We start from the raw sequence: 144,179 nt of genomic DNA, 5'->3' as shown, positions 1-144,179 counted from the left end.
TCACATCAACAGAGCCTGGGGATCCGACAGCAGAGCAGCACAAACAGGTTGATGTGGACAAAGCAGAGTTCAGCAAAGAAAGAATTGCAAAATAAAGCGAAACATGTAATGACAACACGTTGTTGATGTGACATCGTGACATTTCCTGCCTTGTGCTGAATTATTTTTTATGTTTGGTGATGATGCGACTAAAGATGGAGGATTTATGGAATCGACTTTAGGCTGACTGATTGTTGTAATCATTCTCCATTTAAATTTGTTTTTTTGTCGAGCGGTAGGAAACAATAACCTGTAGCCATGGTGGCTCCTCCCTCATGCACCTTTAGCAAAAGAAAAAGGGGAAAAAAAGGAGGAAACAAAATGAAGGCAAAATACAGAGGAACAACACAGAGAAGTGATGTGATGAAGAAGAGAGGTGTAAAAACAAGAAGCGCAGCAGTTAGAGGACGGCAGGAAGGCAGACGGTGTGTGTGTGTGTGCGTGAGGCAGCAGAATCTATAGACAGATTAACACTCTAATAGATGAAAGTCGTAAATAATTTGCCGTAATGGTGCATTCAGGCTCTCGGAGCAATAGGCTGATTCAACATGACACTCGATCTCAGTCCCACTGTGGGAGCCTTCAAACACCACTAAGCGATTCGCTTGACAAGCAGCCGACTGTTCCCACCAACACAGAGAGCAACTCTGAGCCACCGACTCCCAGAGGTGCAGCTTAAAGCCAGAGTGTGTGTGTGTGTGTGTGTGTGTGTGTGTGTGTGTGTGGTTAAAAGGATATCATTCCTCATTTCTCCTCCTGATTTCAGCCCTGTCATCCTCTCTCTCTCTCTCTCTCTCTCTCTCCCTCTCCTCTGTCTCGTCATCTCTCCTTCTCCTGCCCTCCACCCTCCTGTTTTGTTCTCCCTCCCTCCTCATCTCTGCAGCTTTGCTCTACACATTTTTTTTCATCCTTTCATCCCTACGATCGTGTTCTCTTGAACTTTAACTCTTCCACTTTCTTCCCTTGCTTCTCATCTTTGCCTCCTCTCCTCCCCTCCTTGTCCCCTCTCATCCTCGTTTCCTGTCATTTTGTTTTATCTCGTTTCCTCCCCTCTCTTCATTTCCTCTCTCCTTTCACCTCATGTGGTCCTTTCTTTTTTATCCTCTCCTCTCATCACCGCTCTTCTTTCCCTCTTGTTTTCTCAGTCTCCTCATTTCACCTCCTTTCCTTTTGCTGCTGCCTCCTCTCCTCTCTGTGCGTTCACACATTGAACGTAGGACAGCGTAGGGCTGTCAGGACTGTGCTGCAGGACAACCTACAGGAAGCTGTCGCAGAGACAACACAACGTCCTCTCTGCAGGCCCTTTTTGTTTGCTTGTTTACTAGTTTTAGGTGACAACAAACAAAGTGTTTATGAGACATGAAGAACAGTTTTTATGGGGAGAATAAAAAGGAGGAGAAGAGCGGGGACGAGGCAGCCCGTATCTCCTGTTGGATCTGTCTGATTATAGGGATGAAGATACCACTTTGTGGCGGAAAATCTCCTCTCACTCTCAAAGCTTGAAGGGATTTTCTTTTTTTCTTAGAAACACCTCAAACACATCCTTCTGTTCCCTCCATCTCCCTCTCCTCAGGCTCTGAGCTGAATCCAGACACAAATGGCAAACTGCACTTTTTCACTTCTTTTATCCATTAAACGAAAACTGCTCCTTCCCAAATGTCACAAAAGGAAGCCGAGCTGCACGTGCTCACTCTCTGGTTCGCTCGCTCTAAAGGTTAAAGGTTGGTGTAGGCGTGGATGTAGATCTTTCAACTGGCGGTTAGACAGATTTGCAGCCTTTACGGGAAATGCTGGCTGATCTAAAAGAATGCACGTGTCGATGTGAAAATGGCATTTTGAAGTATCACAATGTGCCGTTTCTCTCTGAGACGAGAGACGGGTGACCAAACACTTAGGATTCCCCATCACGACCTTCATTTGAATGTAGCTAATCACCATTTTATTGAACACGAATGTCTGTCTGTGCAAATCCTTTTTACTGACTGCATTTACTTTCTGCTGAACGGTACAATCTTCAAAAAGTAACCAAAAACTAAAACTTGCCAATACTCCAAAGTCCAACAGATCCTTTATAAAACAACAAAGAATGAAAGGCGCATGTTTTGTGCTGCAGTGCAGTGTTTGTGGGAATCGTGATGTGTTTGAACACAGCACTGAACAGACCTGCTGATGAGGTTTGATCAGCAGCCTGAGTCAGAGACGATCTGAGTGTTGCCCACCAGTCTGAAACGTTTGTGTGTGAAGTGCTTTTAGTAGCAAAGCTAACAAGCTACTGCTGCACCGTGAAGACATTCAGTCTACACATTCACACATTCAGAAGACATCTTCATTTACAGATTAAGTCACATCGTTTTTTTTTTGTTTGTTTTTTTTACCTTTTTCTCCATCTGTTTTCACAACAGGTGGACGATGACACACTTCTACAGCATATCTGACTATCTGACATACAGTACTGGTAGTGAGCAAGCAGCAACCTGTGTGGCTGAAAATGGAAGTAAAAAAACAAAAACAAAAACAGACAGACTTAAGCAAAAAGTACCAAAGAAAAGTCAGGAAATGTGGTCTGATGAGCCGGGGTCTGCTCCGAGGTTTCTGCCTTCTAAAAGGCAGTTTTTCCTCGCCACTGTTGCCAAGTGTTTGCTCAAGCGGGAATGTTGGGCTCTCTGTGTTACAATTTAATTAAAGAGTTTGGTCCAGACCTGCTCTAATTGGAAAGTGTCATGAGATAACTTTTGTTGTGAATTGGCGCTATATACATAAAATAAACTGAACTGAATTGAATTGAATTGATACTCCTCTGATTAATGACCAGAAATGCATCTCATATTCAATTCAATTCGTTCATATTCATATGTTGTAAATAACAAAACTGTCTGTCCTAACCCACTCAGGTATTCAGCTTGTTGACACAAAGACCACAGTGATATATTGGGACGCTAACTGAGTGGAATATATCTGGCCTAACTCGAGTCCCAGCTCGAGTCTCAGTTACTCTGAAATGTTTGGACTCGTGACGACCTCTGAACAGAAGGCCTGTAGTGGCAGCCTGCACATTCACACAAACACGACGCTGCTGCAAAGAGATCATGACACGTTCTCACATGCAGTGGAACACACACACACACACACACACACACACACACACACACACACACACACACACACACACACTCTATCTGTCTCACTGCCCGATCAGCACCATTTCCTCTCAATCCAGTGGACTCCCTGGGGAGGACGGCGACAGATACAGACAGACAGACAGAGAGAAGGAAATGGAAAAAGGAGTTCTGAATGGACGTGACAGTTTTCTGCCCCGCGGGGGTGAACATGCGTGGCCGGTCTAATCTGCTAAGGAGGGCACGACAGTGAAGCACTTTGCACACCTCAGGGGTCGGAGTGCGACGCGCTGTTTGTGTATGTGTGGTTTCCCACATGTGCGTCGGCCTGCGATGTGTTTGACAGGGAGGCCAGTCGGGGTTACGGTGTGAATGAAGGCCCTCGATCCAGTATCGAGCCCTTTGTGTCAGATTAAAGCCACTTAAAAATACCACCAGGGAGGAAGAGAAGCTGCGGGAGAAAGCAAGAGAGAAAAGGTGATCACTTGTGACTTGACCAGACTAACCATCAGGTCTTCTTCTGTTTGACTTTGGAAATTCACTATTGTTGTCAGTTTTTCAAAGTCGTTTATTTTTTTAAGGCAAGATTTTGGCTCCCAAATCTAAAATTAATGATGCATGACAAAGGCGAGAAAAATTGCAGAATTTTATGTCTCTTACACCAAATGCATTCAAAACTTTTGTTTCTGCCTTCTCAGCCAAAAAGAAGTAAAATGTTGCTCAATTTAATTTAAACGTGCTTTTAATAGAACCAAAATTCAATAAAAGATTCAAAAGAAGGGATTTAGATTTAGGTTTGATGCTGGTTTCAGATTCAATAAAGCAAAGCTCAGCCTGTGTACCGGTGCCTCTTGTCTTCACACACAGTTTATTTGCTCTGAAGAGAGGAGTATTAAAAGTGTAACATCCAGATAATCAGCGTAACAAAGATCCTGCTGTGTACTGAGATTGTGCCCGCGGCTTCTGTTGATATGAACAAAGATAGGATGAGCAACGTTCAGGAGATGCACTTGATACGATATCCGAGTTCTTCATTTTTCTCCAGTTGGTAAAAGCATTTGAGTAAATCCTTATCTGGCTCTCAGCTGAATCCAACAGTATATAAATTATGGTAAATGTATGTGTCAGCTGCCATGTGCAGGTCAAAAGATGTCCAGACATCTCAGTCAAAACTCAAGTTAAATTTAGTTCAAAAGTGAATATTCTCCAGACACCCAGTGGGAAGCACGTCTGAACTTAACTTTTAATCGAGAACTGCTGTTTGACAGAAATGATATTATAATGATATTACACTAAGAAAAAGTGAACATGTCCAGCATTTGTCCAGCAGTGTGATGAAAACGTCAGACGGAATGAGAGAGTGACAACGGAAGAAAGAAGGTGGAGAAAAGGAGACCGAAATGAAGGGACAGATAGGACGAAGAGCTAGAGGAGTGAGAGCGATGGAAGTCATGGACAGGACGGAGAGGAAAGAGGAAGTGAGGAGGCGATCTGAAGCAGAGGAAGGAAGAGGAAAGTGGAGGGTCTTCACACCATGTGATTTTATGTGTTTAAAGGGTTTGGTCCATGACCTGACAGCGTGATTGGACAATCAAACAACAGTGATTGCTGGGAAAGTATTGGGCCTGTTGAAAGATCATTTATTCTCTCTGTGGGGTTGTGCTTTGGCCCTCTCCACAAGATAAAGAAATCCACCACATTAGCTCTTGATCATATTTTTCACTGAACCCTAAAAGATTCTCAGCTAAGAAGATGCATAACACCCAACCAGAATACTGAAGCACTCTAATGTCTTCCTCCTTGTGTCGCGAACCCTTTACTTTAACCTCAGCTCTAAACTCTCCAGAGCCACCGGCAGCCCAGTCACCCCAAAAGCAAAGCAGGAGGGAAACGCTGGGAGGAGCTTCAGCTGAACAGGCTTTTTATTCATTTGGAGGGCTTTTGGGGCAGTAACATAATCATTTATAGAACATGTCTGCTGTCTGTCAGTGGTCGCTGCTCATTTAAAACAACACTATCTTCCTCCCTTTTCCTTTTCGCCCTGCTTGCTTGTCCATCAGTGAATTACTTCCTTGTTTGGATGATTGGATTAAGAATTTGCACTTTGCCAGAACAGAAACTCAGTGAAAGCTGTTAGAGAACACAGCCTCAGAGGGGTGGAAAGCAGCTATTCAGAGGAAGATACAGTCTTGGCTCAATTTCCTCTGGCCTCAGACAATTTATCTGTCATGGTGCTGTAGCAGTAACCTCCACCTATAAATACTGCTCAATTGTCCACTTTGTTCATCCCGAGGACAAAAATGGGACGAACATTGCAACAACTGTTTGTTTGAAGCAGGTACGAGAGACAAAAGGCGAGGAGATGTGGAAGAAAAACACCGCAGAGAGGAGGAAGGAAGCTGTGAGGAGAGGAGATGAAAGGAGGAGGGAGGTGAGGCTGACACTTTGTTGAATGACCCTCTCTTCTCCTGAAACGAAATGTTCCTCTTCTCTCTGTTTGTTAGTTTTGATAAATGAAAAGAGAAAGGCAAACAGACAGAAGAAATGGACTCGAAAGAAGGTGCAGTGTAAAGTGACCTTGTCTGGGCTTCCTTTGTCTGCTTGCTTCACTGTAAAAGTGAAACAAAGGCTGCTCCCCAGTCGGCAGGCAGACAGCACCGCTTACATGACGACATGTTTTTCTTCTGTGCCACAAAAGAAGCAACACAAGGACAGATTCATGCTTTACTCTGTTATGATCACAGATAAGCACATTGTGTAACAATCTGCTGTGACGCGTGGAGCACTGCGAATCTTATACAGTTTTTTATTTTATAGTAAAAACGTTCACTCTGGGCTCTCATCGACCAAACAAACAGCGCGTGAACGATGGCGACGTGGTCAGACTGCAGCAAAGTCAACGATAAGAAAAGCTCGGACGCACAGGCGGGAGGCTGGTGGTGATGACGTGGGGATAACGGAGCCGTCGTGTTACAAAGCTCACCTCGTAGGGCTCAAACTAACCATTATTTCTTTATCGATTATACAGTCGATTTGATCTAATGGTCTTTTTTTTTTTTTTTTGACAATCAATTACTTACAATATAAAATGTTAACAAAGTGACATCTTCATTTACTGCCAGAAATGACAAAGTAAAGCTGAAAATTCTGTGGTTTAAGAATCTGGAACTGGCACGATCAAAGCGCTTAACTAATTATCAAAACAACATTTACATTTGATCAATTGATTGACTAATTACTGCTTTGGATGTTACCTGCAAACGTGATGTCAGCAGCAACAATGCATCAAAACCAGTTTATTTAAGAAAATAAACATAAAAGACACTTTGGGTCAGTTACATGCATAAAATATGTACAGAAAAAGAAGTAAAGCACTTCCATTAGATGAACGACTGAAAAATAAATGTGTCCACTGCAGCCCGTCTGAAACCCTCATCTGACTGCGATTCTGACTTGCTTATTGTTCATAAATAACTTTTGCATTTCTCGATAATAAATGGAAGTTTGGGTCATGACGGTCCGCGTGGCTGCAGGGGCTGAAGATGGCACCAAACCGCCAAAAACCTGCCTGGTTAAAAACAAACGATCTTGCTGGATTATTTCCAATAATTCTTCATAGAACGAAGGGCTGTAATTGGTCCGTATTGCCAAGTAGCCAATTTCAACATTGAGCACAGTCAGCGAAAGCTGTTGTCTGCGCTTAAGTGGCACTTGATATTTAAAATATAAATAAAAAGAGAGGGAGAGGGAGAGAGGGACGGCCTGCCTGCTCTCTGCAGCTCTACTTAGTGGCTGTCAGCTCAGAAGCTTTTACGCTGGACCGACAGCTCAGCAGGATTTCACTATTGACTTAAAGGCTCACCTGGACTCCACCCACATGACTCTCCTTTCTAACCTGACCAACCTCTCTGCTCACCCCTCTTTTTTTTCTCCTTCGTCCAGTTCTATTGCTCTCTTAACCGTCACTTCTCACACACACACACACACACACACACACACACACACACTTACTGTGATTAGGTTGGGAAAGGAGCCAGAGAAAGCTCTCACAGTTGTCTCATAACGCTGGCTATGTCTCATCATTTAGTCTCTCTCTTTCTCTCTCTCTCTCTCTCTCTCACACACACACACACTCACACACACACACACACACACAGATTTCTCTGGTGTTAGATTTGTCATTTTGCTAAGCAGCCTGTTATTAACCATTGCGATCAAATGGGTCGACCTGCTAATGGAAGTTTCCACACACACCATCAGTTCTTCAACCACTGTGTGTGTGTGTGTGTGTGTGTGTGTGTGTGTGTATTGACAGATAGATCCATTGCTGAAGCCAGTGGCTGCTGTACTCAGCATGTAGAAACAGTTTGTTGCCGTATGAAACTTGTCCTGTGGAGTTTCGACTGCGTGACGACACGACATCCCTGCAGAGCCCAACGCTGTCGCACCAACGAGAGGAGGTGAATGCAATGCAAGTTTAAGAGCTTTAAACGAGTCTTTGAAGACGTTCTTTGAAGTGGGACTTAATTAAATGTGTTACTTACTTTTTAAGGATGCACAGTGTCATAATAACACAGCCTGTTTGTTGTTTCGTACCTGATATGGTTGTTAGATTTAAAAATAAGAACTGAAATGACTCTTTGGGGGCTGCTTGGTTTTTATTTCCTGGCTGTTTTCAGGTAGTTTAGGTTAAGAATCAAGATTAACACCTGGAAGTCCACATTTAGTTTGTTTTGTCAAGGAAAGAGACTGAAAACATTTTAAACAGAATTCACATCTACTCTAATAGTTCCTCCCTCCACCAGATACTTAAAGATGTGAACTTTATGTGACCTTTAGCTGACTGGCTGCTCTGCAGGTATTGTTACTGTTTACCTAAGGGTGAATTTTAATGACCTTTTACATGACAAGCTGATCATTTCCTGGAGGAAGTTGTGTCTCATAACCTTGATGTAACGTGAACACGACTGTGAGTGTGTGTGTGTGTGTGTGTGTGTGTGTACCTCAGATCAAAGGAAGTAGTGGCCTGTAACTACACACACAAAAACCAAAGTAAACTGCTGTTGCTTAGGAACCGTGCTGACAGTCGCCACCGTGAAGTAAATAAATAAATGTGTGTGTGTGTGTGTGTAAAATGTGCCCATAATTTCAGTGCCAACTAACATGTTATTCATTTTCTTCCCCATTTTAGTCTCTTAAATCAGAACAATGACTCATTGAGTTGTCTGTATTATCTCAATCAGGAGAGAGAGTGCTTGCTAATAGGAAGTATGAGCTCCAGACTCAGGTGTGTGTGTGTGTGTGTGTGTTTTAAGTTAATAAGGAATTCATCATTTCCTGACACTCTGAAAACACTGAACAGGGGGAGCCTCTAGCCTCTAATTATGCTGTACGCTCCAGCACTTAAACTTATTAGCACCGGAGGGAATGTTTGCATGTGTGTGTTTGTTTACGTGTGTGTGTATGTGTGTCCCTTCTGTGTTTGTACCAAGATGTTCCAAGTACTGCGTTGTGTTAAGCTGTTAACTACTTTGATAGCAGCATGCTGGTGAGTCCTCTAATCGCTGTGTGTACACGCCTGCTGGGCGCCTGACGCACTGCAACACTTGCTGGCCAGTTGAACTCAGTCACACATGATCTTTGAGTATTTAGAACTGAAAGGCACCTTCACTAATCAATTATTTGGACCCTATTTTGTGAGCACAGAAGGTCTTTTCCCTGTCAGTTGTACCTGCTTCCTGTCTGTGCACTTCGACAGATAAAAACTTCCCTGTTGAACCCCATAGGTTGTCTTCTGCATTCACCCAAGAGCCCGCAGCTTGTAGCCAACGTGAACACATTTTGTTGCCTAAACCGAAACAAACTGCGACAGTTTCACAGCATTAACCACGCTTGTCCAGCACACCTGAAAAAAGCGTCATTCGAGGCTTTTGCTTGTCACACGAACTGACAGACTCGCTGGTCACTCAGAGCCAAGAGGAGGAATCAGACAAGAAGATCAGAAACAACAGAGGAAAAGGAAAAAGTATTCAGGAAGAAGGCTTAAATATGTGTGGGACAAAGTACTGTACAGAGTTATGAGCTCTTTTCATGTATAAGTACTGTATGCACTGTGTGTGTGTGTGTGTGTGCGTGCACGTCTCAGTTCCCCACAGACCACAGTAATGATCAGGGTTTTTCTCTGTGACCTCTGTGCTGCAGGGCGGCGGACGAGTCAAGCCTGATCGATAACTCAATGACTCCCGCCTCTTGTTGTGTACTCGGATGTAAGGAAACTAAACTGTCCCAGCTATTACATGTTATCATACACAGTGAAACACGCCGTGTGCCCCAAAGGCACCGAACGGGATGACTTTTACAGCACAAGGGTGGTTATTTTTATTTCATTTCTAAATTGAGGGTAAGTATCTTATCATGCAAATACTGAGGAGTTCATTTAACTTTATTTTATTCTGGCACAAGACAAACTTGCCAAAACTGTGTTGGACCTTGTGCTTCTGCCAGAAAGGATCCTGAATGTAAACTGCTTTAATTCTACAAAAATCTGGGAGCTTTGGTAATGTGGGCGACACAGCATGAGCCCTCATGAGTGTCCGCGACTTCCTTCAGATCGACCAGCTACAGCAACACAGATAAAACACACACACACACTGCTTGTGTGTTTTGTTTTTCACTTGTTTATGTGTGTGTGCAGGCGGTGCCGAAGCCCATCGCCATGGAGCCATGCTGGGGGAGCAGAGCGGGCGTCCTGACGGTGCTGCTGTACCTGCCCAGAGCCTCATCGGGAATACCTCCACCTGGACAGTCTGGTACGGTTCACACAAATACAAAGACTGACATGTTAACCACATACAGAAGGTGCAAACTCAGTTTGTAATCGTAGTTTTGAGTGTATTGTTTTCTTTGAACTATTTCTGCAGCGTTGTGCCTTCTCATTTGATGTTGTATGCTTGGCATATATTGTCCAGTAAGTTGGTTCACAATATTTTGCCTTTCCTAGGGGGGAAAAAGCGCTGCCCCAATCATATTTTGTGCTGATAATTTGAAGATGCAGGTCGTGCATAATGACCAGCTGCAGTGGCTGCCACTATCAGCAGACAGTATTTATGTCCAACTGTCAGACGCTGAGCAGGCACAGCTAATGTGACTTTTTATGACTGTCTAACAATTATCAGCTCCCCTACCGGCGATTTCTCCGTTTTCATTTGTTTGTCACTGTTGTTGTAAACTGTCAGCTGTCTCTGATCCATGAAATCCCACATCTTCATCTTTGCAGGCTCACAAAAACACAGTCCACACCATTTTTGATGCCTTTACAAGTCGGAAGTGTTTTCAGCGAGCGGTGCTCGTCGCGTGTGCCTCGCGGCGGCTTCCCGTCAGCTCTCTTGTAAAACAGGCTCTGGCAGTTTAAAGAAAACCAGAGTAAACACACCATAATGTGATGGCATCCGAGGTGTCATCAAAAGTGTGTTGATGTTTCCCGGCACTGGAATCATTAGAGCAGCCTGTAGCCTCAGAGCACAGCAACTGTGCAGAAGGCCGTTTCATAACCCAAAGGTTACACGTTCGATCCCTGCAAGCCCCATCCTCAATCAGAGACGTTCCTTCAACCTTTAAGCACCAGTTCAATCCCTGAAATGTGAATGCAGAGCTTTAGCCTTGGTGTGCACTCATGATACGAGCCCTGACTCTGTGTGGGTTGTCCTGTATGTTCTCCAGTCCAGCAAAGTGCAGCATTAATCAGGATTTCATCAAGTTCAATGAGTCAAGTACTGATACATTTACTGATAAGTAAGTGCTAAAAAAAAATTATAGGGACACTGGAGGCCTAGTGGGCAGTGATTTGTTGGTCTGCAGGTCAAGACAGTGCAGACAAATGGTTCTTTGACAACACTGGAGAAGGTGCTTTGAAGGTGTATTGCACAGAAAAGACTTTAATTCTGTTACTTAGGGATGTGTCACAGGAAGTGATGCAGAAAAAGCATCTTTTTTAAAAAATTATTTTAAAGATCGTGTCAGCAGCTTTCTTTTTCCATTTGTGGCATTTTTGTAGGGAACACAGTAAGCAAACGACACCAGAACGCAGCAACATGACAGTTCTTTACAGCATAAGCTTCAAATCAAACTGTTTTTACACTCTGATACCAGTATATTCTTACTTTTAGCATCAGCATGTTTTTCCACAGTCAAATAATGAATTATTCAGAAAAACTTGACATATGGGCACCTTTTAAAGAAGGTCTAATGTGGTTAGACCTGCCCGCTTTTCCCTCCAACACCAACTGTTGGATCAATTGTTCCCCTGAATGAGACATCCTGACTTTCCACAGTCTCAGCTCATGTTGCCGCTATAGACAGGTGACATGCGATATCCCCCACTCGCTGCAGCCGACCACCATTCGGCTGTAGAAATCACTGAAAAGACAGCAGCACTTCCTCCCAGACCTGACCAAGGCCTGGGGCTTTATGCTCCGTCAGCAAGAGGCCAATCGTCTTTCTCTCCAGCTCATCTTCCACCTCAGTCGACCTCTCATACCCTCCTCCCGCTCACTCGTATTCACTTCCTCTCTTCATATTTTCCTTCTCCCCTGCAGCTCGTCGGGGCTGTGCTGTCAGTTTGTCTGTTGGCTGGTATTTTTGCTCTTTGTGAAGTGGACTGCATGAAACTGGAGCAGGTGTGAGGATCTTCGGTTCCTCCAGACATGGGAAAACGAGCCCAGCAGACGGAAAATGAAGCACTTTGCGTGAAACCATTTTTCTCCAGCCAGAAAGAGCTTTGTGCTGAAGCCTTTAAAATGTCGCTGTAGTCTGAATGAAGCGTCTCATTGTGTATAAGAGAGAGAAGGTAAAAGCTCTGCTTCACCCAGAGGAAATTATGAACATCTCTGGAGCCATCTGTAATGGTAACCAGAGGGGGCAACTAGAAGAACAGCAAATGGCTGAAAGCGTTAAGCAAAAATCTCTAAAATATGAGAATTCAGATGTGCGCTTGCTTTAGGCAGCTTGTGCTGGTAAAAGTTCACAGAAAGTGGAGATATGAATGGTGCAAAGAACGTTTTATGTTCATATTTCAATCATTATTACTTTTCTGGTATTTGTTAACAGGTTTACTGTCAGATAAATTCAGGAGAAAGAAGAAAAAACGGAGGCAAACTAAAATTTTGAAGCCATCCTGAATCGTGTCGTGTAGTACAGCCGACTTGTATTCCTGCTTTGGGATTAAGATTAAGATTAAGATGAACTTTATTGATGGGGAAATTCACTATGATGCAGCAGCCTCATGTTTTGGCATTTGAATAAAATGTTAATAGGAACCAAAGACCAAACATGGACATGTCAAAATAAGAGTCTGGTTTAAAAAACAAAAAATGATATTTGTTCACACCTGTTAGCTTGTTAGTTTTAGTGTGCTCAGATGTTTTAGACAGAAAGAAGAGTAACTGCAGTGTTTGGAATGGATTGGAGCTTTGCACAGCCTAAAATTCAGTCTTTAAGAAACCCAACTGGTTCTGCTCAAGTTTGAAGCCAAAACTCGGTCAGACTTCAGGAGTTATTATATTTTTCTTACACGGGCTAATGCAAAACCTTTTCCTTCTCCCCACCGGGCACCATCTATCTACCTGACATGCATTGATACTGAAGATTTGCTGTCGGAGTCAGAGAGAGACGCATATTTCTCAGAAAACTTGAAGCTTTATGCAACAAAATGGCCAACCTGAAACGTAACACCGCAGTGAACTGTGAGGTTTGGGTCAAGCAGCAGAGCTCCAACCAGGATACAATTTTTGTGCTGTGATAACCTGAGCGGCCACCAGCAGCCGCACTGCAATTTCCCAAGACAAAACTCCAGCTAAAATGAGTTTAAATTGTAGTGTCTTGTATCAGAGTGAAAGTACTGTTATTTCACAGGTGGTTTTTGTGTTCACCACCTTATCCCGCCGGATGTTTTGGACATTAGCTCATCACAGCAGCAGCATGCTGGCTTTCAGGAAATTAGGCCAATAAGAGGCTCATCACTTGTAGTCAGGCTGCTCTCTCAGGGGACGTCAAGACCTTTCTGCTATTTTTTTCCTCCTCACCAAAATCAATGAAATAGCACTCGGAGTTAGCAGCAAATGAAGCCTTGGGCCGACGGTCGGGTCCCTTTGCGTTGTGATTCAAGAGTCGGTCATGATCAAAGCAATTCCACAAACAAACACAAGTAATGACGTACATGCAAACATGCATGATTCAACCTGAAAAACACAGAGGAGCAGATAAAAGTTGTAAAAATGAAAAGAAGAAGAAGAAGAAATCGCCCACTCATCACTCCCAGCCTCTCGCTCTTCTCCTCCTTCAATCCTCCAGCCCTCCACTCCCCAGAGAGACTCTCGGCGTAGGGTCAGACAACAGTCCTCCATTGATGTTAGCGTGTGTGAACGTGAAGTCACTGCAGGGTAGCTCCGCCCACCCTCAGTGGGAGACACTTCAAGAGGAATCCTCGATGAGCGAGCCTATTTTAGCTTGCCTTGCCTTCCCTTTCTTCTCTTTGTTTCTTCTTGTCCTCCTTCGCTCTGCTCCCCTGAGGCCTTACCATTAACTGACCCTTTATATGTAAGAGCGAGAAAAAGGAGAAAACACCAATGTTGGCTTCAGAACAGGAGAAAGAAAGATTGCAGCGCCAGCCTGAACATTTCTAGTTTCGCAGCTGCCAATTCCTCGACCCATATTCTGTCTTTTTTTTCCTTATTCTGCATCATTCTAGAGCTTTTTCTCCAGGTCTCAGACCACCTGAGTGTGGGATTGTGGGACAGAAGCTTATGTCTGGATGGCTGGTTTGTGCTTCTTTTCCAGCCTTGTGATGTCCTTCAAAGTGGTCACGCTGAGATTAGCTCCTGGTGCCACAACCTCCCAAATCTTTCAATTTTCCCATCAGTCTAGATTCAAGCCCTCACCTACAGTCACAAGCTTTTCAGAGTGACCAAAAGAATGAGACCGTGGATGCAAGTGGCTGAACTGTCTGTCCTTCACAGGGCGGGTGAGTCCATCCTTAGGAACAGGGTAAGGAGGTGGTCAGAGAAGGAACCACTTGGGCATTTGTACAGCATGTCTCATGGATGCCTCCATTTAGAGGTTTTCCAGGTGCGTCCACATGGGAGGAGATCCCAGGGCAAACCCAGAACACACAGGAGGACTTGAATGTCCCAATAGCCCAGAACCTCTCTTGGACTGTGGCCATTATAACTCGGACCAGGAGTAAAGTAGCTGACAATCTCTTTCCTCCGATATATGGACAGTTTGTTGTATTAGTTTAGAAGAAGAAGAAGATGGAAAGCCTGTGTTTTTAACCATTTTGTATGAGCTAAGCTCCGAGCACTGGACTGTGCATTCCTCTCTCCGTCTCTCTCCACAGGCCAGTCTGGGTGATGAGATTACAAGCTGCAGAAGGAGTGGAGGTCTCTAAGCTCTTGTATGGCTTTTTCTCCACTCTGATCCAGCGCGACAGAAGCACACTCACAAGATCGCACAGATCACTCTGTTCAAAGCTTAATCAAACACTCTCAATCAAACTCTCCCAATGACCAGGAAACTCGACAATCGCTGCAAATAGAAACGACTCGTAAGGGTGGCTGACAGCTGACGTGAGCCAAATCGCAGTGGACGACTCTCACATGGCGCCCGCCTCCACGAGTGACTCGCACATGAAGGGAACAGCTTGACCCCTGTCCGACTGATTCAAAGTCACTGTGACCTGACATGACAGGCAAAGACTGACAGTCCGGACCGGTGAAATAAAAAAAACTTTTGGCTCGTGTCACCACTTTGACTCACTTCGCCTTTCTCCTGACAGTTCTGCTGCAGTGGTTTTATTTTTTTAATGTCTCATACAAAACAAATCTCCATGTAGTGTACCTTTACCGGGCTGCACATATTCTCAGTTTGATGCAGTGGAGTGACTGGGGATGGAGACAAAGAGGCAGACTGAGGGCTACGTTTCCTCTCTCGAGCTCAGTTCGTGGGTCAATAGAGACAGAGGCGCAGCAGTATTCATAACCGCCTTTTCCTGCGCTAATCTGCCTATTCAGCACCAGGGATAGAGCCGGGAATATCTGAGAGACAGAGGGGTAAAAGAGGAAAAAAACCAGGAGCTGTAAGATGCTGAAAGTCTTTGCGAGTAAAAATAGAAAGAGTAGCGTGAGAGAAAAAGGAGGCATTAAAAGGCTGAGAGGTTCGATAAGAGAGACCGGTGTGAGTGAAAACTGGTAGTAAAGTTGGAGATGTATCAGTATGGAGGAGGGGATAAGGGGTTGAAGGAGTTGTTAAATAAGTGCAGTGGGTGGCGAGAGTCCCCGGCGTCGCCCCTTTCACCCACAAAAGCAGATTTGCATACTGCTGCAGCGACACTGAGATGATAAGTCCTCGTGGTTATGCTTTGATAAATCCACTCCTGCTTGTGAGGAGCACTGGAAATAAAAATATAATCCCCCCATCTCTCCCTTTCCTTTACTCCTCTCTGTTCTATGCCTCTATAATCTCCCACTCTGAAGTCTTATTTCTTATCTTATCCACTTTCTTTTATGCAGTGACAGATTAAATAGTTGTGCAAGTTTTCTGAAATTTAAGCAAAATCAGCCTTCTGTCAACACGAATTCCTGTGTGAGCTTATTCAACAGTATATGACAGGATGGCATATCGAAGTGGGCACCTGTAATCTGACCAGCTGTCTCATCTCCTCCTCCTTTTCTTAACGCCGCTTCTTCAGCACAAATATCCACTTTGACTTAAGCTGAGGCACCCAAACTTTTTCCCCTGGAGAGGCAAAATCAAAACCACAGGCCACCTATTGAGTTGTTAAGGCGCAAAACGCTGCTAGGATCCTAAGTTCCTTTAACAGATCGGCTTCCTGCACGCCATCACTCAGCTCACGGTGTTCAGCTTATGAAAAATGGTTAATAATTCAGGATCTAACATATTTAAAGAGCTAGTGTACATCACAAAGAATAAGACAACATAAACATTATCAGTTTTTTGTTTTATAAAAACAAATTTTGGGCAGCCTTGGATTGAAGGTTAAACTGATTAGAATTTGGTGGTCAAAGCCTACTGTGACCTCACAAAACACGTCTAATGATGACAAAATGTCGATAAAGTGATGACAAGTGATCCAAAAGGTCAACTTGTGTGCCGACGGACCAGGCTTCACCTGTGGTCACACGCTGGACTGGTGGCACCAATCCCGAGCGTCCACTTGGAAATTGTGCTGACTTTATAAATCTTCTGCTGGTTTGAACGTGTGTGTGTGTGTGTGTGTGTGTGTGTGTGTGTGTGTGTGTGTGTGTGTGTGTGTGTGTGTGTGTGTGTGTGTGTGGCTTCTTTGCAGCAACACTGCAGTTACTTCCATCCCACACATCTCTGCTGTTTCATTCTTTTGCTTTCTGGGCTTCCTGCGTCAGTAACAGTCAAAGGCACCGTGACATAAAAGTTCACTTTTAAAAGCAGGAGAAGCAGAAGAAGCAGAAGCAGGTACCGAAATGTCAAGTTGCATCCCGGTAATCTGTTCCCATTAGTCTGTGTCAATATCTGTGTATACCAGCTTTTCTACCTCATACAGCTGTAAAAAAGCTTTTCCTTGCCAGTCGTTTTTTCTGATGTTTCCACCCATGATGACGTAAAAATGAAAAGCTCCTAAAAACAGCTGGATGGAAATGCACCGCACGTCTCTTCATCTGAATCTCGGGTTTTCTTCTGGATTTCTTTGTCTTCCTCGCTCTACACCCCTCCCTGCTCTCTCCCAGTCCTGACAAAGCATCTCGAGCGTTTTGCTGTATCATTCTCACTTTGGCCGCCTTCCTACTGCGAGGAGAAAGTGAAATTTATTATCCCCGGACAAGAAATTGATTCTGGTTGTCTGCATTAAAAAACATAACGCTGAAAAGAATACGAGACGACACTTTGATAAAACACTTGCTTTGATTAACTGGAGCTTATTTTGCTCTGTTTTTAGTCTAATTGCTCACGGAACAAAGAGCAGCCACACTTTGTGCTGCTTAATGGCAGCTGATGGGTGAAGAATGTCAGACATTTGGTTCAAGATTCAGTCAAATTTATTTCAAACTGAAGTCTGCGTTCAGCTTGATCGGCCCTGATAACTTTTGCCTCCATAATTTTTATAAACCCATTTATTATTACTTTTACAAACTACTGGTGCTGCACATTAATGAATATTCATTAGCACAAACTTTGCACGTTTTAAAATGAAACAGTCGGGGAGGACACGCGTTCTGTCACTCACCTTGGAAAAGTCAAATGAGATTTCTATCATTCCTGAGTCAACCTCTTGAGGTTTTGAAAAGCAGGAGAAATCTGCTCAGTCAAAAATACAAAAACAAACAAACAAAAAGACTCATCAAAACCGTCCTAAAATGTTACCTCATCTGTTGCTGATTGAGCCCGTGGGAACAGAAGCAAAAGAAGGAGACATTTAGGGGCGTATGTCAAAAGTCCTGACGTGCAGTTGTGCTGTGATAAACAGCTGATTCCTCTGCATATTTCAGCATTTCTAAATAGATGGTGACTGTTAATAAGATGCTTTTGGAGTTGCTGGAGATGTTTGCAGCTTCCTTGTGCTACAGATGTGTATTTACCTCCTCACTGAAAGGCCAACAAGCGTCCCCCGTCCCCCTCTCTGAGAACCACTTCAGATTGTGACTACTGGCCTGTAAGCATTGCTGCAGCACCTTTTGTTCGTCTCTCCACGTCGACCTCCTCACACCCTCCCTGCATGTGTTGTCCCCGTCCCTGTCCCCGTCCCCCCCTCCGTCTCCCTCTGGGTGTCTGACTAGAGAGCTGCTTGACAGGAATGGGAGGACAGCACTCAGAAACCCAGATCCATTGACCCGGAATGGATCTCTGATACTTTGATCCTTTCTGTCTTTGAAACTGTCCACCCCACTGGGATGGACTCTCCTCCTTCATCTGTCTGCATGTTGACTTTTAGTCAAATCCTCAGTGGTATTTACTCTTATTAGGCGGACCTGAAGGTTTGATGACCTCGGGTCACTGTCCATAACTTGCTTGTTGTTTTGTCTTTATTTGCCGATTGCCCTTTGTTCTAAAGTTTAGTAACCTGCCATTAAAAAAAGCAAAAATTGCTATTAATATGATCGATGGACTACTTTAAACACGTTTACAGATAAAGTGAGACAACTCAAGGTCTGACTGATAAATTTGGAGAAACAGGACTGAATAGCCAAGGCAAAGTCTGGACCCTAATGAGGACCAGCATCTCGTTTTTCTTGATAATGCAGCCACACAAATCACAAGTTTTAAACTATTGCCTTGACTTTCTGGAGGTATCACTCTGCCTTTTTGTCATCCTCTTTGCTCAGGTATACCTGATGTGACTTTCAGGTGATTTGGAGCTATTTTTCATCCTGCATTCTTCTACAAGCATAAAGAAAGGCTTTACCAAACTCTGCTGTGTACGATTAATGAGAGGCATCCTAGTTAGCCGGGATCAAACCTGAAACATACGTGCGTACATCAAAGCGGCTGAAGCTGCGCATCGTGTTTGCTGCTCCTTTAAAAATGAAATCACTGCCTCACAGAAGCATAAATATTTCAGTATCAGTGTGTTACTGTTTGACTGACTTTGATTTCACTTCACTTCGTGGTATTTTCTGTTTATTGTTATACGGGATCCTGAGCAGGCCCAGCGTCCCCCGGTGCCTTCACTGAGGGCGAGCACAAACTCAGAAGCCGGCTTTGATGTTGAGACGGAGAGGAAGGGCCTGACTGTGAGGTTTGTCACCCGGTTAGCAAGCGGGCTCCTCCCATCGCAGATGTTTTCCAGCTGCAGTCCTACTTTTTCGCTTCAGACCTGCGCCGATTCGTGTTTCTGGGGAGTTTTGTCTCTTGCTAATGACCCCATTAGTCTATCGGGGTGGGGGGGTGGGGTGGAAGGTGGGTTAATGATGCGTCAACTCACCTGACAAAACAATCACATTAAGGCGCCCGTTCGCCCCGGCAGCAAATGAGCACTTGCACTCACCTGCAGCATAATTTGATTACTTTTGACCAATTTAATTTTGCAAATGGAGATGTGAGCGTTCACCCAGAAAAATCAACACAATTATGATGGCAATTTGTCAAAGGTGAAAGTTATTTTGATGGAAGAATATTCAGATGTCACATTAGAAGTGAATTAGAATCTTTTTGTACTTTAACTTTTCCAGTCTTCGTGTTTGCTCTCTCATTGGGTGTGGTACAAAAACTGCTTCAGATTTGTGTGAGGTCCTGTGGAGGTGATTTTGGTCATGTGAAACACCTGGTGGCATCCCTGGTTTATCTGTCTCGGCCTCGAGTCTGTTTCCGTAAAGGGGATCCGGTTAATGGACAGCCGTCAGTCTGAGCGGAGCAGATTAAGATAATGTCCGAGGTGTCACTTCCATCCATTTTCTTTTTTGTCATCTGTCAATCATTTTCAAATCTTTTCCCTTTCTCCTTTGTCTTTTCTGACAGAGGGGGATTTAATCACCCCTTCCTTTCATTTTAGTTGACTTTAGTTCATCTGACAGGGCTGTGGGAGAAAAAGGATGGGAACCGCTGCTCTAAAGCACACTGGAATCGTTCTATAAAAGAGTTCATTTAGTTTGCATTTCAGACTCTAAGCTGCTCCCAGGCTGATCGAATCCAACACAAACAAACTGTCATGGAGCTGTGTTTACTCCTGAAATATGCAGAACAAGCACTAATGGCATTTGGACTAAATCACAAATTACAACAGCAACAAAAACGGTGAGTCTAAGGTGTCGTCTGTGGTGGCCAAAACAAACACACCTATAGAACAACTGCCAAAGTGAAACAGCCATAATGAGCCTCACTCCGACCGACCAGGTGCTGCTAGCCAATCACCTTCCCCCTGTCATTTTGGATGAGAAGGCCACATAACTGTTGGCCGTGTGTCTGTGTGGCTCGCTGTGTCAGAACTTCAAATATGTACGTGCACAGGTGCACGCACACACCTACAGCCTTTACACAGTTGCACACATAAACCTGCAGAGTCACGTACACACAGTGAGCGACTGTGTAATCCGCTTACCCCTTTGCACCCACAAAAAAAAAAAAAAATCCCAAGAATCACTTGAGTGTGAAATGCTAAAAACATCCTGCATCCAAATCATATCAAGAGTGCAGCAGATTCCCTCCACTGTTTGCCTGCTTTGTTTATTTGGCTCCTGCATACCGGCAGATTGAGCTCTTGTCGTAATGACCATGCACTGTCACGCCCACGGTCGTCGGCAGCGAGAGACAGGACTAGCTGCGCTCACAAGAGCTGCCATGACTCTAAATCCACATTAACAGCAGCAGCTACTGCCAAGGTAACACAATGCTCCAGGCATCTGATGCCTCGCTGCATCCGGCCTGCTCTCTCTAAGCCCTGCTGCGGAGAGCGAGTCAAACATCAGATACACAAGTGGTTTTGAGAGAGCTACGACACACTGTGGGACGGTGAGACGGAGACAGACTGAAACAGCAAAGAGAGACAGGATGGAGGGAGACACGCCTCAATGAGCCCTGCGTGAGTCCACTCACTCTGCTTAGACCAGACAACCCTGGCTGGAGAGACGTCGAGAAAACGTTTAGTGGATGTTGTATTAAGGTGTCTGCTGTTTGGGCGATGAGTCTCCGTTTGTCTCCGTCACTGTCCAAGGCTTTTCGCTTTGATGTTCATCACAATTCTTTATTTGTTTTTTACTTACAGTCTGTTCTTTTCTTTGTCCCCAAACAGCTCAATAATAATTCTATTTTCAAAACACAAAGTGTGATTACAAAGTGTTTTACACACCAAGGAATAAAAGCAGTAATCCAAATAAAGTCCTTTGTTAGCTCTCAGCTGATAAAAACATAACTGAATCATACTTTTACACTTTCCAAACTTAAAAATAAAAGTTTGGTTTCTTTACACCAGACAAATGAGGAAAGAAGAAGACTATAGAAAAGTCAGAACACGGACAGGAAATTAATCAGCATATTTGGCAAAACAACAAACAAAAAATGTTCATTGGTTAACCTTATCAACTACGCAGTGGACATGGCTTCAAATCAAAAGGCCACTTTTAATAAAATTAAAGCCCTGTTGTTGGCTCTGAATGAAACTACATCAAAAAAAAAAAAAAAATCAGCATGTGAGATATTTCTGTGTTCACACTCTGTCCTCTCTGGGTTTCTAGGTATTGCTATAGCCAGCGCGCTGGTAGACACGTCACAACAACGCGTGATGGACCTCAAAGAAAGAGGCCTGGGACTGAAGTACCGCAAACACACCGTGCACCACCAAGGGACCTGCGTGTGAACAGGATGCCCCCGGCAAGGAGGCGACACATCAGCTGTTTCACTGGAGATTTTCTCTCTGCCTTTAGAGAGGGGGACACATTGTAAACAAAGACAAAGCCCACACAAACTGTTTTTGGATGCTCTTAGATAGCAGCTTGAATGGAGTGGAAATGTGTCCAGTGTTTCATCAACACACACTCAAACTGGGGGGAAAACATTGTACATGTGGTCCCTTTCTTACCCAAACCAGATGGAAAACCTCCACATCAACATGTTTTTGTCCCTTGTGTGTCTATACTGAGGAGCCAGGAAAACAAAAAAATGGAAACGTGCAAATTGATGAGAGTTTCTACACCACGGCTTTAAATTCACTGCGAGAGCTGGCAGACTCTTCCACTTACATGCCATGTGGCTCTGCATCTCCAGGGCTCTACTTGTCTGTCATGCAGTCTGCCATATTGACAGAGAAAAACACTTGTCTTACACCAGTAAACCAAACTAAATGACATTGAGCTCCTGTGAAAGATATTGAGCTGAAATTAACTGAGCTGAAATGAAGTCCTCCTGACTTACAAACACACTCGGCCTCAGGAGCCACAATAAAAAACGCTGTAGTGGGTGGCTTCCCGTGATAAGGGTTTGCCTGAGGTGAAAGTCTCCGGGGAATTTTTAAGACTACTGCTGCTGAGATGTTAAACAACTGCATCTGGCTCCGAACATCTGGATGCAACTGTTTCTTAAATATGTGTAATTCTTGCGTTTCCCTGCACCAACATCTCTTACATGTTGACATGTGCTCAGGTCCTCTGTAACGGAAAAGGGTCCACGATCTGTAGCTCTGGGCCACGTCTGTATATGCACTAGAAGTGAAATGCTTTAGCAGAACATTAGGACCCTCCGTGGGATATTAATATGCAACTGATCATCCAAATGTAAGGTTTATTACAGGCTGCGATGCAACATCAAGGTCGGTATCATCACATACGTACTACTGATGGTATTCATGTGGCTATTCATTCAGTTATTACTGTGAAGTCATGACCTCCACTTAATGTTCATTTGTGATACAAACTTATGTAACATATCTTAATATTTATTAATTATGCAAATTACAGTACAACAATAATTTAGCAAGTATTACAAATGCACTATGGATTTTTTTTTTTAAAACAGGAAGATTGACTGATTTTACACAGCAAGTCTCTGCACTATTCTTTTGTTAGTTTGTACCCTCAGTGTCTTTTTGTCAAATATTATATTTTCCGCATGGCGAGTGGGCGATGTCAGAAGAGTTGTTCCCTTTACCGACTGTGTTAAACCTTCATTAAATGTTATAAAGTTACTTTTTATCAGCTGCACACTACATGTACGTCTTCATGCACACATGCTGTCGAAATACAGAACCTGATTGTTTTCATTCAGGCGTTTTGTTTTCATGTAATTTTGCACCAGTTCCTTGTTCAGACTTTTATTAACAAAGGGCAGCTCACCACACTGTTTTTGTCTATATGAGCATAAATGTGTACATTTACAATTAAAACGTTTTGATGCCTCTTCGTATGGTATTTGGAGCTGATGTACTGTGTGTATTCTTACCTCTGCTGTTGTGGGATTGTATTGATCTGTGTTCTCACCGCCATGCACTATACACTCTGCCATCCAATACTGCTGATAGAGTTACATCAAAGCTAATGTCTATAAACAGCAGATGAAAGCAGAATCCATAGACAAGGTGCACGATTTTGGTGTCGCAAGCGTTCTGGTTTTATAGTCCGAGTGTCCTTTAACCCTTTCAGATGCAGATGTCAGTTTACAGCGATTAGCTGGAATGTCGCGTCACACCAGTTCTTGCATCTTAAGTTGCTAATTGGACCTTAAACCCAAACAGAAGAGGAAGTCTTGGCCACAATGCGCTTAAGTTAAAGTAGCAACATCACAGTCTTTAAACACTCTGTAACTGATGAAAGTCATGCATCTTCATTTTTACTTAAATACAAAAGTGCTAGCATCAAAATATACTTAAGTAAAGTAAATACTGAAGCCGCAAACTTCAGAATCATTCATAATTATATTATAATTGATAATGATAATAATCGCACAAATGATTTTGTGTTATTAAAGTTCAGATGAAACAGTATTTTGAGTACATGGCTTTGATGTTGTGAAACAGGACATGATGTTGGGAGGCATTTGATTTGAAAAGTGGGTGAATCAGAAACACTAACTGGTGTTTCGCTCTTTGCCACTGGTAACGGGTAACGGGTCAGTCAGGTAACGACTGACTGATGGGTGGAGGTCATTGGCTGGAAACACGACTGGATTTCGATATAAGAGAACAAAGACGACAGATCTGAGTATTTTTCACTTTATCTCGACTTTAAACTACATCTGCAAGGTAACTAAAGTTGGTGTAAAAAGTACAACACTTACGTAAATGTACTTACTTGCCACCGCAGCCCAAAGGACGAATCGTCATCAGAAGGCAGCCAACGGGTCCTGGGACTGCATCAAGACCAGCTCAGCTCAACCTGACTGAACAAACAGAACAGAAAAGGAAATAAATATAACAAAACACATCATGAGTTAAGAATACAACATCCAAATAATCACAGTTCTGTTACTGAATATTACAATCAACACTTGATGCACGCCGCATACAGCAGAGAAGCTTTTAACCGCCTGCAGGCTCACTGAGCCGAAGAGTCTCAGCAGCTACTCAAAACAGTTCAGCTGAACTACGTTTGGATTCCTGATCCCCACAGGACGTCCTCTGAATGTTTCAGGGATCTCCTGAGCCCCCCAACACAACCAGCACCACGACAAAGCAGCTCGTTTACAGGTTTCAGCTGCAGAACGCTAATGTGTGGACGCCCAGAGCAAACTCTACCTGAACATAAAGTGTCCCAATGTTGCTTTTCCTCCTCTTTTTTTTCTTTTTAATACAGCTTTTGTCCCGTCAAACACAGATGTTATTATAAATGTTAATACTGGTGTGTCTCCCGAGGCCCTGCACTCGTGGACAGAACATATTTATACTTTAATGCATAGTGCATTATGACGCCATATACACATTCAGTTTATGGATGCACATAAAAACCACTCTGTGCCCGTGTTGCTTCATGAACAAATAGCTGGCGTGTGCTTTAAAATGGACCACAGATTATGTTCTCCATCATGAAGCGCTGGGGGCTGGATCGCTGATCCCAAAGTCCTCCAAGAATCAGACACGTTTATGCAAATTATGCGACTATAACCAGAAGAGAAACACCAACATACATTCTTTCCAGGGACGAGCGGCGGAGGATCTAGAGGCTGCAACGCTCTGCTGTCTGGCTGCATTTCAAAACCTTCACAGTCACTGATGTAGTGGTAAATACAAAGCTGGGTAAACAATGCTTTCATGTCAGCATTCATTTGCATATGTCTTCTGCTACCTTAAAATACCTCATTGTCTTGTAGCCAGTGTCAGGCTGATGCTGCTCAGGCTGAGAATCGGTCATATTTCTTATAATACAGAAACGATTTGAAACTAGAATATTTGCATGTCCTGAAGAAAGCGCGTGATGCTGCGTCTGCTGCTGCTTCTGGTCCCCGACGTCTACAACAAGTGATAAATTTGTCTTAAACTTCTCAAATTGTAGATTGCGTTTCTGTATTTTACCTTAACGGATCTTTAATCACTGAAGGCTGTTGACTGTGACTGTTTGAAAGCTACAAGAGGCCATCGCTGCTCCTGTCGCCTCCATTAGTGACCAGGAGGAGACTCAGTAAGTGCTTCTTTTTATACTCTTAACTGACTGTATTTTTTCCTCAAGACAAAAGACTGCAGGCTTTAGCGTTAAGTGCGCTGCTGGCATCCCGCTCTGCTCAATAACGTCAGAGGCAGCAGAAAATGCTGCACTTTCCCTTTTATCCTCATCTAAGGTGGTTTTAAACCAGCTCTGAGGATGAAAGGTGGGTTTGTGTTTTCAGTGTAAGGCCAAAGAACAATTAGAAGGGAAGAAGAAAGGGAACCTGCCTTGTCAAATTAATGACACGGACTGAAGTTAAAAGGGAATGTTTTTTTAAACCCTTAATGTCCGTTTACAGCCATTAGCCTCCGGTGCGAGAAAGTGGAGACAAAGAGCCTGGCAGATTCCTGACATGAGCCCGACTCGATCACAAACTGATCATGTTTGTGTGCAAAGCTGACGAGCATTTGGCTCCAATACAAGAAATAATGTGACGCTCACAGCTTTGTGTCTCCTCCACTGAACCTGTCAGAGTGTTTCTCTGATCGTCATCTACGGGTTCCAAGAGCCGCGAAGACGGCGACACATCAGACCGCGGCAGGACTGAAGGTCGTCTGATGCGACAACACGAGTTCACAGTCAATACATGTACTGAAGTACTTCAGCTGAACACAGTTTGAAGGTAAAAGTACTTTGTGTTTGCACATTTGATCACAGTTGTGTCCGAGATGAAAGTGAGCAGACAGAAGCAGTGAAACAAGTTTTAACTCCTTCTGTCTCAATAAATTCCTGTTTAATTTGTCTTTAACTAGTTTGACTCGGTATAAATTAGAAATAACTGAATGTTCTTTGTTTCCAGATTCAGATGATTAAATGAAATTTGTAGGACACTTCAGCTGATGGCTTTTCATTTCCACGTATTCACACAGTCCAGCTGAGAGGAGAATGACGGGCGACTGTTCGAGTTCAAGCCTAAATCTGAGACGTAAGTACAGCATTTAGTCTGGAATGAATCCTCAATTAACATAGCAAAATCAACTGTAACTGACCTCTGCATCAAGTCCACACACACTCACACACACACACACACACACACACACACACACACAGAGTGGTGTCTTCCCACCTCCGCCTCCCCCCTTCTCCCTCTTGCTGAGGACTCAGGGTCAGCTGAGCCACGTCCTTGTGATTGATGCCCCATCCAGACCTCAATCTTTATGCCATTACGCACCAATTGCGGCCAGTAATTTGGCCTACGGTTCCGAGGACGAGTGACCGAGTCAGTCACAGGATTACAAAGCACACTGCTGTCCTCCACCTCCACCTCCCACCCCACACACACACGCGCACACACACACACACACACCAGCAGCCAGCCTCTGCAACGCTGTGAAGAATCCCTTTCAATGCCGTCTCTGCCCAATCCCAGCATGCACTGCTGTGTCATAAGTGGCCTTCTGCGCTAACAAAGAGGGTCCTTTTGTTTCCTCTCAGCAAAGTGTGGAGCCATGAAGGATGAAAGGGAAGGAGTGAAGCTCCTGACACACTGCGTCGGCCTGATGATGTGAGCAGTAACCACAGCAGAGTCAGCTGACGGATCGAGGTGACCAGTTTCCCCATTCAGGAGGAAACTCGTCATGCCACGCGTGTTCCCTCCGTCTCCGAATTTCTGCCACTCAGTGAGTCTTTTTAAAAACCTTTTTGGGAAGATAATCAAATAAAAAACACTTTACTGAAAGTCTTACACTAACGAGTGAAATATTCACAACGGAAACGCATCATGATTGAGGTTTAGTGAAGACCCGAGCTGAACTGATGTTGTGGTCTGCTTAAACTCTGGATGCTGCTGAGGCCTTTGCATGAGTATTTCCTCACTCACACGCTTGTAACAGCAGTAAACTTACTGACCTCCTACCTCCTACGTCTGTCTGTATCCGCTTCCTCTGGGCCGGAGAGCTCCAGTGGGCGGATGGGCACGCACACACACACACACACACACACACACACACACTCCTGTTGGCCCACATACAGCAGAGCACCAAATGCGGATTAATCTGCAGCTGAAATGGCGGGAATTACTCCGTCTGTTTTCAAATTAAACTGCATAATTCTGGGTCCTTTTTAAGCCACAGACTGGGTGGGCAACTGACAGCACTGACAGACTAAAAACCCAAAACCTATTGGTTTGGGTTTTTCACGGGATTGAAAACCAGCCGCGTCCTTCAAGTGCAGGAATAAAGAGCGTCTGTACGTCACTCCACTGCCCTCCTTTAACGCAGTCAAACATGATGTGATCAAAGCGACCTGACCAAATCACTCATCCCATTACTGTTCCTGTTGCTGCCGGGCGGCTCAGTCATCAGAGCTGCAAATAAGCTGCCTAATTAACGCGAAGGCGATTACGACAAACACGTCCGGTGGCGTTCGGAAGCCGTTTGTCACAGTGACGTGAACGGGCCACACAGGACCGCAGAGCGTCTGAGATCGACTCCCTCCTGACGCGTAATAGACTTTAATTCATGTTGGTGTCAGGAGACCCAACGTGTTTATGTGAAGTTTTACGAGCTTCTCTTATAAACTGCCCATTAATGATGAGAAGCTTTGGTATTGATAAACTATAAAAAAATAAACAATATGAGGAGGCTTGTTATGAGTGTGAGCAACATGAGAGTCAATTCTAACGGCGAGTCGGGTTCAGTTTTATTCTGGTTATTATTCATACGTATCACCTGCCCCAAAGAGCCGTAAAGCTGCAGTCACGCGGCCCATGTTGATGATGACGTCTACAAACGCGCACAAAAGCAGCACAACAACCTGCAAACAATCTTAGAATGAGAATTTAAAAAAGCTCACGTGTCGTCTGTGTGGCCTCTCAAAACAAAACCATCTCATCAATTCTACGACCAGTTTGAAAACACAAACTGATAATCCGTGCAGTGCGGCAAACGTATTTCAACCTGCTGTCAACAGAAAAACACTCGATTCAAGTGGAAATGATGCAACAAGAACAAACAATTCAAAGCTTCATTGGAACAAACCTAAATAACAAAAATAATGATAACCACATGGGTCCAGTAGGGCTCGACTCTGCTTTGTCTCTCTGACAGGACAGGAAGGAAGTGTCCCCCAGAGGACAGGAGCTGCTGGACGCAGGAGCGCGAGTGGCTATTTGATGCTACGCTAGGCTAACGCCACGTTGTCGTGTTGGCGACAGGTTTGGCTGCATGGAGGCTTGTGGACGACGATTACGCATACACGTGATGAAGAACATCAACGGCGAGCAGCAAATACTGAATCTGAGACAGGAAGCAGAGGTGGGTGTTTGATCAGGTGCTGCTGAGCAGGTCAGTGATCAGCCCCTCAGCGGCTTTGACTTCAGGCTTGAATCACTTACGCTGAAACGCTTGCTGGTCAGCTGGGCTGAGTTTAAACATTCAGGAGGACATTTTCGCAGAGCAGACAAACACAGACATGAAGCTCATTGTTGTCACTTCTGCAGTTATGTAACTTGCAGGTACGACCAACCATCCTTCCTCCTTTTGTTCTTCTCCGTCAGCGCTGCTCAACAGCAGGTCGCGACCACGCGTGCTGCACAGCCGTGATCGCAGCTCACGTCGCTCCATCGACGCCACTGAGAGGAAACAGGAGCCCGACGACTCGACGGTGAATAAACTCCGTGTCGGCGTGCGAAACACTGCCTGCTGCCTTCACCCGATGGGATATTTCATAGCCGTCTTCACGCCTCATTTCAGGGTGGTGTAACGCACGTGTGTGTGTGTGTGTGTGTTAACTTCAGTTTACATCAGGAGGAAGTTCCCTCATGTTTGAATGAGTTCCTGCATGACAGGAAACAAGTGAAAAATGACGTCAGCCCAGAATGTGTCAAACAGTCGAGAGAGAGTAACGGACGGATTGATGTGAAACACCGGCTTTCTCTCGTGATTGGAGTGATATGAATAATAAAGTCTTCCTCGTTTAAACTTGTCTCTCGAGCTGCTGGATTGGTTAAAGCTGAGGGGAAGAAGCACTCAGTTATTTTACTTCCAGCTGGCAACATCATGATAATCTCCATTACAAGTCAATCTCCTGTTACTCTAAATGTAAACATGTACAAAGTATTCATCAGTATTCACACATGAAGTGAAAAGCACTCATCGCCAGCAGTGACTCAGGTCTCGTCGCGTGCACTCGCCAAACTAAACACACTCTTGGTAAATGTGCGGCTGTTATTACGGTGCCGTTGGTCTGATGGCCGTGATGGAGGAAAAAGCAGAATTATGAGCAACGAGTATATTCAAATGTCAGACTAATTTTCTGGCATTTCCTGACGATGACGTGCACACGTCAGACCATTTTCCCATCACCCCTTTTCTGTTTTACATGAATGTTTTATTCATAACGTCAAAAATGCGTCAGCGCATGTCCTCCATGTCCTCCATGTCCTCCATGTCAGTGACTATCAGCAACACGTTACACGACACAGCGAGCTCTAGATGGGCCACTTTGCCGCTCGACTCGTGAAGGAAAGCGCTTTTAATTACCAACTTTCCAGCTCTGAGTTTACTTTACTGTTTATGAAACAGACTTATGATCAGTTTTGATCTGAAGCAAGACTTAAGAAAACCCGACTTTGATGCGGAAGTGATCTTTTCTCTGAGCAAAGTCAGTGATTCTCCTGCTGGCCGTGTGGAGGTACTGCAGTTTGACACCTGTGATGAGCCTCATGAGCAGCGAGAAAGGAATTATCAGTTCAAGGTGAGACTCTTCAGTAGAATTACACTCACTTAATCGTTTCATACTGGAGAACAAGTCCTCCAAATAACACGTGTTGTCCAGCTTCAGACGGCTCTGATCTCATCTTCAAAAAGCCAGACTTTCCCTTTTGCTCGAGTCTGCTGCTGACTAAACTCCGTATGTGCTGGCAGCACATCAGAGGAAATCACAAGTCAGGTGCTGTCACTTTCAGCCGATCTGAGATTAGTAGATCACAGGTGTGCCGGTTCGGGATTCACATTTCATGCTCGGCACCTTCTGGATCAAACCTCAGCCCACCGTCAGAAATGATCTGAAAACTTGGAATGAACCTAAGAACATTTTACAAACGAGGCTCCTGTTTCAAGAACACATGTGCCATTTTGTACACACTTTGTACACACAGCTGCTCCAGCTCAACACAATCAAACAGTTAATCGATAAAAGAGGATCAGCCGCCACCTGTTTCAGTCATTGATTGATTTATCCTTTCAGTCATTTTTCAAGCAAAAAAGTCAACATTTTGCTGGTTCCAACTTCTGAAATGTCAGAATTTACTGCTTTTCTTTGTCATTTGTGACAAATAAACAAAGAGTCTTTGGGTTTTGGACTGCTGGTTGGACAAAATAAGCGACTTAAAGGCGTCGCTTTGGACTCTGGGAAATTATCATGAACTTTTCTCACGTTTTTCACATTTTATAGACTGAAAATAATTACTGAACGATAAGCCTTATTTGCAGCCCCAGTTCGAACCAGATTTGGAGGTTATCGATCAGCCGTGTGTCTGTTTGAGCTGATGAGATGCCACACATTTTGCCAATAGAGGAGATCAAATAAAGGAGCCTCAGGCTGCAGCCAGCCGGAAGAAGAGCGACAGGAAGTCTTACGGACGCTGCAGCGGGAGCGAACAGGCTTATCAAGGTGCGAAAATCAAACAACTCACGACTTACGTGACAATCAGCCTCAGCGTGAAACACCTGGAAGCCAACTCAAGCAAGCAAACAAACAAACAAACAAACACACAGCGCTTTGTGTCCAGCTCAGAGGGAGCGGCAGGACGTGTGTCTGTACTCACCTGTCTGTCCGACCTGCGGGGATCCGTAAACGAGTCCTCAGCCTGTTGGCTCGTTAACTGTCTCATGTCCCCACAGTTCGTCCCGCTGCGCTTCCCAAACATGTCCGACAATTGAAGTCCAAAACAGGTGAAAGGCTGCGCAGGTGTGCGCGTGAATGCGGCCTGAAACCAACACTCTGACGTCCCGCCATCAGCAGCGCGGTCACATCCCGGCATGCACCTGTTATAACTTTAATGGGTGTGTTTGATTCGTGTCACGGCGCGTGCGGTAAACCGGCCATCATCTTCACGAGGGGTTTTAAGAACATTTATTTAAGTACTGCAGTTAAGTATAATCTTAAGATCCTCGCACTTTACACGTGTTTTCCCATTTTCTAGCTACTTTTTACTTATACTCCACAAACAATCCAGACAACAAAACTGCACCACATTTCACAGCTTCACCAGTCTGCAGGCTGAGTTCAGTAATCTGCAGGTGAGTGTTCCACTTTAGGACAGAAACTGTTCGTGAACCTTAGAGATGTGGTCTTTTGAACAGTCATCAGTCCACTTCAGAACTGTATGGTGGTGTGGCCGGGCCCCTTCGAGACCCTGAACCTGGACCCCGCTGTGCATTCAGACTGTGTGAGAAGTGAAAAGGTGTTTAACAGGCGTCTCTTGGCATCACGCTCATGTTGTTCTATAAGGTGGCTGCCTTTCGTGTTTGTTTTGGTGAAAACTGGATGAGAATTGATTTCAGCCCCTGAAAGCCTTCCTACTAGAGTGAGTGAACATCCCACTTCATACGTTTCTGAAGACTAAAATAAGTTATTTTATTGACTTTTTCAGTTCCATCACAGCAGCATCAGCTTGTAGCTGTAATGACCCCTGAAGATAATGTGATGTCAGTGATTTGAAAACCAATGTTTCTGAGGTGGTCTACCTTTATCTACCTCTATCTTTAATCTCTTTGTTTCTCAGCGAGCTCGCCGTGACCCCGCCCCTTCACGTCAGCTGGTCAAAGCTAAAAAGTTGCCAGAGACCTCAGATGATTCCTTCTTTATCGGGCCCCATCTCTTTGCTCTTTATGTTTCCGCTGGCTTGGCAACCCGAGGTCAGCAACATCAACTCGTGAGGTCTTATCAGGCCCTCAGGATCGCCGCCGCTGACCTCAGACTTTCTTTAATCCTTCATTCTGTGTTTTCCGTGTGTGTCTGCGGGTTGGGCTGATGGTTTCTCCCCCCCTGTGGTCAGTGAAATGACACCAAGCACAAACAGTCTGGGTGATTTAACAGGTTTTAATCATAACTTTTGTACAATAGATTTTACATTTTCACAAGCTAAGAAGTTAATGATGCCGGATATCTGAGGGAGTGTGCATCGCCCAAAAAGCCTTTTTTGGTAGTTTTTCAAACAACAGATGGGATGGAGATGGACAGCAAACATACGCAACATCTTTAACGTTTTTGTCCAAAAGTGGGATCCTTACGTCAGAAGGGGGTGACTCCAGTTTTGAGCTCCTCTGGAACTCCGCATTGAACCATCTCAACAGACTTTATCTCGTATCCCAGGGCCATTGAAGTTATGAGACTGGGATTCAAATATAAAATAATCAGACGTATTGTGAGACACAAGTCTGAGAAATGTAATCAGTCCCAGTTTCCGTCCAAACTGCACACATAAAATCTGTGGGAATTTTCCCACCTCTGGTCCAATAAACCATAAGGAAGCCTGCAGTGGTGTCTACAGAACATGTTTGTCTTGTCATGGATTCACTCCCTCCATAATAACCATGCATTTTTCTTTCTTGCTCACCATAATTATTTAAGCTGTAAAATCAAAATAATCGCAGCAACAGTGCTGAACAGTCTTAAAAACAAAACGTGAGCTACCTGCAGCTGGTCCATCTCGTTCACGTCAGCTCATCTCAACAGCAAAAGTTAGTAGAAAGTAGAAAAATAAGTTCAAATCAAAAAAATCAATACTATATTTAAGCAACATCATAACGGGGCTATTTGACTACAGAGGGAGGCCTACATTGATATCCTCTTTCTCAGATGCAATCATATTCCATCATCATGTACAGACTGGGAGAAATATACACAAGTTGTAATAAAAAACAATATTCTGGCTTATACAATGTACTCTATGTTGTATCTGAATGTCAAAATAGCTCACAATGCTCTAGAATAGAATATCATCAGACATTTATTTGTCCACTTTATAGTTTCAGCCAAGTACATACAGTGCATATACCATGTTTATGCTTGGTAAATAACATTTAAGTTCTACTGTACATGTTTGAGAAGCTACGTAAACCCAAGCAGCGTGTCAATAAAGTTCCTGTCAGAGTCCAAATGGCCAAAGTAACCCGGTGAACATGCACACAATGATGTGCGTTATGGGAAAGCCTGAAGTCTGTCAGAATGAAAAGTCTGTATTTCCTGTGGGGTGGGGTGGGTGGGGGCGACCATATGCCTTTCATCTGTAAACTGATGAAAACAGATGCGTCCACATATAAAAGCTGAACACAATGCTGTAGCTTTTTTAAAACAAAATTCCCAGCAGTCGTACGCCTACTGGAGTCGGTTTTGTAGAAAGACAGAATTGACCGTTTGCTAAAGCCGTCCTGCAAATCTTCATTTAAACAGGCTGCTCAATCTTTTAAATCATTCAAACAAAAAAATAAAAAAACACCAGAGCAAAAGTGCAGGGAATCAGTTTAACAATGTGGGTTTTAGCTGCTAATGTTAGCACACCTGGCTAAACAGCATTACAGCTGCTGTAGCACCATAGCTTTACTTTCAAAGCCAAGGAGCGTGTCATAGCTAACTGCATTATTTCACGGGGGTTACTGCAACCTTTGCTATGACTTGTCTAATGTTAGCTGCTCTGTCCTGCTCTTTGTTGAGGTTGAGGATGTTTACCCAAAGCCATTTCTCTTTTCTCACTTTTGTGCTGTTTGTCCAAGTGTGTTTTGTTCTATAAAAGCATTTGAATTGAAGTTGCGTTATAATAAAATAACAGTCTGAGTTGATTTTTTTCCTTTCCTAGCTTAGCAAATGGCCAATTCCAAGTGATCGCTCCCAGCCCAAACACGAGTGGACAGTTTTACAGTTGAGGCGATAAGTCATGACCCTGAACTGATAGAAAAATGCTGCTTTGAGTTTTGTAGTGATGGAGGTGTGAGATGTCAAATATACTCTACAACAATAAGCCTGTTTTTTTTTCCTTAGTTCCTGTTTTGTGGTTGCAGTGCAGAAAAAAAAAGAAATGTAAAAAAATGGTTCAGCTGAAACTGCAGCAGATTCTCCTTCCATAGAGGAACACTGGACATGGCTTGGACAGTTACCATTATGTACAATCACCATGAGTGGAGCGGATTCAAGCCACAGCAGCGTTTTACCGACTTTCCTGTGAGTTTAATAAAAAAACGGAGCAGAACTCCTGGCGCCGAGTGTGTGTGTTTCTGTGTGTTTTTGTCTGAATGTGTGAAATGTGCAGTGTGTGTTTGTGGGTCTCTGCCTGTGTGCTTTTGCCAGCGGAGGTGTGTGTTCAGTATGAGCTACACTAAAGACGGTTTGGGCACAGATGTTCTCTGATGTTTAGAGTTATTATTGGCGTTCACCCGGGACGGTAAAAAAAGAAAAAAAAGTGACATTTTCCACGCGGATACCAGATCACGTCATTATCAAAACATACACAAACCACAGAGGGTACTGAGTAACACCTAAAAGGCTGCCCAAGTGATAAAATGTAGCCGTTACTGAACTGACTGTGACTTTTAAGCGAAAGATCCCACCTATAGCCTCAACACACAAACAGACGTGGCTGAAAACAGATTTGATGACTGAAAATGGATGCTAATTTACATTGTGTGTACCTTTCCAAGAGCCACCAGCTGTGGTTTATTGGAATGTAGTGCTCAAATATTTTCTCATTTCTGCCCATGTGAGTGACACCAAAGCTTTAATTTTTTTTTGCTTTTTGTTTTTTAACCCAAAGGGAACACACAGCCAAACTGAGTTAGCACATATAGCAGATCACTGGTTTAGCACACAGCTGCAATGCAAAAAAACAAACAATTAAACTTCCCAAAAATTCCTAAAAAAATTTAAGGTAGGAATCAAAACAGAGATAGAATCCAGAGGGAAATAAAAGTACAACAGGTATTACTGAGAAGAAAGGATGTAACTTCTTGCTTTGCTTTTTCTTTTATACAAATGTGTGTCTGTCAGTCCGTTGTGGTTTGTTGCTGTGGAGCAGCAGGGCTACAAGACGCCCAGCGAGGAGAGCGCCAGCAGGCTGCAGTACCACAGCCAGAGCAGCGGGGGCAGCAGAGAGGCCAGGCCTGCAGGCCATCTGGAGACAGCTGCGTTTCTCAGGATGGCGTTGGACGTACTCGGACCATCTATCTGAGGGTCCTGAGAGAAGGAGACCGAGAGACAGGAACAGTTTAGTAAAGCGAGTCCCATCGAGTTATGTGACACATTTCATTTACATACAGTCATCATGTATTGGTGTTGGATGTCCCACAGCAAAATCTGGGATATTTTAATGATATCTTGATAAATTATGATAAATGTCAGAAAACCTGCCAAGCATTTTAAGTATCAGGTGCCATTATCACTTTTTCTTTTATCAACACATAACACATTAAAGACAGCCATTTTACTTTTTTGGAGCCCTGGTGATTTGCCTGGCAGCATCTCAAACCCTTCTGGAGCATAAATTGGACTGAAGGTTGCAGTTTATTTCATGCAAGCAAGTTGGGCTGGGCTGTTTAATTCAATGTATTATCACCTCTAAAAACTCTTAAATATATTCATCTGGGAAGACACAGTACGAAAACCAAAAGGTTGTTTTTATAACTGAAATGCCACAGTGGAAATTTAACAAAGTCTGTGTGTGTGTGTGTGTGCGTGTGTGTGTCTGCGTGTGCCACCATGTGCAAGTATGTGTATACAGAGCTTCAGCATTGGTCTTGCTAATAAAGCTGCAAGCTAATGGCTGGGTCATCTTCCCCAGACCTGTCCCTGCCTCCATTAAATGTCAGTCCAGTGCATAACAGTGCCTTATTATTGTACAATGACATTTACAGTGAACTTTAAAAGGCACAAGATAAGCAACAATCCCATTTCAGCCTCAAAGGAAGTATAAAGAACTGGTGCTTACAAAGGAGGCAGGGAGGATTGCCGTGGCAATCGCTGTCAGAAGGAAGTCAGAGACTTCCAACAGCGAGGTCGGTTCAGAGCTTGTGATTATTTGGTAACTTGAGCAGTTGTCATGCTGTTGTAAATAAAATTGTTTTCTGAGATAAAATGGTGAAACAAACACACAGGTTTGAAGGCGTGCAGGTTTTCACAGGCTGACTTTGATTTTTACAAACTTACAAGCACTTATTTTGGCGTCTTTTTTGTTTACTGAATATCTCCAAGTGCTTAAACCTGTGCAGCTCAAAGTTGTGCTTTTAACTGACCAGAAGTTAAAGGAGGACTAAAGTTTTCATTTTTGCCATCACACATTTTTTTTAACTCATTCTAGATGTCATCTCATGATTTCACAGTAACAGCTTTGATGAAACTCACCACACAAAAGACGCCGTCAACAGTTGAGTTTGACTTCAATTTCTGAGCCTGCAACAGAAAAACACAACAAACCACAATCCGTGTTACAACCCAATATTCATGTTTGTAGTGTCATTTTGGTAAATAAATTGGATCCAAATGAGATTATACATTTAGGAAAGTTTAAGGAGTTTCCTCAAGTTTGCTTTTTACATCACAACCGCATTTTAGCGCTCAGACAACAGTCACGCTGACACTGAGCTGAAAGTCCACAGAAGATCTGCTGCAATTAATTTGCTTTAGTCAACAACTGATGGAACAACCTGCAATCTGAAGGGACTGAAAATATTGTCAATGCAGTTACACAGCAGGTACAAACAACCTTTGGACATCAACTTTCACGCTCTGTGACAAAATTTCAGATAACCACCACATATTAGAACTGATGACTGTGCTGATCTGATCGGAAAAGCCGTTTGGAAAATAAAGCTGAATCGGGAGAAACCACAATAACCTTGGAGAGTTTACCCTGAGAGCCTGTTAAACTTTTAAAACCTGTGATATTTTCCCTCAGAGCACAGAGGGACAGTGAAACCCAGAATCTGATTTCATCTCTGAGTTATCATTCAATGGCTGTCCTGTGCTCAAACACAGCCTTTGATTTCCATGTGAGTAAATGAAGGTTAGAGGCTGCTCTGCGACGACGGCAATGACTGATGCTTTGACTGTACGTTTTAATGTAACTTTAGGACACGTTTTCCATCCACTGCCAATTTCCTCAAACTACCATATCTGCACATGGCAGCTAAGTGTTAAGACTGGGAACAGCTATGGTTATAACAAGTTAAGGTATGGTCAGGGTAACTCAACAGAGTTAGAGTCCTGCGCCCCCTCCTTGTCTACGTAGTTCCCATGTTGGTAGTCCAGACCTTAGAGAGGAGGGTCAGCAGGACATAGCTGGGCAGCACTGCACCCCATGGATATCTCAGCAACACTGCAACTGTCCTTCAAATCCTTGGAGGAGGAATTCAAGGTAACATGACAACCAGAATAACTAGAGACAAAGCTGCACAGTACAGGGACTCAAGTGGACTGGAGGTGGCCAAAACGGGGAACCACTGAAGACTGGCAGGAAGTGGAGGCAGGGCTGCAACACAAGAGGCTGGTGGGACTGGTCACACAAGCCTGAGCTGGGCTAAGATCCTTGACACCATGAGAGGGCGCCACCTTCGGGAGGAGGTGAGAACAGGAATGGACAGGAGGAGAGTGACTTGGGCTGAGCCACACCGCATCCAATTTTTCATCAAGGCAGTGTATGAAGTGCTTATGACCTGATGAAATCTGCTCACATGACTGAAAAACGATGACCTTATTTCTCCAGCTTTACAATTATCGCATACGGAAAAAATAAATACAATCAACCGACGAAGAATGAAAAAAAAACATGACATTTCTTCACCGATGCTGCATCACATTGGCAATCTTCATTCTCTTCTGTGTCTTTACTCATATCACTGATTACCACGTGTTGATTGCAAGCCCATGATGAGTTGATTTGCAATGCAGGCCGTGTAATCAACATCTAAACTTGTCATATTTTTGTTCTGTATATGGTAAATTAAGCACCTGAGTTTGAGTTTGATACTTTGTGCAGGAGACTGTGGCTTAAGAGAAGATTTTCTCCTTTGACTCTAATGACTTGCATACTGCATGTCTGTATGTATCGGGACAGATGCTGGGAGCGAACTCCAGTTTAGGCTTCGGGGTATTTATGTGTGTGTGTGTGTGTGTGTGTGTGTGTAGACGTGACAGAATAATAAATGGCTCCAGTATACAGTATTGTGAATGCGACCAAAAATAGGGATGTACAGGATGTAGCGGGCATGGTAATACGGAAAGTGAGAAACTGTATGCTGCTATTACACCTGTGCTTCAGCACTAAATGAAAAAAAAAAAAAAAAAAAGAAGTTGCCAAAGCTCGGGTGGAATGATGCCTATAAATCATGGTGTATTTACAGGCCTCTGCATAAAGACCCGAACAGAGGGACAAGCCAAGAATTTCAAGTATCAGAAAATATAAGTGGTTGTATGTAGTCATTGTAAGGAACGCAATAACAAAAGACTACTTACATCAGTTTGTGTTCCATGATGAGGTCCCATCTGTGTTTCGAGTCGTTGTATAAAAGTATTAAACATTTTCACGTCTCAGGCAGAAACACTGAGAGATCATACTGATAATAAACTTTTACAGCTTGTCTCTAAAGTCTGAAATCCTGAGGGCTTTTTGATTGTTTCACAGCAAAACATTTGGAAATTCAGATTATCTAAATGTGGATTTAAAATGCAGATTCCATTTAGAAGCAGGGCTCCGTCTGCCACTGCACTTCTTTTATTAACTGTTATAGCATCTCCACTGTGATTCAAAACAAATACAGTAGCTTAGGAGCTGATTTTTTAGAATTCATCTGTTGCACAATTTGCTTGTGAGTACACGTATATGAAAATCATAAAAAAAACCTCAGCATGCCCTAGAAGTGTCTAAGAATATTAAACAAGTCCGAGCCTTATTGCAAATTCAAAAAAAATTTGGATGTCAACAAATTCAAATATGTACTCCTGCCTTGTGTCCATGTGTTCTGGATTTGCCTAATACCTGCCTGTTCTGAAAAGTCACATTAGCATGTGGTGCATTTCCATATTTGTTGAGGGCACTTCCTGCCTGCATTGGAGTCAACTATATTCATAAGAACAGGCTGATGGAGCCCTGGGGCTTGCAAACCCTGTGTATGTATGCCTCTGCTCTGGCATCTGTGTGTATGTTGTTTTATCTGTGGTGGTTTTGCTGTGAGCCCAGATAGCTCTGTTGTGTGATTAAAAAAGGAAAAGCGGTCCTTCTGCTCTTTTAATTTCCTCTAAATCCCCAAGAGGGAGATGACAAAGGAAGCTTTTCCTCACTTTGCTGTGTGTTCACGTGACATAAAGACAACGCAAAGGAAAAAAATAACAAGACTACGAGTCTACAGCCGTGCTAACGGCTCTGTGATGCAGTGCTATGAGCTAAATGATACACACAAGTATGATCTTTGTGATTAGCATTTGATAATCGGCCTAAAAAACAAAGCATAGCTGAAGCTGATGGGAATGGCATTATTCTGCAGGCGTTTGGTCATAAATCAGAGTGCTGGACAAATTGAAATGCTGACCTGATGATGGTGACAGATAAAAAGTCAGAGGACTGCCAAAGTCAGAAGGATGAACCATGAATGTGCACTGAATTTTAATCCAACATGTCTAGAAGATGTTTCATAGGATAAAATGAAAACTTTGTACTCCTGGTGGCACTGGGGGAAAAAAAAGGGTGAGGTGATCATCAGGCATGAGTTTTCGTCCTCTGGGCACCAAATTTCATGGTTGTCCAGCCAATGGGAGTCAACATATTTCATTAAAAGCCAAAAATGTCAACTTGCTGGTGGTGTCAGAGGATCATCAAAGTCAGCAGGATTCGTGATATGGGAGGCACAAATGTTATTTTACAAAATTTCAGGGCAATCTATCCAATAGTTGATATTTCAGTCAGATCCAGACAGCTGAGTGAGCGAGACTGACTTCCCTCGAGTAAGAACTACAGTCTCAAGATATGGAAGACAAAAGAGAAAACTGGATCTTCTCTAATTTAGTTTGAAGCTTGTGGTCAAAAGCACTTTCCTTGTGCTGCCTAAACATTCCATGAGAGAGTCGAACTTGATCTGAGAACACTGACAAAAGGGAAGATGGAGGCCACACAAGACTCTTCCAGCTGGTTACACCTTCCACTTCTTTCTCTCCACTGCTTCTTTTCCTTCAAGCCGAGATAAACACAACGCTGTAAGTGTTGTTGCGCTGTCATTTGCTGGAAGTGGAGATGTTCTGAGCCACTGGTTAATGGTTATTATTCTGTGTGTGTGTGTGTGTGTGTGTGAGAGAGAGAGAGAGAGATCAATGAGGAGAGTGCAGTGGATCTTCTCATGGGTCTGCCCCCCCCCTCCCCCAAGTGTGTCATTACAAAAGTGTGGCCTGCCTTGATGCGTAGATACACACACAAAATCATACACGCATGCAAACACACTCCAATATACTGAGGGAACAAACACACACACACACAGAGACACTGGAAAAGCGGTTTACCCCACTCTCTCATTAAGTAGTACTTGACGTTCTATCAGAGCAGTGCCAACAGCATGCATGCACCAGTACGCTACCAAAGCTCATTATCAGTACAGACTGTGCATACAGTACGTGTGTGTGTGTGTGTGTGTGTGTGTGTGCCAGCAAGTGAGTGCATTCGCATTTGTGTATATGGGCACAAGTGTATAATTGCATCTATCTACAATACCTGTGTGTGTACACCAGATTTTGTTCCTCAGGTGTAGGAGGTTGCACAGAAGTCAACATTGTGTTTGTGAGACTCTCACAAACACAATGTTAGTTTTCAAATGTTACATGATGTCAAACATAACTTCACCATACATGGATTATCATATAAGAGTAAGCTGCATATACACAGATTTAGCAGTAAACTGAAGTCTGTTCTTGATCATTGGCTGATGAATTTACTTTGATTTTACCAGCTGGTCTTAAAGCCAACTTTAGGGCTGCATTAATTGATATCTGTGTATTAACAGTGAAGATCTGTGGTGTGAGATGAGTTGCTAAAAGTGACAAAGCCACTGAGAATTATTCCACAGCTCTGCAGAGAATTTTATCATCTTTCAGCTCAGTGATTTGGATTTGGTTTTACATTTTTTGTTTCCAGCAAAATTGGCAGCAGCTTTGAGCATTAAAGCCCTGATGAAACCAACACCATTGCAGATAAAGTTAGCGTCTATCGAGTGAACATAATGGTGCCAGCAGATAAAGATCCTCAAGTTATGAGACGATGGAGACCAAAACAGAGTTAAAAACAAGAGTGAATTTAAATGCAGATTTGTGTCTGACTTTGTCAACTGCCACATTTTCAGTCATTTCAATAAAGTGATAATATGTCGATGTTGTGTTTTCATCTTGTTCTACTGCCCCAAGATGACAATTAATACTGCTTTAAAATCTGGAAAGCCAAAAACTGAATTCTGATAAGTAACACAGGATGTTGCTATTTCTGATCACGTTCAAATAATGAACACACAAGTGCCTGATTACATGTTCATATATTTGCAGAATGAGCCTTTAAAGCCTTAGCATAAGCAAAGCTCTGGTGTGCAGTAAGAAAAATAATTCAGAAACTCAGAAACCGTAACAACATAAACATAAAAATGCGAGCTTTATGGCTACAATTGTTGTTTTAAAGAGGACATAATTAAGGTGGACTTCAGTTTGAAATTCATGGGGGGGATTTTCAGTAAACATGGGTAAAAAATAACTTCAGTGATTTTATGATGCTTCATCGAATTGCAGTATTATTACAAGTGAAATGGCTCATCGCCCTGCTGGTAATGACAGTATTATCCCAACTTCCTCCCTGACCCAGGAGGAGCCCATCACCGGTCCTCAGGATTGCTGCTTGTCATCCATCTGTTTCATCAGCCAGATAACTGTTGTTCCTGCAGAGCAGGAGTGGCTGCTTCAGCGGAGAAAATACTGCAGCCAGAACGTGACACAGCCACGCCCGCTAAAGTCAAGATGTTATGGCTAACACAGCAAACAGCTGCCTACCTTCACATCGAGCAGACACAGAGTAACATTACCATCAAATATCATTGGTCATAAATCTAATATTTACCCTCCTTTTAGCTCTTGTTTGGTCTCCATCAACACCTGAGAAAAATCTCCACTTTCTCCACTAGCCAGTTGTTAACAATGGCTGTTATCTACACCTTGATTTGGTTTTACTTTATTTGTAGTATTTGATTCACTTGACATATTTGGTATTGAGACAACAGTGGATAAACAAGTGGAGCTTGCCTGAGAGTAAAAAGATGACAGAAAGCCAGAGGATGAAGAGCCAGTCAGGCATGCAACAGAAACAGGCAAACAGACTGGCAGCAAGATAGCTATAGATGAACAGACACTGATGATATATGGATAGTGAGACTGACAGAAAAGCTCAGAAAGATCAGCAGGTCAGATGAAGAGCATTGGTCAGAAACTTGATCCTTCTGTAAAAACTTTCTTTCTCCACAGAAAATAAATCAAGTTTTGGAAACGTTTTCATGCCGCAGGATTAGATTTGTCCCCAGACTGGCTTGAAGCCTTGAACCTCCGAACATACTTGTCCCCCCGAATCCAAAACTAGCTTGTGTGTGTGTGTGTGTCCGTCTAACCTGTAGGCTGCCACAGAAGTGGTAGATGCCAGGGTCTGTGTTGATGTGGTTGTCGATGGTGTTGGGGTTGCGTTCACGGCTCCTTTGGTAGGGGGTGGTGGTGGATGTGGTGGTCTGGACAGGGGACATCGGCTGCCACACTCCCACATCTGTCCCATTCCCAAAGGCCTGAATAGCGTTTCCTACAGAGGGAAAGACACAGACAGAAGTAATTAGCCATGAACAACTAGAACACCGAAAAAGTTAGCAAAGAAATAAAACAAGATAATTTAAACTTGCTAAGCAGTAGTTTACTACAGGGGAATTCACTACAGCCTTTTTTTACACCCACAGCATCCTTCACTTCAACACACATCATAGAATCGCACCAGAAAAAGGGCAAAGAATAGCGTGTCGTTCCATCACTGCAGGTTGGACCTGGGATTGGTAACTCCTGCAAAGTCATTTGAGCTGTACGGGACAGACGACTACACCCTTTTCCACTGAAGACAAAAGGCAGACGTTAGTGGGTTTTTTGTCCCGTGCAAAAGGAGGGTTTTCCACACCTGCCGTGATCTAAACCCACGTGGAGACACAGATATCTTTCAGAATAAGCAAGTTTAAAAGCAGTTTACCTTCAAGTGCATCACTTGGTGAGCCTGACTTTGAGACATGCTGAGCTGGTGAATAATTAGTTTGCTCCACTAGAAACACAACGTTGTAATTCCAAGCAGATCACTTTAGCACCAAGCTGGTCTGGATCTTATCATGAATCACATGCTTGCTAGTCCCCATGTTAAAATAAAACTTTATATTGCAGCGGCGTAAAACCACAATTAAAGGTGAGTTAGAAGGTACTTAAATTTTGTTATCACTTCGCTCCATTATAAATTCACCACACAGTCAAAAGCCTGAATGCTGATGTGGCTATTTACCATTAGAGTCCATTAGTGGCCCTATTAATAGCGTTCTATGGCTTTGATGTAAAAGACACACACACACACACACACACACACACATCAGAGGAAAGCTGAGCCTTACAGAGCTGCAGCCTGAACGTAATGATATTCTTCCCTCCAACAGCGAAACAATGACCCTGATACTGTGGTGAAGGAAGGGAGAGCTGCTCTGCATAACGACACTTTAACCCCACTCAAACATTCACGCATACATGTGCAAAGACACATGATTATGTCCCCACGAAGATCAGCACATACTCATATTGTTGGATGGGGTCAAATATAAAAACAACACCATTGAAAAAACAGTAGTATTGTCAACACAGCTGTTTCACATAAACAATTTTATTGAAAATTGTGTTTAAAAGTAACTGCATGCATGGACAACCCTTCAGATGAGATTTCATACAGCAAAAACCAGAAACTGTTTTGCCACTCGATATATAAGATGTAGGCAGTATTCAAAAGGAACAATCAATAAATAAATATAAACTTTGCAAGCACAAGCTGTAATTCATCTGTATCTGATGGCAATAAAACATGTGCTCATACAGAGCTTCCAATGGCAGCTCTCATTAGCACATCTGTCTTCTGTTCCTCTCTCGGCACAGATACTCCAGACATCTTGGGCAATTCTTTCTATTGAATTATAAGCATTCATTCAAAGACTTTGGCTTATGAATGTCTGCTTGAAAAAATATTCTGCCTTTGAACAAGTTGCTGGCACCAGCTTGAATTGTTCTGCTTCTGGATGGTATATTTATTTAATCTTTTTTTATTTTTTTTTAAATCAAGCAGTCCCAATTCTATAAAGTAAACAGTCAACATTGGTTTCTTCATTTCAATAACTGCAATATTTCCAAACTTAACTAAGTGGATTTAGATGTCCCAACCTCAGAAGACAGCAGATCAGAAAAGTTTTCTTGCTAATGTTTTGGTATGCAGACTTATTGAGTAAACAGTGAAGTTGTGAGTCTCTCTGGATTTTTCAGTTGTGGCATCCTGAAGCCATAAAGTTGCACTGCAGGGCCGAGGGAGCACCTGCTGCAATGCTGCCAACATTCATCCTGCAGATGTTGAAAACTGTGAAGGATGACTGATAGCGGTTATTTCTCCAGTCACTGACTTTCCCTCGTCTCCTTATGGTCTTTTCTGAAAGCGCCCGTGGCAGCGTTCCCTAATTCCTGCTGACCTAGTTCAACATATTTCCTGGAGCAAAGGAAACCAGGGGATTCTCAGGGCGTGCTTGGCATCTCAGCAGGTCAGAATTAACTTCAGCATCTTCTGACAGGTAGCCATTTGAATACTGTGATTTTCTTAGGTTAAATTAAGGCTACCTTGACAGCTGATCCAGCTGCCCAGATGTCAAGAAAAAGACATCTAGTGTGCATGTACAGGTTTTTGTTGGACTTGTGTTTGGACAGACTTTTTATACACAGTATGGTCTCACCCTACTCTTTCTTCCATTCCCCCTGCGGAAGAGGCTTCTGTTTAAACTCATCCTGACCTAGAAAGAACCTTTGAGTTAGTTCCACTATGCACATTTAATAAACGTGACTATTAATCTTGAACTAAGAAGAGACTCCCTCACTTCATCTGCCTTGCCGAATCGACCTCTCGTTATAACAGACATCCCAAAAGGTGGAGAGACTTCTTCTCTGTCTCTCACAATAACAACAGACTAACAACAGAGGAAATTTATGACAATGTTTTGATGATCAGTGATGAAAAATGTAAATGTGTATGTATCTTATTTATGACAAGTTAGTTCAGTATATTGTATACATTTCTCTGGGAAGGGGTTTAAGTTAGAGCAAATAATGGCAACTGGAACAAATATCTAATATTAATAAAAGTGCTTAATTTTATTTCCTCGATATACTTAGCACTTTTAGTCATTCTAGAAAAAAATATGTCTGAAATGCTGCCGACTTGTGCTGGAATTAATATCTGAGACACAATAATCAGCACAAAGTAACTCATTGTCGTCAATATCCTGCAGCCCTGATATGTGCGGCTCCGCTCATGAGTGTGCATGTGCATATTTAATTTTTGCTTATGCGTGCATGCATGTGATTATGTGGCTGGTAGCTTTGTGTCAAGACAGCAGAAGGCTGATGAGCATATTGCAAGTGTTGATGGGCTCTTTCCTGGCTCCTCTGTCTCTTCACCTAAGGCTTAATTAGACTCACAGCACAGTGACCGTATGTGTAAAACAGTTTGCAACTCAAATTAGGCCTCAGGATGTCGGAAGTGCACATGTGCTTCATTAATTCTTGTTTAAAATACAATAGAAAACATTAAGTTTCTATCTGGTGCCTGCCTGACACCTCTGTTCATTGTCCTCTCCATTATTCCAAATCAAATGAATTTCCTTTGTACATGTGAAAGCTTAAAATAGGTCTCAAATCAGCTATTACAGAAACACAAAATTACAAAACAAAATGCAAAACAAATCCTCTCTAAAAACACTGACAAATCCAATTATACGAAATATGCATTTTTATTTTCACTTTGTATTCGACACCACACTGTCAGCATCAGAACTGGGTTTGATCACGAGCTTTGCAGTACAACAAAATAACTCATTATATTAGATGAAAACTAAAACCTTTTGTGCACTTTAACTCAAACACAACATCAGCACACCAGCTGACATGAACACATATAATTAGCACGGACACATGGACACATGCAACCTGACAAACCTGCTGCTTGTGGTTTCACCCCACACTACTTCAACAAGTCAAAGTATGATTTTGAGGTCAGAGTTCTGATCTTTGGATAATAAGCTCAATGACAGAGAACTTTCCTCAATAAAGATTCAGTGGCACCTCTGCTACTGTTTACTCAGGATACATAAAACTACTTCGCAGCTACTGCAGACTGAACAAACTGTGATATACAAAGTACAGTATATGACGCATTAGGGTTTTACTTTCCCAAATCAAACAACCACTTAATTGCACGCATGCTGTACTTCTACACAACCTTAACCTCATCACTGATAATTTATTTAGCCCACTTGGGTTTTATAATGTGAATCACAGAGGGTTTAAAGGAAAACAAGCCACAAGGGCAAGGAGCACACTAAAATGCTTAAGGTGTTGTAAAAGTGTCTTATTAATTCTTTCTAAATGTAACTCGATGGTCTCTTGGGATCTGCTGCTGCTTCTACAAACAATCACCTGCTCTGGGAATAAATGACATCAATATGTGAAACCATCTTAGCAGACCATCGCCTCATAGCAACCATTCATACCTGCTTGTTATCTTTTTTAAAAAGCCTAAAAGCAAGTGTTAACCCTCCATGACCGAACCGAATGCTTTCCCAAAATATTTTTCAAGGTCTTAATCCACAAAAAAATAAAAACATACTGACGCTTTTAAAGCAGCAAACAAATATTCATTTAACCTTCATTAATGCAAACATTACTGTGCATTTGAACAGGATATCATCACACCACTGCAGCGGAGCCGATATGTGCGTAAGCAGTACGACTGTGCCCCTCACAGATGTCTACATTAACACTTTATCTCACTTTGCATGTACAAAGTCTGTTGTAATACCAGAATTATTACCATGTTGGATGATGTGACCTTTGCATATTCAGTACATACTCCGGAGATGAGGAGGCATCACGCTGGAAAGGCTTTGAATACATTATGGCTCCCGTATTTTTCTTGAGAATATTAAATCATTGGTTCCCAAGCTGAGGGTGGGGACCCCACCAAAAGGTCACAGGAATTACATGACAACAGTTTTCTGGTGTTTTTTGCTTTGAATTACTGAACATTTGTTCCTTTTAAGGCCTCTGAAAAGTACTCAAAACGGGAATAACAACAGTCTTTACTCTTTGTTTGATTTGGTCATAATCTATAGACATATAACTTTTCATAATAGCTTGTAAGTAAATATGGTTTAATTTTAAAGGGTCAAGAGCCATGTTAGAGGATGCTTCTTTACTGAAATGTGTCAGAGTGTGACATGTAAGTAAAGAGGAGCCATTCGTCTTGCTTCCATCTCTAAACAATAGAGCATCTAAAGTGCAGCATGAGAACAGAAAGTCCTCTCTCCTCCATATTTTCTCCGTCTGTCTGTCTCTCATGTAGTTTCTCTCTAGTCATGACTCTGTAGCCGGCGTGTGTCAGAGCTGTCTGTTCCAGTTACTGCTGAGCAAACTTAATGAGAGCAGAAAGAGGAAGAGGATGAAAGGAGGGACATGGAGACAGAGAGATGGTATGCACAGAAAGAAGTGAGCTGAAGCAAGAGAACAAGTGAGAGGAAGAGGTAGTAATGGTCAGACAAGAGTGCATTGAAGAAAGACAGAGAGAACAGAACTACATCTATTAATGGAAAATCAGAGATGGCATATTCCCTCACTTTGCCCTTTGCTCGTCCCCCTAAAGTTAAAAGAAAAAATAACGGTTGTATAGAGAAAGTGCTTGTTCTAACCCACATTAACCCCCTCTGATCCTGCAATTCTTACTCTGACACGCTTGAGCACACACACACACACACGTGAAATCATTCAAACATGAAGAGGCAAAAGGTATGTACTGTACAATACATTTCTCACACATACACTGAGGGAGAAATACACCGCGGTGCTAACATGTAGGCTCACGCACGCACACACACACACACACACACACACACACGCGCACACACACACACGCACGCACACACACAAACAAGCTGAGTGAGGCTGCCCTTATTATCTATGGCAGACCAACCTTGTTAACCCTGATTGGTAAAAAGACAACAGAGCAGAGAAAACAAGAGGAGGGAGGGGAAAAGATGATTGAAGAGGGGAAGGAGGGGGAGACAATGAAAAGAGAGAAGAGCTGGAGAAAATGAGGCTGCATCTTGTTGCTGTTTTCTCATCTGGTAACTGTCACTCTGATGGAGGAAAATCAAACCGCCCACTTTGCTGAAACATAAGCAGCAACTTTTGGTCATTATTTTGAAAACACAACATTTTTCAGATCATAGGAACAGTTTAGGAACACGCTGATCGACTGATTATCTGATTCTGGTGTACTGTAGTTAATTGCTCCAATACCCTAATTGATCATTAATAAGGCAACTGAGGGCCTTGGCAGAGGAAAATCTGTAAATGAACACGTAGTGATCACAGTCATTATTAAACATGTTAATAGCAAGCTGATTGAACCTAATTCATCACTCTGGCAAACTTTCACTTCAGGACAGACTCAGGACAGAAGAGATGTCCTCAGGCAAAACATCATCTAGTGTGTCCAAAAGGGCAACCTCTGAGGCTGAAGAGCAAAGAAACAGAAAATCCTCAAAGGGCAACAAGAGACTGGCTCCAAAAGTACGTCAATCCCCATAGACCCTTATGTTAAAATGCTCAACTTTACAGCAGAAATAAATGTGTTTACAGCCTGGTACAAAAATGGTTTTGGTCTCCAGAGTTGATTTCCCTGTTGGTGAGAACTATACGTTGGAGAGATTTTCATATTACTCATGAATTCTGGACAAGCTCGCCTCAGCCACCTCATCTCTCAGCCGTGTTTGTAATGTTGGTGCCTTTTGGTGAATGTATGAGGTTCTGATGTCTCTACCCTCTGGCATTTTATTTAAGCAAATAGAGCAAATGTAAGATCCTGTTGCACTTTCATTCAGACATGGGTTCAACCATTTTATCAAGCTTGAATCCAATCAAATCCCAATATAAAATCTAAATCCATTTAAATCTCTTATTCAATCTATCTGGGTTCAGCTTCCAAAACTGTAAGCCACTATTATAGTGAAGGATAACCTGAAAGTCAAACAGGGAGATGCCTTAAACTCAGGTAAAACAAACACTGGCTACACTGAATCATGGTTCTGTTGGTCTGAACTGCATAAACTGTGCACTTAGGAGTAGTAGTAGTTGTACGAGTAGTAGCAGTGTAGTACTCCTTTTTCTCATACATGATCTTTGTCAGAGGTCAGACTGCCTGCTAACCAGAATTTATTTTGGCTTTTGGTCAAGTTATTTATGAAATCAGTGACAGCTGATCTGCCATTTCAACCAGTGGGAGTGGCAATCAAGCACAGACTAAGAACTAAAGGTCTACAACCTGAAGAGAGAAAAGATTCAATAAGAGACCTGGAAGCCTACGTGCTTTGTGAATGCAGCCATTTCATCAACCTGAAATGGCCATTGAGACCGAACCCAAACTGCCACACTTTGTTATTTTGGCTGAGACAATAGATGCTTTCACATGATAGCCCAGACGCAATTAAAGCCAACGGTTTATTGGCAGACAGTTTATTAATATGGTAATTCACATGAGGGTCACTTGTGTTTCATTAGCTAATCAGTTGGGATGAACGCAGATCTTTTAATTTGTAAAGGATTCAATTATGTCAAAACTCCAAAGATCTTGCACTAAATCTGTTTCCATCCAATCAAGTCTACTAGATTTCAGTAGCCATCCTCCAAGGGTATGTGATTACAGACATTCATCCAGCTGTCCTTGAACGAAATGCGCTCTTTATGACCCTGCATTCTGACCTCTGCACAGGAATCGATGAAGAATCACATTACACTTACACTGTATTGCTGAGGACGGCAGCAGGCTGATTGACACTGAGTGTACTACCAAAACAAAGGGAGCGGAATTAGCTAAGATTACAGAGAAACACAATGAATTTGGCTCGTATCTCCACAGCTCGGTAGAAATGTCCCGCAATTTATTAATCTTGGCTGGTAATAGGTGTGTGGGATAGAGACAGGACAGACAGTGTGTGTGTGTGTGTGTGTGTGTGTGTGCTTGTATGTGTTTGAGCGGGGTTGTTAATTAAAGTCGATGCGTAAGAGGGCTGGAGGTAAAAGCCGCTTTCTGTCAGAGATCTGGAGCAGCAGTTATGCTACAGCTTTTAGGCACACACAAACCAACACAGACATACACACATTCAGGCACTGTGGTGCAATATGACTGTGTTCTCCACAATGCAGAGGGATAACAATGCAAGCATGGCAATGGGATATATTTGGTTAGAAGGAGAGACCGGGAGAAGGAGAGACGGGAAAAGAAAAGAGGGTAAAAAAGAGCAAAATAGCAGAGCAGAGTGGATGAAAATAGAAAGTAAGAGAAGAGAATTCAGAGGAACAGATAAGACGGAAACATAACAGAACAGAAGGGAAGGAAACAGAATAGTCAGACAGCAGCTGGGCAGAGGGATAACTTACGGAGGCAGGTGTTCTCTGTGAAAAACTCGGTGAACTTGTCACACTCGTCCTTGTTGTTGCCACTGTTGCTGCAGTCGCAATACGGAGAGACGCTGATCTTGGGCGAGCGCAGGTAGTTGGGAGTCATCACGGTACCTGCAGCATGTGGGATGGATGGATTTTTAATTTGTGCATTCATACGTTCTTGTTTTAGTAAGAAATTTGACCCATGATCAAACGCTCTCTGCAAATTGTTACTGTCAGGAAAGAACTCCAATATGCTGCTGACTGAAGAATATTTAAACCTGTTAAGACTCAAGTTATCATCCTCCATCTGTGTTTAAATCACAAGTGCCATAATGAGAAAGTGAAATCACTGTTACTTCTATTTCTCTTTCTCTCCGCCCTGCGTACAGGAGTAATGCAGTGTGGTGGAGTTTCTGCAGGAAGCAGAATGCAGAGAAGCTGGAGTAAAGAATAGGCTTTCTCTCTGCAAGGGAAAGTAAATAGCTTCAGTCAGTGATTTCTCACTCTCCCAATGGATTGTTCCCTTGTGCTGGCTGCGCTCCAGAACAGGCCTTTTTGTTTTGCAGTAGGCAGAATGAATTGGTGCTGTGCGGTCAGTATGTGCATGTGTGGTCTGAGAGGACCACTGGTGGAAAGTAACAAAGAATATTTACTCAAGTACTTCAGTACAAATTACAAGTACTTGTACTATGAGCATTTTCTTTTCATGCCACTTTCTAGTTTTGGATTACTAAATCTCAGAGGCTCATTTTGTACTTTTTACTTCACTACATTCAAACGACAGTTTCAGTTACTAGTTAACAGGACATGTTGCCACTGTTTCCATTGTTCATTAGAAACGTGTGAGCGCAAATTTCTCCAAGGCCAAGTTGACTGGCAGATGAAAAAAGGCCACGCCACAGAGACCTGGAAGAAATGTCAAGATCAGGCTGACCAATTACAATTAAGTGCACATGTGAACTCACCAATCAGACCCGAGTATGCGAGGAGGCAGTCTGCGTAGTTCTCCTTCAGACAGCCTGACAGCGAGCGAGGCTCCGGCTGGCAGTTGACAAAGAAATCAGCCAGTCGTGACCTGCAGCACACACACATCCAAAAACATTTCAGAGCCAAATATGATTACAGCTCCAATAGACTTTATATGAGAAATTCAGATGGCCAATGTGCCTGGAATGTGCAGCAAAATGCTCAGTCCAAATGAGTGAGAACTGGAAGTCATTTCTCTCAATGCAATTAGCCTTCTTAATGGCTGCCTTCAGTGGAGCAAGATGACCCTCTTACGTATGCTGGCTGGTTTATATCCTGGAATGAAGGAGGCTAAGGGCAATTCTCCACCTAGTCTGTTCTGTTTCATTTACTGCCTTCATAAATGTTTGTTTACACTTTTGCCACAGGTGCAGTGGCATGTGAAATTGAAATGGAGTTTGGATTCTCCAGGAATTCACCATTTCAAGTTAGATTGAGTGTGATATAGTAGCACTCTGACACAAAGCAAAAACTTCTAATATCACTTCTGGAATGTAACATCTTCATGGAAAAGTGACTTTTCTCTCACTTTCTATTGTGTGCTCGCAGATTTTGGCCACCACTCATTTTAGTAACATTAATATTTAACTCAGAATAATACTGTGGTAATTGTTGAGATATTTTAACAGTAAGAACAGTGGACAAAAGCTGAACAGACAGACAGATCCTGCTAAATTTTTCACTTTTGCTTTTGGTTTCTCATTAAAATAAATAAGCACAATTGTATTGATTTAAATAATACCCTTTAAAAGATATTATTAAATGACCGATAACCTGAGTGAATATGTGACAGCTTGTGTTCTTGCATCGCTGGGTGCTACATCTCAGTTATAAAGTCGGTGACTAAAATGGTGTCATGGAAAATAGGAATTATGGCCCAAAATAAAAGCAAGGTAGAATTAAAGTAAGATAACAAAAATAAACAAATGGAATTTTTAATAAGGAAAATTGTTTTTAAATCTGTCAGTGGTTACATCTTCTCTGCCATTTGTGGTCTCTAATTTGTGTAACGGGTCTCACAGACACACTTTTTGGGGTTTGCAGTTCAGAAACAAAGTTTCTGCAGGGGAGAAGATTTCTGTTTATCTGCAAAAACAAAAAGAGTTATGTCTGCTACCAGGAAAGAGCATATACCAAAACACACACACACACTCACATACGTGGACTCACAGCGTGATCACTCCAATCACAGCGAGCTGGTGCAGAGCAGAGTGTAGTGAGAGCTGTCAGCAGCAGCCAGTATACTACACCTGACATATGGTGAGGGAGGTGTGGAAATGCATGGCTTTAATCTATCTGTGGTAACTGACAAATGGACTGGGGGAAGCAGCGCTGCAGCGAGACCTGTTGTTCAGCCCTGAGCGTATGTCTGACAGGTAGAAAGCGCCATGGACAGAAAAAAGACAAGAGATACTGACATACAAACTAGTGGTATGAATTTACTGTCATGCTGCTTGCTGTTAAGTAGAGACAAAGGAGAGAGGGAGGGAGACCTGAGGCCACAGTCCAAATGGAGCTCATTTATGATGCCTAATGCTTCCATTTAATCCCATTGAGCCACATGACTGCTGGCTGCAGGCTCAGAAACTGCATAATACACACACATGCACACACACGCACACACACACACACACAGCAGTGAGGGTGATGTCAGATGTTCATCACTGCATTGTGTGTGTGTGTGTGTGAATCTGAGACAGGTTTTATTCCTGCTGGTATTGGTGACTACAGTGACTATACTGTTTTAAAGAGGTGTCCAAAGGGCAGGTTTGCTCTTTGAGATGGAGTGTTTTTGTTAATCACAATGTGGGGACGTAGTCATTGTGAGGACTCACCGAGTTCAAAGCAAGCAATTAAATTTTAACGGTTCATACTTGATTTATAGTTAAAACTAGCTACATGCAAGGTTCAGTTTGGGGTGAGTCTGCAGGGAATTCATATCATAAGTCAGATGTTCTCTTCAGTGAGCAAAGGAAGCATACGTGAAAGTGTGTCATGATCTCTGTGGGACGTTATTTAATTATACACCGTAGATTTTGTTCAGTTTGATTATCTGAAACATATAAGTGTGTGTGCAGTACTTTGCAATACTGATTGCTCTCTGCTCCTTCATCTCAAAAAGCAATCAGTAGCTAACTATACTACCTGTAATATGAGTTTTGCTGATTTTGATTTGTCAGTTCAGAGTGTGGCTGAATAAAAGGAAAAGGTGACCCAAGAATATTTTTGCCACATGACCCCTTGTTAGCAGGAGACTCTGTTTTGATGCATCATTATATTAGTCTGATCATTAGCTTTAATATAACAAACATCACACACTCTCACAAACTCACACGCAGTCATTCATTTATTGTCCAATGAAGGCATTTTGACGGATGCTGTGTCCTACCTGCAGATGTAGTTGGTCTTGCAGGAGGCCTGCAGTTCGAGACAGTTGGGTTTCTGTTTCTCTTCGTACGAGCAGACAGGGACGATGGTCTGACGCCTGCGTTCGGAACACGCCGTCTGATCGCTCAGCGGACACGAGCAGAACAGCATGCCATAGCTGTGCTTTGGAGGAACCTGAAAGGCACAAGAACCACAACGCAACATAAACTGTAAAAGTGAAGTCCTCTTCCAAGACCTGACTTTTTATTCTTAATCTGGTCATATTTTTGTGCACCTTCTGCACTTGGAGACAATTTAATTTAAGGTAGAGTTGTGCTGATCCTCTTGTCTTTGGTCGTCACCAACAGTGGACATTAATACTCACGTTAACTGTCTATTTCCACTGTTTACTCCAAACAAACTAAGGACTAAACATTGAAAAAAAAAATCACTTCATTTTTTCCCCTTTGACATTCTTGGTTAACCATAGCATTTTGTTGCCTGATTTTTATGTAAAGGACGTGCAACAAATTTCCAGAAAAATTCAAAGGATGTGATGTTGATGTGGCTCCCTTGTGCTTTTCCAGCCTCTCTTCTGTAAACACTTAAATGAAATATCAAGGAAAACTATATAGATTAATAAATAGAAATGTGGCTATTTAACATAGCCAGCATCAATAAATTCTAAGGTCAGTTTTAAATGACACCGTCGAGCAACAGCATGTGGGTGTAACAAGGCAGCCGAGTGTCATCACAGTTTTATCTCCAACACAAAGAAAACTTCAAGCTTGAGGCTGTTCACACACAGAGCTGTCTGTTGTGAAAAAAGAAAACACAATTATACATCACGATAAGATTAACAATGTCATGCACAGCAAACTACAAAGAGCACTTTTCTGTTTATTCATAATGATGCAATCCCAGTTAAGTTATTCCAAAGGGACATCATGGGGGCAGGGTTGTAATCACAATATTTCACATCATTTTTTACAATGTGACACAGACAGCGAAAACATATTTTGTGTTTGATGGCTGAATCAATGTCAAAGCTCAGCGCTGGAAAAGCAAACTGAACAAAAAGGCCCACATGATTATTTATTGTGATTTTGACAACCCCTCTAACTTATCCACTTCAAAATCATTCTTCCTTTTGAAGCACGTCCTTTGTGGTGTACATTCAGCTTTTATCAGATATCAGTCGTTTGGAAAACCTCCAGTGTGTGTGCTTTTCAGAGTTTTTTTCCACCTCTTTTTGATAAGCTTGTGTCAGAAGTGCCTTGCCTTGTCAAAGAACTGCCGCAGGGCCTTGTGGCACTTCCTCTTGTTGCAGACTTCAGCGGTGGAGACGCGGCTGGTGCAGGGGCTGATGTAGGCCGAGCGGTACTTCTTACATGTGTCATTCAAGTTGCAGGCCTTGGCAGCATTCAGGCAGTTATTCTCTCTGGCCACTGGAATCTCACCTAAAGAAGAGGAGAGGAGGCACAGGAACAAGAAAGAGGGATGAGAATAAAAGATAAAAAGGTTGAGAATTGAGCAGATGTCATGAAGATTATGACACCAGTGACAGTTTATTCAGTGTCTCCTCAGAAACAAATACCAGCAAGTGAAAGTAAAAGAAAAGAAATGTTTAACACTTACAAAGTCAATTTTTTAATATTAAATAAACCAGGGGCATTTGAGGATCGGGGTCCTTTGGCTAATTGATAATGCTGCCTTGTCTCCTGGCCCGGATAAACATTCTTGTTTATGTCATGTGTCTCAATATTTAACATTTCATTTTTACACTCAAACATCAATATCTGTATGACGAACTTAGTATTGTTCAGGTTCTGCACAGCACACTGAGAATACAACTGCAGATCAAATCATCACAAACAAAAGCAATTTGACTCTTCGGGCTGCAGCATTTCCAATAACATGTAAAGACATAAGACGGGAGGGAGAGACTGAGTGAAGGAGGCAGAGAGACAGCAGCATAATGATTTTTTCTGTCAAACCTAGCAGATATCCGCAGCAGCACATTTTTCTGTCTGTATCTGTGTGTGTGTCAGCTGATATGAATGTTTGTTTTTGTCTGTTCTGAATGTGTGCATGTGTGTGTGTGTTTATCCTAACAAAGAACAAGACCCAATTTGTTGTCTCACTTCCTGCTTGGCCTGAATCAAACAGTGGCCCTCATCTACCCTGCTGGCTAACCAGACGTGCATCTGTGTGTGTGTGTGTGTGTGTGTGAGTGAGTGTGTGTACAGCAAGTGTGTGTATGTGTAGAATTTCTGCAGTCATCAAAGTCTCCAGAGCAGCTCCTTGCTCATCTGTCAGCCTGCACTAATTGCTGGTGTTGTCCTCTTTCTACTATCAATTAACATTTGCATAGACCCCCCCCCCCAACCCCACCTCCGACCCCCCGATTTTTTGGGTGAAAATGGAGGAAAAATTGAGCAGCTTTTTTCTGCTTCTAACGAGTGCCAATTAAAACGAGGGAAGGCTGGCGTGACAGACATACAGAAGTGGTGGGGGGCAGGGCAGCAGGAGTGGTGTAAGCAAGTCAACCAGGCCACTTACTGGTAATGTGTACTGTGTTGTGATGGTAAATGGTGTTAATAAGATTCAACACATCAAGGGGAGGGAGGAGAGAGGGACACAGAAGCATTGATGGGTGTATGAGGTGATGAAATGGCGACATATTAATTGTTGACAGGGAGGATGCTATTTGTCCTGTTAGAAAGGAGGAGATCCTAAAAGACATTTTCCAAAATTGGCTCACTCACTGACAACTCATTTCATTACTTTCCGTGGTGGTCCTCAGCCTGTTTCACCTTTCTTTCACCTTTTCCTTCCAGCTGCCCGATTCCCTTCATGCATCCCTCTGTCTTCTCTTTGTTTGTCCCGCCTTTCTCAGTTTACAGGCTTACTTGGCAATACACCATGTGAGCAAACTGAATTTAATAATATGCATTCAAAAGAGAGAGGGTCCCTCTGTGATATAAAAAAAACAACATAAGGCATTAATTACCTGTAATTAGGCATATCTGTGTTTTTAATGTTTTAATGTTGTTCCTTTAAAGGTACACAAAGCTTTGATTTGATTTGTCTGGAATGACGACATGCTGAAACACTACTGTCACACATCCTGGTTCTAAATCGAAACTCAAATAACAATCACAGGAATTCAAAAGAGTTGAGAAAATACATCTTTACAAACCTAAATGTGCATCTGAATGCAGAAGAGCCTAAAAAGTAGAACATTTCTGCCACCTATTTCATAGAACATTTTTCCCTAAACGACCTTTATGAGGTAAACAAAACGCTTTATTCAAGCAATGAAAAGAAGAAATAATACGTACTGCCCGGTTTGTACTGGATGTGTTTTAAAATGACATGACATTTGCATAAATACACTTTCTGTGGGGTAACCCATTTACCCCATTTACCCAGCTGGCAGCTGCGTGTCGCACTACTCTCCTCGCCAAAACTTTTCTCACTCCTCCATCACTTCAAAACGCTCTCAGACACCTCCGCTCCTGCTGCATCTCTCAAGCTATCCAGCTTTCATGTCTACCTTCAGTTTCCTCCTTCCTCCTTCCCTCCATCTGTGTCTTCTCTTTGGCTCAGTGTGCAGACCCATGAACTTGATACTTTACTTTTTTTTCTTTCAGTTGTCCCCTGGGCAGCTGAGTGACGTTTGTGTTGTTGTGTGTTTATGTTTGACTCCCCTGCTATCACTTGCCTCATTTGAAAAGACTCAATCAATAGAGCTTCCATATGCTCTGTGGTTGGCAGGCACAAGACCCCTGGGGTTATGAAGCATGGGAGGCTCACCTTAAACCCTTTATGATCCAAAGAGAGCCAGGAGCTCTGCTTTGACCCTTTCTAAACAGGACTATTAACTGTCTTTCTTGCGTAAATCCTCTTAAACCATTTCACTTCTCCAGGAACACTGTGGTGGGAGTTCCTACACACATATGCACACAAGCACACACACACAGCCATTGTATATTGCCTATGCCCTACTGCGCCCCTAGTGTCACCAAATACATCTGCTGAACTCCTCTTGCACTCCTGGCAGATGGTATTATCTCTCAAACACACACACACACTGCACGCTCTGACAGGGCCCACACAGCGTTGGGGCCGGGGCCATCTGGAGGCCTGGTGGGGGGAACGAGGCCCCCCCAGCAGCTCATGTTTCCGATTCAGCCTCAAATTGATTATCATGTCGCCTGTTTCCTCCAGTCCCTCTGCACCCTCGTCCCGTCTCCCCCCACCTAATTTCAATTACCATGGGACGCTACAGGGTTGAATCCTGACCTCACCCACCCATGTACCCCTCTACAACTCTCCTTGAGTCCCTCATCATCTCTCATTTTTCCTTCTCTGACTCCTCTGGACCTGGTCCCTCTTTTCTCTCTGTTTCCTCTTTCATGTCTTTATCCATGCGGTTCTGGATGTATTCCAATCATTACCTCCCTTCCTCTTTCTCCATCATCATTATCCATCTCTAAACTTCTCTCTTGTGGCTCCCATCTCTCTTGCTTCTTCCTGTACTTTCCCTCCCCTCTGCCATCTGTCCTTTATTTTGTTTTTCCTCTGGAGCAAAGTGCAGTCAATTGAAGGCCCTCTGTGACCTTCTGATGTCTGTTCAAAACTCCCATGAACGCTCAAATCCTCTGTGTCAACATTTGAAGTGTACCTTTGCTTAGGGTTTTCTTCATTTTATTTTTTTGTTTCCCTTCCAAATTAATGTGGAGTAAAATTATAATTTTTCTTGCTCTTTAGTTGAGATGATGAATGGTCATGGATTTGGGTCCATGAATATGGATACAGAATGTAGATATATTGCTTGGAAGGTCCAAAAAGTGCATTTCTTGTATGTTCATAGGTAACACTGACTACTTCAAGTCTTTAATATTCATGCAAATGCGAGTCCCTACTGCACACTTTTTTATTCCTGCTATGGTCATCGATGTGACCAGGCTGGGAGCACTGGACAGGTGTGTTTGTTCCCGCCGCTCATAGTTCTGCAGCAGTGGAAACAGTTAGTGGCCACATGCTGTGCCACTGGCTGACTGACTATAATTCACAGCCTCTTTGTTCGTTAAGTACAATAAATATGCAGGGATTTGTCCTGGTGGCGTGGCTGCAGGGGATTACAGAACAAACATGCTGATACCCAGGGACAACAAGACATCATATACTGAGAAAAGGGACAGTTGAAGATGAAAAATTTACAATTTTATTATCCACTGACTCCATCATCAAGCAAAAAAATCTGTGGGTTCAGCTTCTAAAATAATTAGCAGGAAATGTACTTTACTTGGTCAATTCAGCGTTGACAGATTCTTTTGTTGGTATTTTCACTTAGAAAATGATATTTCTCAGAGTGGTATTTTGGAACCTGAATATTGTCTCCCCTTCACAAAGCTACTCCCACACATAAACCCTGGACACACAGCAAGAGAAGCATATACTGCACAGGCTTACTTGTAGCAGAAATATCCAATCTAACTTAAGTTTAAATAAGTTTATTGTCTCAGTACGAACACATTAACTGGATATTTCTGATTTAGATCTGTTATTTGTCATAGGCCTTGATTTTTTTAACCTTTTATTTGCCCCTTTTCATATAAATTGTAAAATACATTCGTCCTGTCCCTGTCTACACACATCTTTATTATTCATTGTGTAAATTACTTTCCTTGCACCTTCTTCCCACTTTGAGCAATTACAGCACAGTCAGATTTGATAGAAAAATCTAACATAATAAACGAGGCCTGGGGTCTCCTCTCTGAGAATTTGCTCTCTTTCGGTTGATTATCAGTGGTGAGTTACACTGTCATCCACTTTAATGGGCTCCACGCTTGAAAGTGCAAGACAAGCAGAAAAGGAGAGAGCGGAGGGCTACAAGAGGAAGAAGTGAAGAGAGAGCCTCAAGGATTTCTTATTTTTCTTTCCCTCTCTCCCCTCTTTACTTCCTAAACTCGGCACCTCATTCTTTCTCTCGATGTTTATCTGATTCTCTGTTGGCATTCTTTCCCTCACTTTCTCTCTCTTTCTATGTGGTTAATAATCTCTCTCTTCCTCGAAACACTGTCCCAGTGCAATAAAGCCACATGGCACTTGGTGCAGCAAATACCATAACTCACAGTTCCTAGTAATTGATCCCTGTAGTGCAACGGTCTCCTTCTCTCTTTTCCTTTACTTTCCATCCTTCCATCTATATCTTTTCATCTTTCATCACCTCTTGCTGTCTCCACCAACATTTTCCCTCCAATTCCATTGAATTTACTGAGCTTTATTGGCACACAGTCCAATAAAAATGTGCCAAAGACAATTACTTCTGTGTCTCCCATTAGCTGCTTTTTTGGGTCTCCTAACATTACATCCCATAGCAGTGTTATACTTCTCCGTCCACCAACAAATCCCTTCACCTCATTCCATCCATCCGGTTTCACTAACATTTCAAGCCAGGTCTCAACAGAAGTGCATACCTGAATACATAACATGCGTTCAGTGCCTCATCAGCTCTTCCAATTTCATACGTGAAACTTATTTTCTTGCCTGAAATTTCCCTTTTGGTCCAGATTGCTTGTCCTCAAACCTGGGATTATGAGAGCTGGAACTGATGGGGGAGTAGAAATACAACCCTCTGGCAAATTCTGTGTGTTGGCAAAAAAAAAAGTTTTCCTCCTCTCAGCTTTATGTTGCCCCTCTATCCTATACCAAACATCTTTCATTTTGCACCCCTGCAGTGTACCTTGCAATATCAACAAGATATTAGCTGTGCATCTCATGGTTTAAGAGTTACCCTCCTGTTCCTCTGGGGACAAATGTACCCTTGCACACTTAAATCCCAACTGAGTTTCTCTCCTGTGGTTCCCCCTCTCCCAATCTGTCCGCGCCTTCAATCTGAATGCAAAAAAAAGAGACAGTAAAATGTTAAATGTCCAGGTTTTGGTGCTGCTCTCAAAAATCACACAGCTGCTAGCTTGTTTAGGTACTATTAGTGACCAGGTTATGGTTATGTTTGCTTGCCATTTTCAGTGTTTACCAGCTCAAAGCTGTAGCGATGGGCATGCAGACAGGTGAAGGAACAATAATGTTGCCTGAAACAGGCTAAAGGCAGGCTTATGCCAACAGTCCACATCCACTGAGTCAGACTAATTCTAATATACTCTGGAATGAGTTTAATGGGCTGAAAGCAAACTTAGCTTGCTTGCTCATTTGCTAGTTAGCTTACTTGCTAGTGGGGTAGTCTCTGGGGACTGTGAGCAAACCAGATGTCAAGTTCCCATTTAATCGGTCCGTCTGTCAGAGGAACAGAAACTGACAGCTAAGAGCCAAACAAGAGAGTCATGATGCTGGGACAGAAGTCTGACAAGTGTGAGTTCATGTAGGCTGCGTTTGAACCAGATCTACTGTAGCACATTCAACAGAACAAACCGACACAGTAAAAAAGAAAAAACTTCAGAAAGAAAAAAAGAGACAAGAGTGGGAGGAATGGAGGGAGAGAATCGCCTTGGCTCTCCACAGTGATGAATCTCCAGCGAGGCCTGTTTCATTACCCGTCTGCCAGTGTTGAGATCAGCCGGTAAGAGCAGGCCCTGTGGGGCTGCGGCAGAAATATACGGCTCTTTAATAATCTCCACAAACACATTCCAGTACAGTACTGTACAGTACACCGCCCCCACACTGCTCCCTGGCTGTCCAGGTCCCGGTCCCTGCACACCATCTAGACTCCTACATCAGGCCCTGACTTCAAGTTTGTGACCACCAGCCAACAAATTCCTTTTCATGTAGAGATCTAATTTCTAGATTTTATTTCATTTATTGATCCACTTATTTTGCAATTTTTATAATCACCAAAAAGACTGCAGTGTAGAAAGCTGAAGCATTTGAGGTGGAGTGGAGTTCAACGTTACCAACAAATGGAAGGAACTCTGGTCAAATATCACCTGTGTGTACAAGTTATTCAAAGGGACGTCTGCTGCCGTGCATAATGAGTGTCAGTGTTCTGAGACCGGTGAACGAGAATTGACAATCTTTGTCCATTAATACAATCCATACTGTGCTTGTGTTCATGTCACTCACACATCAACCAGTAAAAAAAAACCCACACCTGTTGCACTACCTGTCAACAGATGCTGAAAACATAACTGTTGGAACTGGAATATATTTGCAACATTAAAAGGATCTCAACAGTGCCATCATCAAACATATGATTCACAACACTGCCATCAGTTGCTATCTGTTTTATGCCCCACATACATCCTCCTCTATATATCTGAATTGCATCCTAATTGCTCTTCCGTCTGTATTTTGTCATCTGTGTCACTTCAGTCACAGGGAGTGCAATGAATAAAATTCAGATCGATACTGAAGGACAACAGTGCAGCCATCCAGCGCAGGACTGGAGCCTGAATGAATGGAGGTTTTCCAGCAGGCAGATTTCTCAACAAACAGCACACTCTTTTTAACTTTCCAGCCTGACACCGCTTGATTTTTTTATCTGACTGCAGATAAAAATAAATTACAAATGTGCTACTTTAAATGAAATGAATGAAAGAATTTCCCCTCGGGGATAAATAAACGAATTCTGATTCTGATTCTGATTTAGCTATGACATGAAATCTACAAAGTAACTTGTCATCAGAGTTATCAAATAAATGTAGTTACAATATTTGCTTCTAAAACCAAGTACCTCAAAATTGTTCTTAAGTACAATGAGTACTCTTGAGTAAATTTACTTATTTACATTACACTCCCGGAGCCAGAAGACAATGAATCTCTCAGAACTCCACAGGCAAATAGATAACCTGCACTCTAACATTTAAGTGATCATGAATAAATGAAGTATGACAGATTGTATTTAATGTAACTCAATCCTGTGAGCTGAGTCTTGTGGAAAAGACCACAAAATAATGTCTGCTTTTGTAATAAATGCAGCTCGCCCACGGAGCTTTATCTCTTGTCCAGAGTTTTGACAAGTTGCATGTGAGTGTTTTGTATTTTTTCATCACCAGCTGTCAATCATTTCTCCAAGCGTCTGTCAGCCTTCGTGTGCAAACACGATTTGATTTTTGCTGGCAGGCTCAAAGAGTACATCAGAGTGAAGACTCTTGACTATTTTGAACAATGAGCTCATCGCTGTGTTATCTAGCGAATATTTCACCTTTAGGTAACTGAACTGTCTCCCACTCCACTGTTTCAATCACAAAGAGTACAGTGAATAAAATATCATTTCTACTACAGTAATTTTTAACAGCAATGTCTCCTCCCAGAAGCCTTGTCCTGGTCATTTTGAATATTACCAGATCTCCCTGATGGCAGATTTCATTAGAAACTGGTTGCTATAAAGGAAAAACTCACAACTGTTGCTCCTGATGCTCCTTCATTCCCAACTTTCTACAAATGTTGGGCCCTGTAATACTGCTATTTACCAATTATACTTTTATATATACAATGTATATATGAACACATGTAAATACCTATATTTTTAGATTTATACTTGATTTTTATCCTATTTTATATCTTTCACTTTCTTTCTTGGTCAAGAAAACTGCAAGTGCAATGTCTGTACAAAAAAGAGTTTCCCCTCTGGGATAAATAAAGGAATTCTGATTCTGATTAACTGTTAACTGTGCTGTTACCACTGACTATGGCCTTAGAGCTACAGAGCAAACACTACCACTAAAATAAAAAAAAAGTACCCCAGATCCAAACCACTATCGTGGCTCCCAGCTCTCAGCACCTCAGAGCTAATGTGTCATCTCACCACGTTACCCCAGCTGCCACCCTCATATCTGGACAATACCCACAGTACCCATTTCCTTCTGTTTAATATATCCAGCCATTCTGTCTACACCATCTCCTACCAGTTGTCCACAGCTAAAATCGCCTGTCGCAACTCCCCAGGCTCCAATATCTCCCAGCCCTTCTGCCTTCACTGTGCCCCACCTCCAGTCCCTCTCTGAACATCAAACAGTCCACTTTGGAGATGGATAGGGACATCTAACAACTGGATAGCCTGTTTACTCCTGTGTGAGTACAAGTTGCGGCACAAGCACATGGCACATAATTGTATTCAGCAGCTCACCTCCGAGTCTGTCAGATTGATTTACAATAGTGGCAGCGATGTGCCAATGAATTTGTTACGCAGCCAGAAGCGGAGTGGTGCTGCGGGGGGAGTTATTGTTGGTCCATAATTAGTCCTGCTGGTGCACTTTCAGGTGTATGTGTGAGAGACTGGAGAAGAGAAGGAGACAGCAAGAGGAGGAAATATCCAATGGGACTGACAGGGGCCCCAGTTCCCAATGAACAGCTAACAGCTAACTTAAGTCCACCATAGAAAGTGAGAAAAGATGGAGAGAGAGAGAGAGAGAGAGAGAGAGAGAGAGAGAGAGAGAGAGATTTCTTTTTTTTCATCATGTCCAAAAAGCTCATCAATAAAAACATCAACACATTCCCCATCAATCCAGATCATGTGCACTCAGTTTGAAAGTGACAACAACCGAGCCTCACTCCCATCAGACATCTTTCTTCTTTCTTGACCATTAGAACAGAGTGAAATCTGTGCAGCTTTTCCATTATGACAGGAGGAGGTGATGGCTGCTGAGAGCAATCTGGCAGGCCAGGACTTTCAGATCAATACTGAAGGACGGAGGCGCAGTCAGCTGGCGCAGCACTCTGGCAGCGTAGCCAGATAAAAGGGAGAGACTGTCACCGTGGAGTCTGAATGAATAGATCACCAGGATTACCAGCAGTCAGATGTCAGATCTGACCACTAACGGCACACCGTTTTTAATCTTCCAGACTGACAGAACTATCTTAACATGAATGAGAAACTGGTAATAATTTATGCATCCGTTTCAGAGGATCCAGACAGACATTTGAGTCTGAGGCAAATGATGCACTCAAAGATAAAATGTACCTCAATGAGAGGACAAGCAGAGACAACCAGAGGACTTTGAGTGTAATCCTTCAAAATTTCTCCCTGTGACGCGGAGCAAGACGAGTGAACTTTACACACAAGAAGTTAAAACTGTGCTCTAATATCTAATGAATGATGAACCAATGAAGTATTGAGAATTTATACTTACAACACAATCAAGTGTATTGACCTGTCTTTATTATATATTTCTGTAATATCAGCATGTGGCTCTCAGGAACCTTATGTGTTGTCCAGAAGTTACACTTGCTTGTACGTGTCACAATTTTCTTCATATTTCTATCAAATAATTTTAAGAAGCAGTTCACACTGTGTATTTTTAATAATTTAGATGGTGAATGTGCAGCCATGATTCTGAATAGCTACTGAAAAATCACAAATCAAGTTCAATCAAGAGATTTGGAGTACCATAAGTAAATTAAAAAGCAATTTTGAGATTTGAGAAAAATATTTGATTTGCCTGCAGGCTGAACAAATCCTAAGAGTCAAGAAGAAACACATTCAACAAGTAGGAACATTTCCAAGTATTTGGAACAACTAGAAGAAAATCTAATTTTAGGAAGCTATGGGACCAAGTTAACTATAGATGAAAGAAGCACTGTTGGAAGCAATAAAAACCCCCACGTCTAACAAGCAGCAATATTCTGGTTAGGGGGTGAGAATAACAGCCACTCAGCTGATCCGTTGTCACAGAAAAAGAAAACTTACACCAGGCACACCAGGCACACCAGGCGTGATGGTGTGAAGCACAGCACTGCTGCATGTGAAAGAGCACATGCACTAAATGAGCTTTCTCCTCTGGAAAATGTTCATTTTCCTGTTGACACTGAAATCGCCAGAAGTGTGATGGATGTACAACCAAGAGGGACCTTGAAGAATCTATTCAGGGTTATGAGATATTCAAGTATAACTAGAAAAAACAACAGCAACAACCTTTGGTTGACTTGGTCTAAACCAGCCAATGACGATAAGGGGACACAAGTAGACCTGGTGTCATTTTGAGTCAAAAAGGTTAGAAGTCACAAGCCTAATTCACCAAGATATTAAATGTGTAGCTACTTCAGTATAAAATGTATGACACAGTATTTGATGGTAGACAAATGAATATCATCTGATTGTGTATATCAACATATCCCCCAAACCCAGAATAAGACTAAGCAGAGGGAAACAGTTCTAGCTGCATTTCTGAATAACTCTATGATGCAGCGTGGCATCCCCACACTTATTTGGAAATGCTTGATCCCTCTCAATTCATTTCTGATTTGCAAGGGGTGTTATCAATGAGCACAGACTGAAACGCCTCTGAACGCAGGTTGATAGACCTACAATAAATCGGACCATGAAACACGACCTACATCCAATCAGAGCAAGCGTGATGAGATATCAATTGTATTGTCTTAGAGTTGGTATTACTTTTAGTGTGCTGGTATTGTAACGTCTAAATGATACCCAGCCCTACTCATTGTATCAAGCCTAACCAAAATTAGATAAATAGTGATTGGGCTGACCAGATTGGATGGAAATCTGTCTGAATTGGAGGGAGACCAGACGCATCTGCCAGAGTGAATGAGCTCGGCAGACTCAACTGGTTCCCAGGCTAAATATAATGCTCAGAAAACTAAAAATCCAAATTCATCCCCATTACATCACTGAGTTGGTGGCTTTCAGGTACAAGCTTGTACAAATACTGCTTCCAGTGTCCTGCCAGAGGATAGAGTCCATCTTTCATGACTGTTTTGGCTAATGAACGGGTAAAATGCAAATGTTGTCTTTTACACACACTCAGCCTTGCTGTTTAAGTCTTTCAGAGTCATTAATTCTTAGATGGTTTATCTCAGGAAAGAAAGACAGAGACATGGCCCTTCCCTCAGACAATGTGAACACCACACAGTATTTGTGACTGTTGACTGTTTTTGTGTCTCTGTTCTTCTGTATGCGTGCATATGCATGTGGATATACTTGCAAGTTTATGTTTTGGAAGGAAAACAACTTCCACACCTTCCCCAGCTCCCTTCACCCCACCTCCCTAAAGCTGGCTATGGAGATGGCTGATGTTAGAGTCTCCTCGGCAAGTTGTGGAGATGCAGGAAGCTTTTGATGGATGATGTTCATTTTCTAAGCTGTGTCTTGGACACTTTAGGTGCATACGACCCACTTCTTTTGGACTACATGTTTTTAATTCAGCATCCAGGCGTGTCAAAGTCTGGCTCGAAGATGGATGGGAAGTCCTCTACCTCTGCTGGCAGGTTGAAAGCGGAAAACATGGTGGGAGGGGTTGCAGTGCCTGTGTGTGTGTATGTGTGCGTGTGTGTTGGGGGGGTGGTTTGCAGGATAGAGTGTATGAAAGCAGCCGTATAAGGAAAAAAAGAAAGAGAACAGAGTGAGAACAGAGACACCATCCAGACTGCTAACAAAGGCTGATGGAATGAGAGGAAAAGAGAAAGAGAAAGAAAACACAGGAGTTAGGGTTGAATTGAAACAGAGAGACAAAAGCAAAATTAAAAGTGCAAAAGAAAAAAGCAGGAGAAGGGAGAACTAAAGAGAGAGAGACAAAAGAGAGGAAGAGCTAATGTTTTTCTCTCTGAGTCAAACTCAGTTGTAATGGAGTCCTTTTTAAAAGCTTCTGTCAAAATAATTCATAAATAAATTTAAGATATTTTACCTTTCTTCGGAAAGAACACTAATATTATAACTTAAGACATTTTATCCATTCTTGTGCAAACGGAAATACTTACACAGGCAGTTTCACTACTAACTTTTAAAGGCTTCGCAGCACAACAAATGTAGAAATGCAGTGTGATTTAGTTTTGTCGATGTATGTGTTTTCGCTCACTGTTTGTTATGTGGCCTGTTGTGACCGTGAAAAGGAGAGCTCATCTCACTGGGCCTTCCGTGTTGAAATAAAGAGCTAATATTTCCCTCGCCGTGCGTGGGCAGTGAATGTCTGCGTATGTGATGTCAGTAAAACCACACCGGCTCTGGTGCTCGCATGGGAGGTTGGGACATGGAAGGGGGTTGTTGATGAGGTCATGATTAAATGAGATTAGTTAATGATTAGTTAATGACTTGACAGGCGACCCCAGGCTCATTTACTGACCAATGACTTCCGCTGCATGCTCATTATTTGGCAACATGAGAACAACGGGCCAGTGTGCTCAGACACACTCTAATTACACTGACCGTGGATGTTGTCTCCTAAAAGAAAGGAGGAAAAGAACTAACAAATGCCACAGCTGTTTTTGTCAGTTCTGATCAACCTCTGCATTTGACTGCATCTTCTTGTATTGCCGTCTTGTTTTCTCGATATTTTACTTTAAGTCTCACAGCGTCTCTCTCAGGCTCTCTGTCCATGTTTCGTTCAGCAGCTCCATCCTGTACCTTTCAATAAAATAAAACCAAACAGAAAGCACTCAGAGGAAATAAACAGTGGCCTCCAGCGCCTCGGCCATCCATTAGGCCTCACCGCGGCAGCTGAAACACAGAGCTTCCAGTTATTTTATACAGTAAGACTCCCTGCTGAGAGAACTGGGATCTGTGAGCTTTTTCTATCCATCACAACAAGGTGAGAGTCAAATTGACAGACAGTAAAGAAGAAAGGTTCTGCAAAGACGCATTACTTTTTACTCAGACCATGCTCATAGTTATTTGGCCTTTTCTAAATTGCTGCAGGATGTCTAGACGTCTAGAGATGTGTTTTTTATTTTGCCTTTAAACCCATTTTGTTATCTTCTAGTTTAAAGTTCCTAGATGGTTGACTCATCCCTGTGTGGATTTCCTGCTTCTCGAACCTGACCTCCAAAAGTAAACTTTTTAGACTGACTGTTTTTGCATTAAAAACAGCCATTCGAGGTGCTGGCCTCACCACGGGGAGCGTCTCTTTGGCATGTGGTTCAAACTGTCAGCCAGCTTTGAAACCGAAATAGATATGACTTTTATTTTTGCAAATTATCTTTTTAATCATTTCCAAGTGATGCAAACTGTCACTGTTGCCTGATTTTGTTTTGTTACGGACTCTTTTTAACATCATGTGATGCCTTTGGAGGGGCTTTTCTGTTCTGAGTGTTAGCTGCTGCCGTACACATTAGCAAAGATTCAGTCATCCTCTTTGCTAAATCCAGTGTTTGCCATCTAAATCCACTTTATGAATATAAATTTGTAAACATTACAACCCAAAAAACATTGGGATGCTGTGTAAACCATAAATAAAACAAAACATGACAATTTGCTAATCCTTTATGAAATGCACTCAATTAAAAATAGTTTAAAGACTATATATTTAATGTTTTACTTCACTGGTTTTTGTAAATATGGGAGGGAGAGGAGCAACAGTAGACTGAGAAAGTTGTGTACTACTCAAAACACACCTGTTTGGAACAGTCCACAGGTAAACAGGTTTGCTGCGAACAGGTGATGAGGATCATGATTGGGTATGAAAGGTTCACCACTTTGTCAAACACATGACTGTTTAAAGGATGTTTCAGGAACACTTTGTTGTCGGTAAACACAGTTTGATTGTAAGTTATTCCATTCTGTTTACATTTTACACAGTGTGCCAACTATTTTGGAATTGTGGTTGTGTGTACAGCTTTGTGTATGTGCTGAGGGCATCTGTGTGTGTGTCCACCCAAATCTGTGTCTTTATGACTGTGCATGTTTGCCCACCTGTGCATGACTGAGTGCAATGACATAAATGTGCAGGTTTACCTGTGTGTGTGTGTGTGTGTGTGTGTGTGTGTGTGTTGTTCAGATGCCTCCTTGTGGTTTATGGATATTCATTACAGAACCATTACAGCAGAGGTTACACAGGACGGGAGAGATGTTTTATCTGCTAATGCATAAAATACAATCACTCACTCTCTCACACACACACACACAAACACACACACACATGCACACACACACACGTCCATATCTCTTGACATCTCAGGAATGAAAGCATCCATCATTGAGCATGGCAGATCGACCCGAGCGTCGGCAACGCTGTGTAGTGAGATGATGAGAAACAAATCACCCAAACACATTCCTATCTGCTACTTCCCGAACAATTGAATCACTGGAAGTCACAGCAGCGACTCACAGTCCTACAGGCATGTCATTAGTAAAGAGGACCCACTTGTAATCGAGCTTTATTAAAATGGGAGCGTGTCAACGGCGAATAGATTGCAGTCACTGTTTTCACTGAGTTTACATGAGGCAAACTTTCATTACATTCAACAGCCATTTCGCTTGGTTTCCTTTTGATGCCAGATCAATCCCATATTTCCCACCTGATCAATAGTATTGATCCACATAGCTGATTGCATCATGTGACGGTAACTGCTGGTTGATGTCCTGCCTGCAGCGCTGTCAGTTGAAGCAATGTGTTGATTTTTATTTACTATCTACTCCATTAAAATGCAACACAATAAAATGTTCTTCATAAGTTCAGCTTTGATGCCGATCAGTGGAAAGCCAGACATCATGTTTACAGCGGTTATGGGAATATCAATATAATGAGATACTAGGCCTTGAACCAGGTAGCCACTTAAATCAGTATTTAAGTGGAAACTGGCAATTTTTAATCCTGAAGTTCCTGCATCCAGAAGATGCGGTTTCTGAAAGTAGATAAAGCTTCTTTAAAGAGCAGTGTTAAAATTATATCAGAAAATGAAGAATGTGGAATTTTGCGTCTTAAATGATTTTTCAAAAGTCGTGTAAGTGTCCAATCCTGCCACAGATGGCATAAGAAAAAACCCAACACGGATGCTAGTTAAAGCCCAAACAAGCAGAGCACATTAATTATGGGTGCAGAGACACAGTTTCCTGAAAAGTAGGTCTTTAGATAAAAAACAATTTTAGGTTTCTCATTCTTGCTGAGCTCTGAGCGTTGTTTAGTACATTAATTTTTTTTTCAGCTCTTTGTTTGGAGAAACTTATTACAAATGAGGCTGAGGGTTGTTTGATTACAGAGGATGTGCCAGAGAAAAGAGAAAGAGAGCTCCCAGTGTGCCTGTGGTCATGTTCAGGAGATAAATACAGGACATTAGCTCCAGGCTGGATGAGCCTCAGGGGCTACATGAACTAATCTGCTCTAATAGACAGCACATATTCGCTCATTACACCCAGAGTGTTCACAGTGCTGGTCACTTCATCATTGTTTGAGGTATGCAAAGCCTGGGTTTGATTTAAAAGACAGGATTAGAAGGAGGGAAGGACAGAGGAAAAGAAACAAGTGCTAAAAGGAAACCCTGGGTGAGGGCACTGGGAAATAATCAGCATGAAAGATTCAGTGAATCATTCTTCTTTTTGTTTTTCACCAAACTTTCCAAAGTAGCTTCACAACATTCCAAAGTAACCTTGTAGTAAGTATGAAACTCTTATCAGGTAAAAGTTAAAACCCTGTGGCCTTGTTACTGAAAAAACAATGAAGTCTGATAACAAGTGGTTGAACCTCGACATACGTAATACTGACTGAAAAATGGCCAAAAGCTGGAGTGCTTCAGTGTTCTATCAGACAGCATACCTTGTTGACTTATTGTCATTTAAAAAACTCAGGATTCACCATAAATTACCCAGTGATCAGAACTGCTTGCTTTATTTTAAAGGATCACTGGGCTAAAAGGTCGGAAACAGCTGCCTTATGTCTCAGTCTGTTTCATTGTGAAAGGGCCTCCATTTCAACAGACAGCTGCTGACACAAAGGCATTAGGCTGAGCTTTGCACTGGAGACAGTGACAACAAGGCCAAGACAGCGAGTGACAGTGTGACAGAGACATAGAGACAGACAGGGAGAGTGGGAGAGTGACAGACAGATGGAAACACAGAAAAGGGAAAAAATGGTTTGCACAAGAGAGTAGCTTTTTGACACAGGACAGAGAGAGATCTTTGATTTGTACTTGGAGCTAAGTCGCTGCACCAGCTGCTGATGTATTTTTAAAGTATCACGCTTTCCAACAACTTTGTGGCATTTAACAAATCCATGCAGCCTCTTCAGTGTGGGTCAGAGCATGTGTGTGCACGTGCATAATTGTCACTGTGCACTAAACACGTGACGATTTCGTGGCCATGTCTCCCCTGGAAGGAAACCGAATGCCTGAGCATCTCCGCATGCATCACGCATGAGCCAAAGGTCCACTGATAAACCTGCAACAGCCTGATTACCTGTCCGCGAGTTTCACTCACTCAACAAATCCCGCTGAGGCCGAGGCCGCGTCGCAGATTTGTATTCATCAAGGCACACTTTACCCGGAGTCAATCTCTGCGGTGTGCGCTAATCAGGACCTTCAGAACAGCACTGGAGACTATTAAGTAGGACTCAACACAGTCGAGCCCACTCCATTTCCGAAAGCACGCCTGGAGAGGCACCGATGGAGCCATCACCTCCGCTGGTTGTTAATTCACTCTTTTTCACACTGTTGCTCCCTGTCTCTCTATAAGTCTGTCTTTGTGTTTGTCTTCCTGTCTCTCTCTTATAAACTGCTCCTCAGCGACTCGCTCATATCAGTTTTGTTTCTCATGGACTCTCCCCGTTTTTTCAGCTGATTCTCTCCATTTTCCCCAGCCTGTCTCCCCGTTGTATGCCGTATGTTGATGAGAGGATCTGTATCGAGTGCTGTGGCTGTATTAATCAGGGACACATGGAGTCATTCCAGAGGCTCTGAGCCCATTACTGAAACGATTAATAATTGAGTTACTCAGACACACACACGTAAACTCACACACACACACACACAGACACAAGCTAGCACACCCATGGATGAACTGTGTATGTCAAACCTCATCAGCTCTGCAGTACATCTTAGCCATTGATTTGACAAGGAGCTGTCAGGTGTGGAACTGCCATAAACGACAAGAAAACTAACAAACATTCACATAACGTTACATGAAATGGTTCACTTTTTCAACTCTTCACCAGTGGAACTACGTATGTGATTACTTTGCACAACAGCAAGGCCATGGGCAGAAGGTATGAACTGCAGTCTGTTGCAGTCCTGATGACGTTAAGCTAAAAAGAAGCATGTGTATGCAGATAGCGGTGGCTTCAGAAATGCATCCAGTTAGTATCATTTATTTTATTATACTTCTGTTTGTTTCCATTAGAAGTGTGGCGACAACAGGCTGTTTTAGAGGGTCGTAACTTAACGGGTCCCTCTGCCAGTTTTACTGGTTAACTTTACAGTACAAGTCATATGTAGCACTAATAGCCCGTAAAAACAGTATTATGTCTGCAGCAGCACAGCAGAAATGCTGGCTCAAGTCAAAATAGTCAAATACCCCGAGAGACATCACATAAGTAATCTCTGTATGGGCCAGGAGACAAATATTTATATTTTACTAGGGAAATCATCACATAGCGCTTCATTAGAGTGCAAGTTTCAGATTTGTGTAAGTAAAACTTTACTTGTAGCTCAGGAAATGAAAACTATTTAAATGCAGTTTATGGCCATAAATAAATAAACTAAATGAGGAAAAACTCAGAACATTTAAAACTTCTTTGCAAGATTTGGAGCTGAACTTGTGTCAGCAGAACTGAAGACAGATGTACAGACACCCACCCACCACCCTGACACAACACCCAGACATTCGGCTGCATTATTTCACTGATGAATTACATTTTTGTTTTTCTGGTTTTTATGGATAATTCTCATAACTTTTAGCGATGCTTTGTTATTTGCATTTTAAGATGTTGTGCTCTTTTCAAAAAACCTCCAGGAGACCAGACTGCAGGAAGACAACGAGGTAGGGATAGAAAGATGAGCGTTCCAGATGGTTGAAGCTTCAAAAACCCTGAGTGGGTAGTGGAGGTGATGAAAAGCCTCATATCTGACTCAACAGTCTCTGACCAGCCAAAGACTTTCAAGATGACAGATCTCGCAGTGCATGTGCACGTTTGCTTGTGTATGAGTATGTTTAGATGGAGGAGCCAACGCATGGCTTTTAGGGGCTTTAGTCGCCACATATGGCCCCTCAAGTGATCACATGAACCAAGGCTTTTAAAGCTCAAAGAATCTTATAGCTGATGAGACAACATCTGTAATTACAAGATATAACTACAGTCACTGCAGTGTAAGGGAATACTTTTAACTTCTCTCGTCTCTCCCTTCAGAATAAAGGTTGACCTGGGTCACGCCGACACACCGGGTCTCCTCCCCTGGACAGCTGGAGAGTCGGCTGATACCAAGGCCTTAACAATAGCAGATGATTGGACACCAACTGTGCAAATCTTGACTCTGTGCGTAACACTGTCCTGTTTTGGTTATTTCACCAATGGAATAGAGGTTCAGCACCTTCCTTATCATCTATTTTGGGGTATTGCCAAGAATGGGTGTCACCATTTTGAGTGTTCTCGAAGCTGTATAAAAGACTAGTGATGGAATATCTCGGGTCAGAACTGGATGACAATACACGGAGAACTTTGTACTGATGACTCCTGATTCTCCTTGAGCTCAAGGTCAATAAATCTTTCAACATAAGACATCCAGATCCAGGCTGAATGCCGAGATTTTCTTCCTAACAACTGGCGTCACGAACAGGATTTCAACAGAATACCAGGAGGTAAGTGCAAAGTTTGAATTCATGCCCTACCTTGACTGTATTTGATGAAACTGAACACTGTGTAGTTTGAATGGGGAGATGTTCTGTAGTTGATTATGTGCTATGTACATATATTGATATGATAACACTGAATGACTTTAAAGTAGTTCCGTGTGAAAGAACGCAGTGATGTAGATGAAGACGGGTTTAAGAGGGGTGGCACTCCCCTTGGTTAGCTACTATGGATGGCAAAATGAGTGCGGGGGTGGGCTTTGGGCTACACTCGGCCCCGAGGGTTGAACATAGCTCGAAGACGTTCCGGGGCTGTTTGAAAAATGAGCTGCTCCTTTAAAATCAAGCCCGGGGAGCACCTGCTCTGTGTCAAGAGAGAAACATAGAGGCCCAATGTGTTGTGAGCGCCGATTAGGTTTTATGATGTGCACTGGACTGGCTGTAAGCTGTCATATCCTTCATACCAGCACCACTATAGGGTTGGACCTGGATGTCTTATGTTGAAAGATTTATTGACCTTGAGCTCAAGGAGAATCAGGAGTCATCAGTACAAAGTTCTCCATGTGATGTCATCCAGTTCTGACCCGAGATATCCCGACACTAGTCTTTTATACAGCTTCGAGAACACTCAAAATGGTGACACCCATTCTTGGCAATACCCCAAAACAGACAATAAGGAAGGGACTGAACCTCTACTCCATTGGTGAAATAACCAAAACAGGACAGTGTTACGCACAGAGTCAAGATTTGCACAGTTGGTGTCCAATCATCTGCTATTGTTAAGGCCTTGGTATCAGCCAACCCTCCAGCTGCCTCCAGGGGAGGCAACGGCGTGATCCAGGTCAACTTTTACTCTGAAGGGTGAGAAAAGAGAAGTTAAAAGCATTCCCTTACATGCAATACAGTTGTAGCAACCCTGCTATCCTCAGTCCGTCTAGTTTTAATGACGCAACAGCGGAGAAGCATTAAGTTTACAAATGTGGTGAAGTCCACCGCTCTGTTGGCTCTTCAATAAAATAAAATGCAGAGCTGCAAGTAAGCAGTTAACAGCACAAAACTCTAACGATGATTGTTTGGTTTAAAGAACTTTAAAAAACTTTAAAACTCCTTCATGATGCTTTTTCTTTGGCAGGGAAGACAGTGAGATGCATTGTCAGTCTACTTTGATCAATAAGAAACATACCGATAGTGGAGAATAAGAAGAAAAAGAGTTTAAAGTTCTTTGCAGAGTGGAAAGTTGACTCTGCAGGTTTAAAAGAACCTGTCTAAAGACTTGAACACATACAGTAGTAATGCCACAACAAATTAGTTTCTGCTGTTGTGTTCAAAAACTTTTCCTAACACCCTCCTCCACTCCAGGGCAGACTAGTTGATATGTCAAAGTCACAAAGATGGCATTTTGTGATTGTGTGAGCTCAATCATTCATTTAGTAATTAAGTTTATAGTGAACGAATAGTAATTACATGATTTACTTTATGAGGATTCAGTAAATCAAAAAAATTGGTTGTTGTCAGTTTAACAATGTAGAATAATTATCCTCTAAATAGCTAAAAATGGGAAATAAAGGTCAAAGAACAAAAGAAAAAAAAAGATGAAAAATGTGTTTTTCTCAGCCTTTACTTTACATGTATACGGTCAGGTCACCTGAATTAACTACAAACTCCTCTCATTTGTTTCTTGTCACCAAGTAAAAAATGGCTCCTGACCATTTGGTAGACTACTGTTATGATGTAGGAGGCCATAGACATGCAACTGACGTTCCACAGGTCCAACTGTCAACGTACGCCCAGACACTGTCACACTAGATCCATGTGTGTTTATAAGAACACACACACACACGCACACAGAGTTGTAGTCTAACTTGTAAAAGCTGTTATCTCATCCATCAGCCACGGTAACACAGGCTCACCTCTGACAGCGTTTCAATAACACTGCCTAAAGATGGAGGAGTGACCGCACTGTGAACCCTCCTGTGACCTTTAACCTCCCATAAACACTCCAGATAACAGTGACTGCTCCTGTGGTATGCATACTTTTTTCAAAATTTTGTCAGCAACAAAGACACATTCTCCATATACAGCTATCTCCATGTACAAATGTTTCATTATTTTTATTTAATCTTTACTGTTTTAATCAAGATGTTTTATGCACTTGTGTAATTCTCAGTGCTTATTAAATTGTTGGTTATTTTCATTTGATTTCATAAAGAAAATACTGAGCAAAGTTCAAATCCTGATGAACAAAATGGCTTTAATTAGACAAGAAAAAGACAACTATCTAACCTTCCTCTCTCAGAGCTGTCCTAAAATTGTCTTAAAGGAAGTAATGTAAACCTACTCCAGAGTCCTGAGCCTTTTCCAAACTGCATTATCTGTGTTTGTGGAGCATCTGTTAACAATTTTCAGCCACATGCTACAATTTCCAAACTCGGATTCAACTAGAGATGCAGCTGATCCCATAAGATGTTTACTTACTTCTAATTTGAATTATCAGTGGAGTGACCCATTCCCTGTATCAGGGCTGGACCTGATGCCTCCATCTTCTGGACACAGTCCAGATGTCAGATTCTCTCCACCCCAGTGAAAAAGTGGGGATGTTCCCAGGTTGTAAAGATGATGGAGAAGATAAACAACATGGGGGCAACTGGGGAGCAAGCAGAAGAGAGCAGGGCCCCCTGTTGTTTTGCTTGAGCGGCCATTCATCAGGTGTTCAAGCTGTTGGGCAATCTATTCCTCTATCCTTTTAGCCATGTCATTGAGCTATGGCCTGGCAGACCTGTGGGCAAAGGAAATGGGCTGTCTGTCTGTTTCCTTGGGGGAACGGAATTTATTTTCTTTGGAGGGAGACTCAGACAGGATCCTAACAAACCCAAGGCCTTTGCTAGAAAAGGACAGGATAGGTAACACAATTGTTGATTTAGCTTAGTGTTTTATTCCCGCAAAGCATGAGGCAGGATGTCAGTCCAGTCCAAAAACTGCAATATCTGAGCAGAAACAAGACTCTCCTCACCTGAGAAAATACTTCATTGGTTGTTTGCTCCAATGCATAAAAATCATTGCAGCGGTTAATGCATGACCTCTGCATTTAAATGGACCTTTGGAATCATACATGTAAAGACTGCCCTCGTAAATTATCAAAGGCAGACATAGGATGATGCTATACCACCACAAAACCACAAAACCTTTAGCCTAACACTGTACAGACTTTCAGCTAGCTAGTTGACCCTTCATAGGAAATCACAAAACTTATATAAAAATGTACACATACAGACATTTTTTGACAACACATTTGTCAAAATGTAAAGAAGCCATAAGCTGAAAATATCCTACTACAAAGATACAAGTAAATGTCTCTGCTGAGAAGGATTTAATATGTAGCCAGTGGTCACACAGGCTTGCAGATGGTTCAGCCCCTTCTAAATCTCAACAAAGCATTGTTCAGCCCTGCTTGGCCAACAAGGCAATACAAGCATAAAAGAAAACAGTGGTTTGAACAACTCCGCATCTGCATGTGCAGATAGAGGAATGTGTTCCGTCCTTCAGAATACTAAATTTGGATTCAAAACCAAGTTGATGCATGAGAGAGAAGATTTCATTACAAATGTTAAGCTAAATGAAACGTGACAAGCTGTGCTGCGCATAAATGTTGCTCAAACACTTTATTGCTCAACTTTGGCAATGCTGGGTAGCACTTCAATAATGTTTCCCCTGACCGTTTGCCAGGTGAGGTCTGCTCATCTTTCTACGACATAACATTTCCTGACATGGTTTCCAGCTGTGAAATATGATTTCAATCTATCCAAACGGTGGCACTGTATCTATACTGTCCCTGCTCTCTGTACCTTGCGTCAGAGACAGATGGAGATGTCAAGAAGGGGCTGGTGATGGAAGCGGGGGAAACGGAGGTAGCGTTCGTCGGTTTCACGATCACCCACTGGGCTTTTGATGTGTTAGAGTGGCCAGGCGAACGTGATGGCTGAGGGGAACAGCGGAGGGCTCGCTGGTGAATTCTGGTGCAAGAGCAAGCTGTCTGGGGCCGGTGATTAAACAACAGGGAAAGTCTTTTTCACCCACGAGTCCAGGTGCACAAAGGAACGAACACAGAGCAGTGAATTGAAAGAGAGAATTTTGAGTAATATACAAGAAATCAATCCTCGGACAGAATAAATGATAAAGCAGATCCATTGCAACCCTGAGAAAAAATGTAGCATATCAAAGGAAACACGCAAGCTTTATCATATCCATTTCTCCTGAAGCTATATATGCAAGAACGCTAATCAAACTTACCTTTTATTATCGAGGTTGGCTCAAATAATTACTCTTCGAAAAAAATCTATTTGAGCAAGAAACGGCTTTATTTATTCAATTAAAAGAGACAATGTCAGAGTGGAGAATTAATTCTCTTTTAACTGCTGCCAGCACAATATGGCTCAAGCAACATCCATATTAAAGACCCTAGTGCATTAATTAAAAACTGAAACAACCAGCGCAATTTGAGCGCACAAAAGAATTCATTCATTTGGCCTAAAATAATCATTAAAAAGCCACATATCCTGTTCTCTCAGTGTTGAGTTTTCCTCTTATTTATTCATTGAATGTCTATTAACCTGAAGGCATTTCACAGAGAGTAATTTATTATTCAATAAGGTTGATATTGCGGTGCCGACACTCGGAAACAATATTTATTCGAGACAAATGTGAAATAAATCCTCTGTTAAGAGACTGTGAGATGGTGGGAAAGACAGACAAGAAGAGACAACTTTGAGATATAAAAAGTAAAACTATTAGATTTATTGTTCACAGCATCTCACAACAAATCAGATAAACTTTTTTTTTGTCTCTTCTGCATGCCAGCAAACGCTTCCAACAATAATGTGCTTTTCAGCCTCCAGGCTAAAACTGACCACCACAGTTTCGCAAGTTATTGACTGTTTAATTTGGTAGACACGGTTTGACCTTGAAAGACACATGCAGATCTGGGTCAATCAGCGCCACATGCTCATACACATGCAGCATACACAGAGAGTAGTGGGCGGCCCCCACAGCACACCCATCCCCCTCCCTGCAGCCAAATTTCAACTTGTAATTGGTGACAATCACGCGACTCAATCTTCCTCATTCTGTCACAACCTTTATCGAGGAAATGCTCTAAGATGTTATTTTACCCTACTGCAACATAAAGCACATACTTTGCAAACACAATAACAGTTGACAGATGCAGTTACACAATGCAGCAAATGACATGATGCTGTTCGTGTGTTATCACCTCAGTCCACAGTGAGATACAGCATTATTTTAGCATGGAAACAATAAAAGCAATGTGACAACACCACCCTAAGTCAGTCTGTCTTTACGGAGACTTCTTTCGCATATTGTATGACTGTGTAATTAGAAACACTTTATAATAATCATCCTATACAAATAGAAACCCTCCTGCGAAATCCCCAGTCATCTTGGAGCAGCCACTTGCATACTCAATAACAATTAAGTTACAGCGACAGCTGCTGTCCTTTATGTTTGCAGCTGTAGTGACTTCCATGCATAATGAAAGCCATATCAACAAATCTATAAAACAACTACTTGTATTTTGCTCTCAGCAGCAGCAGAGACCCTGCAGTGTTTCATAATGGAGGCATAAAACATGTCTTATGCTTAAAGGTACTGCAATAGGTATCGTTTATTGGTTATAAATCAGTCCCAATTTGATACTGATGTCCCCATGTATGACCTACAGTTAGCAGACAAGACCATCCCTGTTGTTATTATATAGCTATTTCTAAATAATTATTCTCCTGGCCAAAGGTTCACAGTGAATTGTATGTTAGTCTGTTAAAAGAAAGCAGAGGGAGATTTTTCTTCAGAGAATTTTACTTGTGACTTATTTTGTAGTTATGGCTAATACTGGGGAAGCATCAGGGGTTAAATTGGACCAGGAAGCTCAGACTGCCCCAGCAGCACACAAAACTAGGCAGCAAGGTCAGAAAAGGAATCGCAGTGATTGCATTAGGTGCATCAGACCTTGAGGTAGTCACTGCCCACAGGATCTTCCGAGTGCCAAGCTAAACCAGCTGGACTAAATGCCAACGAAAGGTGTGATTGGCCCAGGAGGAAGAGAGCTGGGATAAGAGTTGAATTTTACCTAGCTTGGATCTAAAAAAGTGAGATGGAGAGAACTGCGGAATTTGAATGAAGTCAAAACTAATCCTGAATTGACCCTTTTTCTCTTCAACAGGCATGCAATATTAATCATTATATATCACATATTGTGACAACAGAATCGGTTAGTTGTAAGCTTACATGCAACCATGTGGTGCTTATACCACTTTCGTCCACGAGGACCATCAGAACAAGAAAAACAAACTTGTCAAACTTGTCATTATTTTAGAGTTTTTTTTGTCTCTAACTACCATAAATAATCCTTTCCTTCAACTCTACGGTTTTCTGGTAAAACCACATGATGTTCTTAACCACTTATTTTCCTCTCAGCAGGCCCATATTGGCAACTTTAAGTACAGTATGAGGCATTGAAGGCATAATGACATTTCAACTGCTGTTCTTTCATGCTTATCAAATGCTAGAATCAAATTTATTATCGACTTTGGCCCATGTTATGCAATACTAACTATATTCTGAAGGTCATAAACGTATGTGATATTTGATATGAATTTTTCATGCCCACACATTACCTCTAATTTACAGAAAAAGGTTTAAAGCAATTTTGAAGGCAGGTATTCAATATCCCCCGATTCTGAGGGATCTGTATAATTACAGTGTTAGCCACTGAAAAAATTCCCTATCTTACATCTAAGCCACAATTATCCTCTACAGCCCTAGCAAGGCATTTTTCATTTTTCTGATACAGCTGAATTCATATATTGTAACAGAAAATGGTAATTTTTCAAGCTACACAAGACCCTGACAATAAGTTTCTTTAAGAGCTAAAAAGGCTGAAATCAAGGTGTTTCTCTGAGGTAAAGGAACTCTCCAAGTGGAGTGTAAAAAGTGGACCTCAGCACTGGCTGTAAGTAAAGTGCAATCCTTATCATTTTTGATAGTTTCCTGCAGACAACTGCAAGTCATCCCACCCAAGTGCACACTGAGTCTATCAGACTCCATTATTTTCTTGGCCGTCTTCCAGCGTGTGGATATTTTTCAGCGTTTAGCATGGGAAGATAAAACAAGCGCACACCAAACAGTTTCCATCAAATTTCTATCACTCTGTATGATAGCTGCAGGTGTAGAACACAGCCAGCGTGTTTCTCTCTGGAAATCTTCCTGTTTAATTTCCCAGTCCGCCTGCCCGCCCGCCTGCCTGCCTGCCATCCTGAGAGGATATGTTAAATGTGCTTGGCCTGGGGATGTTTGATTTCTCTCTGCTGTGCTCCCTTCCATCTGACAGATTGAAATAATAAGGAGAGCTAATTGGAGAGGCTGCTCGTACGCTGATTAGATGTGATTTTTTTAAGAAGCATCTGCCTCATTCCTTCTCTCTATATTATCATTCTATGTCTCCTTTTAGATTTCACACATGTGCCCTGTGTTTGGAAATGTATGTGTATGTCTGTGGCAGCAGATATACTGCAGCAAAGTGTGTGTATATCTGTGTGTGTGTGCATGTGCGCCTATATATGTCCATAGCATTGTCTTGATTCTATGCAGATTTCTTCAGCCAGTTGGTAACAGGGCACATTTCCAATTCCTACTGCTTAGCATTACGGCACCTCTTAATCCGCAGGAAAATCAATGCCTAATAACCTATGAAAATGTACATTTGCTGTTTTATCATAGCCAGAGGCCTCGTCTGCTTCCCCTGAGCATTAGGCTATAAATATGCCTGCATTAGCACATAAAGAAAAAAAATAGGAACAGGCTAAAGTTTCAGCTGATACAGAATACTCACTATGCTAATTGGAAAAAGAAAGAAAGCAACAGCTCCTTCTGCACTTGAAGGTGAATGAGAGCTTTTTGTACTAATACTTGAATTTCACCGGTGTGTTTGTGTGTGTGTGTGTGCATTAGTGCATGAGACAGAGGAGGAAACAGAAAGCTATCGCTCATCGGCGTCAGGCGCGAGCCTGCTAATGCTGCCATGTACGCTTTAAATATGGAGCCTGGATGCCACTTTGAAATAAATCCTAATACGCGAGCCACTTAGACATTAACACATTTCACAAAATGCTCTTCTATTAAGCATTATCAAACCAGTAGTCTTCATTCAAGCAAGAACAAAGACCACGCAGCTACTTCAAAGGATGCTTGCCTCTCTTCTCTGCTCTTTTCAGCTGAATTTTACAAACCCTGCTGTGTGAGCTCTTGTTTGCAAAAGAAGCTTTTACTCTAGACTTTTTTCTCACAACCGTGAACAATGCCAGCACTGCAAGAGGACAAACAAAAGACAATTACACTGTTTTTAGCACACTTTTCACTCCTGCTTTAACTTGTGTTTAACTGTTGTTTCTCTTAAATGGATTTAGCACTGACTGGTGTTTAGATAACTGAACTTTTCAAGATTTGTCTTTTGAATGTGGCCTCGTTCATTTCCCACTGTTGTGACGAAAGGGAGACTGCTGACAATTAAAATAACAAAATACAGTATTTCATTTTCATTTCCACTTTTTCATATGTGCTAGCTTAGCTACATCTATATTAGTGCACTTGCGTAACTGTTTGAATCAAAATGTGTGAATGAGAATGATTTGTGGTAAATGTATGATGTATGATATTTCCAGAGCTAAGCTTTAATCTGAGAAGTATGCGTCTTTCCATATGATGTAATACTTATTATTTATTGTTACAGGTCTGGATGAGTCAAGCAGTTATTTAAATGTAAGAGCTTGTTGCTTTTCTTTTTTTCTACATACCACTCAGTTTTGGACTCTTGGTCGAAGAAAAACAAGCAATGTGAAGTCACATTACACTTTTCACATTTTTACACATTTCTAAATTAAACATTTAATCTAAAATAAACTGCAGTTCTTTTTTTATGAATACATTGAGTTTGTTAATACTGCTATTCACTCCTTCTAGCCAAGGCTTAAGTACTATTATGGTATAGCATACGCAGACGTCATCTGCGCCATTTTCTTCTCATGTATATATGCATGTGTGTATGTTGAGGTCTCCACAGCAGTTTATCTGCCTGCTGCTGAGAGAGATTGTCCCTGGCAGGGCTGAGCAGGGAAGGCCTGACCCAGCTGGATGTAAACAGCTTCAGATGAATACAGGGGCTTAGCTGGCAGACTGGCTGGAAGGATGGATGACTTCACTGCTTAGCTATGGCCTCCATCAACATACCTACACACACACACACACACACCTCACATCACATACAGTACATCACACACATCGCAAATAACTGCCACCATTCCTGTGACCGAAGCTCTCCATCTTAAAGAAGACGACGTTCAATTCTGCTCAATCCTGCTCTCATGAATGCATAAAGATGCCCAAAGCTGATCACTCGCAGTCATGATATTAAATCCATCAAGCCTGCCTCTTCCTCCAGAGGAAAATGTTCACACACACAAAAACATACCTCTGAGAGAGACAAGACCAGAGAGACCTGAACAACATCCACAGATCGCAAACACGAGCACACAAATTAGTCCTGAAAGTATTAATTGTTAGAGTGTGACAGATCAATCAACCTTAACTGATAATTAAAACTAAGCTGCAGCTGTAACACATTATCCATACAAATTCACACTACAAGCAGCACACATACAGTATGTTTAGTGTTTGTAGTGTATCATCTGTCTTATTCTTGGCGCCCTCCTTCCAGAAGCATCTTCTTAATAACGTTCATAACTTGTGTGTGGCAAGAGCACTTCTGCCGGCCTTGACAACTTCGATAGCTCTTTGGAAAATCAATGCTCAGATAGGACTGAATCTGAGCCTGAGGGTGAAAGGGAGGGGATATGGTCTAAGTGAAGTTTTGAAAGAGAGAGAGGAGAGAGGAGAGGAATTAATATGTTACAGGAGCAAGAAAGAACTGAGAAAAACGCAAAAGAGAAGAGAAATATACTGCAGTGGTTTGGCCTCTATAAAACAAAATATCTGTTATTAAAATGCAAACTGAGACCAATTTGAGTATTGTTGCATGTGGGGGCTTCGAATACACACGCCAAGCAAAAACAATCTGGGTTTAACACGAAGAAGCTGTCCTCAAATGATCAACTATTTAATAAAATACAAGTGGCAAAATAGGCACATTATACCTGAGACTTATAGAGTTTGTGTTGTATGTAGAACAACTAACACAGATAGTGATACACATATCCATATAACTGTCTTTGTCACCACCAATGACTGAGTGTGGTTGCTTCACACACATCTTCAATCCGGCAGCACAGCAGATCTATACAATTTGACCACTAAATTTCAATCAGTCCATCCTCCAGTCCACGTTTGTTCCAAATTTGAAGAAATACCTTCAAGGTGTTCGTGAGATATTGTGTGATCTGCACTAATGCCAGCGCAGAGGCATAAACAGCTGTTACTTACTAATAGTAGCTGGGCGTCTTTCATTTACATCCTGAACTGGCTTTTTAATTAGTTCAGTTCTTATTCAATTTGGAAACACAAAGACTGCTCTTCTCAAGGTTATGAAATGTGGACTTTAATGGATTCAGGCCCTGAACTGAAGAACTGTGAACTGTAGTTGTGTAGTATGAACATAGCAACTTTGAAACCTGTGTCCATGGTGAGAAGTGCTGGGGTAGAAACAATTGTTACCTGGTCTTAAAGTACCTTTTTATGGATAATTCCCCACACACCAGGTGACTGCAACAACACACCAAGCTTCCAAAGAAGTGATTTATCATCAGGGTTTAGGGAAGCTTTTTTCTTCCATAATTCCCATTTTAATAGACGGTTTATGAAAGTCACTTGAACAATGCAATTAGTTTAGAGAGTAAAGGAACAAAGTTACTACAAAGAGCTATGATATCAAAAGTGACAAAAGTCCTGCTTTGACCCTTAAATGATCTTGTATGACAGACGAGTGCAAGGAGAGGAAATAAGAGCTGAGGGTAGAGGAAAAAATGATTTATTTCTACCTAACGATAAGAGCCAAGCGCAGCAAGTTGAGGGGGAAGATATGGGAAATGGGGATGTAATTCAGGGAGGAGTGAGGGGCATAAAGTATTTCTTGAACACATGACAGTTCTGATAAGAGAAAGAGATAGGGATGGGCTCAGCTGTCCAGACTAAACTGGGAACGCTGTTTTGTCACGGGGACACTGTGATGGAGATGATCTGAGGACAGATGACTGCAGGCAGCAACAATTTATTTCAAATGGATAAGTCAATTGTTTCAGCAGACTTATAGATTGGCTTGTATGGAAACTGACTTCAATTTACAATGTCAAGCATGTCTGTGTTCCGCTCTCTTTTGAGTTTGGGCCAGTGCTGTACTCCATGTTCTGTAACTCCATCTCAAAGTGAAATGAGAGTCGTGTGAGTATCAACTAATTAGAAAAGATGACGACTTAAAGTAAAAACTAATAATAATATCCACAAAGAATTATGTAAAAATCCCTCTCACACACAGGGCATCTTTCTTATTCGACTGTTAGGTTCTTCACGTCCACCAGAAAAGGTAAAATGTCATTACTCCACATTGATTAATTCATTTGTCCTTTTCTGTCTACCTTTCCCTGCATTAAATTATGTAAAATTACTCCTAAACCCAATGACAAAAAATTAAAACTGTATTCCGCAACACATTTGGCAGAATATCATCTAACTTTTCCATCACAGAGACATCCTGAAGTGCTGACAAGGTGTTGTCCATGAATGTACAGGAGTGATGAAGCTCTGCCTAACAGGAAGAAGGACAAATGCTAACTCTGGCAGGATTTCACAACATTATCAATGAATGATTAATGACTCCCGATTCAATGTTGCTGAAGAACATATGAAAATCGCTTTGACACAAAACTCTCTCTGTCGCTGAACTTAATGAGTAGTGATTAATCAATGCCACGGCCTATCAGTTATCAAGAGGGTATCAGCAAGCTGAATCCTTGAGGAGAGCAGCTGTCACTTGCAAGGTGGTCACACATAGTGTACATGACAACAACAACTGAGACAATTGAGATCTCAGTCGGTTAGGAAACACAGCCGCAATTCCACTGGTAAACTAAAAGAATTTGATTTGCAGATGAAAATGCAAAGCATCTAAGTCAAAACTTGGCAAAGAATCGAAAGACAACTTGAGCTGAGTCTCCTGCTTCTTCCAAGGTCAAGAACTAACTGTTAACAACATGAAAGTCCAAAAATAATAGAAAGTTTGAAGATCTTCAATTTCTTACCAATTGCATCTGCTGATGAAAATAGTGTGATCTGGTCAGAAGTACTGGAACAAGAAAGTAAGAGGATCATAATGTAACCCAAGTGTCTAAAACAATAACCAGATTTAACCCAGTTGTTCAACAATAACCAAAATAATGGCAGATCGAATTGAAAAAAACTAATGTGAAAAAATCTTCTATTACCATAAAAAAATTTCAAAAACCCTAAATGAATACGAACAAACATGGGAAAAAAACATGGAAAATGCGAAATGACAGCAAGATACCAAAGCAGAAACGGAGGGAGGCAGTCATAAGACCTGCTTGACTGGCACATGGCTAAACAAGAGTACATTATCAAAGGGCATACAGGGTCTCGAACATCTATATATCAATCAAATCAAAACTTGTTCAACTATTGCACAAAACAAATTAAACTACTGCCCTTCCCTTTTATAACATAAATTAAAGAACTGAGAGTTCAGTTCAGCTTCTGAAGAAAGGAATACTTTGAGCACATCTCTGCAAGGTGACAATTTTTAGTTAGATCACACCTGAAGCAGCTTTTTGGCTGCTGTTACACTATGAGACATAAATCCCACTATGGATAAAACTAGCCAATACCCTACATATCATGCAGGACTATGGCTCTATCCAGTGAAAAGCAGCTCCTTTCGTCACTTAAATGTAATGCAGGCTCTTAGAAAAGCCATTATGCTTTAACTCTATGAGTCACAGTGACTCAAACACTGAGTCAAATAATTGCACCAGATGAAATTATGTAACTTCCAGCAGTGTACCTTTTTTATTGGAGAGGTTACCATAGTTATTATCTGCTCCCTGAGGGCTTAGAGCAGATCTGTAAGCAAACTTCCTGTGTCCCAGTAAAATCCTTCCTGCAGCCTAGGACACTTAGTTCCAACTTGTTTCAGAGAGCCACATCATTCCGCTCCACCTCGCACACGTAATTGCGTATGCTAATGAAATCTAGAGCTTAGCTGTGTTACCATGGAAACCACATCCCAGATGTGTTCTTTCTCTTTCCTTAAAGGAGAGAGAGTCACCCACATGGAAACAACTGAAGCATTTTTTACCGACAGGAGAGGACAAATAACGGCAAGCAAACACTGCATTAGACCATCTCCTTACCTGTGAGCAGCTGATATAATGTACACAAATGATTCCCGCCACAGTGTCTGCAAGCAGATCCACAGCAATTCCAGCTTAAACTGACATTTTGAATGGGGCGAAAAGGGAGAATGGGGGGGTCTGAAGCATGATGATGTGCATGTGAGTGACTGTGCACCCATTTACGTCTGTGAATCCATGTTTGTGTATTTTATGTGTTTTAATCTCCATTTTAGATTGCATTTTTTTCACTCTTGATTCACGCTGATTTCTCTGCACAAACGTAAATGTGCTGCTCTCCGTCCGTCCATTAGGCAGCTGATTAGATCTTGTGTCAGCACATAAACAGATTACTCCGGCAAAAGGCAAGCAACAAAACAATAACACACTCCCAGCCTCAATCTGTTGCTTTAAACTTCATTTCACAAAGAGACTCCTCTCACTTTCAATATCTCCACCAACATCACAATTCAGCGGAAAGCAACCAGAGCTTTCATTGGATGAATCGTCCTGCCACAGCTCACTCCCTCTGCCTCTCTAAGGGATACATATTTAGCAAACGATACTATAACATTAACATTTTTCCCTGATGGATCCAAGAGCTCACACAGTCAACATGCACATGCACAAACAGTGCACAGTGGTCATTCAAAGTAATGACGGAACCAAATACAAAACAATAAAAAAAAATCACAACATCAACAAAGAGCCCAAGGTGTCAAACTGGCCTGCAAACTCTCCAGATAAACAGTGTATGAACTGACAGGACCCAAAAGATCCACAAGCTCCTGAGTCCATTCCTTCACAATCCAGAGCTTTTTTGTAATACTTTTGTTTCACAATTTAGGTATTATTTTGTGAAAATTAAAAAAAAAAAAAAAAAAAAAAAAACTCACTTACGGCATCAAAGCCTCCCTGCAGAAGGTTTCTCTAATTGACTTCTCCCCCTCTAAGACAAATCAAAACAGTCTGTAATTGGCCCAGTGTGGGGTGGATGGGAGGTCATGGCGGACAGTACTTTGGTTCATTGGGCTGTTCTCCAATTCACTTGGTGTTCTTGGGTCCTTTCTCATTCGCTGTCTCTCTCCCTCTCTGTGAATGCACAGTCATTTACATCACGCCCACCTGTTGCCTGCAAAGTCCTCCTCTATATGCTCACAACCTGCCTCCTCTGTGGTCAGACTCAGTCCAAAGGAGTCCTAACAGGTTAGTTCTGAGTCTTTCAGACAGGCCCACACATGCACACACAGGCCTGGCACAATGGTGCGGTGGCTTTTTGTACTGGCAACAAACGTCAGTGCCATAGTCTCAACACGTCCACTCCACACATCCTGCCACATTAAATTCAATCTCTACAACTTGCAGCTGCTTCTAATTCTTGTGGATATCTGTTTTCATCAGTCATAAATGGTGTTTTCTGACTGCTGCGAATCTACTAGGTTTTTCAGAGAGCAGTTAAATTATGACCATGACAGTGTGCTCTGTGCTCAGTTTTAACATGTCTCAGCAACATGAGCAGAAACAACTGTCCTAATGAACAGTGGACAGATGGGAAGACAATACATGCTCTAAAAAAGCTAAAACAAAACACTCTGAGAGCTGAAGGGCATCGTCCCACGATGCTAAGACAAAGTCAGGGCACACTAATTAATTGCTCTTGTGAGACTTCACGCTGGCTTTCTGCAATTAACTTAACCTAATGTGTGTGTGTTACTTGAGCTGCTATGTGATCTTGTGTATAGACAATAAGATTAGCTGCAGTCACGGTCAGGCCAGGACTGTCCAAGTCACATCTGTTCTCCACCTCCAGATTTATGGTTTAGAAACAAAGGGTTTCCACAGTAAGCCCCTGAAGACTCACTGGGGAGAGTTTCAGGATCTATTTCCCTCAGCAGAATTAAGTCGAGCCTGGACAGAGCTTTATCAGCTGCTTTCTTATTACTTTATATGTTATTATCTTGTCATGGCTAACTCGGCCTAAAAAATAAGTAAACTGGAATAAATGAATATCATAAACTTAATCCGGACAAGTAAACACTATATTAAAAAAATACATGTATATATTTTCTCTTCTTACGGAAATTACAATGCGTGGTGTTCATGGAATATTATTTTTCAAACACGTGATTTATAAGGAAACATGCTTCCTCTTAACCCAGTTTGCACACTGTGAATCAAAACTGGCCCTGCTGACACCTATTTGACAACCAAATCCCCATATTCATTACTCTTCTGGAGCTTAATGGTAATAAGAAATAGTTTCAGACCTTCCTCCAACTTATTCAGTTCCTTGAGTAAATACACCATAGGCCAGGAAGCGAAGCACGAGCAAGCCCAGCATAACTGGCAGCCTGAGCACATAATCCCAACTACAACATGGCACAAAGCAGAGAGGAGGAGAGAGGGGGATTGAGGGGAAACGGGAAGAAAAAGAGAAAAGGCGATAAAAAGGAAAAAGAGACAGAAGAAGTGAGATGAGCAAAGACAGATAATTTAGAGGTGTCAGGAAGTAAAAGACCAAATAGCAAACAAGTTGTGGAACTGATCCACAAAACCATCAACAAGCCAGCTAATTTAGTGTGTTTACATGAAGATCCCTCAGAGGTGACAAAATATATGTGCTGCTCATTTGCACGTTTGATCTATGCAGACACTTCAGATGAAATGCAGTTCTTTTACAAGCAACGTTAGAACTTCACACGTCCCAAACTAACCGAAAAAGAAAAGCTGCAACGCTGAAATATAAGAAAACTGCAGTGTGAATGTGTTTTTCTTGACAACTGATAGTTCTGTACAGCAATAACATTGGGTTCATATTTGTTTTCAGGTTTGTCAGTTTGTCAAACAATTCTGAAACACTCTTCACTCATAATGTGTACAAAAATTTGGCAAACTGCAAGCTCAGGTTCTACCTCTTTAAAAACTATTTACAACAAACATATATATACTTACAGGAGCAGACATGGCTACAGACCTTGGGTGAAAATGAACAGAAATGCAAATGAAGCTGTGATGCTACATGTGAAAAATGATACATGAATGATAAAAAAGCTTTTTTTTTCAAATCTTTTCTTCCAAATCTTTTTTCATACTATACTGTCTTAAATATCAAATCAGATTCCCTTAAAACGTCTGAATATTATGTCTCTTTTTCCTTTAACTTGCAATATCAGGCAGCAGGCTGCTTAAATTTCTCTGAAATTGAGTTATTAAACTGCTTAACACAATAATGTGAGAGCTGACTGAGGAGCACTTTGCTCTTTTAAGTTTCAAATCCACTTGTTCTACCCCTTAAAGTTTCTACTTCCATGCACATTTCACCTTAATCTGAAAAGTTTACGGGGCTTCAAAGTTATAAAATTAAAGAGTTCTGTTCTGTTCCCTTGTGAAAGTGAAGCCAAATTGCAAAAATGACCTCAGACTCCATCGGGATCAAATTTGCTCTTGCCCAACAAATGAACTGTTGCATTAATATATACTTTGACATTCATTTACTCACTGCAGGAGCACTTCCTCTTCCTTTTATTTCCTTTACTCCACTGCAACCCTGAGGACAAGCGCTCTTCACATGCTGAAGACCTCTGATACGTGTCAGACTAAAGTGGTTTAACTAAATGAAAATATTAGAAAAAAATATTCTTTTATCAGCCGAGTCATCACAGAGCAACTTCACTGTTTAATTCATTAGTAAGTATGCACACGAGCAGCTAATTCTGCCTGAAAGTGCATCAGCTAAGCAGCTGCGGATGAATTAACTTATCATATCGTGGCCTTGTTATTCCGGGGTGTAAATCTGTAGTCAGGAAAACAAGTCAAACATCTTAAGATAGAGTGTGGTTGAGTGTAGGAATACATTACTTTGAGTTCCCACTTGTAAATGAAATTGGTTTCCTCGCCAGTCGTAAGCGCATTTGCACTGAGTACATTTCAACCTTCACTTCCCCAAGTTAAGATGCAGGAGCACCAGCGCTTTGCATGTAAATCTCTCAAGTTTAAGCACACAGCCTACGCTCGCTGGCTTGCTCTGTCTGTCGCTTTCTTTTTGTAACACACATACACACTCACTCTCTCATACCCCCACACACAAAGCTGCACAGCAAATCCAACTCTAACTCTCTAAAACTCCATAACTTGTATTTCCTGTGAAACACACTGAAGGGCAATTCCAAAACGAGTCGCTGGCAGAGACGCAAACTCCAGTGTACACACAGCTTGTATGTTCAGTCGTCAACATAACTGAGCAAGTCTCTGAGCACGTACACACACACACACACACACACACACAAAAAAAATCACCCAAATAAGTAAACACTTGTTACTTACTTATCTTGTTTTTTAACTCCTCAGACAAAACATCCTGTCTATCACACAAAAGCGGTTGGAAACAGAGGGATGCTTATTTACTTTTCCAAACAACATATCACACTTACCAGGGAACCAGACTTTGGGAACTCTGGTGCATTGTGGATTAATTGTGAAATTCCTAAATGACAAAAACACAGAAATCTTGCTCTGCAGTATGCCCTCAAAACTAAGGCTCTAAAATTTATCATTTGAAGAAAGGTATTATTGTATTCTATTCAAAACCCCATTACGAAAATGAAGAAAATTTTGTTAAAAATGAGTCCTTTTCCACACTGAATTCTGACCAACGAAGGAAACGTCTGCTCCAACGTGATGCTGAGATGATGATGAGATGATGATGAGATGTAGCTGTGTTGAAATTTCTCTAGTGAAACCTCAAAATTGCTTAAAAGCCACAAATTACAAACACGACGTGTCAGCTTGACCAACACAGTTCAACTACTTCTTTACAAAGATTCAGATCTGACAAAATGAAAACCTGAATTTGATTAGTGCTGCACACTACACACAGCCAAAGAAAGCAACTTCTGTTATGTTATCACAAGTCAATACACAGTCTTGAGTTCCAAACTAAAACCACAATATTATTCCAAACACCACACGCAACATATTGCCAGTGCTCGGTGACCACACAGTGAGTCCAAATGTCTAATATTTAAATCATTAATTCCTCCATTTTCCCCGATCACAGAGCTCAATGTGCCCTACAGCAATCTGGTCCTGCTGCCATAATGTGTGTGATTGAGAAGTAAAAACAACTGATTAGTAGTTTTATAGTTATGGCTTTGCTGTGTTTTGAAAATTGTGAGCATCGAACCTTCTGCTGTCTTCACTACAGCTGAAACAACGCTGCATCAAACAACTCACTGCATGTTGTTGCTTACATACTAATGCAAATGAAGTCTGAGTATGCAGTGCGCAGGAAAAACGACAAATTAAGTAGAAAGTATCCTCAAAAACCTCAGTACAGCTACTAAATCAGCTTGGTTTTGATGGACACTATTGTCCTAAAACACTGGAGAACATCCAGAAGTGTGTTCTATTCCAGCTACCTTATTGTACGCACTATGGATTTTTTATTCTTTTATTGATTGGGACATCTGATGTGAAATCTTTGTTTTGTATGAGCAATTAAAAAAAATATTGTCTCTTAATATCTAAACCTAGAGAGTTATGCTGCCTCATTAAAACCGATTACAGTGTAGAACGCTATAGTCAAAGATCTGTCAGGTAGGTTTAATGGCCTCCCTGAGGGGGAGAGGTTTTCTTTGTAACTTATCAAGATGGAACTGAAAATAAAGTCCACTCATATTAAAGTGTTCTATAGTCAGGATTATATAAAAATGTTCAAACTGCTTTTAGATAAAGGCAAATGACAGACTTAATCAGTAATGGTGTCATGTGAGTCCCTCATGATCCCTGCATGAGAATAATGAGAGCCCACGAATGGGAGTGTAGTGGCACCACAATTGGGATAACTACACACATCATGTTTTAATCGACAACCATTTAACTTAGTTTTTCTTATAAAGTGGAACACCATACAGCATACTCAACCCAAGGCATCATGGGATTGCCAGTGGGTGGCTAACAGCCATGCTAGTTTACAAAGTTTCTCAGAGGGATGCGATTACACCAGAGCCATTGCTGGAATGACATGACAGTTATCTTTGGGGAAAAACAAAAAAGTCTCTTGCACGTAGAGAGAGATTGCAAGCATGGCATCTACAACATACTCAGATGGCGTTCAGCTGCTTTGCATAAAATCAAACCAGTTTAAGTTTGTATACCAGAGCGGCAAAAAAAACCCACCCAACCCTAAACAGCTTATTATATGATGACTTAAAAGCTACACATTTTAGTGAAATGTCTTCCACCACTTTGACTTTATATTTGGTCCAGAACAGCAGAACAGCTCTGCATAGCACAAGCCAAAACATCGTCACTTCCCGCCAAAAGTTCTCAAAAAGTCCTCTAGCTTGTCCTCAGGAGTGTAATGTGCCGAGTCAAAACAGCTCTGCAGAACCACGTCAAGATGCTCGCCAGGGTTTCAGCTACCACAGGCTTTCCACTATCAGTGCACACTGGGAGCAGTGGGAAGGAAATCCCCCTGCTCATTTTTCTACAGACTGCAGCAGAGGGAGCACTCTGTGTGTGTGTGTCAACATCAGTGATTTAAAAGGACATGCTCCACAGGCACGACAGCAGAGTATTGTGAATCACACATCAGGACACCTGGCTCTGGGCTGCACGCACAACGAGGCCCACTTCATGCTCACACACATAAACATCAGCACACACACACACGCACACTCATGATGCACATTACTGTGTTTGGCCATGCAGCCCTCTCGCTGGTCGTACTGCACATTACGTCCCTTTCACCTCTCCCTCCCTCTGGCTGGACGGTGATAAGTCCCCTGCTCTGAGTCAATGCGAAGCTGTGAATAATGGATGAAGTACAAGTTGTGAGCGACCGCATCAGAGCGCTCACATGATGGACACAGACAAACAGAGAGTCATGGCAGGGACAGCAGGCATCTTGCCTCTTTTCTTCCATCTCTGTCTCTGTTTGGCTCTTTCTTTATCTCCAACTCCATCTTAACAAATCAGCAGGATAATAGTCGTCCTTTTTATTTCACAATAACAGACTTCTGAAAAACTAATTTTGCTCAGCAAGTTGTTCCCTCTAACAGGCTGAAGTGATTTGACCCTGGGGCGGCAAGCTTCACTGTTTACTGTCTTCTTTGACCTTAAAACCACTAATACCATGTCTGTCTCAATCTCTGAATAATAGTTGCACACACACACACACACACACTGCTCTCTATCCCCACAGAGTGACACAATCACGCCAGCTCCAATTCTCATAATACTCTTCCTATGTGTTATTTCAAGCCCTCCTGGAATGCTCTCTCTGTCATTATCGTTTGTTTTAGCAGGCAAAGCACACGTGTGTGCGTCAGTGGAAATTTGAAGATGAATGCAAATGTGTGATATTTTGTGAGGTGTCTGCAGCTCAGTGCCAGCAACCCGTGGGAGCAGCAGTGGGTATCTTGCTCCCGCCTGTTTAGTCGACTGCCATGGTTTCCACGGGGGCTCGCGCCACACTCAGTGACCTGTGTCGTTCTGCGTGAAGACACAACACAGGAGGAGGCGAGCGAGCAGAGGAGCTGAAGAGTTGCATCAACCCCGCCCCGGTTGGTAAATTTTCCTGATGAGGTTTTTGTGTTGGTTGTTTTTCTTAATCTCTTTAAACATGTATTCTCTGAACAATTCATTGATGTTATTTATCTTCCCACAGCTCTGAATGCTGCCTGTTTATTGTTTTAATTATTAGTCAACTAAACTTTGCATTTACACAAATGCAGGACAAAATCAATTGAATAAGGTCTGTTGTACGGATATATTTTTACAGGTCCAGTGGTTCCATATAATTTCTGTGTATTATGTCAGTGGTTTTGAGAGTGGGGTCTGGGGTCCCAGGGGTTTTAATTTCATTCATAAGTAACGTAATGGCAGAATGTATGAGACAACTGGAGGGAGCAGATTATTACCAGCAAATTATACACCTGTAAAATAAAGCATTACATAAACGTTTCATATTGTGATACCAAAATTGTGAAGAACATTCATATCACTTCATGGATTTCAACTTTCCCTCCCAGCATTAAGACACCAGATGAACAGATGAAGTACTTCCTCAGAGGAAACACATACAGTATGTCACTGTCATGAATTATGCACTAACTACATCATTATTGTCAAATGGTTTTGTGCTTTATGACTCACGACCAGCAACCAGTGCTTCTCACCAGGTAAATAAATACTCCTGTGTGACTGGGACCGCTTGGATGATGCTCATTGTCCTTTGCAACACAGCAACTGTTTAACAAACTGAAATATTTCATAGATCTGTCTGTGTGCCACCTTTTTGACCACATAGGCCATTTCTTTCCATGTTTTTCCTCCATGTATCTCCTACTTATGGAAATTACTTTTATTTGCCTTATAAGATGCAATAGGTTTCTAGTTGTGCTCTGCACGAGGCCCTTCATAGGCTCTTCTGATTAAGGATGCTGATTAAAAATAAGCTCTCTTTTTCACACAGTCATGACTCATTTGGTTTGGGAGGAGATTTTCATCTTCCTCATTTAATGATAACGCTTCATCAAAAGACAACGGGCCGGTGGCCAAATCTCCTGAGCTAACAAGGCTACAGGATGATGATAGTGTGGTTTGGGTGGTAGAGAGAATCATGAGAAATATCACAGGTTTGATCCCTGCTACCGCGATCACAGTCAAAGGTGTGCTTACGTTGTTGTGTGTTTCTTCTTGAACTTCATTCTGAGTTCAGGTAGAAGCTCCAGTTCTCAAGTGGGCCTGCTTTTAATGTGACAATGTGCTATATAAATAAAGCTGCCTTGCCTTGTCTTCTCCACGTGACAGACTTTGTCAGTGCAATGTGCTTAAGAAGAAAATAAAAAGAATTTTCTCACAGTGTAACACTGTCATTATTGATTTTAAGGGTTGCATCATTTAACCTTCTTTCATGTTACATTTAAAGATGCCTGACTGACACTTAGGAGTTCTGATGCAGTCAAAAGATGCAGGCTTCATCCTGAAATTAAAGATAACAGTGTCACGCTGTATGGAATATCCTGATGTTGTATCGCAGAACCATGGCTCTCCCTTGGGTAACATGTGCAGCTGGTTTTCCTGTGGCAACATTTATATGTTTGTGATACTTTGATGATTTATTTGTTTTTTTATCCAGCAATCTAGGTTTTATTAAAGTAATACAAGAAGAATCCACAGAAAAAGTTCGGAGTTTAAAAATAGTACCATATGTTTATGGAGGGTCAGTTTACACCTGGCAGGCCACTCGTAGTTTGGTTTTCTTCATCTAAGTAAATGGAGAAGGTTAAAAATTGTAATTACACTCCGAAGAGTGAGATGAAATTTTAGAAAGATTTAGTTTCTTTCTCACTGTTAACTTGAAACAAGTCATACTCATAAAAGTTTGTAAAAGTCCATTTATTTATTCTTTTTCAAAATCCTCACTGCAGCGACTTATGCGACAATTATTACCTGAGACGATGAATCTTTTTAAATGACAATTTTGGAGAAACGGTATTTACAGTTAAGCCCTTGGCGACATCCATATTCCTGTCAGAGAACAGAGGGATTGAAGTTTTTAATTAATCTGAACGCCACCAACCCCGAGGATACACACGCAAATACACAGTCTCATTTATACACACACACACAGCATGCAGACTGTAGCTGGAACATTTAAGCTTAACAGAGCGGCAGAGCGACATATCAACCTTTACATAAACGTCTCTCTGAGACACTCTGTCAAACTGCAAGTGTCTGAAGAAGGAGGTGGAGCTTCCCTGGCCATTACAAAATACTACAAATTTGTACAACAAAGTGAAAGCTATACATTTACATGATCCTAAACACAAGCTGTCCCTCTCATGCGCCAGAGTCCTGATGAAAAGCAAGACATGATTTGCACTCACTGTAGCTTTTGAGCATGTCAGTGCCCCCACAGACCGCAGTGTGCAGCTCTGCTGTGGCAGATTTACTCAGGTACTCTTTAGACTGCAAGGGACAACTTCTCTAATTCTGTACCTTTGTTTCTTTATTTATATCGTATGCTCTGTCTGTCAGCGCCCCTCCACAAAAACACACACAGTTCGGATAAGTGAGTAACGTGAAGGCTGCAGGATTCCATTGTACAATAAAGAAAAGACCTCTACTTTAAGATCACAAATGAAAGTGGCCCAAATCAGAGTTGTAAAGATTCCATGTGATTTGTTTATACTATTAAGAAATCGGATTTGAGCCACTTTGTTATTTGAGTTACTTTGTTATTTGTTATTATTATTATTATTATTATTATTATTATTATTAGATTTGAAAATATGGAAATATTTGAAATATGGAAAATTTACATCAAATGTCAGTCGGTTTGTGTTTCTGTCAACTACTACAATGTTATTACACTCACATCTCAACAACATCATTTTGTTTTAATGTTACAAGGGTTTCCTGTCACACTGAGCCAGGGGTAAACAAAAGAGCATAGTCTAGACCTGCTCTGTTTGTGTCATGAGATAACTTTTGCCGGGATTTCGTGCTATATAAATAAATTGAACTGTACTGAAATTGAGGCTGCAGTTATTTAGAACACGAGACTCTCTGTTGCTGTGTCTCCTCTGTATTTTTTGCCCTTTCCATGCAGTCCGCCCTTTCCATTGCCACTCAAATGTTTAATGCGCAAATTGAAAATATATAATACAACAGGTAGATGGAAATGCTCCCAGTGAATTCGAGAGAGAGAAAGAAGCAGGGAGAGTGTGTATGTGTGTGTGTGTGTGTCTGTGTGTGTGTGTATGTGTGTGTTGCCCCTCAGGTTTTAGTCAGAACACACAATTCAGCGTGACTCAACCTCACAACCTTATTGATGCAATCCTCCCTTGAGCAAAACTCACAGCAAAAGCTGTGCGTGTTTGCCAGTGAGCGTGTTTGCTTCTTTGGCCAGTTGTGCATGTAAAAGGAAATGCACTCAAATATGTGATGGTGTAAGTCTCTGTGTGCATATTTGTCACTGAGATATACCACATCGCTGTGTGTGTGTGTGCGCACACTTTTGGTATATATGTATATATGTGTATATGTGTATATGTCTATATATATATAGATATATATATATATCTATATATATATACTAAAATTGAAATAATGCAGTGTATTGCAAAATAATGACCAAATTCATTCACAAAGACATAGCAAGTTAACTTTTCAGCAAGCTGTGATGTAAAATAAAAAATTTCCCTCGCACACAGTCTGCAATAAGCTGTTTTTGGCCATAAAACTAATGTAGCAGTCACAGACATTGACTGCCCTCTAAAATGGAAATTCATAAGCCCAAATGGCACAGTGGGAATATCAAAATATGACATATCCTCTGCTTCTTCTAGCCCCCACCCCTCCCCACTTCTCACTGTCTCTTGCCACCTCCCCTATTCCATCCCTCGCTCTCTTCTCTTGGGTTTTTCAACAGAGAGCACATCTGCTGTAGAAACTCTTCTGAAGGACATGTCAACTCTCCCTGACACAGCTGACTGAGCAGACAGACGGACAGTCAGGCCAGTGGTCTGACACCTCTCTCACATGGTCCCAAAGGAAGCAAAATCTATAACTGGCTTAATCTGATACCAAGGAGGCTACAGTCAGTGCGAACAGATCGACAGATCCAAGGAAAACTGACATGAGTCTCATATCTCAAGCCCAAGCATCTTAAGCTCGCAAAGGATTCCATCTTTATTTCAACTGCTGGTATAAACTACAAGACCACCTTAATAATTTGGTGTTTATCCGGTTCAGATGCTGTGTGCTTCACCTAGGCCAGGCTGATAATTGATAACCACTGTTCTGCATGAAGAAAATAGCAAGAGCAAACTAAAGTAAAGAGTTTGGTCTAGAACTGCTCTATTTGGAAAGTGTCGCGAGATATCTTTTGTTGTGAACTGGAGACAGTGACTCATATCAATTTTTTGTTTGGAAATCTGTCATAAATAAATCAACAACCATATGATTTCACAAATGTGGACAGTAATTGTGCAATGTGAGTAAATGTACCAAATAACAACCACTTTAACAAAAGAAAACCAACTGCAGATAAGTGTAACAATACAAGTTTAGCTGTTACCATGTCTGTTAATCTGTTATGGAAAATGTTTTCTCTTAATACAAAACAGTCACGCACAATCACATACACACAACCACAACTCTATTTTGTTACCCAGTATGGCCCAATTGGGATGAGCTCTCCTGTTTCTACTAGGATCCTGAAGTTCCGTAGAGGAGGGGCTCCCTCTGCCCAGAGCGGGCTCTCTGCCATGGGATACCCTTCCCTGGGTGCCCCTCCTGCCTGGAGGTGAAGTGGCAGAGTTGCTCCAAGGTTCCCCACCCTCTGTAAGAGATGTGCTTCATTCAGGACCACCAACCAACAGCCATGACGGGTCAACAGGGTTCACAAAGGTCACAAGGAGGTCAAGACTCCAAATGATAAAAGAGAATATTCATAGGTCAAAGGGGGAAGGTGAGACATCAACCAGAAAGACAGCATTCAGATCATTCAGCTGACAGGCAAAAGTCACACTGTGGGTGTTTTCCAGGTAGGAAAAGGTAAAGGCAGAAGGTGCACACAGGAGCAAGGTTTTAACGATTCCTGAGTGCCATAAAGGGATGAATTGTAACACAAATTCAGAAAGCTACAGAAGAGGAAGAAAAAGGAAAAGGAATCATTGTCTGGAACATAACTGAGGGAGTATAGTTCGTATAGTTCTTTTCTGCAGCAGACAGAGTGAGGAGAAGATCTAAGCTCTTTAATTTAACGTCAGTGTCCTCAAGAAAATCACAGCCGGTCCAGATCAGGCTCTATACCTGCTCAGTCAGACTGCACAATCTCCACGACTGAGTCTTCTCACATCAATGATCACTTGTCTTATCTGGATTTTTCTTAACATCCACATCAAAGTGATCCAAGTACAACCTTGATTCCAGAAAAGTCAGGACACTGTGGATCTTGTCATGTTGCAGGTGTCAACATATTCCTAATGAGCGGATATTTAGAAAAGGGTTTATTAAATTAAACCTTAAATATCTTGTCTCAGGTTTAAAGGATTTGCAAATCAACACATTCTATTTTTATTTACATTTTACACAGTATCCCAAATCCTTTGGGAAATGGGATGTACAAAAAAGCCACACAAAAACCACAACAAAAGAACAATTTGGGTCGTGTTTACCCAGATTATCCATCTACAAACTGTACAATCAGTGTGGTGAAAGATAGCCGTATAGCCCACTTATGTGTGAAGAGAGTGTACACACAAGCAAATCGATTGAACAGTCACGCTAACCTCACATGAAGCCAGCCCCGCATAGACATATCTGAAGCTGCATAGCAAATTAGGGGCATGCAGTTATAGATTTTTAGTTAGGAGGACCATTGTAGATGAAACACATGCAAATTTATGTATCAGTGCCCTCATTTAACATCTCTGAGAGAAAAGACTGGCACAGAACAAAAGCTCAGCTGGATGCTATTTGTGTTTGTGTGTGTGTTTTTGGGTGCCAGCGGGTGCATGCATTCTCACACTTGTGTACTGTGTAAGGGTGCGTTACACTCTTGGCTCTTCTTGGTTCTGTGTGTTTGTGTGTGTGTGTGTGTGTTTAAGGCCATATTTGCTTTTAGGGATGCTGCTCTTCTGTGATCAAAAGAAGAGCACAGAGGGAGAAGGGAGAGAATAAGTGGCGAAGCTATTATTCTCCAAAGAGGGATGGCTGTTAGTTAGAGACATTGCTTTAATCAGACGCACTGTGGCTGTTGACAACCATGATCACAGGGGACACATTCCATTTGACCAGTAGGAACCTTCAAAGTGTGCTAAGCAGAAAAACTAAATGATGCTGCTGTACTATTAGGAAACAAGAAAGTCCTAAAAAGACCGCAGCAGACACTTTAGGTTCCTTGGAAAAAAAGTCCTCAAGTTACAAGCTTCCCAAAATATCTGAAGAAGGAACCCCGCCAGTCCAGTGACAAGCCACGCATGATGACCACAAGCCACAGTGAAGACTAAAACATACAAATGACAAATATAATTGTCACAACCCGACATAATAATGCATTACTTGGAAGCTAGTCGCTTTAGAAAACAAAACAAACAAGGGCCCAATGGAGCAAGAGTATGAAATAACATTGGGATAGTGTATTACCAATAAAAACAAGGGCTTAGCTTTAATGACTCTGCAAATTAATGATGTAACAAAAAAAAAAAAAAAAACATAAACAAAACGGCGTTTTACAAGATGACAAAGAAACAGACGGGCTAACAAAAACATTTTGCTACATTAGCTTAACAACTATGGCACTGCACTGCACCCTTGGCTTGTACAGTACAGTGTAAACAAAGGACTAAGAAAAATCTTACTACTGCTTACTACTACTACGGTGATGCTAATATCATTCTCGCTGACATCTGCAGTCGTGCATTTTATATCTGTAGTACAACAAGACTAGGACAAAAGAGTTCAAACAGGGAATGTGGCTGAGAATTAGATCTTTAGCAATTTCAAGCAGGGGAAGAAGAAGTGTAACTTTTCACATCCACTTCAATGAAAGAAAGAAACAGCTGAGCCCAGTCCAGGTTACTTTGGGAGAATATGAAATTCTATTAAGACACAATGGCACAAGTGAAAGCCGCTGCGGCCGAGGCAAGTTAATCCTGTGAGTTGACTGTGTGCGGCTGAGGGCTTAGAGCAGCAGCTTAACACAAGGCTGTGGCTTCGGTCCACCTGTCAGTGGTCAGTCATGCCTCAGTCAGCCAAGGAAGGCACAATGTAGCTGTTAATAACACATCATAATTAACCACACTGTGCTAAAACAGTGTTCTCTTCATTGTTGAAGAAAAAGAAGTAATTCACAACATGTCAGTCATTTGAAAGAGTTAAGTATATATATGTATGTAATATCGGCCAAAAAACGTTTGAGAACACTGCATGCCTAAATCAAATGTTTCACATAGAATTTTACTGTTATTTCTTATTTCTAAACACAAACTGTACATCTGTGCAATCAATCCTTTGCCTGAGTCGTGCCTGATTGCACGCACACAGGTATTTGTGTATAACTATCCGCGTAGGTGTCTGCAACTGTGTATATGAAAAGTTAATTGTCCATATTTGCATGCAGTATAAAACAGCGGGTGGAGGCAGACCTGGCACATGCTCCCCCCCACTGATTTGAGCTGTCAACTGCATTTATTAACTATGATGAATCACCCCTCCATTTCACATCCAATCAAAGCCCTCTCAGAGGGACTCAAATCTGGTCACCTTTAACTAAATGATTTTCTTGGCCCATGGTGTGCCAGTCAGCGACTGAACCAGCAACATGATGATACGGCTGCTGTTAGAATTATTCTGCCAATGGCCCACAGCTGGATCAGTCATTTTTGAAACAGTGTGGTGAATTAAGTGGCCAGCTGACATGTAGCTGCATGGAGAGAAAGAATTTTAAAAGGCCTGATTGGAGTGAATATGTAGAAAATAATAAAGAACTTGACAGTCAGTGAGACATGGAATATAAAGGTGTTCTCTTGACCTTGCCTCTGGATTAGATCTGAACTAGGTTCAGTCTCTGCTGCAGTATTTTGCATTTTACAACGCAAGCTGACAGCTACCACTGAATCAGAATAATCTTTCTTGCACAATGTAGAGAAATTTTCCTTAAGCTTAGCCTTTCCTCTCAAACCACCAATAACTTCAGTCCATCTACATTTAACTAAAAATATGCTCATACGTCACACACACACTACTGCACACGTTATGGTAAAAATCAACTGTACAGATATGAGACAAGGTCAGTGAAAACACAAATCCCCAGCAGGCTGCGTCCTTCTCTCAGAACACAAGAGTGGAGCTCGGTCTGGAATTGTACACCACAAACCTTGCTGAAGGATAAAGCTTTTGATCCCAGCCTGAGCGGAAGAGTTTGGACAAAACAGAAAGAGGGAACGGGAAAAAAAGAGAAAAATCAATAGATTCTTGTAGGCACAGCCTCAGGTTTCCAATCTAACACAGCACTGTATTGATTAGGTTTCATGTGAGAGACAAGGCACAGGGACAGTAATGTCGGCAGTGGATTTAGGAGTCTTTAACAAAACAAACTCCAGTACAGAGGACAGGAAGACGAGCTCTATAGGACAAGTTTTTTTCTAAAGCACTGGAAACAGACAACATACTAAAGATAAGGAAGTGTATGATGGATAAATGGATACAGGATGCAACCCAGAAAAACGTCAGCATCCAACAGAAAGTAAGAAAGAAGGCCAAAAGTCTACAGCCGCAAGAGCATTATATACCCGTGTATGTAATGTAATGTGGACTATATTCTTACATTCCTTTACATGTATATAAAACCTGTTGGCTGCTCCGGAGGACAAGTCGGGGATCCCCACAGTCCTCTTAACTAATCCTCTAGGTACTGTGAACGTCTGTAACAAAAGTCATAACAACTGCTGTCGAGACACTACACTCTGGAATGAAGTGTTGGACTGACAGACAGACCAGCTGACAGACAGTGCTATCTGCAGACTGCTCGCATTCAGCATTGGTAAAATGTGATGGCAAGTTATTTATATATTTTTACATGTTCATCAACCTCACTGAATCTGTCAGAGAAGGGTCTCTTGGAATTTGTATGTTAAATGGGAATGTATGCAAAAATCCCAACAGGATACCTGAACTTATAGCAAGATGTTCCTGACATGTCTTATGTAGCACAAGAAACAGCGAGTGAGGTATGAACATGCTCAGCACCAGGTATTTGTGCTGGTAAGAGTTCATGGACACTGAATCTCTGCCAGCTCCTGGGCTGAAAGTTGACACAAGAAACAGGATGTTTCAAGCTGCAAACGGATTTGACTGTTCACAAGAGTAAAGTATTCCATACCAAGAATGAAATAGTTCTTGGTATAGTTTTAAATTCAAAATTAAAATCACTGTGAGTCAGTCAACTGCGACTGACACGCAAAAACATAAATAAATAAATAAAAGCATCTCTTGTTATGATTCAGACTGAATGAAAAATGCTTCAGGGAGATGAGTCAACGAGTAGATTTCTGGAAAATGACTCAAATGGTTTCAAAAGTGCGTTGGTAAGGTCAGAAGTGCATGACTATGACACCAAACCAGGAAACTCATGAGTTCATCCACACAAATAGGATAAGAATCTGGTGTGGTGTGAGTAAGAGTTTATTGTAAGTCGGACTTGACAGTCGACGTTGTTAAAATGCTGTGTTCTTGCAAGTTTTTCCCTGAAAACACACTAATTATTATAGTCTACCTGTCGTCCACTGTGCTGTCTTCTGCATATACTCAGCCTTTTAAAGTGTGTAAACCATCAACTATGGTTTTAACAGTCTTGAGTCTGGAGGGATTCATGATGTCTCGCCAGCACCTGATCAGTGCCAATCCCGATCCAGCATATCAGATTGGTGCATCACTAGGCTGCAGGCTCAAAAAGTGAGGAAACACCCACTCACTTCAACAACTTCTATAAAGTTGCTCGCTTGGTGGCAAATAGAGTAGGACTGTTTACATCCAAAGTAGCATCCCAGCTACAAATACATTTGACTGAATAAGCGTGAAGCAGGGGTTGGCAGAAAAAGGTGTGCTCAGTCAACCAACTCTGGATAAATAAAGGCAGAAAATAAAGTTAAGAGAACAGGCAGGATACTTTCTCTCCAAAAGATACAGCACAATAAATTATGTTTCAACCTCTGTAACTCCTCTGCATTCCCTCCCTGGCTCTATCTCGCACTCCCATATACGCACACAGAGATGCAGGCATACACACAAGCACGAGCAGGGTAAGAGATAGCGGTAGACACTCTTATCTCTAAACATTGGCAGCTCATAATGAGAGTGACTTCCTCTGTAGCCAGTGGTTGAGTGGTGCTGACAGCCTCTCAGCCCTGTGTGTCAGCACAGGGGGATTTGAAGCTCTGCCTTGGCTTGACAGCCGGGCCACGCACTTACAGATGTTTTCACACTCACAACATGCACACACACACACACACACACAGATGTATGCACACATCGCTGCAACTGTGCTTCAAGGTTGGCTTCAGTAGTGGGAGGGAGGAGGACAAGATGTGTTTGAAGTCTTGACACATGGAAGAGACACAACATTGAGCTTTGGTGTATTGGGGCTTATGAGTGGTGAGTGGGTGATATGCAGAGAGCGGCTGTACCAGCCAGCTGGGAAGAGGACGGAGCTTAAGGGGAGAGTTTAAGCCAAACAGACATCAATACACAACGGCGGGGAAAAAAATTCATTACAAGCCAGAGAACACACATTACTGCATGGCCAGCTGCCTGCAGAAAATTTGAGACATGCACAGGTTGGAGAAAAACAGTTCCAACACTTCTGTCTGTTCCACAAAATCTGTCTGAATTTAGCTAAATTTAAAAGATCCCTTTGTCATGTAAGGATGGGGGAGACATGGATTATGGATTTAGGCGCCATGGTGTAACTCCTGCCCTGTTTACTATAAAGTTTTGAAGTACAAACTGTGCTTTAAGAGAAGTACTGCCAACCTAAATGAATTATTATCACTTCAAAACTCCCAAACAACCATAAAAGGTCAGTCCGCAGGCCAGAGTGAAAATGATAGTTGTATAAACTCATCTTTATTCACAGGTCGCACCTCTTGGAACCTGTGATGTTCTTATCCACTTTCACCCGCTGCCACCCCATCGTTTAACCACAGCTGATATATTTAAGTTAAGTCACTTTTGGCTGCTGCCCAGACTGTCGTTTATGGTCCTTGTCACTTCTTGCTCCTTGCCACATTTCTCTTGCCTAGCAAAATGATAATTGGCTCACATATTAAATTGATTTCTTATTTCCGAACAGTGCAATCATGCAATGTAATCTTTGTGGCAAAATGCAAAAATGTTATGAGCTAAGAAGTCCAGATGACAGGAGGAGCTGAGCATGTAATGTTTTCACAAAGTGAAAAAGGATGACAAGAAGGACAAAAACATGAAGCGGTGGATGAAGAGAAGAAATGTTTTATTTTGGCCAAGAAAAATACCTGGAACAGCAAGTGTTCATGAATACAGTAATATGAAACCACCCAGGCTGTGTATTCATCCATCTCCTACGCTGCTTTGATTTTTCCAGCGGCCTGGGCCAAATGGTGTGGCAGTAATTCCAAGTCCACTTTAATCTCAGAATAATGCTCTCTGTTTCTGTGTTGCTCCCTCCTGCATGGATCAGTGACTCATAAACATGGGCAACTGGTGAAGAGAAGTGCAGCCATTTCATCTAAACTCTGCTTGCTCCTTCCTCTAAGCTTATACAAACTCATGCGGTGTGATAGAAAATTACTCTTTACTCTGCTCAGCGTGATGGCTACCTTTTTGTTTACTAATTTTCAAAACTAGCATGTCACAAAGTTAGCATCTAAAAAGAAGTAAAGAGAAAGAATAGAAGAAAAGAAGAAGAAGAAGACGACATGCTACACACCAGAACGGACAGATATACAGGCATATAATGGAAATGCAAAGCAGCAGTAAGAACATTCTGTGCAGATTTAACTTTTCATGTGTTACGCAGGCATACCTCTGTGTCGTATGTGTGCCATGCATGCTGTATGTGCTCAACGGAAAGTGAAAACAACACACTACTCCACTAATAGGGAAGCAGCGGTCTCAAAGGTTCCACAGGCAGCAGAAGAACTCACTGAGCCCTTTAATGAACTGAAACAGAGACATCAAAACAGGTAGAACTGCTAAAGAGAGACAGAGAGAAAAGATAAAGGGGCTGAACACGGGGATATTTTGTTGGGAAGAGAAAACTGAGGAGAACAATCAACAACTTGAATTTAAAGTGGAATGTAATTCATGAAAAAACACACATGCTTTATTATATCCTCACACGTAGTATGTCTTGTGTACATGACCAGTGTATTAAAGGAGATTTAATTATTTCCTGCGTGTGTCATTCTCAGATTCCTCATTTACAGCTGGTACTTCATTACAAGGATGAGCATACGATGGCTTTCAAACTGAGATATGTTGTGTCTGTATTAGAAAGCCATTCATAACACTTAACAGTTAAAATATGAAATCTATCACTAAAGGGGAAAAAATTAACGTTTCTAATTAGTTCTTGTATGTGTGGTATAAAAACTAATGGAGAGAGACCTCCAGAGACCTCCAAGCAACAAAGATATGCTGATCAGGCCAAACACGACAATCTCAGTGTGTTACAGTGCTGACATCATGTCCACATGTAGGACACCAGAATGGTTCTTTAAAAAGTTAACGATAGTCAAGCACCTTTTCAGCTACAGTCAATTTCTCCCATATGTTATGTCTCTAAAAGCACTGCAGAGGAATTAACCACTGCTGTAGTAGTTGCTCATCTTTCGTGTGAGAAGTGAATTGCTCTCACTTCAACCCCAGAGGTAAATGCACTCTGCCCCCAGTAAAGATCTGAAAATAATTAGCTAAACTGGCCCATTGCTGTGTGTTGTGCGCACATCCGCAATGCTGGACTTCATTTTCAATTTTAAATCAGTAACATTTGAATTTATCTAAGCTTTTTAGTAGTCAGTGCTTATATTTTTTTACAGCGTCAATCCGGTCTGTTTTCAAAATAATTATTAAAAATTCTGTTTACGAACGTAAATATGCAATATTCATTACCAGAGTTCACATTTAAAGCCTGTTAAGTATTCTGTAACGATTTTCTGTAAACCAGCAAAGACAGTGCATATATCCTCTTCAGTCGCACATACAGTATATTTGCATGGCCAAGATGACACTATGCATGTCTCCCTAATGAAACCAGACTGACGCCTATGGGCGTTTCAATGGGAACAGGTGTTCAGGGCACAGAGCAGAGAGAGAGAGAGAGTGAGTGTGTGTGTGTGTGTCTGTGTGTGTCTGTGTGTGTGTGTCTGAGGGTCTGTGCATCTGTGCACTGTATGTATGGGTGTCACTGGAGATTAGTCGCTTCAGTTGGAGACGTGGGGTCGATTATGGAATTACGGGATCATCGTGGCTGCTTATTGTTCCTATAGCCTGGGATCACGGACTTGAACCGCCTCACTGAGACAAACATGGAACACGTTCAGAGAGTCTCCTGAAATAGAGGGCTGAGGGCACTCTACAAAAGTAAAACTGTTCCATATACTAATTTGCAACGTGAACTACAATGAAATCGTTATCATCAATATTTTGTCTTCCACCATAAAACGAAAATGTGTTCAGAAGAAAAGTGCAGGCGATATGGCAGACCTAAGCTATGTGTACAGAGACCTCAGGTACAAAGACGATGAGGAAAACAAGAAAATTGAGTGTTTTACTGTGCTCATCCCTTCCTCCAACATAGGGAGGTTCTGTGCGAAACAAACCTACATTTGCATAAGTTAAAAATAAGAATCCCTGGAGAGAACTTTTCATACTGATCCACTGACAAACAATGTGTGTTGTTGTGGCTTTCCTGTCTAATGATCAGATGTTATTCTACTTCTAGCTTTATCCTTCTCACCATGAGCCCTCTGCTCTCTCTTACATGCTTATCATTGTTTCAGCTGCCCATTTCTTTCAAACATATCATATATATATAAGGTCATGAAGGTCATGCTTCCCATAACAGGCCGACCTGATCATCATCATCAAAAGCCGTATATACAAAGCTATACCTAGCACCACCTTGTACTGAAACAACTAGTTCCCAACCTTTCCAACCTATGAGTCGAGACAACCAAAGGGATCCCAAGTCAGGCGATTAAGAAAAGAAAGCATTAATTGATAAGAAACAAAAAAACACCTTTCAGATGTTCCTTACTAAATGGTGAATATTTTTACCTCCTGTGCCTATAAAAATCTTTTAAATCAAAGGGCTTGTGATGAGGGGGCAAAAGAAGATATTTATTCATTTTATAAGGTCACAAGCCACAAGGCACTGAGGAGTACTGAATCATAATTAGAGTAAGTTCAATGAAACTACAGTTTTAAAAATAAATTAGTCATTCAACTCATTTAGAAAGCAAAAATGTTTCCTTGTCCCATCATCTCATCTCATGTTGAAGGACTTCCTGTTTTTGTCTGTTTTATATCACTGTAAATTAAATATCTTTGGAATTTGGACTGTTGGTCAGACCAAGCAAGCAACTTTACTTTGATGACAGACTTGTCTTATCTCTGATGCTTATAAATATATATATATATATATATATATATACATATATACACACACACATACATATGCAAAGCTCTAGAACAGCATAAAGTAAAAGGACAACGAGGTCCATCTCCATTAAGAATAAATCTGTCTGTTCCCACTCCTGGAACCTACAGCTCAGACTGTCCAGACATGTCACCTGTCTGTGATGTTAAATATGATCCTGTGCTGCACATGCTTCAGCACCGATGGCCTGTGGGTGTCTCATCCTTGCTGGGACTGGCTGGCATATTAAGGGAGAGACACATACACACTGGGATGTGATGGGTTTCTCCTTTTTATACAGAGAGTAGCAAGAGGAAAGAATAGGCTTTGCAAAAAGAAAGCTGGCCTCTCAGCTGGTGTTTTCTTTAGAAGCAAACTGGTCATGAAGTCAGTAACCCGTCCAAGATTTTGTGCATCTGTATCCCACCACCCTACTGTAAAAGAAGGATTGGTTTACGGTAAATCATCCCATTGCGAGGTAAAAATGACAGTGGAAACAGCATAAAAAGGTTGCTCTGAATCAAATGGGGTCAAATTATCAGTCATGTTCTTTGAAACTGAGGAAACAGAAGATGTCTGTTTCATTTGACACAACGCTCATCATCTGTGGTGTTATAATGAAAATGTAAGCAGCTGCATGATTTCGCCACATTCATAGATTGGGCTCTCAAATACCATCAACAGTTCAAACTGTGGGACTGCAGAGCAACTGAGGGACTGTGAAGAAGGGAATAACATCGCCATCTAGAGGCTCGAGTCAGCATGGCTTCCACACACATCTGAACAGAAAAAATGCCTGTCATGCTCTACCACTCACAGAGCTACTCACTCACTGTTTTCAACAAGTGGATTCAAAAAGTCACAAGAAGAACATATCCACAACCAGAGCAATGTACATCGGCAACAGCAGAGCCCTCCTCCTACATCTGAAGCATTTATCCACTGCTTGATGAGACGGAGAACTATAGCTCCCCATGCAAGGTCACTTCGAGACAGCATGCAAGATTGCTGGGGTGAGAACAAGCGGAGTCAAACACAGAGAGTGGAGAGGATGAGGGAGGATAAATACAGATAACCATCGGTGAGAGCATGCACACCTTGGAGCTTAACCACATCTCAAGTGAGACAGGTGACCAATGTAACTATGAAAAAAAAAGAATCACTAAAGGAAGGATTGAAAGCCTCCACAGAGCAGAGTTTTTATTCTTACCTATGATGGGAGCCAACCGGAAAATGTCAGACAGGCGGCTGTTCACAGGCTCATACGGAGAATCCTCCAAGAAATCATTACCTGTGAGAGAGATAACAGATGTAAGTGATGGATAGATAGACACACAAATAGAAAGACAGATTTGTTACTTAGTTTTCAGACCCCTGCTGTTTTGCTTCTCATACTTCACCCCTCACACTGGCCTGCATGTGACATGGGTTATTTGGGTCAGTCGATATCCACGCTGGCACACAGCCACACGCTTGATTAGGTAGGTTGGTCAGCTGTGTTGCGCAACTGGAAGTCGACTCGCTGATGATGGGCTGGATGCAGTTTAGGGACTAAAGCCCCCCCCCCGCTATGATCAACACTTTAAGATGGCACTGCCAGTGCTGAGGGGCTTCACGCTCCATTAGCTTCAAGTGATTTAGGAGGTCAAAAAGTATCTCGGCTCTGCAGGACTGTGGCTGTGAGCCGAGTCGGAGGCCAAATTTGAATGAAAGTTGAGTGATTGTGCATGATCACATAGGACTGATATTAGATAATTTGCTATGTGCTACTTTTTTGAGGTTTTGTGTGTGTGCTAGCAGGGGTAGGGAGGGTCACAGAGGTGGAAGCGGAGAGGGATGGAGGGAGGGTGAGGAGGAAGGGTGGAGCTGGGAAAACTAATCATCTCACCAGATTAGAAAAACTACGGGGAAATGTCCATTTCACATTAACTATAGCTGCAGGGTGTTCTCTAAATGTAGGAGACTCACCCCAACAAAGACCTCTGAGGGACTTAGTGAAGGTTTTATTACATCCCCAGGAAAAAAGCAGTTATACTGTGCTATTGTTTCATTTTCTAACAGACCTCCAAAAACAAAACAACAAAGCCTCTGGTCAGAAGCAGCAACATTACACAAATCTAAATCTGAATCTGCCAAAGGACTGAGGGATGTGTCTTGGGGTGGCTCATTTCACAAGAAAAAAGTTCCACCAAAACCTCTGAACCAACCTTGCAATGTCTGATAGATGCCCCAGTAAATGCGCAGGCAGTTCTTCTCTTTCTTCATGCCCCTTTTACACCGGCAGTTGTACAGAGGACTCTGTTTGAGCGCGTCCATGGCGCTCCGGCACTCGTCCTTGGCCTCCAGGCCGGCCACCATACTGAAGTTGCTCTCCTTGCCGCCGGCCACGCACTGCCTCATCGTGCGGTACTTGGTGCTGCACGCCTGCTCCTTCAGACAGTGCTCACTGGCCCTCACACAGTCCGGCCGGGTGGCCCCAGCACGCAAGTTCTCCTCGGCATAAGACAACACATCTGAAAAACAGACAAGGCACTTGTAATGATAACAAATACAAATCAAACAGCAGCCTCGTGCCCTTTTGTCAGGTGTTTGCTTATTTGCTCACATCATTTTCAAAGAATACACACTTTGCAAGCTGTTTTCAGAGATTAAAATGTCACAGATGAGCTTTCATGGACTGTCCAGTGGCATGAAAAACACATCGATGCCGCCACTAAACAATTTACATTTTACATTGCATCTAACCACTGACAGAAATCAGTTCCACGCGAATTTACAACTTCGGCGATCCACGCACAGCTAGTTTACCGACAGTGTCATCATACTGATGAAAACCTGGGTGGAAATTTGCTTTCTTTTACATTATTGTTTGATGGGACAGCGACAGCTTCTGACTGACTTTTGGAGCAGTTCGGACCACTGTACAGTACAGTGCTCTACACGGTACCCACACGCTGAACAGCCTCCGCCAGACTCCCCCCTTATTAATATTATTAATTTAGCCACTAAATATTAAACGCACCTATGGGATGAATTAGCAGCCTATCAAACGGAGAGCCGTTGGTGGCAATAAATCAAGTGAAACTTACCTAAAAGAGGCAGAAGGACATAGAATACTGCGAGGATCATCGTCTTTCTCTCCATGTGAAACATAAACCTTTGTTGGAAATTTGCTAACTGAAAGCGTCTTAACAGCAGTTTAATTCCCAGGGTACTTCCACTGTATTGAAATCCATTGAAAAGACGCAGCAGTGTGCGCAACGCTGTACAGAACAAAATCCAGCTCGCCTCATGCGAGAAATTATTTCCCCTTCAAAAAGTGTCCAGCTCCCGATTCTGCAGTTTCTCCGACTCTTCGTAGTCTGTACACAAAAAGAAGAGTCTCTTTTCTCTCTTCCTCTCCCGTGCGGGTGGTCTTCTCACCGCAGGGAGACAAAAGACAAGGGATCAGAGCAGCGGTGGAGGCGAGACGGGCGAGTGTCCTCCAACTCCAGCCAGTGCGATGCTTGCGTCTGTGCGTCTGAGCGCACACAGCCAACTGGAGCCCCACTGCTGTCTGGCGCATTCAGCAGGAGGAGAGTGCCAGCGTCCCCCTCGCACCAAACTACACTAATCTTATTATAAATTTACAAAGATGGGCCTTCCCAGTACTGCAAACTCACCACCTTATTATTACAACGGGAGCTCAGAATTAGCTTTAAGTTAACTTGACTCACTAATGAGCACAGCAGCATGATAATTTTAAAGGTTACCGTCACTGCTGACTCGCACACTGACTACAGTCTCTTAAGGGTCATTACAGTCTTTTCATGGGGTTTACTTTTAATAACCCTCACAAAGGTTAAAAAGAAACCAAAGTAGATAATGTATATATATTTTTTTAATTCAACAAAACACACATGGACCCGCTAAATAACAGGGCATGCGGCTGCACTTAAAATGTGATGAAATGAAAGCTGATGAGGTGTATGGGCTGGTTGCGGCTACATTTCAGTGTGGCTGTGCTGACAGGGAGAGAGCAAAGAGCACGACTCGAGTGTATTTTTATGACATGATTAGTATAGCAACATGTGGAGTAGCTTATATGGCAGTTTGTTTGATCTGAATCCGCTTCTAACCTGGAGTGACAAAACAAGTGCACGTATTTCAGCTGCACACAGTTTATTCATGACATTCCCAGCATGCGTGTGGCTCCTCCCAGTCTGCTATACTGTTAATCCCATTTGCAAATGACAAAAAAAAGTGTTATGCAACGCTAGCTGACAACTGTGAAGAGGGAAGAAGCGTTGGGTGTTTGATGATGACACTCTTCACGGGTTGTAACGTAAAATACAGCCTCTACTAAACGTGTTTTCTGATACTTGTCAACTAAGACAGCCTGACAGCGCTGCGCTGAGGCAAAAGCTGGCTTCAGTAAACACACAGGAGTGGACACTGTGTGCCTGTCGCCATCTGTTGGTGGTTTAAGGTAAGCGTCACTGTTCAAAGTAATTATAAGAAACTACCTGTGATACATCCAAAGCTGTTACTTTAAATTAGGGTCTCAAGAAAATATGAGCAACACATTCAAAACGCTTCTGTCGGAGCCATTCACAATCAGATAATTGGAAACCTAACAAGCGCAGTATGATTACAATAACAGCCATGATGATGCATTGTAACGCTTCATACAGCTCATCGATTGCGTATAAGGCATATTCAGTGGCTAATCCACGTGATTAAATATACGGGACCAGACTACAGCAAAGACCATCTCTGCCTTAGCCTGAAGGCAGGGCCCAATCAATCAAGGATGCCAGCGTCCATCACAGCAAATCAGCCCGCCCACACACACACACACACACACACTCACAGAGATGGGATGAAAAATCCTATTTGAAAGTCAGTGAATAGTTCTGTATCGAAAAGGAAGCCGTGATTAGGTAGGTACGATGAACCAATCGTGCAAGGTGTAGTCCCTTTTCTAAATGACTTTCAGTTTTGTTAAATACATATCCCGCAGGCCAGTGCCCACAGTTTTCTTTTAAAACAGAGAACATGACAAGAAAAGAGACAGAAAGTGGGTCCAGATGAACGACGGCCTACTATATGGGCTAATTGTCTGCTTACAATGTGATGACTTCGCCGTTCTGAAATCTCCAAAGGGAGTTTTGCCAGTCGGGGGAAGGCTCAGTCTGGTGATTTATGAAAAGCTTCAATCAATATGTGATATTAATTTTGCAAATGAATGTCAGAATGATGTAGTCCTCGAGCCATTTAACGTTTCACACTGTAATGTGCTTCATGGCACCGGCTCAGAAGCTTTTTCAGGCCCAGTATTTAAACAAGGAAATTGCTCAAAGTCAGGAATTGTGTGACAAATGTAACTTACAGCGCGGGTCTCAAAGGATTACTGCTGAGAGCGCTGACTGTGCCGGTACAGCGCACTTCATATTACTCGAGTGACCTGGGAGTATCGATGTGGGTGAAGGGCTACTGCAAGTGACCACAGTTAGCTAATACGACTGTCACTTATCAACAGCAGATACACGACAGGAACGGTGACCCTAAAAAGGCTAAATACGTTAATATCTGTAATAACAGGCTTCTCAACATTTTACACCCAAACGGACAACTGCATTCAGAGCAGTCACGAATACCGCTAGCTAACTAACGTTAGCCTAAAACAATTTCAGCTAGCCACATGAGGAGCCATTTTATAATCGTAATCTTTTAGCTTTTTTCCACAAACCGTGACATTCTCGGAATAAAACATACTGTTACTTACGTTTTATCGACAACAATAGTCTTATTTGCAATGCATAAAAAGAGCAAACACCCGACCAGTTACTGAACTGGGTGTGGGGGATGGTCACTCTTGAAAGCTGCGTCACAGGCAGCGTTAGTTCACTGACTAACCAGGTTACAGGGTCCTCACTAGCGAGGTGTTAAGTCAGCTGGTTAAAGTATTATCATTTCTTTGATTCTTAGTTATTTGTTAAGCCATTTTTTTAACCCAGAATGAGTTTAGACACACTCTTTCACCAAATACTTGTATCCGAACAACAATTAAGTGAACAAACACAAAAAATTAAAGAAGGTAAATTGTCCTTGCTTTCCAACTGACGTTTTGGCTAGCTAGCAAAATAAGCTACAAGTTTTAAAAAGGCCGTTTTTTATGGACCACCATATTATCCTGAATGTATTTTTTCCTGGTTCAATCCATCTGACAGTATTTTTGTTGTTGTTGTTTTTATAAATCTCATGTTGGCTTCAAGGATTGAGCTATTAGCTCATGGGTTGTGTTTCTTTTCAGTCAAGGCAGCCATCATTAGATGCAATGAGAGGATTAAGAGCACCTCTGAGAAGTATGAAGAGACCACTGAGGAACTCGATAAAAAGGTGAGGTTACGTTACAGTGTATATTTCTCTTTTATTTGTTAATAAGATTGTTACTACTTTATGAGACATTTCAATATACATTTGTGTGTGTTTTGTTTATAATATAATTTTATTGTTTTACTCAGTTTTAACTAAAGAAAAAAAGAAGACATCGGAGGGAATAAGATTCCTTTGTAAAACTGTTATTTTAAATGTATACAGGCTGGCTTGCCGTAAAATGTTAAGAGACAGATTAAAAATAAGGAGAATAACAGTGACATCTGCTTTCCCTTGAGGCAGCACATAGTATTAGTGGCATTGACACAAGAGGTAAAGAAGTGCGTATTGGCATATTGATCAGCTGATCTGCTTTATGATTGAAAACGCCTAATGTCTCCCATTCATTTAATCAACAGTGCAAATTTCAAGTGCCACTGTAAAATCAATGGCTGATTTCCACCGGATAACATTAGTGAAACCTTTCAGCATGTGTAAGATATGGTGTCAAAGACAGGCTCATTGACCTCTCAGAAATACCGCCAACTTCTTCCTGCACTGGTTAAAAAGAGAAAATTACTAGGTCTAATTAGAAAGACTGCTCAACACAACACCATGTGTGGTGTTATCTGCCTGAGAACACACAACGCGGATACCTGTTCAGACCGTTTAGAAAGGAACACTGAAACTGTTTACATCATACAGATATGCAGGGTGTTTACAGTACAGTGTGTTTACAGCTCTCATGATGTAAGGTCTTACAGTTTATAAGCGCTGTCATATGATAATTATAGTGTTTAGAAAACTTGAAAATGCACTGTACACCTCCACCAATATATAAGAAACAAACTCTCACTTCTTGAAAGCTTGACTAACAAGAGTGAAACCTGTACTGAAATTGAATTCGATGGCATCATCTCAATCCACCATCCTACATAATTTGACAGTTTTCTTTTTTAGGATTTGCCATATAATCACATGGGATAAAGACCCAAGAGAAACTAAGCAAGTACAGTTTGAAAATTATACGTCCAGAAACCCACACACCCACATTATTTTAAAGTAATCAAAAAAGAGCACAGTAAGGGTGAAGTATACAGCACATAATGATTGTGCCAGCTGCCCATCTTACAACTTAAAATAACTGATTTCTGCTCCCGTAATATCACTAATGTAACATCTCTCGCATGTAATGTATCAGTAATATATGTCCTCCTCACTACATCTGTCTTTCATATTGTGTGTCATAACTGCCCACTCATCCATTTGTGTCCAGGCTCAGCAGTTGTCTGCGGTGAGGCTGCTGCGTGAGCTGATGAAGAAGTGTCAAGACCAGATGATGAAGCAAAATGAGGAGCTGCTCTGCCAGAACAACCACCTCAGGGAACGTCTAGTGGGTTGTACCCTGACTCAGTATTTGCATCTCATATCTTATTAGTTTTGAGAAGCACGAATAGCTAGTCAGCTTGTAACTAAGCTATGTAGAACCTAAATGAACCTAATCAGTTAACGATCATCTCTCAGTTCATCAGCTTTCGTTTGTTACTCCAGCTGTGTTATATTTACTGCATTACAAAGATTTTGAAATGACTGAGACCCATTTTGGTGTAGTGCTGACTAATTAATTATACTTTCCTCGTCAGCGCAATATGACTGTGCATGAAAAACACATTGAAAAGGACTGAATTGTGATGATTTAGGAAAAATCATTGTGTTTGCATACACTATGTATTCACACTCAGCGTGCGAACATTTAACCTATCACATGCAGTCCTGGATACGTGGGTCATGTATTCACGCCATTTGGCCAGTCAGATGAAGCCCCAACAAGTTGTCAGCTGCCCTCAGATATACTGGTGGCAATCTGGTGGCAACTGCAAGGTTAACTAGTACAATGGCTGAGTAAAAAGAGAAGCAAATATGGGCACTGTAATACTTGTTTTTTTACTGCACTTCATATTGTCATTCCAATGTTTGGTACATTGTAGATTTTCCTCACATTGTGCAAGCCTATTCTGTGGTAGGTAATCTCGCATGCACACTGTTATTGTAAGAGCATTAACACAGTTATAAGTTCATTGCAACTGTATGTTTTGAAACACAACCACATGAAAAAGCTCAGTGAGCACATAGGGAGGGAGGCAGAAAAGAGTGAGTGCAAAACAGCAAGACTTTGAGACCGAGATTTCAACAAAATGGTAACCTGTCTGTCTCTGATAGTAACAGGAGTAGAGGCTGTTGTAGCCTCACAAGCAGCTCTATTAGTGTTATCTTTGGGAGCATTTCACATGATTGGTTTTTTCATACCAGGCCAAGATGAAGAGGGAGTCTAAAGAAGAGGAGAAAAACTTCCTTGAAGAGATCTCAAGGTTCAACAGTGACTTCAGTCTTCAAGGGAACAGAGACATACTGTTTGAGAGCCAAACACACACTGAGATCCTGGATCTGGAGAGGGAGGTGGAAGTATTATACAAAGGTCATAAAAGACTTTAAATTGTACTGTTGTCACAGTAGATAGATGTTACATATCGCAGATGTGGCCCCAACTGTTGATTTCATGATTGTTATTTATTTCTTGCTATATTATATTATATACTTGCCTATATATAGATGAATTATAATGATGGTCCCTGACATGTTGACAGCAGATGCAGGTAGTCAGAAAAATTCCAGCAAGATTTTGGTTTAGATTTAGAGACAGTGCATGGAGACTGAAAACAAAACTGATAGAAGAAATCAGTAATTAAATTCATTTCTGAATGGAGTGAAAATGAATTTTAATACTACATGAGTAATGCAAGGATGTTGTATGGATCAAGTAATAAGAGAAGCCTGAAATGGAATGGATTAGGTATTGGAAAGAGAACATTTAACATAATGGAAATATACTAAAAATACATTCCAAAGACGAGGTTCTTCCATGCTTGGAAATGTGCCCATCTGGTCTCAAAGGAGGCCAAGAGAAATCATAAAAATATACTAAGTTTGGCAGAAAGTCATATAGTTAATACTGAGCGCTCCAACATCTGAGCACATGTAGATTTATGTGCTCAGATGTTTCCGTGACAGTGTACCAAGCACCTGCTAAATCTGTCAGTCTAGTGACTGTTTCTCTATCATACTGACAGACACATCTTTAGTCCTGGAATGAAATTAGCTGAGTTCAGATTCTTTATAAAAACACAGGACTTCATTTACAAAACTCCTGAGCTGTAAAGTCTCTCATTTCATGATGATAGTTAAATTCCGTGCAACCCACAGTCTAATATGCCTCTCCTCTGCAGCACTATTGAGACTCCAGTTATGGACATATCACCGTTCACTGTGTGGGAAAATAATTAGCAATAAGAGGAACATGTGACAACATGTGTCTCACCAAAGCAAAGTTAAGTAAATTGTAAAGAACGCACTGTTTTTGAACACAATTGGTAGGAAAGCAATGCACAGTGTGAATGCACTTTATTTAATTTAATTAAAGTAATTATTTGTGCAGGAGTAGCACTGGTAATGGTTCATAGAAGTGCAGTATATTGTATTTTTTTTAAAGCCTAGCAGCTTTTCATGACAAATTGCACTTTGATGTGGCTTGAACAGTTTTCATTATTTCCACAAGATCAAGGACAGACCTCCCATAACCACCCAGGACCAACATCTTTACATTATTCATTATATTTGTGCTCAAGGCAACTGCATTTTTTGATTATTTATACAGTTAAATTTAATTTTGAAAATGCCCACATTGCATTCCTTTTAAATTAAAGTTTTCATTTGTTGAGCAAATACAATAAAAGATTCATTACATTCAAAAAGTTTATCCCTCCTGGTAATTTTTACCTTGTAATTTTTGAGGCCTAAGCAGAGTTTGTCTCGACAATCAGAGATGGAGCTGATGAGCTGCAGGAACATCCACATGAGCTCCGTGCAGGAGGAGAAGAGAGCGCTCCAGCTCCAGCTCCAGGACCTGGATAACATCCAGAAAGGTGAATACCAAAAGATTATTTCATGTTAGGTAATATGGTCCTGAAAGCGCACATGTACACCTGCTACACATTTTACACCACATACTGATTGCTCTGTTTCAGTTGATTTTACCACACTGCAGACATCAGTTTTTCAACTTTTTCACATCTTGTTTGATAGAAATCAAAGCTAGAGAAAGAGTCAAATAGAAATTTAACTGCAGCAATGTTAGCAAAGTTTTGAAAATCAAATTGTGTTAAAGGTGCTTTGATCACACGTATAGCATCCTCTGCATTCAAAGCTGGAAGCTATCCAGTACAAAGTCAGGTTTAGGCGTGTTCGGAACAAAAATAGCAGTGACAGTAATAGGTCCATGAGTGTTCAGGGCTTACATGAGAGACCAAAACACTGCACTGCAGTTCATAATGCTATGAGGGAGGATTTGACAACTCGGTGCTAATTTTGGTCTGAACCCGGCTCTGACTGTCAGTCACAGAGCAGCTCCTTTGCCGTGTGAGAGGTCAAGTGCCTTACAGTAAGAACATTCCGAGCTTATGGTGATGGTGTGTAATCCAGACTTTATCTCATTGTCTGCGCCACCTTGTCTTAATAATGCACCTACAGTTTGTGTCTTGACTTGTTTGATTGAAGTCACTTTGTGTGTGATTTATTGCTCCTGACTGCAGACCTGGCTCGGCAGGTGAATGAAGCTGAGGCGATGACAGAATCTCTGAGGGCAGAGAGCGTGTTTGTCAGTCAGAAACCTCTCACTGACAGCACCTGTCTTAGGTGAGTGCCACCAACTGTCTGGATGCTGAGGCAGGTTTATATATGTGGACACATAGACAGTACCTGATTCACAGTACTTGCATTATGTAACAGAATATAAACCTTATGAGACACAAAAGAGTAAGCAGTAAATGCTGCAGGGAAATAAATGCAAATAAAACACAAAGAAAAAAAAGAACAAAACAAAATGTTCCTTTAAGAAGCTTTTAAATATTCCCTGTTGAGACACTGTGATGTGTAATTAGTTGAGTGTTTTCTGTCTTGTGAGGGCTGTCAGTGAGCTTGGCGTGCAAGAGTGCAATCACTTTCCTCACCATGGCTATGTGGTTTTCTGTGGTATTGTATGTGATTGTTTTTGTGTGAAACTGCTTGTGCTGCCATGTTGAGCAGGACTCTCTGGAAGACGAGATCATATATCTCAATGGGACCTTCCTGGTTAATTAAAGGATAAATAAATAACTGATAAAAACTCATCTCAGCGGTCACACTAATAGGTGCCGTCAGTAATGTCATGCTAACTGTACATAAAAAAGGACATGATGGGAATCTCAACACAATACAACGCAGCATTCTGCAGGCCCATTAGACAGAGGGTGTTATTTACAAAGAGCAGTAGTGAATCATACTGTGACAACTGCTGAATGGACCAGTATGTCCAGCTCCCGTCTCTGTATCCTGCTGGCCCGAGTCCAAATCTGAAAGTGTAAATAACGTAACATTAAAACCATTTGGCTTAATTAAAGCTTTGATCTGCAGTGTATTTCATCCAGTCAACAAGAAGAACAAAAAGAAACTGAGGCTGATTTGATCAATGCAGGGAGGTTTGCAAGGGAAAATGAATGAGGGGTGTAAAGTTAAGAGTTTACACCGAAAGCTTAAACACGACTTAACCAACAAAAAATACACTTTGGTGTTAGTGTTAGGTTTATAATATTTCATTTTACTCATTCTATTTTACGTACCTATTTTTGGTAGCAGGGAGAAAGAGAATTTCACTGCACATTGTACCGTGTATGATTGTGTGTGTGTGACAAATAAACCTATCTTGTCTGTTGTAAAGGCATACTAATTTAACTCTACTTTTTCATATACCAGTTCATATTTTAGAGCTGTAGCTCTGACAGTGAGTGCCAGGAGTGGAAATGTTCAAGTACAAAATACTGATTTCCAAGAACTGTAGCTTGATGAACTTATATAATTACTGTTTCAAAACACTAAGACCTAAACCTGTATGAGTGAGTACTCAGACATCCAAACATAGAACAATGGACAGCAAGCACCTGTAAAGACATGCTGTGTATGCTCAGCATAGTAGAATACACTTAAGGTAGGCAGAATATGAACTGAGGACTTCCTCTGTTGAAATGTGACTGGTGGGAGAGCGATGGTTCACCTTGTTTCTGGATGAAGAGACTTCCTTTATTTGATTAAAGACTGGAGATCAATAGTGTTCCAGGAAAGAAGGGTCATTGTTATTGCTGATGCCTCCACTTTGGATAATGTCTGGAAGTGGTGGAAGTGATGAACAATACAGATGATGATTTCAGATTATGAAATTCAAACATGTATTTATTTATTTAAAATCATATTTTCCCCCAGTATTTAATGAAAAGCCCTCTGACCATGAGGTACAGTACTGGCACTCGCCATAATCCTTGCATTTACTTTCATCTGATTGTCTTTTATTCCTCTCTTTATGTTCTGCTCTTGTCTTTTCCTGAGCCCTCCTCCCTCTCCCAACAGTGCCTTAAATCATGCATGTGGATAGCATGTCCTGTTCATCCATCAGCCTCATTAAACATACTAGGGCCTTCATTACCCCTGGGCTTATTAGCCTCAGGAAGTGCTGAGGATGTGGCTTTGGAAGAGAGAGAGAGAGAGGGAGGCCTCCTCTCACTCATTCTTATGATCATCCATTTTGAGCTGAAACCATCAATCCTGTCTTCAGCCACTGCAGCATCTCTTTAAAACGCATATTTAACTCTCCGCTCATTGATTGTTGGAAATTGAATGCATGTCAATTTGAATGAGTGCTACAGTCATTTAAAAAGTGTTCAGTGTGCAGAACAGGGTGGTTGCTAGTGTGGATCTTTCACTGTCATGCAGCAGAAAGACACCTGAAATATTCAGTCCATGTGCTTGGGATTGATGACTTTGGAAGTGTGCGTATTTATTGATGTGCAGGATTTTCCTCATTGATGTATTAATGCTACATTATTTGTGAAGGCTCATTTAAAGGTGTCATTGCACTGCAGAAATGTGATATTAAAGTATAGAAACCGCCCAATATCCAAAATGCCATCCTGGGAGTCTTGCAGTTGGAGACATCATCCTACTGTGCAAGTAGCAGTATGCTCACCCTAAAAATCTGATTTGTGAGCTCCACAAAGAAGTGTGAGGTTTAAAACACTACTGTTGGTTTTCAGACTGTGAAAATGCAATTTCAGCTCAGTTGTTTTATTGTTTCATTAACTTCCAATAAAGGAAAGGTAGACGCTGCTTCTCTCGGATTCGTGTGCAGCTCAGGATAGAGCCTTCAAACGCCTGCCATAACAGTTAAATCACAGCCAAGGCATCAGGTACCATGGACCCAAGTCAGATGCTTTTACCAGACACAAACTGAACTGAGTAATACAATTTTATGTGTGGTTATGAAATTATAGTTTGAGATATTAACTTTGCTCCCATAAGGGCAAAGAAATGTATGTTTTATACTTAATTTCCATGTTTGTAAAAGTTGAAATAGAGACAAATGTTGTGTTCTATAACAATAACGCTGTGTGCAGTATCTGTAGGTTTTTGCTTTCCCAGTAACCTTACTTGTAACAGCAGTGTAAACACTGTTGTTAAATCGATATTGGACTGACAATAATCTAAACAACAGATCTGTGTTTCTCATGAGTACGCACAATGACTTGAGCTGAGTTGTAACCAGAGCAGACTCTGATTATTGAGGCTGCCTGTTAAACAACGTGAAGGGGCACTTCTCACTTTGTACCCAAAGTGTTGTGGTTGCTGCATCCCTCTTGTATCAGTCCCTCCTCACTTTGATTTTTTTTCTCTGCTGCCACAGACCTGAAAAACTTGATTTATTGTTGTCTGTTCACTCTGTGGTTAGTAATTTGTCCCTTGGGGTCTCCCGTATAGCTCCACCCCTGTGCACAGAACCTTGAGGGACAACATTACAATAACCTGAAAACAGCAACTGCAGCTTGTTAGAGTAGGTAACTCAGCTCAGTCTAGTGAACATCGTTGATTGTCGCTTTTAATGCGTCTCTGGATCTTTCCCTCTCCATCTGTTTCAAAAAATAATTTTGAGGCCATGGACACAAACTGTTCAGTTTGTGGCACACTCATCACCTCACTCTGGTTTTCTTTTGAGTCAGCAGGTGCACCTCAAAGCTACATAATGGTGTAAGGGACGGATCGTGGCAAGTCAGAGGAAAGATCCACATGTCGGGTTTTTTTGTTACTGACACAAGCTGCGTTTGTTTACCAGGCTGAGAAAGGAACTGGAGATGCATAAAGAAGGAAAGCTCGAACTTCTGAGAGAGGCGCTCAGCTCGGAAATACAGTACCTCAAGTCAGTAAGTGTCTGTGTCATGGGCAAGGCCTTCATTCAGGCTAATAAAACCTATTTTAGATAGAAGAGTGTTCATATCCTACCACAATCGCACCTGTTTACCTGCATTTCCAATCAGGGCAGAATTAATTACCACTGAGGTGAAGCACATTGTTATTTATTTTCTAAATGTTAGCATTGGAAAAAGGACGTTCAGAATTCATTCATCCTTATGCTTTTGTGGGTGTTTTGTAAGCTGTCATTCAGTTTTCCTTCTTCTTTTTGCAGAAGCTGGACGGCAGCCAGGGGAGTGAGCAGCATTAGGTTTGTCACAGCAACGATACAGGAAGGGTTCGTCAGTTCACCGATTGTGTCTTCTGGTAAAATAAACATACCTGCTGATGAATAGATTAGAGAGAAGAAAGTCGACAGGAAGGAACAAAAGGAGTGAGATTATAAAATGTTTACTTTGAAACTTACATGGAAAGAGCAAATTCCAGTACCGAGAGTCACCACACAAACAGGTCACCCTTCAAAAGTTCAGGATATGTTGTTAAAACCAATAAATGTTTGAAGTGAAGCATCTTTTGTATTTTTCTTATTTTTACTCTTTGATTCTCGAGCCTGAAATACACTGCAGGTCTGTTTTCAATTGTTTCCAAGAGTTTCTTTTTACATTTAATTTGTCTGCATAAGACTAACAACCAGACACACACACAGTGATTACAATAATGTGTGTGTGTGTGTTTCAGTGCCCACCAATAAAGGAGGCGTTAAAGAAAAATTTATTTAATACTGCCCTCTGGTGTACATAGAGTAACATTGCTATAACGGGGATTATTGAGCCAAGTGCTTCTCAAGCACGTAAACATGATGTAAAATTAATTTCTTTCATTATTGCCTGATAGTTGCAGGCTTATAATGGTTTTATGTCTGGTTAATTTTAATTCAATCATGTACAGTAAAATTAAAGTAAAATACAAAGTGATTTTCACTGCTGAAGTGGTAAATCTTTTAGCAAAAGAAATTAACAGTACTCCAAACGCCAAAAGCCTGCGGATACCCAAACTCTCACGGGTGACTTTGTTCATGTCATTTCAGAACCCACACTTTGGAACCTGGCATTTCAAGACAAGTTCTTCCACACCAAACTCCTTAATGGACCTGACACAGTCACTTTGAAACAAGAAGTGGTTTTCTCCAAACTGTGGCCACAAACCTGGAAGCAAACGATTGTCATATATTGTAATTGTATGTTTCTGTTTCCAGTGAACTGAGGAGTTCAAACGGCCCCAGACCGGAAGTTTGTTTACAGGGTGGTCAGGGCTGATTCAGATGCTGAGGATTAAGTGGATGTGACCTTTTCAACGGTACACGGTTCAACCAGACGCACCATAGAAAAGGAGGTACACTTTGTCTGTTGCCAGCTAATGAGCGACATGTGACGTTACAGCTGACCACAGACAATGCTGTAATGGATGATTAAACAGTCTGTCGGCCTGCACCAGAGGGTCATCCTGCAGGTCATTTTCTCTCTGATTAGAGTGGCTCCTAATAGAATGATGTGGAATGTCAATGGCTACTTAATGAGATCCTGCAATCTCATTTTGACTTTTTAACCTTGACCTCTTCCAGCTACGTCTGGATGTGTTAGTAAAACCTGAGAGCGGACCGAAGAGCAGACAAAGCAGTCCATTTGGCAGAGTGGTTAACCTCATTTTAACTGCTGCTCTGGACTACAGCTTTCCACCAAGCATATAAATAGACAGCGACTATTAGCAAAATGAAGTCAGACAAAAGCAGTGAAGTGAAAAAGACTTTTATTCTTGAATCTTGTAGTCAGTTTAGCTTCCATACAGTTTGTAAATACTTGCAGTCAGTACAGCTTGAAGAACCTCTCATACCACAACATTCGTGATGTGGCTGATTTTCCTCCCTCATGGTCGTCCGCATACAAGACAGGCGTGCTGTGGCTCTCCGTGAACACCTTTATTCTTCAGCTCAGTGGTTAAAATGTCAATGGTGCTGTTCCACAGCTGGTGGCTGCTCTTGGTTGTTAGGCAGTCCTGATCTTTAGGAAAATATGCTGTCTTTGCTCCTGAAACTTGAATAGATGCTTCTAGAAATGGAGAGGAAGGGAGACAGCTGCGTCTTGATAAACTGGTCCCTCATGTGAACCTGGCGGTTAACAGGAAGTTAAAAGATGCAACTCAAAGATAAACTTCAGTCTTACCGTTACACACAGCCAGCTTGTTCCCCCCTACGTACTGGGAATCCCATTTGAATCCAGTCTGCTCGCTGCATTCGTCATACAGACGACTCACTCTTAGGAAACCAAAATCGTATCCCTGTGACGGGACACTCAAGCTGTTACGTTTGCTTTTCCCCTTTTCACTCGTAGCGATGACAGCACACTTTGTTAATATGTTGTAGTGTGGAAGTTGTGTTTTCCACTTACGTAGTTGCATAGAGGTTTGCAGTAGCGCTTGTTGGAAACTGTGACACATGCCAATCCTCCATTGGCAGGAACTTCAGCTTCAGGGCATCTCGTTGGCTCAGCACCTTGACAATCTGTACATCAGTGAGTGATATGAATCAATGCAGTATGTGTATTGTTTCTTGTTTCTGTTGTCATCCACAGCCCTTCTGTTTAGTCTTCAGACTTAAGACCTCTGCTGTACTGACTCCACGTGATATCTAAGGAAGTCTTCCTGTGTGGAGCACATTTTTTATTCAGTAAATTTCATGCTTTCATGAATGGCCACTTCAGCAATTGCTACCTGCAAGAGTCTACCAGCAGAAATGACATCCCAGCATTTAATCTTATATCAGTGCAGAGAGCATCTTCAGTGGAAAGTAATTATTCTGCTGGGCAGGCACAACTCTCTTTATTTCAGTGTTAGGCTTCGAGTGCATCGACAAATGTGGTAAGTTCTGCAAACCCTGAGACGTTCTGACTGTAATCCCCACAATGAGTGCAGCCTGCTTTTATCTTAATTATTATTTACTCATGCTTGTTCATCATTAGTGTCATTAGTGTGAAACAAAAGCACAGTCTGATCTCTAATTGGATGAGTAAACTGTATTGGCTGTGACAGACTCTTTTGGGGTGAACTGCCCCTTTAAATCAAGTGTAAAATCTCAAACAGCCCTTAACGAAGTGAGAAAAGTCTTCACACTGGAGGTCTAAGTCTTAAACTGGTCACAGCAGTATAAAAAAAGAAATGAGAACACACACACCTCTGGCTCATCCACCTACCGTTCAGCTGGTGTTTGTGCAAGTTGTTGTTCAGATTCCTGATGGAGAGCAGCAGTGCAGCTGTCTGCTCTGCACTCCATGGCAGATGTTCACCACACTCTGCCGCCACCTGTCGGTTAAGAGCAGACACTACAGCTGTTTTAATCTTCACAACAGAGAGCAAGTAACAACTGACGGGAATTGAAGAGATCGCATGCTGAGTTACTGAACTGTTGTTAATGGCCTTTGTTGTTATGTTCAGTCAGCATAATGTGAACTCTGTGTGCACGTGAAAAAGGATTTCCTGTACGTTCAAAGTGTTTACCGTGAGAGCAGCTGACAGATTGTGAGCTTGTGAGCTGCAGTGTGGAGCTAAAGTTTCATCTTGAACTGTAGAGGAGGACCAGACTGCACGCAAACACACACACACACACACACACACATGCTGAATATCATATCCAACTTTATATCTTTACATGATATTTTTTCAGCCTCACATATAATCTCTTTTTCTCATTATCTTCTCTATTTCAGAACATATAAAGATTACCTGCTAGTGAGCAAAGCCAAAGAAGTTTCCCCTTTGAAGCCATGGCCTCTGAATTTGAATTTTTCTGACCCAGAACTGAAGGCAGGCAGAAAGCTGTGACAGGTGAATTTATTGACTCAGTCTATGGGGGCAAAGTTTACAGAATTGGCCAATATTGTGCTCTGCAGCCAAGATTGGAGTCACTGGCTTTCCAACATTTCACAAACTTTCATTTCAGAACTTCTATCCAGTGCTGTAACCTGAACTTTGGCTCTGCAGAGGCGGATGTTCCATTTTATGTGTTTGTAGACAGGATTTTTTTTTGCAGCTCACATACAAATGGCAACATTTCCAAGAGTTTTGTGATAACAGATTGTTGTCCCTCTCTGTAGGGCTCTGTTTTGTACTGCTGGGGGAGCTGGTAGTACACACTAACTTCAGTTAGTGCATTTCTGCTGTGCGTCTTCACACAGGATGTCACTACTGGTTCTTAGCTATGGAGCCAATTGCTGGTGCACACACACACGCTCACCAGCCCATGAGACATGCTGGGTGACTCGGTGTCAGTCAGTAAGTTGTGCCACGATGGATGACTTTGTAAATAATTCACTTTGGATGTTATTCATTATGGATGTCTGACAATCTGGAAGCAAATGAACTGCTGAAGCTTTCAGATCAAGTGATTGAGCTCATTAATTTTCGTTTTGCGTGTGATTTGAGGAACAAAGTTAAATTCCTCAATAAGGACCTCGAGAGCTGTTATTGTCTCTGGTACCAACACGTTCTGTCACATATTTGAGTTCTTTTTGTCTTCTCCTCTGATCAAAGAAGAAAAGCTTACTGTGATAACGATGATACAACATACAGCTGATGATTGCATCATTTAATGAATCAAAAGTTCTGCATCTTGCATTGGGTTGAAGGACGACATGGCACAGTTGTTGTTTGAGGCTATTGTTTAATTGCATCAGCGTTTGTGAAATTTGGAAGTGTGAACCTGCCAGAATCTAAAAATTTTAACACATGAATTTATGGTGTGAAAACTTCTGTTTTCCTTGAATTGTTATCTGCGAATTTCTGTAAATCCAGCTGGTTCTAATTATAGAAATTTTCAGTTAACCCTGATTTGTGTTTCAAACTTGTGCTGTTATTGGGTCCTTGGATTTTAGGGAATTAGGCCTGGAAAGTGCTTGAGAAGTCCTTATTTTGGTGTTTAAGAAGGTGGAGGAACCCTGTTGTCCCACCGTCTGCTTTGTAAAATCTTGTCCTGTTTGCTGGAGAGGACACTTTCTGTGTGTGGAGACACACACTCACGGTGCACATCAGCACAGAGCCTGAAACGCCCACAGAAGCCCTCTGTGGCTGCGGGCTATAAAAGTGATGAATGGTGTGTATGATAGCGACGTGCTTTTCCTCTCCTTCTAACCTTTCTCAAACACTGGTGACGTTCTCCCTGCGGCGCTCCTCGTCTACCTCACAGGCATTGTGCTGAATTAGCCAGCCGTGGAAAACGGCTACTCTGTTGTCAAATGATTCACATGGCTGAGCCGCAGAGAGCCGAGCAGTCAGAGCTAATTGGTATTCTGGAAGACGCCGCGCTACCTGTTTCAAGTACTTTTCCTGTTTGGGAGGAGCGCTGTGCCTCCAGGGAAAGTGTGGATGCAAACGCTGCTGATGAATTGCTAATAATGTCTATTATCTCATTTTAATTACCTCTTTGCTTTTATCACGAGGCTGATTTATTTTCTTAACACACAGAAGCCGCAGCAGTTGCGCAGAACCTTGAAAGGTGCAGCACGCAGCCGTGTGAGATTAATGTGCAAATGCCTTTGGAAGCAAGGGTTTAACACAGACATTCAAGTCTGAGCTCGTAAAGATAGAGGCAAGTTGAAAAAGGATTTTCTGTCTAAACAAAAATCAAAGTGAACAGAAGGGAGCAACAAGCAGGGACCAGGGCAGTTGAAAGTAGGACTGATAACTCCAGCTGTGCAGCAGCAAATATTTGAGGCTCAGCAGGAGGCTTCAGAAAAGGTTTTCTTCTCCTCCCTGTCCTGCCTAACCTGCTACACTAATTAACAATCTAAATCAGCGACAAAAACGTCTGCTGGTGGGATGAGAGCACTGCATGAAAAATGTTTTTGTGAGAGTTGACTGACAGCTCCACTCATCACTCGTTCCTCACCATCTTTTTTCCTTCTCTCTCAGTTGTTGAGCCTGCACAAATGAGTGGAATGTCAGACAGGTGCCACTTACAGGGAGAGTGCAGGAGGAGGAAAAGAACATTTCAAATCAAAGATCGTCTTCGCTCGCTCTGCTTTCTCCACGGAGCCCACTGAGTGAGCTGGGTTCACACAGTCACTTAGTCATCCGGTGTGCCGATCAGTCAAGTGAACATGCAGATTGGCCGACGCCGACAGGAACAAAGGGAACATCAGCGTACCGAAGCAACAGCACAGAATGCACACGCCAGATGGAGAAAACTATTAATTTATCAAATATTTATAAGATGCAAATGTGAATAAAAAAATGATGGTGCCGTCCCCCAACACCTGTTTCCCTGCCGGCTTGCTGAGCTCTTGTTTATCACCTGCCCCCCACCTGAACACCACGTGTCTCTGTGCAGTGAGACCTGCACTTCTTTTCCAGTATACTCACCTGTTGACTCTTTGTCTTTCTGTCTGCGTGCCTTTTGGCCAGTCACTTCCCATATTTACCTCCCTGCTCCTTGCTTCCTGTCTCTTTGTTTCCCTCTTGTTTTCTTACCTTGCTTCCTCTAATATCAAAGGTTAGGACTTAATTGGCTCTTAGTATGCTAATTACTGTCTGAGACTGTAGTTGCATGGCTGTTTGGCTGTCACAAGATTTTTATGTCACAATGAGGTGCTGCTCACCGTTTGATTTTCGTTCTTCTGTTACAGTGCAGCTTTAATATTATCATGTTGTTCTTTCAGGGTGTCATTTATATCACCGGGGTGAGACTAGATGTTCATACATGATGACTAGATCTGGTTGGAATAATGTCTAATGTGAGTCTTGCAGAAACTTAATGTGAGCTCAGTCTGTTGCCCACAAGATAATTCATGCGTTCATACAGCTTGACTTCCTGACATGTCTTGTCAGCGCTGTGCTGAAGATTTAATGCACTAAAGGCGGCCTGTTGTTTCGTCCACAGAGGGTCTGCACACTGGGGATGTGCTCTGTGGCTTCAGGACAGAAGGGCACACAGAAAGAGCAAGAGTTCATTGTTTATGTGTGAGGGTTCCCACTGCTGCCAACAGCTGACAGGAGGCCAAAACCTGCTGCCTCTTTTTCCTCTTTCTTTCCAGAACAAACAGAGCCAGCATGAAAGCTTTTAAGTGGCACAAAAGGAGATTTTATTAGCAATCGATACAGAGCATACAAAGATCACAGAACTTTTTCTTTTAATGGCTTGTTTGTTTTGAAGGGGAAGAATCCACCTCAAAATGTACAATGCATGGTGATGATTTTATTCTTTGTTGGAGTAAAAGGCTGACTTTTAGAGACTGGGTGACTGTGATGCAGTGATGACCTTGACATTTTCATATCTCATGTTCATGATAATATTAAATTGATAGTTTGGGTTTGGAGGTACTTTCACCTTTTCCAAGAGACAGCTGAAGCCTTTGCTTCGTGCTCTCTGAAGCCACCAGACTTAGAGCCTTTTGAAACTGGTCAGCCAAGAGGACTTTTGGGAAAAAATGTGTTTTTGTCTGTCCACTGAATTTCACATGATGTCTCATGGATGCTGATGACAAATGCAGACTGGCCAAGCTGTCTCGTGCTGGGGATGTTTGGCACTGCCTGCTGGAGTGTTTCCAATGTGATCTGTAGGATCTCAACTGCAACTTCAAGCAGGGAAATGGCCCATAAATTACATAACAAGTCAATTTTGTTTATACATCACAAGACCACAAATTAACCTTGAGGAGTAGGGGAAAAAAGCAGACAGACATGTGACACAGGTTGTGTGTACAGAATACTTCAAGATCATAAAATTACAGTATGGACAGAATAGAAAGAAAGAGAAGTTCCAGATCCAACACATCTGAAAGGAGGCACCACCAGGAGGTGCAGAAACGTCCCAGGGTGGCAGACGAGGGGCCCACAATGGAGCCCTGAAGTGCTCCTCATTTCACAGCAGAACATTTTGACGTAGTCTTATTCCAGCCAACACTCTGTGTTCTTGTGGAAGTAAGACTTGAACTTTGCGAGAACTGAAGACACCACATAGATTTTCCTGTCAGTCCACATGGTGTCACGAGACACCTGCCAATGTGTAAAAACATTTCAAAGAAGCAGAGAAAAGACACCTGGCAACCTCTTGTTTCAGCTGTGTTTTGCTGCCTCGCTCAGTCACTCACTGATGCTCCTAATGGTCCCTGGGATGGTAACAGGCTTTTCAGATTAGTGCTTCAAAAGCAGCTTTAGGAGTCATCCCAGTCCCAGCAGTGGGAGTCCATGTTGGGGAATTCGGCTCCACAAAACGTGAGAAAACTCAAGTTTGTTTAAAGACAACTTTGAAGGTTGATTTCTAGTGTTATGTTTGAAATGTGATGCGTGTGCTGCTATAAAAAGTGTGCAGTTAATGTGCTGTGTTTGCATTTATGTGTGTTGATTTCCATATGAGACAGTGTGCGAGTCTGTCTGTGTGTGACTTATTGGTTTAATTTTCCCCTTTATGTGACTGTAAATGAATGCTATTTGAATAAAGCTACTGAGGCTCATAAAAGCGCTTGTGTTGAGAGATAGTGACTCCAGTTAAGTTCCTTCTCACAGTCGGAGTGGAACGGGTTGATGGGCAGCGACACAGGAAAAAGAGCCGAAAAGAAAATTCTTCCCCTGCTCTCCATCAGTTGTGATATCTTTAAAGTCTGGTTCACGCTGTTAAAGGTTTGCCTCCAGGGATTTATTTTGTGACAACACACTTTAAACTGACCCGAAGGATCGTGAAGAGAAGCGCTATATGCAGTCAAAGCGTAAAGTGGGTTCACATTTCCACTGCGGTGAGCCCTGCAGCAAATTTATTTCTGTTACTCATTTCGTTTCTTTTTCAGGCCATTGTGGGAGAAGGAGATATAAACAAGGCTCATTCTAAAATGATCTGTCTATTTGGAGAGACTTCACTGCCTTGATATTCATAAGCCAATTTTTCTCAAAAACAAGCAATTATAAAACCAGAACCTGAACCAGAATGTGAAATCTCCAATCATGACTCAGCAGTAAGTCTATTGAGTGCTTACACAGGAATTAAGTGCTGATGTCTTCATATATTTGCAGTTTGGATAGAAAATGTTCACAGTATATGACAAAAGCGTTGGGATTACTGCACACATAAATCTGTGTTGTGCTGTCTTGTTATGGCTGGGATAACATTTAACATCAGGGATCCACAACACACGTGCACACAACAACCATAACATTTAAACTGCATGAGAGAAAGACCTCCCATATAGACAAATAACAAAACAAGTCAATGTGATTCCCACGTTTCAGCACTGCTGTCTCTGCGTCACCACTCGCTGCAAATGTTGTTTTTCCTGTTGATCAAATACAGTATACTTATTTCAAAATGTGAGGATGAAAGTTACTCTATATAGACAAAAGTATTGGGACAGGCCTCTTTGTTATTGAATTCAGGTGTGGTATTGGGCTGTTTTTCAGGGTTTGGGCTCGGCCTCTGACTCCCAGTGAAGGGAAATCTTAATGCTTCAGCACACCAAGACATTTTGGACAATGCTATGCTTCCAACTTTGTGGCAACAGTTTGTTGAAGGCCCTTTTCTATTCCAGCATGACTGTGCCCCAGTGCACAAAGCAAAGCTCCATAAAGACATGGTTGGATGAGTTTGGTGTGGAAGAACTTGACTGGCCCACACAGAGCCCTGACCTCAACCCCATCCAACACCTTTGGGATGAGCTGGAACGGAGATTGTGAGCCAGGCCTTTTGGTCCAACATCAGTGTGTGACCTCACAAATGCTCTGCTGCATGAATGGGCACAAATTCCCACAGAAACACTCCAACATGTTGTGGAAAGCCTTCACAGAAGAGGGGAAGCTGTTAGAGCTGCAAAGTGGGGACCAACTCCATATTATCTTTGTATCTATGTGTTAACAGCTCTGTCGGAAAAAATCAAGTGCCTCAGTGGTTTATGTTTGTCTGCTGGAAGCTGGACCCTGACTATGTCAGGGTTGTGGATAAGTCACTTTGTTGTGGAGAAACAATAACATACAGGATTTGTTGTGTTTCTGTCGTTTTTTTAAATGTAAATTCAACGTGAAAAAGAAGATCATTTTCGAAGCACAGATTTTCAGATTCTTTGCTTTTTTCCCCCACCTCAGTGATTTTATGAAGCGTCTCTTGGGTCATCTGCTATTTTTGCCTTCTCGCCCTCTGACTTTGCTCTGCCAGCGTTGCAGCATTAGCATATGAGTCAGAGCACCAGAGGGCGACACATGAGCCAACGTTTAGTCTCCATGCAAAATGTGCAGAGCAGCGAAAGACGGCTGGCTTCCACGTCAGGTGTTATTTACCTCAAAACCTGCTCTGTGTGAGTGTGTGGTAGACATGTGGGTGTGTGTGTGGACCGAAGCAGATGCTTCACTAAACACGTCAGCGAGAGCTGCTCCCTCCTTCATTATTTTTAAATGTCACTGTTGTCGTTGGATTTCTCTACACTCAACCCTGTCCATTGCAAATGCCACAGTCTCAGCCCAGTGTCTGTTTTCCTGTTATTCCTTTCATTGTTTTGGATTTCAACACTAATCAATACTTAAAAAAGCACCTCTGACAGGGAAAGTTAATGAGAGCGTCTGAGCAGGTGCTGGTGCTGTTAAAGCAAGAAAGAAAGCCGACATCTCCATGGTCGATATCTCTAAAACTCTGCAGCTCACACCAAGACCTATCTAAATAGATAAACAGCACCACAGGTGAGGAGGGAAAATGTGTATTTTGGATTTTGGGGTGAACTGTCCCTTTAAGGGATGGCTATGAGAAACTCCGATAAGATGATACAAAACTGAATGAACCGAGCTTTTTCTGCATGTGAATGTGACGTGTGCCTCACTCAGCCTCCTCTGAGGAAAAAGGAAAACCACAAACATTTGAAAAATATCCTCATCAAACCTTTTGCCTGTAAACGTTTTTTTAATCACACGCCAGGTTTTTGTTCAGGCAAACAGTCTCCTCACATGAACTCACGTCTGCTGCCAATCACGAAGTCTTGTGTACGACGCACAGCGATCTGTTTGTTTGCTAAAGGGCCTGTTGTGTAACAGTTATTATAACCTCTGCAGGGTAAATGTGTCGAATTAGTAAATCAGCAGCATGTGAGCTCAAGCACAGACGACGATTACACCACCCGAAGCTTTGAGACCAAGTGACTGATTCTTCGTCTCCAAGCAACAGCAGCTTCTGTTGGGTTCAAGGTGTGCGCCAAAATCCTGTCATGGAAAAGTGTGACCCTCACTCTGGTTTGATGTGCTCCCCTTTTCACATCAGAAAGGGTTTTTATTTTTCTTTCTTTCTTTCTTTTAGCTCTCGTCTGTCACTAAGTTCCTACTTTTGATGTTGTTGTAATATGTTCTCCTTCTATCTAAATGAACCAATCAGTTAGCTTCAGCAATGCATCAATACAATACTATCCAACATCTTGACACTTGTGGGATACATTTGTCACAATCCTGCTTCTTATTCTTTAAAGATCATTTTGGGGGGAGAGAAAGATATAAAAAGGGACGCATTCCAAAGCCATAAATCTATTTTGAAATGACTTTCATGTCTGGCATTCAAAAGCCAAATTTTCCTTAAATACAAAAACCAGAAAATGAACCAGTTTGTAAGCAAATGTCTTAAAATGAGTCCACACTAAGTCTTTTGAGCAGTCATCATGTAGGAGTTAAGTGTTGATTTATTCATAAAGCCTCATTTTGGATTTTATCATGTTCAAATTTTCATGGTAGACAACAAAAACACTTAACAGTCATAAACATTTCAGTTACACGAGAGGAATGAAAATTAAGGTCACAAGGCCTCCAGAAACAAGGCCGTGTGTAAGTTTAGATATTAGCATAAAACATGAATAAATAACATGGAAGTGATTGTTCAGCCAGGCAGAAAGCTGAAGGGGCACCTGAGAGAAAAGGTGTTGCACTTCAGACAAAAGAGAAGTTTCTGGCTCAGTTTTAGGATTAGTTTTTAGGGCTTCGCTGCTTTATTGGACTTCACAGAAGAGAGCTGAGATGAGCAGGAGAGGCCTGATGACATGACACATAAAACATGAGCTGGTGTCAGAGTCGTTTACCACTTTATGACACGACAGTTTTATTAGGCTGCTTCATGGGACAGGGTTGTGAAGGAGTCTGTCTAGTATGAAACAGAAGGCAGTATTAATCCGTTTGCAAGGTGTTTAAAATTTTACATTTGTTCCAAAACCTGACAAATGGTTTCAGATTGTTACAATAATACCTCATTTTTTCTCATGTAGCTCATTATGTAGACTGAAGATTACAGTCTGGAGAAGGAACATCATTTGTGCGGCTTTGCGTCTTCCTTTTCTGATGTCTCAAAGTATCAGTATCTTCCAGGTGTACTCATTGGTCCTCATTTATATGTAGCTCTAATGGCGATAATGTCTCCTCAGATTGTTCACAATTAAGAGTGAACTGTTAACAGCTTTAAGGTTATTGCAGTTAAATGAAGCAGCAAGTTGTGATGGGCGCTGGTAAATAGCCGCTTCCCTGTTATTAAAGGTATGTTTCACTTCAGAGCTGCTTGTTTTATGCACCATTTGGTTGTGCACAGTTCCTCTCACCGATTGCTCCTGCTGTGGCAGCAGAGCTCCACGACTCTGGCAGGCGCAGGCCTTTACTAGTCACATGTTGGGACAGCTGATGTTCAGCTCAGTATCAGTGGACTGTGTGGGCTTTAAAATGTTGGAGGAATAAAGTGTAATAGTAATCTGAAGTAGCCAGAAAGGGTGAGTTTACCACATTTTTGCAGCGTTTTCTTAGAACTTTTCTTGGAAGTAAGATAGTGTAGTCCATTTACTTTTGGCCTGGCAAAATGAAAAGCAGTAAAGGGAAAAACTGCAAGTCTGGTTTAATGGAAAATGTCTTTTTGGGCATATCTATGTGGGACGCACTGCATCAGGGAGGACCAAATGGAAATAAACAGCCAACAAGATGATTTATCTTTGTCAGTGGACGGCACAGACGTTTGTATGTGTGCTTTAAAGAAGGACTGCAGCAAGAAACTTAAGTTGAGCAGTAGGTCAGTAGCAGACTTTAAAAGGTGAAATGTGCGACACTCCCTGCCACTAGGTGTCACACTAGGGCAGCTAGCAGCACCAGCATCTCAGACCAAAACAAATGGACGTGTCAATAAAGTTGGGAGGAAATAACAAGAAGAGGAAAGCGCATCTGAACACACATTGCTCACAAAACATCAAACTAGGCAGCACTTGTAAACATGAATCAAGCTTTGGTGACTGCAGAGCCTTTTGTGTTCTGCTGCTCTGTTCAAACTGTGAAATTAGACACAGCTGATCAAAGATTTTGTTACCAGAAACACATTTAATGACAACGAAGAAATTTTTTACTAGGCTGCCATGTTTAAAACAGGTATGAACACCATTACTCCGCTGTATCTCTACACAGCAAATAGTTGTTTCCTGGCGTTATTGTGTGCTTGACAACTGTTAACATTTGCTAGCAGGACACACATCACTTCATGATGCATGAGAACATTTGGTAATGTCTGACATCTTTTGGGAAGAAGAGGAGATTGCATGATTGCACCTGTTCATTGTGTTTATTATTGCTCAGCCTTACACTTCTGTATGAGTGTTACTTTCCATGGGTGTCCAAGACGTGACCTGCTTATCTTTAGTTCCGGTCATAATGGAACAACCTTATACATACATTAAAGAGACTTTTTGGACTTCTGTTTTCTTAGCTGAGAGAGGAATGAAGGAATTTCTATTCAACTGGATAAAAATGGAATCAAGTCCTGCCATTGAATCATGCTGCACATCCAGTGGTTAATCTGTGATTGGCCCTCAGGTGGACCATCTGTCCAGACAGACAGGCAGATGGCCAGATGGCCTAACATATTTACTGGCCCCGGGGCCGCAACAGCAGACAGACCAAGAAGAAAACTGGAGGATTTCCACATAAGCCTTCTGAAAAATAAATAGGCACAAACAGACTCTGTCACAGATGTGCACACAAAAACCACAGACTGAGTGGAAGGTGATTCTCTGAACACACAGACATTCATATCATCTGAAAGAAGTAGTTTAATGAGACAGCAGCAGGGAGAATCACAGTGAGTGTGTGTGTGCACTGAATGATAACGCTAACTTATTTGAACAAGTGTTTATTGTGACCAACACATCAAGTGGTTAGTTTTTCAGACTAGCATCCCCTCTTGGCCTGACATTCCTGAAGAGGCTTCAGAACATCACAAAAAAATAATCATTTATCATCATTAATTTACATTTTCATGTGTTTCTCAATCCGTAATTAAAGTTTTTCAAGAGTTTCCCTGCCTGCAAAGTAAGTTCAGAGAGGCAGTGTAGGCTGTGGCAGCTTGTGTGTTACAGTCGCCCTCCTGTGGTGAGGACGAGGAACTGCAGGACTGAACTCTCTGTTGATATTTACTTTGCTTGTCACATCATTTATTTCTAATGTCAGCTTGTCCACAGCCAAAACATTAATTTAATTCAATTCAATTCAATTCAGGTTATTTATATAGCGCCAAGTCACAACAAAAGTTATCTCATGACACTTTCCAGTTTGGAGAGAGTTTGACTGGAAGTGCTTAGTAAGTGTCCATTATGAGGATTTTTAGAGACACCCTGCAGTCAATCAGAATCAAGTATTCACTCAGACCACGGTTTAAACAGGTTTCATTTGATTTCTGATGTATTTCCAAGCCAAAAAAAAGAATAAGTCTAACTCTCCACTGTACTGCATGTTTAATCTATTATGTCTGAAGTACATTTGACTTGTTAATCTCCTCTTACCTGCTATGAATATGGCACCAAGCTTGACTTATTTTTTAAAAATAACCTTGAAATATGTGACACAAAAACAGCATCTGTGAAGAGAACAAGAGGAGAAGCATTTTACTTTCTACACTGGCTAATTTCTGCTCTGTTATTAAGCGTCAGTGTCGCACTGCCCTCTGCTCTAACTGGCCTTGTCTCAGTTGTCTGGCCTGTGTTCACTCCGCCTCAGTGTCTTTTACAGCTTCTGAGCTCCAGCTCTGCCTTATCTCCCAAGTCATTTTACTTTCAGTGATTTTGTAATCAGCACCTCATCACGACTTTCTCCAGCCCAGTCTTAATAGGTTTCCCTGTGGCTAATATCAGCTCCTTTTCTCTGTATGCCATTAGCCTCTTTAATGAAAGCATGACCCCTATCTGCAGCCCTGCCTCTGTCTCCCCCTCAGCCCATCCAAAGCTCTAGACATCACAATGGCAAGGTGATAGAAAATGTCACCCTCGTCCTTATTCAATTTGGTATTAGCTGTTATGGCTCCTCGGAGGCTCACACAGAGCCAATGCTGGAAACAGACTGAAGCAGGAACTGTTCTGTTCTTCTGCTGCTTGTATTTTCTGATATTTTCAGAGAGTTTCTTCCACATGCTGGGATCGTGATATGAGCCTGGTATCCGTCAAACCCCCACAAGTACCACATGGACAACACCAGCCATGTTCTGTTGCTGGCAAGTCGCTCTTCTACCTCACCCACTTTGGCTGCTGCTTTTAATGCCAAAACAAAAACTTTTCTTCATATACACACACAAATCATTTTGCTGCCTCAACAAATACAAACACAAAAACTGGGCTCTCTGCACATCCCAACAAGTTGGTTTGTAATATTGCTGAATGTTGCAGTCTTCAGCTTTATTACTGGCAGCGAGTTTGGCATATAAAAATTGTGTAAGGGCTTTTTTTCAGTATGGCAGTGATTACCTCCTGAAAGCAGTGTACACCAAATGCACTGCATATGGTTCTGATGCAAATGGAATTGTACCATTATTGTACAAGGCTGTTGTTATACAAGACGATTATCTGGTCTGCTCCTTCTGTCATTGCTGCCAGTAATGACAGTAACACTGCAAAAGCACCGCAGTGTCATGCAAATGGGGTTTGTCCTCAACTCCTGAGATTAAGTCAAAGAGGTTATGTTCACTAAAAATGCAGTACGCATTACAAGACGCAGTCATGTTTGGCTTTACTTTCTAAACCCATACTCAGTATGGGATCTAGTCTTGTGAAGACTGTAAAACCATTTATTTGCTCGAAACCTGTCCTCCCAGCTGCATCATTACCTCCTTGTTCCTTTGGAGCTGTAATCGTGATGACTTCAATAATTAATGACAAACTATTCAACTAAGTGCTGCTATGGAGCTGTGGCTCCAACCACACAGCTTTATTACAAATGTGTCCAAACCGCCATTCAAAGGAGCAGCAGTAGTTCCAGCAAATGTTACGATTTAAGTCAAATTGCTTTCGGGAATTGTTTATGGGGAAGTGGTTATCTCCTGAAGATTATGCTCATCCTGATCCTGACAACTCAAACTCCAGGGATCTCATTTCTAACTTTGTGCACACACAAACCGGGACTGAAAGAGGTGTGTGGCACTTTACATGCAAAGCCTGTGATCTCTAAAAACAAACCTGGACATGAGGATGTGAGCAGCGCTTCATAAACTCTGACCCCTGAGTACAAACATTTTAGAGACAGGGGAAACTGAAGGCGTGGGTGGTGAGCTCTTAGGCCTCATTTCCTGTCACACATTTCATTTCTCTTAATATCAAACGCTAATTATAGATTATTTTGTTTGCGTTTGTACCAAGTCATAACTATTCCCCAAACACCTTTCAGTTAGAAAAGACACAAGTCAACTCAGACCTAAAAGTCCACTCAGTATTTCATTAGCACAGAGGAAAGAGCTGGACTGTATGATGACTAACTGATGAGCTGTGGTAAAAATCCAAGACTGCATGAAAGAATAACAAGAGTAATATCTTCTAACACTGTCCGTGTATCACCAAGTACAACTTTAGATTCTTAAGGTTTTTGTGTCTACAATCACTGCAGTGAACATGATTGTGCATAAAGACAAACACAGCTGGCAAAATTCACAAGGGGAAGTCACTTTAGTGCAAAGAGTTGCAGACTGAAAGCTACCACTTAGCTGACAGAACAATCTGGAGACGAGTGGAGTTTGAGTTTATGTGGAGGAGCCTGAAGAGTAGATGGGAGACAGGTGTGGAGAAACAGCAGGTGTCGGGAATCAGGAAGCTACACTCAAACACACACAAACAGACTGAGGAGGAGGAGGAGGAGCCACAAGGGAGACATGGGGAAACACGATGAAAACACCAGAGTCCCTGTCTGAGCCGCGACAGCTCCAGCACATTAACACAAACTTTACTGACCCAGTTTTATATATACATGTTATATGTTATATGTTATATAATCTTATCAAACAAATCTTATGTACCTGTAACTGAAGTTACGTTTGAACTGCAGCACGACTGAGGTTGGGGCTCATGGCTACTGTAGAACACAGCTGCAGGCCTGTGGGCACGCATGTATACCGGACACGAACCCCCGTCTCAGAGACCCTCGTCCTGCACTGATGCTGCTGTCAGATGTAATCCGTGGAATTAGTCGATATGCATGGATTGCTTTGGGAAACCGTGCTGGTAAATGATGCACCTGTTGCATGTCTGACTGTCCTGGAGGAGAAGTTCTGAAGCCTGGAAGTGTCAGATGATATAATATTGTAAAGCTAAGCAAATCTGAGTGATTTGAGTTATATCAATAAAACTTCACTCATGTGGAAACAATTAAAAAAAAAGTCATTTTATCAAGACTGAGGGTGGGCAGGAAAAATGAAATGTGAAGGACAAGATGAAGAGAGTTCTGACAGGGAACATGAAGTCATGATGCTCATCAGTCAAACACAGTCTAAATCCAAAATATGGAGGCCAACTTGCACTTGGGTTTAGTGTCAAAGAGCCTGCAGTTCATGCTCTTTACAGTTTTATTTACAACATGAATCCATGCCTGTAGCGCGTGGTGAAATGTTGGCCTACAGGGACTGACCCTCCACTGTGACATATGTCTACACTGAGTTCATATTACGCATGAGCAGACAAGATATGGTCTGCATTACAAAAGCTGTAAATCTAAAAATATGCCTCAGGCTGACTGCAAAGTCAGTCGGGTGCAGAACTAACACACACTCAAACCGAATCAGTGGAAACATGGAGCTTACAGCGCGTTCACGCACTGTAGACTTAAACAACACAATAAACGCCAATAAAGACAGAGTCATTGGGACAGGAAATGGTGATGTATGATTTATACATAATTACACCTCACACCATTCATCCACAACAATGTCACTGCTGGAGAGGACGAGTCAGTAAACTCAGTGTGTCAGTGTCATGTAGACAACATCCACATGGTGTCAACGTGTCTTTAGCTCAGGCAGCCTCTAGCTTTGCTGAAAAGTATGTGTTACACTCCATGAATCATGAAATCCTGAATTATGAACGTGAAGAAATGACCGATAGATCCAACTTTCATGTGATGTCAACATGTCTTTGCTGAGGCACTGCCGGCTCTGTCCGCACATCACAGGCTCGTCCTCAGAGTTATTAATGATGGCTGATAAAAATTATAACACAAATCTCTGCACAGTTTTTATTTATGTTTTCCGTGAAAACCAGTCAGCGGACATAAAATTCTTTACTGTGTCAGGTTGTGTTTTAACAGCAGGATCAGAAGAGAAGAAGCCGGGCGGTGATGGTAAAGGCTGACTCTGACACAGCATGTGGTCTTTGTCTTTCTGTCTCGTAGAAACACAACTGCACATATTCTCCCATCCTCCTGCAACCCACCCACACACACACGCACACTCGCACACACTCAATCACTCTCCTCTACTCCTGCCTTCCATCTTTTGCACTCTCCACCTCTGCTGGTGCTGATACAGTGCACTAATCACCAGCTCAATAAATCAATGGCACAGCCAATAACCATTACTTCAAATTAGAGCTGCTCGCTCCTGTGAGGGAAAGCAGCTGACACCTTCATAAAAGCGCCTTTCATTAGCGGCTATCGACCTGGCCGAGCGAGCACAGAACCTGCAGCACAACACAAGCAGCGGGAGGCAGAGACAGCAGGAGGGAGGAGTGGAAAGGA

General features: G+C 41.9%; 4 protein-coding genes and 2 long non-coding RNA genes across 11 annotated transcripts in view; 3 read left to right on the top strand and 3 right to left on the bottom strand.

The window, feature by feature from the left end:
- The window catches only part of atrnl1a (attractin-like 1a), a 191,881-nt gene extending 168,840 nt beyond the window's left edge, over positions 1-23,041 (top strand). For both annotated transcript variants that reach the window (XM_046401866.1, XM_046401865.1), the window contains 2 exons: positions 9,850-9,964; positions 21,368-23,041. In XM_046401866.1, coding sequence (XP_046257822.1) covers positions 9,850-9,964; positions 21,368-21,489 — 237 coding nt within the window. In that variant the 3' untranslated portion in view covers positions 21,490-23,041. The remainder of the gene's footprint in view (positions 1-9,849; positions 9,965-21,367) is intronic.
- Positions 18,065-31,461, bottom strand: LOC124065937. Its single transcript, XR_006844512.1, has 3 exons — positions 31,029-31,461; positions 23,915-24,002; positions 18,065-18,261 (listed from the first exon to the last, which is right to left on the bottom strand). It is a non-coding gene; the product is annotated as an uncharacterized LOC124065937 (long non-coding RNA).
- A 3,530-nt stretch (positions 31,462-34,991) lies between these two features.
- Positions 34,992-116,406, bottom strand: gfra1a (gdnf family receptor alpha 1a). 4 transcript variants are annotated; one of them, XM_046401619.1, is made up of 11 exons: positions 116,263-116,406; positions 112,703-113,008; positions 111,706-111,786; positions 100,485-100,655; positions 55,694-55,872; positions 54,435-54,607; positions 51,985-52,094; positions 51,014-51,148; positions 42,871-43,052; positions 36,596-36,643; positions 34,992-35,431 (listed from the first exon to the last, which is right to left on the bottom strand). In XM_046401619.1, exons 2-11 carry the CDS (start codon positions 112,893-112,895, stop codon positions 35,279-35,281), a joined length of 1,425 nt encoding a protein of 474 aa, XP_046257575.1. In that variant the 5' UTR covers positions 112,896-113,008; positions 116,263-116,406; the 3' UTR covers positions 34,992-35,278. The 4 variants fall into 4 exon arrangements, with proteins under 4 accessions (XP_046257575.1, XP_046257576.1, XP_046257573.1 ...); XM_046401620.1 differs by lacking the exon at positions 116,263-116,406 and adding an exon at positions 115,867-116,040; XM_046401617.1 differs by lacking the exon at positions 116,263-116,406 and adding an exon at positions 113,585-115,334.
- ccdc172 (coiled-coil domain containing 172) lies at positions 115,764-126,835 on the top strand. 2 transcript variants are annotated; one of them, XM_046401622.1, is made up of 9 exons: positions 115,764-115,911; positions 116,791-116,876; positions 118,129-118,245; positions 119,163-119,328; positions 120,731-120,832; positions 121,499-121,601; positions 125,101-125,188; positions 125,452-125,487; positions 126,265-126,835. In XM_046401622.1, the coding sequence occupies exons 1-8, from the start codon at positions 115,770-115,772 to the stop codon at positions 125,485-125,487; spliced, it is 840 nt and encodes a 279-aa protein (XP_046257578.1). In that variant the 5' UTR covers positions 115,764-115,769; the 3' UTR covers positions 126,265-126,835. The 2 variants fall into 2 exon arrangements, with proteins under 2 accessions (XP_046257578.1, XP_046257579.1); XM_046401623.1 differs by lacking the exons at positions 115,764-115,911; positions 126,265-126,835 and adding an exon at positions 116,367-116,574 and having other exon boundaries at positions 125,452-125,743.
- A 131-nt stretch (positions 126,836-126,966) lies between these two features.
- Positions 126,967-129,101, bottom strand: si:ch1073-126c3.2 (uncharacterized protein LOC555816 homolog). Its single transcript, XM_046401624.1, has 6 exons — positions 128,952-129,101; positions 128,727-128,809; positions 128,423-128,531; positions 127,622-127,734; positions 127,397-127,511; positions 126,967-127,282 (listed from the first exon to the last, which is right to left on the bottom strand). Exons 1-6 carry the CDS (start codon positions 128,992-128,994, stop codon positions 127,101-127,103), a joined length of 645 nt encoding a protein of 214 aa, XP_046257580.1. The 5' UTR covers positions 128,995-129,101; the 3' UTR covers positions 126,967-127,100.
- On the top strand, positions 128,830-132,533 carry LOC124065823. The gene is made up of 3 exons (XR_006844497.1): positions 128,830-129,053; positions 131,136-131,956; positions 132,103-132,533. It is a non-coding gene; the product is annotated as an uncharacterized LOC124065823 (long non-coding RNA).
- The last annotated feature ends 11,646 nt before the right edge of the window (positions 132,534-144,179 follow it).

The sequence above is a fragment of the Scatophagus argus genome, chromosome 10 (assembly GCF_020382885.2).
Source record: "Scatophagus argus isolate fScaArg1 chromosome 10, fScaArg1.pri, whole genome shotgun sequence".
Lineage (NCBI taxonomy): Eukaryota > Metazoa > Chordata > Actinopteri > Scatophagidae > Scatophagus > Scatophagus argus.
This window is presented reverse-complemented; position numbering and strand designations above follow the sequence as displayed.

What these genes read in the sequence shown, in the direction of transcription:
- gfra1a (XM_046401617.1), bottom strand. Translation starts at nt 113,648, where the DNA reads ATGTTTCACATGGAGAGAAAGACGATGATCCTCGCAGTATTCTATGTC. An exon ending in TCCCAATTGGGCCATACTGG is followed by an intron (nt 55,873 to 100,484) that starts GTAACAAAATAG and finishes CCTCTTCTTTAG; the next exon opens with GTGAGATTCCAGTGGCCAGA. An exon ending in TGCGGCAGTTCTTTGACAAG is followed by an intron (nt 54,608 to 55,693) that starts GCAAGGCACTTC and finishes TGTGCCTTTCAG; the next exon opens with GTTCCTCCAAAGCACAGCTA.
- ccdc172 (XM_046401622.1), top strand. Translation starts at nt 115,770, where the DNA reads ATGTGCTTCATGGCACCGGCTCAGAAGCTTTTTCAGGCCCAGTATTTA. An exon ending in TGAGAGCGCTGACTGTGCCG is followed by an intron (nt 115,912 to 116,790) that starts GTACAGCGCACT and finishes GTTTCTTTTCAG; the next exon opens with TCAAGGCAGCCATCATTAGA. An exon ending in AAATACAGTACCTCAAGTCA is followed by an intron (nt 125,189 to 125,451) that starts GTAAGTGTCTGT and finishes TTCTTTTTGCAG; the next exon opens with AAGCTGGACGGCAGCCAGGG.
- si:ch1073-126c3.2 (XM_046401624.1), bottom strand. Translation starts at nt 128,994, where the DNA reads ATGGCTTCAAAGGGGAAACTTCTTTGGCTTTGCTCACTAGCAG. An exon ending in TTGGCTTTGCTCACTAGCAG is followed by an intron (nt 128,810 to 128,951) that starts GTAATCTTTATA and finishes GTTTGCGTGCAG; the next exon opens with TCTGGTCCTCCTCTACAGTT. An exon ending in CAAGCTGGCTGTGTGTAACG is followed by an intron (nt 127,283 to 127,396) that starts GTAAGACTGAAG and finishes CTCCATTTCTAG; the next exon opens with AAGCATCTATTCAAGTTTCA.